General features: G+C 41.4%; 1 protein-coding gene and 2 long non-coding RNA genes across 3 annotated transcripts; 2 read left to right on the forward strand and 1 right to left on the reverse strand.

Moving 5' to 3' along the window:
* The first annotated feature begins 24009 nt into the window (after positions 1 to 24009).
* On the forward strand, positions 24010 to 52880 carry LOC108509095. Its single transcript, XR_001878574.1, has 2 exons — positions 24010 to 24285; positions 52359 to 52880. It is a non-coding gene; the product is annotated as an uncharacterized LOC108509095 (long non-coding RNA).
* A 9785-nt stretch (positions 52881 to 62665) lies between these two features.
* DPT (dermatopontin) lies at positions 62666 to 89048 on the forward strand. The gene is made up of 4 exons (XM_017838355.1): positions 62666 to 62985; positions 73182 to 73307; positions 82868 to 82975; positions 87898 to 89048. Exons 1-4 carry the CDS (start codon positions 62687 to 62689, stop codon positions 87962 to 87964), a joined length of 600 nt encoding a protein of 199 aa, XP_017693844.1. The 5' UTR covers positions 62666 to 62686; the 3' UTR covers positions 87965 to 89048.
* On the reverse strand, positions 69977 to 106656 carry LOC108509096. The gene is made up of 3 exons (XR_001878575.1): positions 106456 to 106656; positions 76564 to 76708; positions 69977 to 70072 (listed from the first exon to the last, which is right to left on the reverse strand). It is a non-coding gene; the product is annotated as an uncharacterized LOC108509096 (long non-coding RNA).
* Positions 106657 to 144179: the final 37523 nt, after the last annotated feature.

A 144179-nucleotide genomic window follows, 5' to 3' on the forward strand; every position in this document is an offset into this window, starting at 1 on the left:
TGCAGGAACGCATCTGGCATGGTTTTATTCTTTGCTATTCAGCTGTATTTCTTATCAGGGGTTTCTGCAGTATTATCTAAAAATTAGGAACACATCAGCATTACCTCTTCAGCACAAATGCAAACAGCCCCTTTCTTTTCACAGATAGAGCTTGTGGCACTAGTAAAAGGGACTTTTTAATTCAAAATTGTCCCTGGCAAAGGATTTTCCTGAAACTGTCCCAGGGTGAATGAACAGCTGTAGTTTTTTTCTCTCTTCCGTGTTTGTAAAGATCTTTACTAGAGAGACAGTATTAATGCTATTATTAATTAAGTATTCCTAGCAATGTGCCAAGCATGTTCAGCATCTTCCAGACAGAAATGCCCACTCAGCAAGGTCCATTCTTACATTTCCAACTGAATCAATGGCAGAGCCATCCCTCCTTGGAGGAGCTCACTGCCAATGAGCAAATAAACCCTCAGGAGAAGTGAGGAGTTGTGATAGGATGGTGAGGCCAATCACCTGGCTGTGGACCTCTTCAACACTAGACAAGAAACACAGGGCTGCAACCCTCCTCTGTAGCTTGAGCTCCAGAAAGCCTTTCAGCACAACTGAATATAATGCAATAATATAATTTGTGTAAGCAAAAATTAGGCCATACGGATGATTATTAGCAAAGCCAACATTTTCCAACACACAGCCACAGGATGTGTGCTCAGTGTCACCAGCTGTCGGGCCCTCTGTGTTTCCTTCCCAATCCAGGTCTTGGCTGCCATTTCTCTTCTATGTGCCCTGAGCCTCCTCTGTATGCAATGGATGGTCACCTGCCTTTGCCTCTCACACGAATGCTTCCAGGCAGGCTGTTGCAAACCTCTAAAACTTCTGTCAACTGCTTTTCTTCAAGTTGGAGTGGGCAATGGAAACAGCCACTTCAATGAGCAGATGTGAAGCACTAATTAAGAGCTGGGATCTAATTCAATGATCTAGGGAGAAATCCAGAGAGAGCAGTGAAAAATCAAAAGTAAGTAGTATGGTAAAAAGCACTTCAGATGGTAAAAATCATTTCAGATTTTCAGATCACCTCTTAGTTCCACAGTTGATATTTAGGAACATCCTTACTCTGAGGAAACTCGTATTTGCTCTGAGCCTTGATGCTGCAAAGCCTCTATGTTCACATGTTATAGTCCCCTATTTGAAAGAAAAATCAGGGAAAAAAAAGCCTGAAAATTATGGCTTCTTCAACATGTTGAACATTCATCATAGCTGAACTGTATGTCTTGACATGTCCTGACCATACACTGCTTTAATCGGGATCCCTAACCATGCAAACCATGACCGGCACAACTATAAGTTAAACTGCTTATAACAGTCTAAGCCTTTAGAGCAGTTTAAGATAACTAAGCCACTTAAAACTCATTAGTACTAAGAGTTAAACAACATCAAAAGGGTATTGGAGATCCTCTATTACAGACACTTTAGCACTGCAACTTTCTCAAACAAAAACATTTCCAGCTTCATGACCGCATTGCAAATTTTTTTAAGTTGAGCGCAAGTAAAGATCTGCACTGTGATTGTTTGTTGACGAACAATCTTAATGTAGTCCAAAACACAAGTAAAATTTTAAGCTGCTGGGGTTATCCATCTTTTAATATTTATCCCAGGAACAAACTTGACCAGAAAATGTGAAATACTATCTTGCTGGTTTTGTTCCTATACTGAAAGAGTTAGATGGATATTATTTCTTGACATCATTTGTCTGCATTTTTCATAATTTTTTACATAAGTGTGTTGGGGAGAGGATTGAAGAACACGTATGACATTTCGAGATGGCTTGAGGTTGATATAACTGCATTACTGATGAGTGGCAAAGCCTCAGAAAGGTATCTAGTTCATTCCTAGAACTCCGTGTTCTGCATTTTAGAGGAAAAACTCTTAAATACTTCTAAATCAGTGAATTTTTTCCAGGAAGCTTATTCTATTATTTCTTCAGCAGTAACCCCATCTTTCCTTACAGAACAAATAATCTGAGCTGCACAGGCAAAGTTACCATTGCTGCTGTGGGAGGAGAGGCAGGTGTCAGGGCAGAAGGAGGAGAGAAAGAAACAGGAGAACAGGGGACAGATCTGCTGAGACTCTGTTCTTATTTACCAGGGCCCACAGCAGCTGCCAGGGAAGGACTCTGACTCCTTCTGCAGCAGCAACCACTCCAACAGTACTCAAAAGTTTTTGTGCTGGCCAAGCAGGCACTGTGGCAATCATCACTTTTCCACCCACAGCAGTTTGCTGCCCCAGGCAGACCTGCTTTCTCTGTGCTTGCAGTAGACCTGCCTCTAGCTTCTCCAGACTTGTGGCAGTATCACAGACCTGCTCCTACAGCTCCTGTCAGAATATGAAAAATGTTACTAAAACACCATACACACATGAAAACCCCCACTTTTGCCTTTTCTTTTTGATACCTCATTATTATGACAAAAGGTCTGATATCTTGCCATAATGCTCTTTATTCACTACGTAGCAATATTTTCATTAACATAAGCCAGAGGGAGAGGGGATGAGAGGAAGAAGCCTGTCATAAAGAAAATGGTAACACTTTGAAGCTTCTTAAGGAAGAGTTAGAAGTCTCAGAGGATACAGTTTAATGAGCAGAGTCCAGAGGTGGATGTAGCTCTCCAGTAGGTCACCTTGACATTATAATTTCTGAACTGTTTCTCTATACTCTCCACACCACTGTCATGCCCTAAAGGGGAGCTGAATACAGTTGCAATGGAAGATGTGGCTTTTGAATGGCTACAGTGTTAATGGTAGTGTGTGAATTACATTCGACAACGCTTCCAAAATATTGAAAGGAAACTAAACAACAGCAACATCAAAATTTCACCTTAGTTCTCACAAGGTTTATCTTATGTAGCTGGAACATCAGCTCCTCATCAGCCTTTCCCCACCTGAGATAACAGAGAAACTACTCACGGTGGAAAACTCATATCTGAAGACTTTCACTAAGAAGAAAATAAAGTAAATCATGTGCTGAACATGAACAACAGGCCAAGACTTTATTTCTGGATCTGGAGAGGAAAATCCTGCCTGTGGCTGACCCTCTTCTCTCTGATGTCTGTGCTCTTTGCCTGAGGCCAGGCAGGTGCTGCCACTGCTGTGACACTACAGGCTATGCTGGTTTCCATGTGAAAGGCTGGCATATTTTTACAGAATTTAATTTCCAAACTCTAGCTCTCTTCTAACCAGGCACAGCCTAGGTGTTTCTGTGCTACTCTTTTCTTCAAATTTCAAGAAATACTACAGCAATGACAAAGGCAGATCTAAAAAGCGGAGCAGCTTTGTATTGACCTCCAAAGAAGGTGAAGGAGTGAACCCACCAGTGCTCTTCAATTTACAGTAAGATTTCTAATGTGGGTAGTGTACACATTTTGCATCATCTTGTTCTCTAAAATGGATGATAATGAATTTATTTTGTTTTAAATTAAGTAAAAGAGGTCAAAGAAGACACCCAGCATGGAAAATTTCAACCTGAATGGTCAAGTTTAGCAGAGTTACCAGCAACTTCAGGGGGAAAAAAAGGGAAAAAAAAGAAAGAAAGAAAGAAAGAAAAGACTCTTGTAATAGAAACGATTGCACAACCCTAACTGTGGGTGAAGGTAGCTATTGCTGCCTAGGATGAGTACATTTGAGAGGCCGCCTTCTCAAACAAAATCTTCAAGCAGTAATGAGGCGTTGTTTGGCATTGTATTCTTGAATAGCTTTAGCAAACACAGAAGACCAAAGACTAGGAGAAACAAGGTGGATAAAAAGCAAAGCAAAACAAAACAAAGGGCTACTGTAAGCTTAGAGTATACTTGTATTTTCCATACAAGCCATATGATAGGACATCATAATTTCTGGAGCAGGTCAGGATTATATTTCTGGTTTTAGCAGAAGGGTTATAAAAATGCAGTGACCGAGTTTCTAGGTTGTAATGCAAGCTGTCATATATTCCTCCTTCTTCCTTTCGAAGTGTGATGACTCCCCAGTTTCACTGAAGTTTTAGTGAACTCCTCTTAACTTTCCAGGACTGTTGTTCATCTGGGTTAAGTAAGTGCAATACCACTCAGGAGAGGTCAGGATCCTGCACTCTTCACTGATAGTTTATAAAATAAAATCTGGAGTTTAGGTCACTTGAAACGACAAGTCTATCACTCTCCTTCCAAGTTACCATAATTGGATAACTAAACAGGACAGGAGATTAAAATGTACTTGAATTAAAAGGTTTGGACTGGATGCTACAGTTTGTCATGAAATGACTCATCTACCATTGATCAAGGCCTGCAATTTATTAAAATACTTTTCCCTAAGACAGAAAAAAGATGGATAATTTGTCATTGCAAACATGAGTGGTGCCTTTAAAATGTTTAAAATTATGTGATTTCTGCTGTGTGTATGCTGTAGGATTTGGATTTTTCTTTTTTTTTTTTCTTTTTCCAGTAGCTATACATATGTGATGGCTTACTGTATTTATTTTTCTGTCTTCCTCTCTCAAAAAAGCCTCTTCAAGCTTCTTATTCTAACAGAAATCTTGACCTGTCACAACGAATTAAGTAACATTGTACCTTCTCACAAAGAATAATAGAATTTATGTGTCTCCTTAGACCACATCCATTTCTGGAAGTTAGATGCTAATAAAGGCTTGAACTTGTTAATCTAACTTCAGTAAAACTTCTATTCAACCTGCCTGGTTGGGTTTACAGCCAAATTGTTTCACAGCAGCTTCAAGTGAAGTGCAGGTCTGTGTCAAGTCAGGAGGCAGAACTGCTGACTTTGTTGTGGACTGTGCTCCTGTTAGCTCTCTAACCAATGAGAGGTGGTTGTTAATCCAACCCTGGAAACTGTGTATCAAAGCAATACAGAGTTCACGTGGATCACGAAAGGTGGGAGTCAGGAAAGAGCATGTCTCAGGTTGCCACCAAGACCAACCTTCTAGATACCAGATGAGGGGTGGAACAAATCCTCTTTGCTCTGTGTCTACCCAGGGAAACATTAATTTCTTGTACAATGTTTTTCTGTACCTGAGTGTTGGTCTGGAAGACCTTCCACACAGAGTAGAGAAGCAACAGCACTGGAAGGAAGGTGCTGTGTGAGGATTTTGCTAGCATGGAATGAGTGTCCCCAGCAATAAGCTGCAGTGACTCTAAGAAGACAGTGATGCCACCTTGAAGAGGCACAGCCTCTGAAGGCCACAGAATTCTTGGGGAAATCTGCGTATGTGGTGGATACTGATGAAAGATTGGCTTGTCAACTCCCAAATCAAAGCAATATATGCTGCAGTTCAGTAGACCACCCATGCTTAGATCTGATGAGTTTCTAGATCTCTGGAAGAGAAAGCTTTTTCAGTCACATTGTATTTTCTTGCTCCAAGGATTGTAAGGTTTAGTGGCCTCTGAGGGCTTCTACAAGGGTGCAAACCGGAGGATACAACTCGCCCTGGTATTTCATTCCTCCCGTGCCACGGTTTTCTTCAGGAAACCTGGGGCAGCTAGGTTGTACAAGACACTCAGAGGCACCAGTGCACCAGCTCCAAATGCCCTGGGATTAATTCCTTGGATGTACCTGTTGCATCACTAGCATCAGCAAGCTGTGAGGTACCACTGCATATGCGCCAGCACTCATTGTCATCATCTGTCCACCCACCCGGCACAGCCAAAGCACTGTGCATTCACCACAGCCCATCTGTATGTCAAGTAATCTTAGTTTGCTCCCGGCTTTCTAACCAGCCTGGCCAGGATTCTCTTTTCTGCACTGCTGCCCAATTTGCCCACAGCTCTTGAAAACAAACCCCTTCTTTATTTTTTTGTGAAAATAAACAAGCTTTTGAACTTTGGTGTGTTAATCCTGAAAGACAAAAGAAGATACAGGACCAGCCACCTGAAGAAATGTAAGCCACAACCTGTCACAGAGATCAGTGAGTGTTTAGGTGCCTGCATTCCTTCTTGGATTTGGCCACTTGCCTGACAGCACTTACCATCAGACTTAGTTTTTCACCAACTGTTTCCTGCAACTCACAGGGAAAGCAAACTCCCACAGACTTCCACAGGGTTCTGCCAGCGTAAGGCCATCTTTTTTCAGAGCAATCCTCCTGTAATGGTGAGAAGAGATTTGGTAGAAAGCCTAGGCTGGGGATTTTCTTCCTTGAATAATTAGATAATTTGCAATAGCATTCTTAGTGGTGTTATTAAAATGCCATGACTCAGATATAGCTGTGAAAATGCTAAGGACCTGATTTATTTTACTGTTAGTAGAGTTGATTCATGTGCTTGGAATTTTCTCTTTGCAGGGTCAGAATAATTCAAAATCTTTATCTTCACCACTGCCTCTAGTCAAGTTCATTTTTTGCTTTCCACAGCAGTGGAAAAGTTTCAAATTAAGACATAATACACTGAAATTGAGAAGGACATCATGCTGGATTTTCTTTCTTTTCAGAATCTTAGCTAAACTACAGTGAAGTTTTGACCTTTTATTTAGGATAGTTCTGTAAACAAATGGGTGGACACATGCACAATCTTAGCAAACAGCTGCTTTAAATATATTATGGGCCTCAATGTGGCATTGTGGGGTGCTGCCTAGCTTGTAAAAAATGGGATTGCCTGAATCAGCACTCATTTGCAAATTCAGAGCCTGAGACTTGACCCTTAAGGGCTCTCTTTCGTTAGTGAGCTTGCAATTTATATTTTTTAACTGACACAAATTTTCCTATATCAAATAATGCATTTTATCTCAGAAGAAGTGTTAGGTCAATGTTTTGGACTGATGAGAGATTAAAATAGTAACATGTTCTAACTCAAATAATATAGACCTGAAAAAGCTTGGTATGGAGGAAAAACAACCAATGAAAACCCAACCACACCTAGGAAAAAAGATATACCCTTGCTCCAACAGCTTAACTCCTTTTTTTCTTTTTCCCACCACAGGAAAAATTGTGATGCTTCTCTGTTCCACTGGCAGAGGAAAAAGGTGATTCTGGCTGATTTGCAGTATTCCAGCCAACCACAGGAGAAAAACATTGAACTCATCACAATTCAAATGTCAGAAAAGCACGGCAATACCACTAAGCCTTATGAATGAGGTCCCAGTGAGATTTCAAGGAGTATGGGATGGGTATTTCCTTTTCTTCCTCTACTAGTTTCATGCCAATTCTCTGTATTCTTAAGATCAAGCTGCCCTGTCCTTTAGTGAGCCTGCTGCCCCTTCTTAGCCTTCCACAATCACCTGCTGTGACAAGCCTGCAGTCACTTGCTGCACTGCCTTGTGTGTTGATATGGTCAACAGTGGTTAAGCCAGCAGTGCCACTTCTGGACCAGCTCCACTTAATACCACCAATACCACTTGCCAGTCTGAACACCAGCTGCCGCTCTGTACACTCCGTGCCAGCCATTTCAGTGTAGTCTCTGCAGCTGACACTCACAGACACCTGATAGAAGTGGTGAAGTCCCCGCTGTTGTCTGCACAGCCACCTGTGCAGCACCAGACAATAGGGGGGAAGTGTTTTTCTTGCAAACACTTGCACTTCTTCACCTCTTTCCCAAACCCACCCAACTACTACTGAAGGTCTGATTCCCGAATTCATCCCCCAGTCACTCTTCATAAGCTCAGTGTACTTTCATCTCTGCTAATGGTCTCCTTGTGCTGGGCCAGTGCTTGTGGACCCACTCCACTCCCTACCCCCTGCCCCATAAGAACCCCCGGGGCAATCTCCACATCCAAGCAGCACTCAAGACCTTGCCCCAACCTTGCATTCAGTCTCTTCTGCTCCTTTGGAAAGACTGAGGTATGTATACATGAAACTATGGCAAGAACTTCAGCTGCAAGACTTTCCCCTGTCATTTCATATATGAATAAAAGCTTCCACTCTCCTTGCCACAAAACTGAAATTAGTTTGGGGCATGCTGTTAGAGAGTAACTATGATTGATTCCTGCAATTGCTCCATATCAGAGGTGGGTAAGTGAATGTTTACCAAATGCTGGTACTTTGGAATTTGCACAATATTATTAGAGAGATTGGCATAATAAAACATTTGGGAATCCTTTGATCTAAAGGCTGCTCATATATTTCAGATCTGAAATATCCATGGTACTAGAATATTTGTTTATGTGTACAGTCCTAGATTACCATGCAAAGCACATGTTGTTCCTGACTTTCCCTTCAGCTCTGCTAAGTCAGGCATTTTACAATTCAGTGTCACCTGGCTTTGCCCTACACATTGCCACAATCTATTAATGAAGAAAAAAGTCTCCTAATTTTTTGCTTAAATAAAAGATTAGGATTTAAGAAAAGCAGTATTGCTAGCAACACCATGTGTGGTACAGATCTTCAAGGATTTTAAAAATACTTGCTTCAAGGTGATCGTAGTTGTTCTCAGAGAGGAACTTCCGTATAGACTACGATATTACACATCACCAGGTGTATTACCTTTGAACCAGGTTGGACCTGCTGTTACTGGAAATAAGTAATTGTACTAACTGGATGGTTAGTTCTCATAATAGTCATTTTATAACTAGGAAGAGTACTTAGACTGTAGCCTTTCAGATCTCTGAATATATTACAACTTAACTACTTGGCAGGATTTGGGGACAAAAAAACCCCTGAGTGACACCTTAATGAGTTCTTACTGGCGATACAAATATTTGGGCTTCTGTACAAAAGACGATTATAGGTTAAATGATATTTGGATAGCATCATGTGGTTGATTAAAAATGGAATAAACTGCTAATACAGTAAAGAATGCATGTGTTTACAGGCCTGAATCCACTTCTGAAACAAGAAGAGAAAAATTTCTGAGAAGTTTTCTCAGTTTATGTACTACTGTGTACAAGTAACACATACGGTTTCTGTTAGGCATTTTTCCAAAGGAAAATGAAAGGAAAAGAGACAAAAAAGGTGAAATAAATCTTACTTTAAACCTAGGGTTTATTATTAAAGGATTTGGAGGGTTTTGGAATTGGAGTTCTAGTCTAATAAAGTGTTATGCAAAATTACTACTTAATCAACAGAACTGCTGCCATGGAAATGGTTCTACAGCAACTCTTCTCACTTCAGTGAAACGCAGTAGGGCTTATTGCTCTGCCATCCCTTCTGCCCTTGCCTGAATTATGCACTGTGAATGCAATATAATGGGCCCATGGTAAAAAGCACTGAGGAGGCAGGATTTGACTTGCAGAGCCTTTAAGAATGTTTATGTGGAAGACTTGATATAGATCAATGAAGGGTTTTAAAGGACTGTAGGACTCTTTTTTTTTAAAGATACTTTTCATTTTATATAAACTTCATCAACAGAGGCCAATATGTCTTTGCTCCCAAAATGATATCCCAGAAATCAATCTGACATGATGTTTCTTTTGGTGCAAGGTGACAAAGGGGGTGCAGTACTGGATAGTACAGGAAAAAGAGAATATGTGGAGCATCTGTGAGTGTTGCTCAGTTTCTGGTCTGCCATTTCTTTCACAATCCAAATCACATCTTCAACCTCAGCCTGCACAGACACAAACAGGCTAGTTCTAGACTGGCCAACAAAGCCACAGAAAAAGGCATAACTACCCAAGAACTTATTGTCAGTGCCAGAGTAAGCACTGGACTGATGGAATTGCACTACCACGTGCCCTGTTGCCTCACCTAAAAGTGGCCTAGGTCCACCTCCATGAGCCAGTGTTTTCTCCTCGGGAACAGCCCCAGCTCTGTGGTTGTGGAGCAAGTGCCCGCTTTATCTCTCTGTCTTTCAGTTTCTTATTCATAAATCAAGTACCTTGTCTGCTGTTACTGCCATGAAGAAAAATGCTTGAAACAAGCAATGTACCTTGGACAGGAGAAAACCTGGCAGGCACCTAACTGACCTGAAATGTGAACCTGGAATTCTGTCCTTTTGTCCTTTACTACCTTTCAAGTGCTCATTTTATGGTATGGTCTCCCACTTTCTCTTTTTTGTTTTCCCCAAAAAAGACAAAGCAGAGTGACATTTCCCACCCTTCCACTCTCCAAGCTGAGAGCAGTTCACCTCTGCAGTGTCTTCTTTTTCCCTTGTAAGTGGACAAATATTTTACACAGACTGTGTGTTCTGGGCAAGTGGTGGGCAAGTGCCGCAGTAGTCAGGGGAAGCATCTGAAACTCTAGATACCATTCTCAGCTTCAGAGAGCACCCATCTCTCCTTGTAACAAAAATAGGCCAGAAATACAGTAAGAATAGACCTCTCTCATGGGGTTTTGGTACATCAACTCCTGTTTGAGGCCAGAGATGTCTGAAAATTTGTAAGAAAAGGTTAAAAGAAATTTTGGTGCTCATAGGAGAAGAGATTAAAAAAGGAGAAGTAGAAAAGTAAAAAAAAAAAAAATGAAGAAAGTAAGAAAGGGAAAGGGAAAGAGAAAGGAGACAAAGGAAAGGACCTCAACATTTCAAAGGAGAATTTGTTGTTTTTTTGGTTAGAGGTTTTTTTTGTTGGTTGGGTTGGGTTTCTTTTATTAATTTGTTCATGCCCAAGAACTAGTAAGCCTAATGATCAGGACAAGCACTTCCCAAGGCCTCCTCCTCACTGCCCTGCATCACATGCAGTCCCCTACAGAAACCAAGAGTACAAAGGTGTTGTGAAAGACTATAGAATCAGAATGGCAGGACTCCTTATGTTCTTTTGCTTCAGCAAAAGGATTACACACAGCACAGGGAAATGAGACATAAATCTCCTCTAGCCTTAACACTGGAGATAGATCCCTGTTGAGGGGTTTGACACTGTCATGGGCAAATAGTGTCAGCACCCAGTGAAACTGGTGGGAGTTTGGGGCATGCAAAATAAAAGAAATGTAGGATGAGCACTGGAACATATTCATGTAGAGCCCTTTGACAACAGTGGGAATCCCTTCCTGGGTTCACCTATTCCGGACCAGACTGGAAATGCCAGCCAGAAAACAAAGCAAAGAGATGATACTATTGCCTTTCATTTATTTAGACTTATCATAATGTAAACAGACATGAAACCTGAGTAAGCAAAAGCTCAGAGCACACCTTATGCTTTGGGGATGTTTACAAATTGCCAGTCCCTTATGAATAGAATAAGCAGGAATTAGAAAAAAAAAAATCCCTTGAAGATATTTCCTGGTTCCTGCTTAAGCATGTGAAAAAAGAAGGAACACTTACTCAGTTTCGACCAGTTACAGATGTACACTGTCACGTCCACATGGGACTTTGCTTTTGGTAATGCTTGTATCCATGTTTGCCATTCAAACTGACAGAGCCATGAACAGCAGAAGCAAGCCAAAAGAAAAGATTGCAGAGGGTGGGAAATCAGGCTTGGCAGCTAGTGGGCTGTGGACAGTCCTAAGCAGTGCATGAGAGGAGCAAAGGGAGAAGGAGGATTCACCAAGATGGTTTGGTGACATGGGCCTTCAACCAGAGCTAATAAAGAGACCTCTGCTTCTCTGCCTTTCATCAGCTTTTTGATGGAAGAACAGCTCTTACCCAAAATCTATTTGGAGCCAGTCTGCAAACTCAACTGCTCTTTAAAAAAAGCTGCCATTCCCTCAACAGCATGATATTTCTGGTTTGATATGATTTCCTCATCCTGGTGGTGCTGTAAATCTGGCTGCACGCGAGGGCAGAAATATCCAAACACGTGGTTGCCAGACTTCTCCCTTCAACATATCACAGGATCTGCAAGGCCAGGTCACACTAGCAACCACCAAGTCTGTATCTTGTCTGAGGCATCAGACAATTCCTGCTTCTTAAGAGGCAAATTCATGGATGATTCAGCACTGTCTGTGAGGGAGGGAAATTTATTTCTCCCTAAATAGATCAACTACACGGCATCCCAGACCTATTGCCATCAAACTCCATTTTCACTTTTGCTTTGAGCTTCACGCACACTTCCCCAGTCACACGATAGCTTTCCTTTCCAAATCTTGGGTGAACTCTGTCTCATGAGAGCCCACACTCTTTCTAAAAGGATTTAGCAAATCCCTTGCCCTTGTCATGCCACACATCACAGGACACAGCCCAAGAGCCCATACCAAACTGCAGCCAGAAGCCAGGCATGTTCAGCTGCCCTGGGGAGAAAGGTGAGTGAATGGATACTCCTAGTGTCTTGCTTACAACTCAAACAGGATTTGAAATGTTGCAGGACCCTCCAAACAAGTGAATGTAGTCCTTTATGAAGCTCATGTGGAGCAGGTCAGTTGGACCTGTGAATTGCACAAAGCTTTGCAGGAGACAGAAATGCTTTGATGACTTCTGCAGTGGTGTAAGGAGCTACGTAAACATATTCTCACTTGATTTTCCAGACAATCCCAACTACTTAAATGTTTATTGTTATCAATGACAATTGGAATCGTGTAATTCAGCAAAGGTTTTCAGCATTTCATTCCCATCTATGTATTTTCCTTTTGGTTTATCCACATTAAAAATTTATCAGGTGGGCCCAGAAAATATACCATATGTGCAAATTTGGGGTTAAGAATAGCCAAGGAAGAGGGATCGACTTGTGTAAATGCCTTATGGAGAGGGATCCAGGAGCCACCTCACTTCAGTTCCTCATTCGTGAAGAGAAATGGCAGTGCCTGTGCTGCTCACTTCTTGCCCTGGCAAAGGGCTAATACTAAGGGGCTAATACAGGTCCTGAGACTTGGTCCACTCTTCCTGGGGCTGGTGTGACATACCTACCAGCTGGTGCAGCTGACTCTGACTGCCCTCTAGTGCAGGGATCACAAGTGTTGAATAATTTAAAAGATGGGGATAGCTACAAATGGAACAGACAACTGGACCTGAACGGTGAGCCAATTTGTGCTCAAGTATCAGAGGCCTATGGCTGGCAAGGAGACTTCCAAGTTGTATTCCAGGCACACTGGCCATGAATGGGAGGCCACCAATCTGCTTTAACAGTGCAGAACAACCAGTTATGTCTTCTGCTGTAGACAGAAATTCTCATGCAAACCACAGGTTAATCAGTAAAATATCACCAAAACAGAAGCATCACATCATAATTTTACATTTCAGAAGTGTCAGAAATGGATTTTGGGTGTAATGTATTTAGGAGAATACTTGGCTAGTTCAGTCTGTCTCACATGTCACTGGTTGACTACTGAACCAATTAATGACCCTTCTCACCTTACAGGAGGTTTTAGAACTTCTTTTCCATAAAAGAAGACAGTATAGTTTTGAACTACACAAATCCATTGAAGCCCAAGAAAAATATCCTTCTGAACAGCATTGGAATCAATAACTCCAGACAATTTTAAATAATCTTGATTTTTCTTATTGCTTCGGGCTTTAGAGACATTGTTAAGACAGAAAACAGAGCAATCTCGTCATTAGATTCAGCAACTACCTGCAATTAGATACAGCAGGATAAAATTACATTACTGGAGAGAAAAGATCTACTTACGGTGGTTCCAAATAGACATCTGAACTATTTATCTTCTTCTGTACACCTGGTCTATTCTGGCTATACTTTTTATAATGAGATAAGTAAATCTGAATGAACTGGGACAGAATGACCACATTCTTGGGATCCACTTGATAGCTTTCTGTTGAAAAGAGGCATTATAATTAATAATGTGAAAGACTCAGAAGAGTGGCAGTGGACTACAGAGCCCTTTATTTTTAAAGTTTTTTTTGTGGCAGATCAGTTCATGCAAGATCATCCAGTCCATGTTATTTTCTCTATGAGAGGCCAATATGTGGGCAAAATATGAGAAATGGTATGAATTTGTCCTGTAATCCATAATGGATAGAACTTATTTCAAAAGCATGGTGCCAATGAAGCCCCATGAGACAGTCAATGGTAGTAATGGCCTTGGCTCTGTGGCTGCATTTAACTCACATGAGATGTATTAATAGTCCCTACCTGCCTCTAGCTCCCCAGTAGTTACTCATACACATTCATGCACAGATTGACCAGCCTGCTGCCCATCCTTATATCTTTGGCTATTTCACCGTGAAGCTTCTCACTCTTTCAAGATTTATCTAACCTAAACAAGCTAATTACCAGCAAACATTACCATCTCATACTCCTCCCTCTTCGCAGCTCTTCTAACATAGAAAAATGGGACCTACTATGCTCTCATCCATCAGCCCAAGGTACTGTGGCCAACATTTACTTTAATTTCAACAATTTAATTAGATGACTGTGCAGAGCAAATGAACATCCTCATCTGGTTCCTGGTGGAGAGTTACCTGTATAAAACCACATTGCTACATCCTGCAGGTATGAATTCAAGGACAAATACCGTGACAGAGTCTAATTATGATCAGAGCTGGAACACATTGGTAGAAATTGTTACCACTGCTGCACCAGTTCTGTGACTACTTAGAAGATTTTACCCTCAAGGGAACTTTCTAACCCACAATAAAAGCACCTGAGCAGCTCCCTCTGGTCACCCAAAAATATACTTCTTTTGAGCATACTATTTGTACCAGGCTTGCTGGGGTACCTTTTGTGAGGTCTCCATTAACTACATTCAACTGATCAGGCTTCAGCAGCAGACTCAGGAAGAGAATCTCAGGTTTAAAAATGTTTCTTTTTTGTGGCACTACACAGCCCTGTTTTCAAGTTAACAGCAGCAACATCTGCACACAGATAGTACAACTTCCCAGTAATAAAGATGTGCTGACTCCTTGGTGTTAGTTCCCACTGGAAGAGCTGGGAACATAAACACTCACAGCATGGGGGTGAATGTTTACCACTGGGGTAGCAAACTGAGACTCTGACTGACAGCACAGAGATAAGAGGAATTCTTTAAGCAGCTGTTTCTCGAAATGAATCTTGTGACAAATTCAGAGGTCTGGTTAAACCTTTGCAGAATCAGACAAAAGGATCATCAAATAACTCTGCAGTTTTCAAGCTTAACTGGCCTATTCCTCAGCTTCCTTGGAAGGAGTGTCCGTGTGCAAAGTGATATGTGCAGGCATACTTGCTCTTCCTCTCTCTTCCAGAGGTATTCTTAGCAAAGGCCTGCTGCCACTGCTCCTGCCATTGAGAAACAAGGCTCATTTCAGACCCATTGGGGTTTTTTGTCCCTACAAATGCAGTCATATAACAACACAACAAATGCAGTTGTGTAACAATTCAGTGTATTTGACAATAGCTGAAGGAGAAAGAGCATCTGAAAGGAAAAATCACCAAACATTCTACCTCCGTTAGGAAAAAAAGAAAGGTCCCACTGTAAACGGAGTTGGAACAGACCAACTTGTTTGCTGAGAGAACAGTCTTAAGTGTAATACTGATCATGGCTGCACAACTTTCTCTTAAGCCCTCCTTCGATGTTGTATTTCAACACTGTCCTACACGGAGACTGTCTAAGAAGTATGCATAAATCTCATGCCAAAATATGTCTCTATCTGCCTTCAAATCAGAGTCATGGGAAAAACCCACACTGGCTTAGCAGAGTTTGCTCAAGCCCTTCATGTATCCTAACCTACTGCTGATAGCTGTACCTGTCCCTAAACGACCCAGATGTACCAGATGATAGCACATGAACAGTGTATCATACCGATCATAGTATGGAGCAATAACTTCAATGTTATTAAATTATTTGTAGCTAAAAACTAGGCATGTAGAGATAAGAACAGCACATGGTACTTTCATAAGAGTGTAAGGGAGCTTCATGGGCTAGTGGATACTGACCCCACTCCTTTATGCCCTGTGGCATAAACTCCAGCCTGTGGATCCCACTCTGATTTCAGGACCTGCTATTGCTCTTCTGAAGTCAGTGCAGGGCTATTATTGTACCAAGTATGGGAATAGGTTAATATTATCTATTTTTTTCACATGTTCTTATGCATCAGTAAATAAAAGCTTGAAGGAGCTTATGCTTAGTGAAAAGGGATCCAGCTGACTGAAACATATTGTAAGGTCAGAGTATGCGCACAGGCTGGTACTCCTGGTAGCAAATGGTAGCTCCTTCTCTAGCTACCCTGCAGTAACAGCTGCACGTGTCTGGATACAAGCAAGGAAACAGTCCACTGTCATTACTGTTTCAGAACAATAAAAATAACAAGACACATCTGCTTTTCAATTATAATTACTGTTCTATAGCATTGTGCAAGATAAAAGTTCCACTCCCAATTCCCACTTCCATAATATAATATTTAAGAATAAGATGGAGATTTAGTGTATCAGATGATCTTAAATTCAGTTTTCAAAGTAATATTAACCTTGCCTAGCAAGGCTAGTCAGATGGCAGAATGTGCCAGACTATAATTCTGGCAAATAGTTTGACACCCTAGTGTTAGTTTGCCTTTTACTTTAGGAATACACACACACTTCTGCTAATGGGAACACAAAAGCAGAATTGAGAGGAGAATTCTCTAATGTAACTGTTTGAAAAACTTGATTTATATCACTGATAAACTGATAAGTATTCTTTACAAGCCCAGTTCCAATACTTTCCATCAAATATTTTGGTACTTAATACATAATTGCTTCCCCATAACAACAGGTTCTAGCAGTTCTTAACTCCCCTGTGTTTTAATCACTTAGGCATCACCAGGATTTTTAATATAGAACATTGTGAATTTAAAGACGTCTCAGTCACACTGTAGTTACAGTGCAAGCATGCTGTGATGTTGAACAGCATAGTCACAAACCTTCCTCACTCCTTTGCTGGGCTGGGAAATATGCTACCCAGATCCGTGCTACTTATTGCCCTGAAACTGTCCTGGAGTTCCACCTCCACCAATATCTTGTAACTAAAAATGGAGCTCTCTCCCTACCCCCAGGAGGTTGCTAATTAAAATAGGTATTTTTAGATGCTAGGTATACTCAGATACACTGCAATTGATACTATAAATATTTTCGGGTTTTATTTTCTTATGCAATTAGTCTCTAGAAAAAGGACAGAAATTTTACCTTCATTGTAATGATAGCCCAACTTATGAAAAGATATACTAGATGTAGAACAGAGGAAAAAATAAATCAGAAGGTATTCAATTACTTCAGTAGTTAGCCTTTCAACTGCATTAGTGGGTGATGGCAGAAAAAACAAAGAACTGCAAAGCAGCAACCGAGTGGCTGAACTTATTGCATCATCAGCTCCCACTACATTTTACAGATAATTTTATTTACCCACTTTTTGCATTCCCTTTTAGTTTTCCCTCCCAGCAAAGAAAGCATTTGTTGCTATATCAGCTCAGGCTAGAGAGAGGCTTCGGGGAAGAGAAAATGAGAGTATCTGCAATTTCATCAAGTCGCTAGAACTCAAGTGAGAAACGTATTTATAATTCCAGTGCTCTGGGTTTCCTACAGCAGACCAGGCGGACAGAGACATCAGGGGAAATTTCTTGACCCCACATGGGTCTGCACAACACTTTCCCACCACCTCTTCACCATGTCCTGGTGTTGTGTGTCCTGTGTGCAAGGTACAGAAGTAATACCTGAGTTATGTTCTGGCTTGGAAAGGAACCTTGGAAAGGACTACAGAAGGCTACAAAAAATGCTAAAATGATGGGAACCAATGGAAGAAGAAGATCCCACTACTCCCCCATTTCTAAGACTCATAGTTTAATAGGGTAAATCAAAAAATGGTTTGTTCAATACACTGTTCAATACATTGCTTGCATTACTGGTTTACACAGCTGTATAGTACCCAGACATTCTCTTGATGCTGATGCATTCATTTTCATAAGAATTCTCAAAGAGAAAGGCTACAGCTGTTAAAAGTTTTTTATAGATTGGGAATGGAGAGGCCGCTAAGAACTGAATGCAGGTCTTTGAATCCTGAACTAATGCTTAAATTTTTTTATCTTCCTTCCTTTTCCATCCATAATTCCATTTGTTAAACATCCACTGTGACATGGAGTAGCCCAAGAAATGCATTAGGACTTTCAACTGTGTACTTCTGCTTGTTTTATTGTCCTAAACTCATCAAACATGAGAATAAACTTGAGTAAAAATGGTCCAATGGACAGACAATTTTAGTGCAAGATCTTTGACGCTGGAACTCATTTTCTGCAATGGGACTTGTTTTCATACACTGCACTCAATGAGGTCTTGTGTGCCCTCCAGGAAGGCTGATCTGGTCTCTAAAAAGAGAAGACGCAGTAAAGAGAACTAAAGAAGAAATTAAGTTGAAATCCACATTAATTGGTTAGAATGCCCTTGATAGCCATTCTAAGCAATAGTAAGTGTATTTTGTGTCACTGCAGTTTTGCAAAGAAGATAGATGCTTTTATAGGGATGAACACATAAATATTTCAGATGATAAGCTGCATACATTGTGGACGTCAGAATTCCTAGAGCAAGCAAGAAAGCTGCTCTTAACCTTTACCATTGGTCTGTCATTCAGAAAGATGTAAGCCCTGGACACAAGAAGGTCTGGTCTCATTACAGGGAAGAAACTGAGGCAGAGACGCTACAGTCAAATACAGCAATTCACTGTGGGAGACTTAAGCTAGATTCATTTTCCTGTATGTAGGTTATTGAGCTACACAGATCATTGTTATTCTACATAAAGCTACAATAATGTGCTTTACACTCAGACTAATACATAACACTGTTTTAAGTTACGCATGCTAGTGGAGAGATTTGGATAAATTCAGAAACATCACTGTAAACTGGTTGAACTTTGCTAAGGTATTAGGTTTAAGGGAGATGAAATTTAGTGACTTTTTAGTAAGTTCACGTAATTGTAGGTTTTATGAAAGGTAAAGAAACACTGTGGAGGAACAATATTGAAACTCTTTGTTCATCTCTTAACCAGACAAGGAAATTGGCAGTTAGGCAGTCAAAGTTTCCCTTTCAGAATACCAGCCACTATGTCAGCTGATTATTATCTATTTGGAGACCTTTACCCCATCTGCTCACCTGATTTTTTCCCCTTCTTCTGCTAGGTCTTTGAGGGAGACTATTTTGGGACATTATTTTTTTCAAGGGCAGCCATCTCTGTGACATCTGTTTGTAGAAATATCCTCCCCTGCACCCACAGATGAGGGTGCAAGGGAGGATATAGGTGCAGGTGCAGATGACTTTCACTGCTGCATAGAAAAATGTTTTCTGAATTATGTTTGGAATGAGGCAAATGAAGTAAATTCAGGCTAAACTAGGAATATGCTGCTACTCCATTATCAACTTATACTCCACTGAAGTGGAGCCCAAATTCAGGTATGTATGCACAGAAAGGTATATACCTCTATATAGTCAACCCATCTATCCTAACAAAAATTGAGAAAATTGAGAAAATCCAGAATGATTCATGTCTGTATGAGAAGCCAGGGAACTTGAGGAAAAATGTTAAGTTTATCTGGTTAACTTTTAACCAGAAATCCACTCTCATGTGAATTACCAAAGCTATTATATATATAGTTGCCAATAAAGAATTCCACAGCCATGTCTGCTGAGGGGATAGCAAAAGTAAAAAATGATCCCTTTTTCAGGCCAGTTTCCTGCAGCCCCTTAGAGCTAGCAGGTGTGGCAGAAGCCAGTAGAAAGGACATGATCAGTTTACTCCAGTCTCAAATATAGCCTTAATCTAAGATATAAACTTCATCTCCCAATGAATATAATGCAGCTTTTTGGAGCTAGTTGGTATGATCAACATATTCTGCTTAAGTAGTTCTAAGCCATTTTTTTTCTTCTACAGGCACAACTATTTCAGTTGGAAGTGTGTTCTGTCTCTTTTTTTTTTCTCCCCCCACATACTGAAATGGTTGTATTGGCATCATACACCTTTATACAAATATAATGTTCATTCACAGTAAAGGAAAGATCACAGAGCTTTAACTCCATCAGGATATTTAAAGCCCCTGCAAATTCTTTGTGTAGACAAACCACATAATTTCCAACACTTGGAGATTCATCTAGCACAGTTCTTGAGATTTGGCTTGTCACAGTATTGGAGAGCTTCCCAAAACTCGCTGTCCTGAAATATTGTCACAATGTGCAGGATTCTTCCCTACAGTACCACTTCATAAAAGCAGGCACAAGTTACACCCAGGAGCCACTGGCTTTCAAAGCCTACAGCCCTTTTGCTTCTCTTTCACAAAGCTGACTTTGAGCTGTACTTGCTGCAGCTATTCTCTCCCTCTGCTCTTGCACTGTAGACTTTGCTCTGCTCTGTCTGACATTTCTGAGTCATTATCTATGTCTTAATATTCATCTCTGAGTGTGTATGTACAAGTGAAATTATGGAATTAAAAAGCTCCACTCTTAATAACACTTCTTAGCAGAAAAGATCTAAAATTGTGTCCTTCCATGATCCTTGAATGGGCTTGTGTTTTCTCTGTCATGAGAAGCTGGAATGCATTGCATCAGGTTTCGAAGACATGACTGTCTGTGGAGGATGCTAAACTTTCCTCTTAGCAGGGAGAGAATTACACTGATTTTCAGTGCTATAAATTATTTTGGAACAGGCAGACAGCAAATCCAGTCCCAATAGCTCAAAACTGCTCCCATGTGCTCTGATCCTTTAACCCTGGCCCTAGAAATGGCACTTCTATTGCCTCCATCTGCTGAGGAGTCCTTTTCACAGCCTCAAGGATGAGCTTGGCTGGGACAAATGCTGAAAGCAGGTGGGCAGTAAATGACTTGGGATGAGCTTGAAGGCATCTGCTCCTGCCAGCTCTTTGTTAGCCCCAGGAGAGATGAGTGAGCCACAGCCACCTTACTCCACAGCAGCCAGAGCAACACTTCCTGCCACATTCCTTTGCTTTTCAGCTGGTACTTACCTTATCAATCTTCCCTACTTTATTGGTGCAAGGTGACAGCTAGGACAACAAGGATAACGTGAAGCTGAGCAATTCCAAAGACAGGAAAACACCTCCATGCATTTCCCCCAGATGATTACAGAAAATATTTAGAAATAAAAAACAATAACTTTTCTTGATTCCTGGTATGAACCTAACATTTCTATTGCCTCTTTTCTTTTTTCTTTTTTTTTTTTTTAAACTAATCACTCCTAACAGTGTATCCTTGAAATGCTCAACTCCTCATGTAGTTTTGTCATACTTGGACCTGAAAAAAAAAAACCAAACCCAGTGTGATGTAGATTGTGTCTTAGAGCTCATCCTATTCAAAAGTTTCTGGCTAATGAAAGAGGAATCCCATAAGAGTAGAAGGTAAAAGGATGATGTGCCCAAAATAGAAGTGTGAGGACAGAGGTGTACCGGGACCTCAAGACCTTCAGGGGCAGAAAACCACAGGTGCTGTTACACCGAAAGAAGGCCTGTGGAAGATAAAGCCAGGAGAATTTGGCACAACAATCCCACTACTGAGTATTGCAACAGCCTCCAGGAATGCTCTGCAAAGATGTCCCACACGGCCTGCATCAGGCCCAAGGACAGCACTGTCTGACCCTCACTGGGCACTTCAGCCAACAAGCCACATTTGGGGAAAGTACCATCTTTGGGGGTATGATAAAAGCACTGCTTCCAAAACAAGAAATCTAGCAGCTGTAGATCTCCTAACTGTAGTCATGGCACAAATTTCTTAGGAGTCCAATCTTGCATGTAGATGGCAATTAGGCTCTTAGATCACTCAGGTTAAAAAATTTCACAGTGGACCATCTGTAATGTGCAGGAGCAGGAGTCCTGGCCAGAGGCCACAGATTCTTTTGTATACCCATAGAAACTCAGCTGTCTGAGAACAGAGTGTCTCTTGCTACTCTATATGGAAAAGCTGCCTGTGACCTCACATTCCTAGTGATGACCTCACGCTGGCTCTATACCAGTGATTTCTATGGGATTATTCCCAGTTTATCACATTGTAGAGAGGACAATCTGGCTCGCTGAGATGAATGTGTGAAAACTGGCAACTCTGAGAAGATGCCACCATGCCCTGCCACCTGCATCTCCTACGCCTGAGAGACAAGCCCTAAAGAGGAATACCTGCCAAAGAGTCTCCACCTCACATTATGCACTATAATAAAAACTCTGATATTTATGCTGCCAAATTAACAGAAATGATCATCACAAAACTATCTTGGCAGTGTCTAATAACAAGCCTTTTAGAGACCTGTATTTTTTCCATAGCTGCAACTCCTCAAAAATGTAATGCTTTGTTTTGACTTGACTAAGGGCTGGGGTGGGTAGGTGGGTGGTCTGAAATCCATATGGGCCGCTTTAATTACCTTAGTCACACCAGAAGCTTCAAATTGCCACAGCATCCTCTCTGTTTTTCCTGTTAGAAGTGAAAGAACCTTAAACTGAAAATAAAAAATTCCAGTTTAATTAGTTACAAACCACTTTTATATTGTGTTTCCCTTTCTAGAGATACTCAGCTTACGAGGTGTTTGCTGCCTGGTAGCTGGTTTCTCTGACTAAGTTTTTAGAAATAAAGAGCTCGGCATGTTTCATTTAGTTATTATCTCACTGACTTGAAATAATACTTACTTATTTATTCCACTTTTCTGTGGTCTTGCTTGTTCATTCTTACTGAGTTTCACTTGTTAGTATTCAGATGGGACACCTTGAAGAAAACCCTGCTCAAAGGTTGATCCAATGTTCTCACAAGGTATCCTGCAGTCTTACACTTCCGAAGATGCTTTCGATGCACCGTAAAAGCAACAACAGACCAACTCTTTAAAGATGCCTTTTCTGGAGTGTCACTACTGGAAATGATGTACCTAAATAAAAATTCCTAGTACTTCCTCCCACCATGAATGTCCTAGCAGCATCTGCTTGACAGTTTTCTTTTTCCTGAAGCAATTTGGTCTGTCATGATGTCATGCAACATCTAAAAGTTGCTGTCAACCAAGAAGCAGCTACAGACCCACAGTGGGTGAAGTTTCTTCAGCCCTGGAATCTCCACATTCTTGCAGTCCTGAAGAGGGTTTCTTGTCTTCCAGCGTGAATCACTTCCTTTTGATTACTGCATCCAAACTTGTGCCAGGCAGGTAGCATTTTGAGACTCCAGAATTGCACAAACACCATTTGGGAATGTTTAAGAACAAAATATAATTTACTTGGGTAGAGTACAGCCACATTATTCATACAAATCCACTGCCAAGAGAGTCTTGTCATAATATACCATGTATTTAGAAACAATTAAATGAGATAAAAAGTCCGTCCTTCTCATAACTGGTGAGACATCATAAATCCTTGGTTCCAAGAGCTTCAGCCCTATACCATAAAACTGCTAATTTCTTTATGCCTTCTCTCTCTTTACTGAGACTTCTGTATTCTCATCGAGTGTTGTTTCTGCGTCCTTCTCTCCAGGCTTGAATAGATGCACTCCTCCCTCTTTTTTCAGGACACTCCTATACTCTCTGTGGTGGCAGCCCTCAAGTACACCAAGGGGAGCCAGAAAATGCCAGAATGGGCCCAGATTAGCACCAGCAGGGAAGCAGTGTATATGGCTGCAGGGCTTGAGTCAAGCACATACCAAAATTATTATTTAGATCTGTCCTCATATTACCTTTAAGCCATAAATCAGCTTTGTCTCAGTGATAGAGCCTCTTTATACCATTTTGTTTTCTGCTGGTGATCCTAAGGCTGCAGAAAACATGAAATGCAAGAGATGTTGTTATTACTGCACTGCAGCCTGTGAGGTGTGGAAAGAAGCCACCAGTGTGACCACATGGTCCTGATTACAGCTTGTGTAGGTGCTGTTGTGATGGAGACTGCACGTGGTTCCAAATAACCTGGGGAATTGTGTCCAATGGGCGTTTAAGATAAATGCTTTTAATTTCAATAATCTTTCATTTCTTCCTTGGTAGTGGGTCTAGTCTTCTAGCTGAGCAACTGCATCTATTTTTGTTGCCCAGTGGGTTTAACTTCTAGTTTTGCAGACTGCACAGGAGCCACAGGCTCTGGGTTCTTGGCAGATGGGGAGTATTTAACATGGTGCCTGACCATCTACAGTGATCTAGGCACAAGCAATGAAACAAGAGAGACCATTGCCTTGACTATATAGTGGAACAGGAGAGGGTCACAGGGAAAGCACACGCAGAGGACGTACTATTTTTGCACTCCTGCTATTCTGGGCAGTCCCTTCTATTGATTATATTACCATACACTTCATGTTGCAAGGAAGGACCAGGTTTCATCAGCCTTGCGTTCAGAGGCTGGTATGTTTCTATCCGGTACCAGATGGAAGCGGAAGAGGAGCCTTTGAGAACCTACACCCAGGAGAAATATTAACACAGCAGTCAACTTGCCCTTGCGTCAAGGGCAGCTAAGACTGTGTTAGCAAAAATAAGAAAGACTCTGCTGGGCCAAGTGCCATGCCCTAGCTCCATGCCTCCACTACCGAGCAACCCCCCGGCCGACAGCACTTCACTCCTGCCCGAGGGCTCATGGCTGAGCACTGTAGCATCGACAGGACAATGGCCCTGGGCTGCTGGCAGGTTGCAGGCAGGTGAGAAGACACTGGCTGGCTGCTCCTGGGGGCTCGGGGGGACTGAGACCATGGAATTTCCTAGATGCTGTCTAGATTTACAGGCTGGATATGTCAGGCATGGTGGATAGAGCCAAGACTCAAGATATGTGCATGGTTATTGTTCTGCAATTGTATTTCTATAATCTGTGGTGTAGCTCGTAACAGCCAGTGGGGTGCTTTCATAGTGAAGGCTCTTATGGGTTATTAATGAATTGTATTGTAGTAAAAGCAACAGTAAATAGAAGTTGCTAATTTAGTCATGAACTATTTTAAGGTCTGATTAGTTTTGCTACAGCAGCCAAAGATTAACTTGGGTTGGACACTGCTGCTTGCCTGGAAGGTCAAGCAAAACACCTGTATGTGTGAAGCAACGTTGCTGCACGTTACCAGGGGCCTCTGCTGGAATCAGAGGCAAAGGTGACTCCTGGGACTGGGCAGCACAATTTCTGACACAGCATACCACCACATTTTAAGGCTTCTTTAAAAGCTGGAGGTGTGCTGATGGAAATACCAGGGCACATGTGCAATCCCATGGTGATCCATTCAGGCAACGGAAGAGTTTTTATCTATGTAGATTGCCTGATGATAAGAAGCCCTCATCTTCACTGTCATTAGTGAGTTACTTTTGTGAAGTTTTTCACTGGTTTTGGCCACTCTGTTTCAAAGTGAAAAGCTTTTGGGAAGAAAATACACCGAAATAAATCAACCTGAGAGTTTGTATTGCACATTTCTTGCCTCGACTATCTTAAAATCCTGCAGAAATTTTATTACACAAATACACTGTATTTGTGTAATCATTTTCCCTTTTCCAAATCTCTGAAAAACAGAATCTTTTTAAAAATCACAAATTAGGCAACTAGTAAGGATAGTATTCATGTAAAACTATTTTTCCAAAAGATAGGATTATTTCAGTTTTACCCCTCTGGCTTTCAAATCTCTAACTTTCACATTTTAATGCTCTTCTCAGAAGCCATCAGGAAAGCATACACTAACTCAATAAAAGGAAAGTCGACCTTTGTTTAAGCCCATAACTCTGACATAGGACCTCTAATTACTGAGAAACTCACATTAAATTAAGGAAAACTGAAGATAATTGCCACAGCTCTTGAGGAATCACACACACACAGAGCATATTCTGAGTTGGAAGAATCAGCAACTGGCTGGCCTAGGAGAAAACTGAAACAAAGATAACGTCATACTAGATCTAAGCCAGCAGTGAGTTTCAAAGTGGCCTATAAAAACAACAGGAAGAGCCTGTAAAGCTGTTCTCTGCAAAGCTGTTTCATTCCCTAAATCTACCTTTGCTGTTAGATATACCTGAAGTCACATAGTTTTGTAGGGATTATTCAAATCAGAGACAGGAGTTTAAGGAATTCAGAGCATTGAAAAAATGTTACTCTTTATAAGCATGTTTGGGAAAAGAGTTTGGTTTTAACTTGCTCTGGTGCTCAGGGATCCTAAAGAAAAAACTGAGCCTTAGTAATATCCTCCTCCCTATCTAGATCAAAAGGTAAGAGGAATATATAAGATATTCCTCTCCAAGGCCTACCAGGTGGGCCACAGATACGTCTTTCAAGGCATGCTCCAAGGTACATCTGGCTCAACAAAAGCATCACCAGAGGCCACTAAAAATCTGTCTTTTCAGCTCCTCTCAGTTTTTTTTATCTTTTCCTTTCCCTAACTAACTCACTAACTTCATTCTTTCATCCCATTGTCTCAAACCTTCTAATCCCTATTCCTTATTTCCATTCATTTTCTTCACTAGATCTTTCTCTATTGTTCTCCCTTTAGTTTTCCCCTCCCAGTTCACCTTATTCCATCCCATAACTCTTGTTCTGTTCAGGATGTAGAAGAGTTGACCCAGCTTTTGATCTTGAAACAAGATCTTACAGAATCACATCCTTAAACTATTTTTTTTTTCTGGTACTCATTTATACAGGGTTTTCCTTCCTGTTGATTTCTGACAACATAAGTCACTCTCAATAGCTGATTTAACTTGGGATAGTACAGCCCCAAAAGAGCCTACCAATAGGTATGTCCTACTGAAGAAATGTCTCTCTTCTGCACAGGCACATATCCTACCTGATTTCTGCATGCTGTCTGTCTTGCAGGAGTGGCTTCCTTTTTTTAGACACCCCCCCATACAATTATAGGAATTTTATATATAATTTCCAAAATAGACATTGCTTTGCTACCATCATCTCCTTTCCAAATACTGTTAGGCATTTGGCACTTCTGTGGCCTTCCAAATGATGGCACATACGTCCTCTGTCATGAGGGTTATGTAGCTTGATTTAGCTTATCTCCTCAGATCTGTGTCAGCAGAACTGAGAGCACATCTTGACATCCTGGATGAGGTACACAAAGTAGGTTAACTATCTGCCTTCACTTACAATGCAGCATCTGACAGTGAATGTTTAGCACCTGGTGTTTATCCATTTGAGGCCGTGGTAGTTATTTGTAGCTCAGACCAAGGGGTTCATGCTCAAGGGACTGTGATAGCCTCTGCTGAGTCAAAATGCACCAATAGAACAGGACCAGCAAGCAGCTGTCAGGATCAGTGCATGGCCCACACATGCCCTAGGCTCCACTCCTGTTCCTGCTTAGGGATATCACAATAGCACCTAAAGGCTCACCCAGAATTAAGGGCTAACTAGCTGTACTAAATGACACACAAAGATACTGTGGAGGGCAGTCTGTGGTATAAAAAGTGAAGCACTGACACAGGGTAGACAAAGGAACAAGAAAGCGTTACCTTCCCCAGATCAAAGACAGGAACTGAGACTAACTGTGACTTGTCAAGGTCACACAAGAATTGAGCAACAGAGATGAGAACAGAAACTTTTATTTTTCCTGAATCACAGCTCAGTGTCTCAGTCACAAGACTATCCTTCATCTCTCACTCTTACGCCAAGGGAAGAACATGTCATTCCTATTTGCTCACTTAGCAGCAGTCCTACCTATAGGTGATAGGGTCCTTCTAAGTGAGCAGGGTACCAGCAAGAGTGAAGTCTGAAGCAATAGGAACACATGAGAGCTTGCCTCCCTGCTGGAGGCACATGACATAGCTGGTGTGCATTACAAAGGCTACCTGATTCCTACAGCACCCTCAGATTTCGTGCCTCATGAAGTTGACGCAGACAAGGAGAACTCACAGCCCGATCCCCATCAGATTAGGTTTCTGAACATTTCCTTTATGGCATGTGGAGAGAATCTGAAGGAGAGCTCAACAGTACAGATATTTTCCTGGCAAGGGGAGAGCTTTGAAACTCTCAAGTGGTCCCAGAATAAACTTCATGACTTGGGAATGAACACTATGTGCTGACAACATCATCAGTTCACAGCTTTAAAGGCAACCTTCAGGGCAGCTTTTCTTGGTGCCCACTGCAGGGCTGTGATCTAGCCAGATTTTCTGGAAAGAAGGCAAAGGGTTGGGTGGGATGACACTGTGGGATGCTTCTGTGGGCATGCATGGTCATTCCCATAGACATCAGCTGGGGCATCAAGGAATAGTGGGGGTACTCCCCCTTGAGAGGCAGATGTGAGTCCGAGCTTTCTGGTAAACCCAATCCTGCTGGTTGGAGTTCCTCTAGATAGGTTCCCCTCAGAAACCTGGAATCTTACTACAGGGGAAATGGAGAGGAAAGAAAATCATTGGGACACAATCTGGGAGAGGAATTGCAATAAACACAGAGACATGGTCTAGGCTGGTATGACATAACCAGACAGGTTACAAAAGGTGTTATGGATACCTAAAATAATCACAGAATGAAAAAGCTGTGGTTAAGTGATTCTTTGCAGAAGACGGACAGCAATTTAAATGGGAGGAAGGAACTGGTCAGACAGATGGTTTGGGATGCACGGTGGCTAAAGAGCAGTGTGGAGGATTAAAAAAGATTATTCTGATGGAAGTTGATGTGGGGGCAAAATTCTGGCTTTATTGGAATCCAAGACAGAGAAAGGCTTCACTGGACTCTGGGTTTCTGGGGAGATATGTTGTGCTTGTAAGCCTGCAGGAACTGTTTTTGCTCATAGTCGCAGTATGGTGCATGTATGGTACTGCTGTGTACTTGTATACCATCTAGACTTGTTCATGAGAAAAACTGCTGGCTAGAAAGCACAAACTTGTACACTCCATCTTCAAACCTTTGAAAACCTGGGGAAGTTCTATCAGAAATAATGTGGCCAGCAGGACTAGAGCAGGAATCATCCCCCTGTCATCAGCACTGGTGAGACTGCACCTCGAATCCTGTGTTCAGTTTTGGGCTCTTCACTTCAAGAAGAACATTAAGGTGCTGGAGGATGTCCAGAGAAGGGCAAAGAAGCTGATAAATGGTCTGGAACACAAGTCCTATGAGGAATGGCTGATGGAGCTGGAGTGGTTTAGCCTGGAGAAAAGGAGACTCAGGGGAGACCATATCACTCTCTAAAACTATCTGAACAGAGGCTGTAGTGAGGTGGGAGTTTGCCTCTTCTCCAAAGTAACAAGCGATAGGACAAGAGGAAATAGCCTCAAGTTGTGCCTGGGGAGTTTTAGATTGGATATTAGCAAAAATCTCTTCAAGAAAAGGGTTGTCAAGTATTGGAACGGGCTTACCAGGGTAGTGTTTGAGTCACCATCCCTGAAGGTGCTTAAAAGACATGTAGATGTAGCGCTTAGGGACATGATTTAGTGTTGAACTTGGCAGTGTTATGTTAATGGTTGGTCTTGATGATCCCAAAAGTCTTTTCCAGCCTAAAGGATATTAAGAGTCTAATTAGTGTCTATCTGCAGAGATATTCCTGGGCTCAGGACATTTTCTAAAAGTGAGAGACCAGAAGTATCCACAGAGCGAGACAGACTTTCTTCAACAGGGAGCCTCACTCTGCTCCTCACCTTGTCCAGTTGGATCCCCACCTCCAAGCTGAGACCATTTTTCCATCTTACAGAGAGAAGAGGAGTAAAGACATTATTATTGTCTTAGTCACATCTGCCCCTAGTTTTAGGAACAGATCAGTTGCAACCAAAGCTACAAGCAAAAAGCTGGTGACAGCTGGGTAGGTTTCAGAATTGAAAGAGAGAAATTCTAGAGTCTCGTCTCTGAGATTGACTTTTACCCTTGCAGATTCTCCCACCTGGTGGAATGCAGTGTAGGAGACCATCACAGAGGAGCCATATAAAATTACAAACACACACAGATGTTGTTGCTGCCTGCCACCATGTCCCTGAGCAGACATAACCTTTGCTGGAGTTTAGTTCACCACTTTTTCCCTTCCTGTTTCTTATGCTGTATCCCCATACTGCAAGGTGGTGCATTGCCACATCACCACATACTTATTAAAGCCTGTGATGACAGTCCCAGAGCCAGTAACTCCCACAGATACTTTAATCATGGGTCAAAGAAGGGGTAGCAGGAAACAAGCAGCTGAAAATCACTGACAGAGAAGGGGATGTGACAGTTAGACAGCCTGAGACAGAGGCCAAGCAGGAATACATGTGCAGGCAAGAGAAGATCACATCACAGGAACATTGGTTTTGACCACTGGACCACAGGGTTATAATCTCATGCTGTTATCACGATGTGATGCCTCAGAGAAAAGGGAACGAACTCACATCAGTCATTCAGCTAATGGGGAAGAGGAATCTCCCTGAACAAGCGAAAAACCATGCATGAAGCTTTGCAAAGGAGCAGCTGATATATGAAGTTGGCTTCCCTTTAATTATCTTGGCAATAACAAAAGTGATAACTCTCCAGGGGGCAAGACTGAAGTGCAGTAGTGGAGATAGCGAGATCTGAGCCCTGAAGTCTTCAGCAGTGTGTAAGCTCCTTAGTTGGAAGAGACGATGGGGGGAAGAGGGGCAGAGTGGGACAGAACTGTGGCCTGAGTCTTGTCAGAGAGTCTGTGGTTCAAAGCAGGCAGAAAGCTGATCAAAAGGATTGTACTGAGGCAGAGTGCAGCAATGTTTCTTAGTCATCCAGTCTCTATTAAAAAAAAAGAAAAGAAAAAGATACAGCTCACTGCTTTTCCTTTACAGTCAACTAAACATTACACAAAAAAATTGCATATACCTTTATTTTTTCCTCCTGTTTATATGAGTTAAATAGCTTTTTTTTCCTCCCTCTCATTTTTGTTGTTGCTTGCAACCAGGAATGTAGGTGTGTATTTTCTTTAGGTGTGTATTTTTACAGTACTTTGTAGAAAACCTTTAATGTCTTACCAAGCACCTGTCGTCCCTGACAGCAAGTTCATAAGCACTGACATGAAAGACCCAGCTTTATGTCTCTTGTTTCTCTTGTTATTTAGAAACAGGTAGGATAGAGCACATCTAAATCTCTGGCCACCATAGCAGTCTCCAAGGGACATATACCAGTGGCCCAGGTAGCACAAACCCTAAACTCGTTTTAATAACATTATCCTTGGATATGTTTTAATCTTTTTGCAGGATAAGAGTTAGCTGGGTAAAATGTTAGCTCATGTCACCTTGCCCTCACACTTTTCTGAGGCAAATATTAACTTGATTCATTTGAAGCTCTGTTTCATTAAGATTAATAATTTCTCAAAATACTTAACAGCACTGAAAAGGTTTATATGTAACTAAATAATTTTAATTGCAAGCAATTGCTGCAATTATACCAAATTATACCAAAAGTTATATCCGTATAAATAAGATTACACTCACCAGCTGTGCCTGGCATGCAAGGGTGGCAAAGGGGAGATAGAGGTTGTAATGCTGCAGAAAAAACACAGAGCAAAAGCCACCTGCTGAAAGGACCACAAGGTGGGAACTAATTGCATGAGTTTTACCACAGATGAACAAGACCTTGCAAGTGTATCATATCAGCTTCTATCCACTGCATAAATCAAAAAAGCCTGCCCAGCACTCTTCCAAAGCCCTCTTCCCATTTTTACATGTATATTGCCTCAGATGGAGTCATAATAACTCATTTCTTCTATGTTCATCCTAGCCACGCCTGTGCTGTTGCTGTGGTGATCTACAACTGTGACAGCTTTGAGAGTGATGGATGGAGCAAATGGAAAATCATGAGAAACCAGAGGGCAGAGGCTGCAGCAGGGCATCTGAGCCATGTTCTTCAGCTGGCAAGAAGAGAGTGAAGAGGACATGCAGGAGCTTGACAGAAGCAGACTAAAATGGAAGGGGAAAATGAAACACAGAAGAAAGCTAGCAGAGACGCTGGTTTTAGGGTTACACAGGGAGTAGGGATTCGGTAGACAATTTGTTCTACTACAGACTTCACAAACAACTTTAGGCAACTCATCACATCAGTTTGAACACCAATTTCTCTTCTGTAAAAAGTTTCTGTGAGACAAAATGTCCTGGGGATTATAAATACGAAATGGCAACCACCTTGTAAGTGAAAAAACCAGTCTGAACAACATCCAGATAAAAAAGAAGGCTTTCAACAGTCTCAGAAAAGTCAGAGTTCATGGAAGAAAGCAAACAGAAAGAGACAGGAAAGGAGTTGAATATGTTTCTGCTTGTCTCATGATGAATCTATACACAATTGCAATTGCTATACTTTTAGGAAGCTCTTTTGGCTCGTCTGTTGGCATCAGCGTTGCAGGGCTGTATTCCCAATTTGCAAATGTGGTGTTATCTCACATCCCTCAGTACCAGGGAAGGATAAGGGCTTTCTGCTGAAATAGTATTTTCATTTCCCTGCTGTCATTCTCTTCCCACTAAGTGTTTTCCAGTGAATCATTGTTTTGAACCTTGAGCTGTACTGGTGTGGCTGAAAGCATAGACTTTAATTTAGATAAAGTGGAGACCTCTTGGATATGGATGCTGTCAAACTGATTTGTGATTAGGCAAATAGAGCCCTGGAAACCTTTCAGTCACTGCATGCTATCACAGGAAGCCACAGAACGAAATGTCTTTCATTTGAGTGAAATCTTTTTAAAGCATCTGGCCTCTTTCCTTGCCTCTCCCATTAGAGACTGTTCCTGAACCTAATTGCTCAGATGGCTAGAAGCTTTCTTTTAATTTCAAGGGTAAATTCCTTTATGGTCATTTTATAGCCAGTTGTCCTTGGGATGTCCTTCAGCTTTAATAACTTCCTCTTCTGATTTTTACACTCAGATACATTTATAGAGAGGAAATCCAGGCTCTCTCATCCTTCATTTTGCTGACTCTAAAAGCCAGTCTCTCTTAGTTTCTCCACATAGGCTTGGAATCTCCCTGGTCCTCCTATCATGTGCTCACTCTTCACCTGTTCCCATTGGATCTCATATTTTTGGGAAGTAGGCAACAAGGATTGCATGCCATTTTTCAGATGAGATTTCTCCTGAGTCCTACGTACTATTATTGACTTTTCCTCCTCTGTCTGGATATGTTGCAGGATACTAATTGTCTTTACAACATGTTGGGGCTCACAGTCACTCTGTGATGACAGTGTAATGTATTAGTAAGTGCAAGCTTTTGTCCTTCTCTGGCACTTCCAGCTCTTGAGCCACAACAGTGTTGCTGTTACAGATTCTGATACATTTCTGCATATTAAAGCTAATGTACTAGGAAAGTTAGCTACTGAATTCCATTCTTCCAAACCAATACTTTCCTTTTCTGTACAACCTGCATTTGTCTCCCCATCAGCCAGCTCTTTACCTACCTTCTAACTTTTCCATAACTTCTATTTTAGCTACTAATTACAAATATGTCACTGTGTCAAGTACTTTATTGTAGTCTGGACAGATAAGATGTCTATCATTTCCCCGATCCAAAATAGTTGTCTTATTAAAGAGAAATATCGAGTTATTCCGGCATGCTCTGCCTTTGACAAACTACTATTACATTGTACATCACTGTTCATTTGCCTATGTGTTTTTTTATTATTCCCTCCTACAGACTGGCTTTAAAGCTGTAGGCACTGTGGTGGTCAGGAGAATGGGTCTGCATTTCCCTAGATTACACCCTTTTCCTTTTCTTAGAGATAACAGAAGTACTGCATCTGTTATTTTGCAGTCAGACAGTGCCACCACCAACTTGACAGATTAATTAAAAATCCGCCCTGTAAGATTTGCCATCTCATACGCCAGCTATCTCAATATTCTGAGATATTCTGGTCCCTGTGACTGGAGCTGATCAAAATGCTTACGCTCCTGTTTCATCCTGCATGCAGTCATTTCCTTTTCTACACACACAGTGCTTGCCCCGTATTCTCCTTTGTCGGAATTACTGAAAATTGGGAGCGTTAACTCATTTAATTCATGTTGTACGTGGGTCACACCTATGATCCCCTTGTTACTTTCCCCAAGCATGAACATGTCCCTTCCACATCATGTCACAAAGGAATCATCTGTTGTTTCTTCTACTTGCCTTTACAAGGTGTATCTCAGGTTGGCCTTTAATCATTCTTAATTAATCTTTACAGCTTTAGCCCTCTTGCTCCCCCACATACAGCAACTGTTGCTTACTTCTTGTGCAACCTGTGCTTTCTAGGCTATAGCACTCTAAAGGACATTGACAAAATCAGATTGGAGCCAATGTAAAAGAGATGTCACAGCGGCTTTCCTAGGTTTAATATTAGCCACATTCTAAACTATTAAAAATGAAACTTGTTAGACAAGTGTGTGAAGATACACCCTAAATCCTTCACTGAGATTTAAATGAAAGCATTTCATGCCCATGACCCAGTTGCTTTGGGTCAGGGAGAAAGAAGCATTTTTCTCTTCTTGCCTGTTCTACATGTTCACTTATTTTCTAGATTGTCTCTTTTGTATTTTTAGAAGTGAATGTTGCTAAGGCAACCAAACTAGCTGAACATTTTGTTTCCCCAAGAACAATACATGTTTAAATATTCAGGCAATTTTCCATTGTTCAGCAGGAATGGTGAGATCAGTCAGATTATTCAGACCAGAGGAGGAAAGTTTAGGTTGGCCTTCCATTATATATAAAAGACTTCAGTGTGCTGACAGCCATTCAACAGTTTGGTTCAAGGAGGAACAATACATGACAGACACATAGACCACCCTCCCTATATACGAGAAATGTTTTGGTTTATTCCCCTCTGTCTCGCCCCCCACAATAAATTAAAGTATGTATTTCCAGGTAGATGAGTTACACTCACCTCTGTGTTGATGCTGACACAGGGCCTGCTCATGCTCTGAAAGCAAAGCATCAGGTGACAATATTGTCATACAAGTCAGAAGGGGCAAAGAACACATCGTTCCACTTTATCACATCCTTCCCTCTTGCCTAATCTGTGGTTTTCAGGCTCATTTCAAACACCTGGAAAAGATTTGGAATATTCCTATGTAGCCAGCTTCTTGTTGTTACCCCCAAAACTGGGCTGGTGATGGAATCTTGTAAATGACTCCACCTACCTCTCCAAAGCTCACCAGCCTGGCTTCCTGACTGACTTTGTTCTGGAGCAGATTACAGAGGGGCTGGCACAGCCCATTCTATTGGCTGATCTGTGATGGCAGGAACTGCCACCCCATAAGTGGCATGGAGCAGAGTGTAGTGTTAATACTCTGCAAGGGAGCCAGAGCCATGCATGAGACTGAGATACCTTGAAGTGTGCTTGCTTCTGATTTTGACATGAATATTTTCTGCATTGATCACCAAGTGTGTTTAGTTTCACTTTTCCCCATTGGCATTGTGAAATGGCTGAAACTATAAAAACCTGAAGAAAACATGATTATGGCTTACAAATGTTTCTCAAAGAAGTGCCAAATACTATTATAATGCTGAAAACAGCAGGAGAGGAAAAGGGCAGGAAAGAAATAAAGGAGATTAAAAGTGTAGAAGTGGTCAGCATGTAAAACTACAAAGGCATAGAGGCACAAAACCCATAGCACAGTCAAGAAAGAGGATGATCCAGAAGCAGGGAGTAGTCTGATACTAGAGGATGGAAGGTGCAGAGGAGAGTCACAGCGGAAGTTAAATGAGGAATACAGGTCTGAAGCTGTCAGTGACAGCAGAGATGCTGTGCAGCAGAGCAGGCACTCCTCCACTGAGTGACACACAGCACACGCCTGACTGACTAGTGTTACTATGAGATGGAGCTACTTATCCTTTCCAATATCTAGCTCCAGAAATGTGCAACTCCCTCTTCCTTCTAAACATCTTTTCAGGAGACGTGAGCAATAGACCAGTAACACTGATTACAAGTCATCTGTCTGAAAAGAGAACTTTAGAAACCTTTTTGTTTTTCATAATTTTGTAGTTTCTGTGTGTATATTTGGGCTCTTCTCTGTCTTCCTCTTTTTAAAAGTGAAGCACATCACCTAGAGCATTCAAATACTTTGGCCTAAAAGCTAATCAGTGCAAAGAGGGTTATGCTGTTCAAAGAAGAATGAGAAAGTCTCCTAGTTTATCTTGGCCGGACCCAAGCATACCAAACAGCAAGTAAGTGTCCTAGGATTGTCAAAGATACTGGGTTGAAATGGCAGTGTTAGCATGGAGCATTAGTTTTCAGGAAACTAGCTGGTTCCTAGGAGGATGGACAGCTAGGCAAAGTCTGAATAACTAGAAAAGGCAATGAGTCATGGGTTAGCCTGACATAGCCATGGGAACCATAAAAGGGGTATATGAGTCACAAAACTCATAGCCCCAACACAAGCTAGTCTGTTTGGCTCTTTTCCACCCCACCATTTTTCCTGAAAGATAAGAAGAACTGGCAGATCAGATGTGGTCCAGGGTGGTTACATATCACATCAAGGGTAACTAAACTGCTGCTAAAAGCATTGTTTGGGATGATTTCCACTGTCTCTCTCAGCCCTCACTCTCTGTGCAGACTGGACTGCCTATCTGACCAGTCTCAAGCTCAGGGCCTGGCCAAGCTAGAGGACTAGGAGGAAGGTCAAAGTCCAAAATGGGGCTCATGGGGAGAAAGCACTTTAGTCAGAGACAAGGGTCTTGCAGATGCTTAGACTGAAACAAATAAAAAGATGAAACCGGGCAGAAAAGAGTTGCTCCGAGGTCTAAGAAGGAGGCAAATTGGTGTACCCCAGTTCACAGTTAGAGAGATTGGTGAGAGTTGTGATCCATCACACTCCAATACATCTGACTGCAAGCAAAGGTCAACTTTTGCCTATGATCTACTGAAACTTTGGTACAACTAGGGCATGGAGCACCCGAGCTTAATGCTCTCCTGAGGAAGCCATTGTAGGGAGCAAAGGATGGGGAGAAAAGAAGTGGAAATTGCAGATTGGAGTGGATTGGGAGGGGATACAAAAGGGACAAGGAGCAGAGGAGAAATACAAGGTGTGCTGGCTCTCAGTGCAGCCTATTTGTGGAGCATCAGCAATCAACAAAGCCTTTATTTCATGCCTACTGACTCTTTACATGACAGTGTCTCTGCTCCTGCCAGGTGTTGCCTATAAATAATTCTGTCACCCAACTACATCATGTGCCCAAAATGGGAAGACTGAGCTGAACAGGACTAAAACCCAGAAAGGATTATTTTAATTTAAGAAACAGTGCCTACTGTGTGAAGAATCAACTACTTGCTGACCACAGACACCCTGAGGAGAAAGACAGGGGAGGGTCCCCCAGCAGTACTGTTGGACCAGAGCCAACACAGTGATGCACTCACAGTGCTAGCTGTGACAGATGTCTGCAGCGAGTCTCCCTGGGGCAAAAGGAGGAAGCCCAGGGATGTTGCTGCCCAGTTTACTGCACATTTCACAGAACCTGGCCTAAGCCAGGATTTAGTTTCAAGACTGGGCATTGCCAGCGATATTACTCATATCACTTTGAGAAAATCACTTGCCCTCCATCTGTCTCAGTTTCTTCTCCTGTGAAACAGAGCCTGACTGTGGCTTTGCAATGCATGACTGCTTTTTTGGCCCTGGTTTCTCTGCCTGCTCTACAGCTGCTGACTGGCAGCCTGCAGGTGGGTCTGCTTTCAAGTCTGTAGCCTTCAGGGAGATAGCTTTTGCTATGGGAGACTACGGCTCTATGAATCTACAAACAGAGCAGTCACTGCTACTGTGATTATTACAGACAGCAGCAGTGGCTGATACAACTTCTCAGAAAAGGTGATTATGGCTCAGAGAAGGCAGATGGTGCAGACATAGAAGACATGCATGCCTACCTCTTTAAAATCTTGTTTGTATTCATAAATGTGAACTCACTGCAAGGTGATTTATCCCTACCTTTCAGTTAGCCAGGAAAAATAGCCTCTCTGATACAGAAATACTTGGATAGTGCTCTTGTGACCATTCCCCAGTGCAGCTGCCTCATGACAAGGCTCTGTGGCCTCTGCACATGGCTGTTAATGCTGCTCTACCTAACCTGAGAGAACCCCCTCTATTATGCACAGCAGAAAGGACACCTTTCATAAAGGAGCAACCAGAAACTGCATTGAGGACAGACAATGTTCTGTACTGAAGAGTGAGCCTCCCAAATGATTTTTATTATCAGTTTTCTGAGGACAGCAGCTTTATCTTTAGGTGATATAAGAAACACAAGCCATGGGCTTAGCGAGTTTTATGGATGAGATTACTTCTTTCTCTTTTTTTGCTCACCCACTCTTCCAACTACTGTTCTTTTTAAGAATTTGGGGAACAGGAGGTAGGGGACCAGGAGAAGAGGAGATGAAACAGACAAGCTGAAGGCAGATGCTCATGTTAGTCTCCTGAAGCAGCTAATCAGATTTTCTTTTTATACAGTGACTTGGATTTTGCAATACAAAAGGAAGAAGTTTAAAATAAAGCTGTGACCTTGTTGTTCCCACCAACAGAGCAAGCTATCTGCAAATCACTTTTTAAAAAATACTGCAAACTCCAACATGAATGAAAAGGTTTTTAAGAGGGAGCAAAAGGGAGGTTTGGATTTTACTCCAAATTTCACTAGTTCCTCACTACAAGGACACTACAGTGATTTTGGTGCCATGAGTAAGAGGTGTTACATAACTATGCAAAATGCCAGAGATGTGGGGGCAAGAATCCTGTCGGGGCTCAGGTATTAGACTGTGACTCTGAAAATATTGCCATCATTTCCATAGCGAATCCACTGAGTCACAGAAATGTTAGGGATTATTCACACTGTGGGAGGAGCCAAGGGAACACAGATTTGGAAGGAGAACTTTTGCATGAGCCAGTGTCTGCTTAAGGCAAGCAAAGAGCACTTTCTGGTCTACCTGCAAATAGCCTATTTCAATCATTGCACAAACAAATGTTTATACACCCTCCCACACTCAGCACATCTTAGGTACCTGTGTACAAGGATTCCTTTGGTATTATCCCATATTCAACCAGCTTGGCTCTCATAGAGCTTTTGTATACTACACAGATGCAAAGAATTGGCAGCATATCTATCCTTACATTGGCCAACCAGACTGGAACTCCTTGACAGCAGGCCCAGAGCTGAGGACACAGAAAGATGAGAGAGGAGGATCTCCATACATGAGGGGATCTCCACACAGGCTTGAACAAGCAGCCTTTTGCTTTGATTTCAGAGTGATAATAATCTTCTCTACCAAATGACAGCTTAGGGCTCAGCTGCTGCGACACTGTTTTTGGAATCAAATTACTAGAAAGGTCAAAATCATTAACATGTGCTTTAGGAAGAGGGAAAATACCAGGCAAAACCTGTAAGCTTCCACAGCTGAAAGATGCCCCCTGGACTAGCAGATGCTATTATTTGCTTCCTTTCACTGTAGGCAGAAAGGTGTCCTCTCACCAAGGGAACAGAGAAGGAGGTCATTCTGCTTGGAGGTCTTTCAAAAATGTGCATAGCAGGAGGAGATTCCTGTGACTTTTTATAATTTAAAAGGCACGAAACAGTGTTAGAGGGAGTGAATGAATAGATTACATTCCTCTTACCTGACATGCCCCTAACCTGTACACTCTCTGTAGGGCCCCCTTGGCACTGTTGAGTACGGCTGTCCCACTGTTAAAAATGTATGAACTTATTCTTGCTCCCACATTCAGTAGGAGAAAATTAATATGGAGTTGGTGCTACACACAAGGGACAAGACCTAAGAAGAGAATTTTGCTAATGCTTCCATTACATGTGTTGGGGCATAAGCATAATAATGATTTAATGATTACATTACAGTTCTCCTTCCACAGGAGAAAAAAAAAAAAGACAAAGGCTTCCACAATGTTTGAGCTACAGCTTTGTCTTTCTTGTTTACCAGACACCTCTGTGAGGCCACCTGAATACACCAACTGTCTCAGCATTTCATTAGTCATCAAGGCAGGTCAGGGCAAGGTTGTTTTCCTTTTGAAAGCATTCAAAGAAAAGTTAAAACCTCTGTCTAGAAATAGTGTAGAGTTGATAAAGGAGCCTTACTTTGGATGCATCATGCATATTTTGCCTCTTTGAGCTGGACCTCACTAAATAAAAGCCAACCTTACGTTCTCCAGTGTATGGCTAAGACAATGTTGAACACAAGACTGAGAGACTGCCCTAAACTTTTAAAGTTCATCAAGACAAACAGTGTACATAAAGGCTTCTCTCCCACTGATGCATTCAAGCATCTCATCCCATGAAAGTAAGATGTCTCTACATTTCATACCTCAGTGGTGCTTTCATATTTTGTCATTTGCACCCCGGATGGATATAGGATTCACCTTGATATGGCAGTGCCAATGTCTCTAAAGTAATCTAGCCCATGAAAAATCATCTTTCTAATCCTTGAGAATGTCATGTGTATTAGCTGCAGCCTTTCTGGTATGAATCCTCTAGAGTGGATTCAATTTCACACAAGTCCTAGCAAGACAGACCATCCTAGGCTAGGAATTCATATCCTTCATAGCCTCTGCTCTTCAGAGAGGCAAGCAACCACTGCTTTTCCCATGGCACCCACCTTTAAACCCATATATAATTTTTGCTTCCTAGAGCAGGGGGGTTTGATCTTGGAATTTGGAGGTCAAGTGCTTCAAACTGTCTTCCCTATATCTCCCTTTCATATTTGTACAGCTTTATGTGAAATGCTGCATGTTCACATTCAGCTGCAGCATTAAGCTAAGCTTTTCCACAGCATTTTTCCTTACCCATTTCCCCTTGACCCACAAAAACCTGTCACCTGAGTTTAATGAGCCATCCAACTTGGCTCAGGTTCAGGTTGTTAGCCACTGTGTTCAAAACTGTTAGTCTTCCAGTGCTTTCCTGCTCCTTCCCTTGGGCTGCGTATTCCTGGTCAGATACCTACTCATGACCTCTGCATCCGAAAGGATCCCTCACTAGGAGAGTATATACCAGATTTGAACCCACCTGCAATGCAGTCTAATGGGCAGGCACTATTTCTAGTGCCTTTTCTCTAGTCTAGAGACAAGCAGACCATCTTCCAGTTCCCCAGGAGAAAATGGATCCCTGGGGCACTGTGGGGCTGAGGACCTGGGACGTGCTTGCAGAAGTCCTACAACCTCACTTGAGTGAGCACACTTTTCAAAGAACATGCTCCAGTACATCTTGGCACACGTATTTGCTTGGCCTACCTTAATCTGACTCAAGGTCATGCAACAGCAAAGATGTCCCTTTCACGGGATGTGCTCTTGTGAGTGTGCACCTTCGCTGTACGCTTTGCATGATCCCTGTTGCAGTTGCCACACTATTATCCTTACATTCATTACAGATCATTGTGGCACAGTCATTTTTCTTTTTTTATTACTGCTTTGCATTGCACTGTGTTGGTTAAAGTGCTGCTACTGCAATCAAGTATTTTGGTTCATAGCAGAATAAATGTTTGAAGAGATGAATATTTACCCTAATTTACACTGTTAACCCCATACACAAAATGTAAAGGCTCTTGCTAGCACCTTCGCTAGAGAAAATGTGTCAGAAACAGAAAAAATTAGGGAAGATGTTGCTCTGTGCTCAGGAAAGGCAATTCAGGAAGATGGTCTGGAGGTCACATTTAGTTTGTCTTCAATAGTTGAGAAGTAGAGAGCCTTTTAAACTTTCAGAAGCCAGTACCTGCCTCAGTACAGTGCCTCCTTGACTCCACTCTCTCCAGCAGAGACCCTTCACTCTTTAGATCTGGACAGTTGCTTGGACCAGAGTGAAATAGCTGCAGTCATGACCTTGCTCTAGCCTTTTCCCATTACCACAAATGTCTTTGACAGTAGTACTTTTGCGGGCGTGAGGCAGTAGGAGGATCATGTCCATCTGGTGATGAAGTCAGGACTTGTCTTTGTGCAGGAATATAATAGATGTAATGAAAACACAAATCCCCTGCTCCTCTTTTCTCTCTTGGGGACTTCGGCATCCAGCATGTCCGTGCAAATTTCCTCAAGGGATGAAAAGGGCTCAAAAATGAAAGAACTGGCTTCAGGCCAGCACTTGGTCCTTTGCTTGTTCAGGCAAACTCCTGAGATGCCCTATATGTGAAATGAATTGCAGACCTCTGCCTCCCAGGGAATTAGAGTTAATAGCTTAATGTTCTCACAGGAAAAAAAAAAAAAAGGCCATGCAGGAATTTTGAGTTGCCTCACTGCTATTTCTTCCTTAATGCAGTTTCAGGATAGATGGTTGTTAGGGAGAGGGAGTAGGATCCCATTTTGTATGCAGATTTCAGTGCTGAATTGAAGGTCTTACAGTCTCATGATGCCAGAGCAAAAGCAGCAGTAACTGGCCATTCATTTTGCAGTGATCATCAGACGACCTTGAGATTTACCCAGCTGGGGCAGTATGGTTTCTATAAATATTACATTTTCCAGGATCGTGTTTTCAGCTGTACCAGAGACAATCCTAGTGAAGAACTAACTCAGCTGGGCATACCCTCCCTTCTTTCTCACCCTTTCCCTCTCCCCCCGCACCAGCCCTCCCTTACTCTGGGTTGTAAAAAAAGCCTCTGAGATTTCTCTTTTAGCACTGACCTTCCGAGCTATCTAATGATGAAGATAGAAAGAGGCTGCAACCAGACAGTGAAAAAAGAAAACCCTTTTGCTAGCAGGGAAATGTGTGAGTAATATACACACTGTTGGACAGTGGCCAAATCACTCTAGTAACGGCTGTTAGTTCCCCTTACCAAGAAAATGATCAAATGAGAAAGAGAAGCTGCAGTCGGGTGTCAGAAATGCTGAGTCGCAACGGGAGAATGCCGCATCCGATGGAAATTTACCCAGGAGCCAGCGACCTTCACACGCTGGGGACGAGGACTGAGGGCTTGCAGGGATATCCTGCCCTCACTCACACGCCGCTGTACTTCCTCCATGTCACCACCCAGCCACAGCATTCCCCGAAAAAGGAGGTCAGGAGATGAGCTTCAAGACAGATTGGGCTGCCAGGACAGGCTCCATGGCATGAAACAAAGCACTGCTTATATAGTGTGCAAGGACGGCTGGCCCCACAGCACTGCCTCATCTATGGGGATTACTTGCCTCAGGTAATTAATTGCTGATCATCTGGCCCTTCCCCTGCTGCTTTGGTCTTGAAATGAGACAGCTGGGTCCAGCTGACCCATACCTGGGGCTACCACACCTCGAGACAGCATGTAGCAAAGGGGACTTCACAGCTCCCTGCTTTTAGGACTGACGGACTGTGCCTTGTGTCAAGGTAGATCTTCTCCAGTAGCTGCTTCAGTGCATGCCCTGTAGTAATTTTCACCTTATTTCAGGCACATACCATAGCAGAATGCAGGAATACTCTGGCTTCACCCTTGTCAGAGGGTCTGAGGTTTGGGATACCACAAGAACATCTCCTCACTCCCAAGTACTGGGACATAGCCAATGGCTTTGCCTGCAAGTTAGCAGCCTCTTCATGAAAGATGACGAGAAATGAGGGAGAGGCAAGTGCAACAAAGCTGAAGGACAAAGGATTCAAGGCAGTAAATAAGAGTTGTAGCTGAAAACAGAGGACAACTACTTGCACAGAGCTCGAAGACGAAAAAAAGTGGAGGAAGAGGTAGCTGGTGCTGCAATGATGGGGATGCTGGCTAGATGGTGCTAGCACATACTCCTGTGCTTTTGTCGTGGACTAATACAACATTATTACTGCTTTTCCTTTAGACAGAGGTTTCGTTTCCATTGCAAGAGCTGGAGAAACTACCATCTGTTAATGGTACTGCTAATAGAGAACAGGGAGTCCCTAGTGAAGTTCTTGCCTTTCAAAGGCAAAGGGCTTCTGGAACACGAGAAAGAACATTCCCTTGCAGTGCAGGGGAATGATAAGCAGCCAACTGTCTCAACCCAGCACCTCTGTGTTGGCTAAACATGACACAAAATACGATATCTGCCTCACGTCATCCTTGAAATCACCCCTTCTTGTGCTGTGCTGCAAGAACTCGTTTTTAATCCTCTGGACTATGCTGAATTAGGCTCTCCTGGTTGTACTAATAGTGCCAGCTCCAGTCACCAAGGCAACAGCAGGCTCCTCAACCCCTGAAAGGAGCATATCCACATGGTGAAGTGAAGATCATGGCTCAAGCACACCCAATCCCATGATCCACATGCTTTCCTGTTGTACATTGCACTTTTTGTTTGGCAGTATCCTGCTTGTGGCTGAGATCCATGTGGCCCTTCAGATGATACAAGTCAGGTATGAGAGATCCTATGACTACTGTGCTGAGAAACCAATGGGTTTCTGGGGCACCTGCTGGTGGATTAGTTCTTGACACACCAGGTCCTGAGAAGTGCAGGCCTGCAGAAGGACTATATCCAAACTCCAGAGCTTGGATTAAATGTCTTCTAGCCCTCCTAGTGAATATCTGTAGTGAACAATGAAGACTGAGGGTAAACTAGATCTTGAAAGAAGGCTCAGACCCAAAACAAACTCCCTATATAGCTATGGCTTACACAGAGCCCAGCTACCACTAGAGGGAACAGAAGGCCACAGTGAATGACAAAATAATAAGACTGCTCTCTAAAATGAATGCGGTCAGTGAGAAAATACTATCAGATATTCTCCATTAAAACTGGAAAATATACCTGAAATAGACATTTCCTAATTTGACAAGAGGAAGAAGTGGAGACTAGAAATGGAGAGCAAGTAGGGATTTTTGTATCTTTGCATGTCCTCCAAGCCCCATCACCACCTCCTCCTGCAGGCAAAGGATTAAAAGCAGACGCCTTACATGCAAGTCTCCTAGCTAATGGGAAATTAGGCAAAGCTGCAGGCTAGGACAGCGTATATTTTGTGGTGGAGAAGATATCACCTTTTTCATAGGTATCAGAAAGATCTTACAAGCATCCCAAACCCTCTCTTTGCAGTAGGCATAATACGTTGCGCATCGAAGCAGAACCAGAGGTGTTTGCTGTCCTGGGCTCGCTCCTGGGTGCTCTCTGAAAACATTGTTCTGCTCTGGGCTGCACTGTCCAGCCAGCCTTGCCATGCACAAGAGTGGGAAAAGAAATAACCAATATGACCAGCTAGAAAGCTCACACAGTGATTCTCTGTAAGTCATATGAAATCTAGTCCAGTCCCTGTGGTGGCACTTTTCAAATCTGAACTTGCCTTTACCCTTTCCTCCCACTCTGAGGACCAGTCCACCTGTAAAGGTTAAGGTCAGCTGAATAGTGCTGTGGGAAGGAATTGAATTCTTACTGCCTCTAGCGTCAGTCATTTTAGCTTATGTTCATCTTCTTTTCCTGGCTGACGGATTTATGTGTTTTCATCCTCTGTTTTACTATGTCAGGAAAACTGCACTGACTTCAACAAACTCGCTTCTGATTCACACTGCTATAATCAAGACAAGAAGCTGGACTCTATGTTGTTGTTCCCAGGAATGAATGGTGAAGGTCTCTTTTGATCTGTGCAACAGCTGCAGGGAAATTTGTAGTAGAAACTGTCCCATTACTGCCCTTTGCCCATACGACTAATCTTGATCCTGTTGTTAACTGCTACTAATGTATTTCCTAAGAAATACACTTTTTTTAGATTCAGGCAGCCAGTTTTGGTTCTCTTTCCTTCTCATGTACAAGTTTTCCTATAATTCCTGTTGGTGCTACCCTGCATGGCCCAGAGTGAACCATTTCCCCTCACACAAGCAAATCCCATGCAGCACTGGACAGTGGGTATCAAGCACCTGCCGGTCATACTTCAGTGAGAAACTTGGTGCAGAGGCCACCAGCTGAACATCAGCCACAGCACAGCTCCAAAGCTAGCTATGGTTCTTTTCCACTCCTCTCCTAGAGGAAGAGGAAAACCTTGGATTAAATATGGCTACAGGCACCACAGCTGCATAGCACAGAAATCAATGGAATCGTATGAAATCTACTCCAGTCCCTGTGATGGCACTTTTCAAGTCTGAACATGCCTTTACCCTTTCCTCTCACTCTGAGGACCAGTCCACCTACTTGCATTGCCTGCCAAGCACAGCAGTACATTTCTCACCCAGCACCAAGAATTTCACCCACAGATTCACTTAGATGTGCACACACACAAGTGTTACTGACACCCGCACTGATGGCCTGCTTTCCTCTCCATCCTCAAATGTCAGTCTCACAGAGGTTCTGAGGCTGACTCACTCAAGATTACATACTTTGGCCTGCCCATGACCTGCACATCTGAGCAATTCTCCTGGGCCAGCTTCATTTCAGAGCTTAGCAGGAATGGTATGTCTGGGAAGAAAGCATAACTCCTTTGTCATTGACAGGGAGGCCTCTGAGTATCCTTTGACCTAACGCTGCTGGTGAGATGGGCTGATGCCACAAAACACAGCACCAGGAACAACTCAGAGGTCAGGGAAATGCCAGCCTGCAATTTCAGATTTTCTATAGGGAAATAAGGATGGTTTGCCTCTATTTGGATGCCAATCCAGACTTTGAACCATGGAAATTTGAACAATGGAAAAACAGTAGAGTAGCTAAATCCCAGATCTGGAAAAACAGCAGGGTAGCTGAATCCCAGATCTGGAATTCATCTTTTCAGATGAATGCTTCAGGATTTTTCTATGAGACCCCATGATGCCCAAAAAGAGCATTATGGTCTCATCCCATAAAGCTGTAGATTCTTTTATCAAATGTGTGGTTATGATTCATTCTTGACCTGCTCACCATGGGAAGACCATTTCTAAAGCAGAAGGTGTTTTCACAGCACACAAGGCTAAGAAAAAGGATTTTTCTGTAGAGAAAACTATTAGCAGTCTAGAAAAACTTGTCCTGTCCAGACTTCAGTCATTTCTAGGAGGTCAAATTTTGTAATACTCTGACACCACAGATGTCACTGGGAACTTTGCTCTTGATATCTGTGGGACCAAGGTTTATTTTAAGGGCATTTCATCTTATCAGAAACCAAAAGCACTTCATACACTCTGTGCACATAGGCATTACCTAGCCATTCAGGGAAATACTATCTCTGTAGAATGACCATGGGCTGACAAGACATCCACATGCATATAAAAATTACCATGTCAAGGCACTAATTTTTCTGAAAATTTTTGCCTCCAAGAGCTATGCAAATCAAGTGGCTCACCTTCCCTTTCTTGTGGTGGAAAATAGGCTGAATCAAGAGAGTACTTACAAACAGGACTTGACAAAGTATGTCATTCTTTAGAGCAATTAGGCCCAGAGCATGGGATAGGAGATGTGCACATCACCACTCTTCCCTGTGTTCATGTCTTAAGATCTGCTTAAGAAGTTTGATGCTGACCTACAAACAAAAAATGGCTGAAGCACTTGAAGTAGGCGAGGGCCAAATAAAAAATGAGCTCTCATGAGCCTGGTCTGTAACTCTTAAGCCAACCTTCTTTTCCTGGAACCAGTCTGATGACAAGATATCGCCATACCTTTGGCAGGAGGTCACATCCAAAGAAAGGAAAAGGAAGCTGTGAAGCCATACATGACCTTAGCACAACCGCTCTTATGCAGGTAATTCTCAGGGATGTGAGAAGCCCATGCCTTGAAAATGGAGAGAAACTTGCCATATGCCTGAGGGCCTCACAACAAAATGGTGCACTTCAATATCTGCACTGCCAGTCTCTAATTTTGAAGGGATATATGAATTCATATCTAAATAGGGAGAGGGATATATGATATTTTACTAAATAAATAACTTTTTTGCACACCTGTTACCTCATCTCTACCAACAAAAAGTTGTGGTGGCTGTCTGTTTGAAAGCTTCTGTTAGACAGCTTTCTTCTCTCCCTGATGTTACAAAAACAAGGCTGCTGTGGGCTGCAGGATGATAGTGGACCTCAACAAGGCACAAGATAGCTCAAGCAGTGCAGATTGGTGATTAAGCATTAACAAACATCAGTACAGCAAAGAGGACATCAGAGAGCAGCAAAACATGATCCTGCTTAAGAGGTCCACTCCAGTGAGATACAGAGTATGTCACATCTTACACAGTAAGCCCTTCTCCCTTCCTACTCTTGGCAAATCCTGTCTCCTCTCCAAAGGACTTCTCTTTGCAAACAAACAACAGGGGTGAGGTTTACACAAGGGGAATTCTTGAGCATGAAATGCAGAATGCGAAAGACAACATCAGCCAGAGGACTCCAGCAATCCATTATCATAAGCTTACATGAGCCACATTTTCCATGTTTCCACGTTTCTAAAACACAACCAAAGTAGCTAACATCTCTTATGTGGCAAGAATCCAGAGAAACAGGCAAGCCAAAGCAAGACTGGGCAGTCCTCCAGCAGAATGGGTTAGCTTCAAGAGCTGAAGTGCACTTAAAACTTTAAGGGGGAACAAGAGGCCAACTTTACATGCTGTTCTCTCAGACATACATGGATTTCCTAGATGATGTGAAGTTCCTCTCTTCAGATTAATACTCCACCATTAGACTATAGTTTCATAGATATGAATTACAAAATTAAGCAACAGGAACAAGTTTCATCATTCCATTACAGCATGGCTGACACCGGCTATTTCCAGTATACTCTGTGCTCCACACACAGGGCAAATGTCCCCCCAACACAGTAACTACTACTTACTTAGCAGTAGTCCAGGGCAGAAAGCAGGAAGGATTGCTTCTGCAAATGAAGAGTGTTTGGGAAATTCTAAGACAGAAGTAACTAGCATCTGGCAAGAAGTGGCACAGACATTGTGACGGTCTCTACTCTTGTGGAAAATAGCATAACAAGGAGATAATTTCTTGTCCCATCTGAAAAGTATCAATTCCACCAGTACTAGACCATCTAACACAAGTCTGCTGATCCACTTGGAATGGACTAAATCCCTTGAGACTCTCTCAATCGTTGTTACTCCAGTCACTGATGCTTTTCTTGGGTAGAGCTAATAGGAACATGCTGCAAAGTCAGATCAGCTAGTAGTCAGCTTATCAGCATGGGGCTACTCTTTCTTATCACTGTTTGGCCATGCCTTATTCATACAGATAACTGGTGGGTGATGAAAAACAAATTAGCAGAAAAATAGGTCTTTAAAATCAAGATTTTTTTCCTCTGAGCACACTCAGACAAAAGGCAGAGTTTCAGAGATCTTGTGGTGCTTTTAGGAGAGAGACAGGAGTTAAAGGCATTTTAAGGGAGCTTTGTACAGGCAAGTAATCTCAGCCTTAGTGATCTGCAGTGTTTATGTTGCATTGACCAGGATAAAGGGGAAAAGGGCTACAAGCCTGCTTATATCAACCCAGTGCAGAGAGAAGAGCTATTCACAACACAAAAACACTGTTGTGACACTTTGTACTGCTGGCAGCCTTATTGAAGGGAGCAAGAATTGATTCAGTTTGGAGACCAAACTCCTACCTCTATCCAGGAGTGAATGTGAGGGAGTAGGAGCACTAGAAAAGAGTAGAGGAGTAGAAAGGGAAAAAAAATGTTCCTCTCTTACTGAAATTGGCAGACAGCTTCCTGGTGTCCTTATATTGGCAAAGAGCCTCCCCTCCTCCTTAGCAGCTGCCCCTTGTTTCAATGTATTAAAAACAAGATAACAAATCTATCCATAAAAGACATTTACACAGTGCCTACAATACGATGAGTGCCCACACCAATAGGAATCGGAATTTTGAATTGGCTACTCTTACCCCACAGAGTACGTTGCCCAGAGGTTTTTCAAATAACCACGTGCAGAAGTTATTTTTTTGAGAAGGATAAAAAGAAAAAGCCAAAAATCCACTCAAACCCTAAACACGACCCTTTATCCAGCTGCAGTGTACACAGATGACTGCGGGGTTTTTTGGAGTGCACTGCAGGCAAACACTGAAGATTTCATTCAGGAAGAATTTGTTGGGTTTTTTTTTTAATTTGGGAATACTGAAAGAAAATTTATATTAGGAATCTTTGTTGAAAAACAAGCTGAGAAAAGATTGGAACTCATCCCCACGTACTACTGCACATAGTGATACAATAGATACTGAATCCATGGAAAGTCTCATGGAAAATTGTTCTTGAAGTCTACACATACTGCAGGCTCCACAACATTTCAGAATGACCTGTTTATAAAGGAAAATACTAACGGCCTGTAACACAAAGCTAAAAGCCAGCACTATAGTGGGCCACAGGAAAAGAAAAAGCAGGAGAGATGAGAATTACTGACAGTGTCCAAGGTCCCTGATATAGCTGGGAGTTTGCTATGGAATTTCCTAGTTGTTAGCAGGACTGGCAGTGTGCGAGTGCTGCACGGCACATGCATACATGAAAGGAATATTTAGGGATCAGATCCAGATTCACAAATATGGCAAATAAACCTCACTTCCAGGGATAAGACCTGCTAAAAGAAAGGATAAGGCATTGGCAAAATGGTAGCACAAAAGGAAGACAGGAGGAAGATTAGACACAAAGAATGGGAATAGGGAAGGAAATGGTGGTAAACTGCTGAGGTTTTGTAAATCCCAGTTTTGTTACAAACTCAGGGCAGGACCTTGATGACAAGTAAGCCTCACCATGCTTTTCCTGAGTTCCCTCTCTCTGTAAAATAGACACAACATTTCTGTACTTCAGGATTCTTAAATGGAAAACACTAGAAAGCTATAAAATATTACAGTGTAAAAAAGTATCACAATGGCATAAAAGAGAAAAGCCAACTCAGAAAATAATCACTGGGATCTGTGGAAAAATGTAATTTTGGGTGCCATAAACAGCTGTGCTATTTATATTCTTAAAATGGGGCATGGCTGAGAAAAGCAGCACTTTCTTCTTACTACCGCTGTGTTTCCCAGCAGACCTTCCTACTGAAAGAACAGACACTGTAAAAAATAAATGCTGATGTGATGGTGATAGTGATTGATGAAGGAAGATCAGGATCCCATTGTGTTCAGCACTGTGAACACCTAATGATCCTTACTCAAGAGTCTCATATTTAGACTGTAAGCTAGAGACAATAACGAATAGAGTAAGCTGGTAAGAGATGTACATAATGCAGCGAAATTGCTTTTTCTAATTGGGTTTCATCTTGATGAAACAATAAGTGATCCCATCATCCAAGCTTCATGTTTATAGGAATCTGGATCTGTCTGTTGTGTATGAAGACAGTCAGCAGTTCTCTGCTGTGGAGGGCAAAGACTGTATTAGGCAATTCGTTGAGCAGTAACTATACGCAAATTATTATCTCTGCAGCAAAGAAGAAATTTTGGCAACATCCTCTCCAGGTTTTTTGCTTTTCCTCAGGGAATCTCTGACTAAGTGAAGGGCACTTACGAGGTACATTATTTCATTATTCCTGCAGCTTGGGCACTATTCTGCCTGCGGTGCTGCAGGGATCTTAGCATGCAGCTTGGGGTTTTGCCAGTCAGCTCACTGGAGTACTGAAGTGAAGCAAGGAAGCCAATGCAGCAAAAATGCTGATTTTACTACAGTCTGGGAGAAGTGCTTTCATATTCAACTCACATCAAAGCCTGTTACAACGTCATAAATCCTCAGTAGCAGCAAGAGAGGGATAAGAGAGAGAAGCCTGCTGTTTCTGCTTTTCTTACACAGCTTATTCTCAGCACTGTGCATCATGTTCTCCTTCATCACTCTCCATCACTTCTGAACAGTGCAGGAAGATTCTGAGATCTGCGTTTGCAGGGTTATGGGTTCGCAAAGACTGTTTCCACCATGATCCAAAGGCCACAAAAGCCAGGGAGTTTCTTGCTGTCGACCCACATGCTTGTAAACTTGAGTAAACTTGACATAATAAATAGGGAGCCTAATAAATAGGGAGCCCCCATAGTGCCAATATTAAAAACAATTTTAAGAGTACAACAACACTTAAAATGGGAGAAAAAGATACAAAGCTTTTGAAAGAAATAAAAGCAGATGTAAATGTTAAATTCTTTTAATGTCAGGAAGTCACGTATCAAGAGAGATATGGGCATAACAGTTATAATTATTGGCTAAGAAACATTTTTGTGTTTTCTGCTGAATATTTGGCAGCTTTTTTCCCCATCTTCTTCCACAGTAGCACAAGACAGATGTTCTTGAGTCTTCCTGTGAAAAGACAGAGAGCAAGAAGCAAGCAACAATAATTAATAGTTGGAGAACACGGGCATTTACTTGGGGTTGCAAGGCATCAATTATCAAATCCATAATGAGACAGTAACTTAACAAGTGAGTTGACAGCATCAGGCCAGAAATACCAAAAATGAGCAGAAGGCCAAACAGGAATATGGACAGTCAACATATCAGTCTAAGGAGACCAAACAGTCAAGTGGCAGAGCCAGGTCGAGCTATAACTAACCTAGTGTGTCAGGATTGATTAACCAGGACTCCCGGATTTCCTGAACCAGCTGAAGTATTGATATCCTGAAGCTTCCAACAAAAATATTGTTGGAAGGAAGATATAAAAAAGGTTTCAAGCAATTAGTACCGTTCTTTTATTGGGAGCAAGGTTCCCAGGGCATCTGGAGAGTTGCAGCACTACTGGGCATGGGATAGTAATAGTTTTTCAGGCAACTGGTCTGATCTGTTGCTAACATAAAGAACACTGATGTACACTTCTTAGCTGCTGGGTTTTGCATCCTTCATAAAAATAACCAGGTGAGAGCTTGCAAATATGCCTAATATAGGCTGAGACACAGTTTGACTTTCACTGCACGTGTAGTATGCATGTGCAACCATGTTGCTAAGTATTCTAAGGTCACAGAGGCAGGACATGCCTCCTAAAGTGAAAAATATACCGTTTTCAATCTCACGCTTTGAAGGATGTAATGATAAAGACAGCAACAGAGTAGAGGAGTGCTCAAGTAGCAGAGTAACAGCAGCTTTGATTCTGTTACCAAGTTCTTCTGGTCACAAAGGTACTACTTTAGGGTTACATAACTTATACTTTCTATTTGCAGGTGGAGAGATGACAGGCTGTACATTCTCTGTCCTCAGAGGTTTTCAAGACTGGATAAAGCTGGAAGCAATTTGGTCAGATTTTCAGCCAACCCTGATTTGAACAAGAGGTTGATCCACAAACCTCCAGAGGTGCCTTCCAACTGGAACTATGCTGTGCCCATGGCAGCATAAGGAAGATGAGGTGTTGTTGCCGATGGATAATAGAACAGCAGCTTCTGGCCTTTATTTCCTTCAGCCGGAGCAAAATGTTTGATGACTACTGAAGACAAACTCTTCCATGCTTCACCAGAAAGAGTCATTGGGTATGGCTACAGAGACAGCTCAACCTCGTAGTGCAAGACTTATCCACACGCATTTCTAGTTAGCTTAAACTATGAGCTCCTGAGCCAATGAGTGCTGACATTTTGAATTGCACTACATGGACATAAAATTTAGCCAGGCATTTAAGTAATGAGCAGAAATTTCTCTTAATCTTGTCATATTCCCTTGAAGGCAGTCACAAAATACAAGTATAAACTATTCCTAGTGCCTGTCATGCCTGCTTTTCTAATGCCTCACCTCATGAACAACCCAAACACATAACTTTGTTTCCAGAGATTTTCTAGAGTTCTGCTGACTGTTTTTCATTCTTTCCGTGTCTATCTTTATATTTACTGGCAACTATTTTCTCTTCATTTATGCATATAAATCATGTAATAACACCAAGGTTATGCACTCTCAAGGCTACTCTTCCACAGACTCAGTGTTTTTTGACAATGAACAATGGCTAAAGCTGAGAAGAGACACAGGGAGCCTGCTGCCCTAATAAAGCTGTCTGACCTCTCAATGCAATAAAATAACCCAGAGTATAACACAAAGAAAAGGAAAGGATGCATTATTCTGTGGATGTAGTTGACAAGCCATCACAATTTGCTGTTATTAGAAAGCTTAAAGCAGTACTGGCTATGTAGGCATTATCCTCCTTGGTAAACACAGTTACTGCTGGTATCTAGTGCCATGTGAGGCACACCAACGAAATACAAGAGTGCTCACATAAATGTGGCCTGCCATGTGGAGGTATAAGGCACGATAAGCTGTGTGGTGCAAAGGCAAATATGCGTGTTTGAAAGCTGAGAGCAGGCTCAGGAACTTACTTCATGGCTTAAGTAAGTAAAGATCAGATACCGAAACCATGTTTCAGGGACTCTCAGCTATGCTTCTTGGGGCAATGAGGAGCTGATGAGGAGATGCTGATCTGTCCCCGACTCATAGACAAGTTAAACTAAGAAATAGGCATTTTGTAACAATTTGTAACTGCTTGCAAGAACAAGGTGGGCGGGGGAGAAGCACATCGTGAATCAGAACTAATTACAGCAGTGTGGATCTACTGCAAAGGAGTATGGCCTTATCCTAAGGGACTAGGGGTACCAATTTTTGTGAAGTTCGGAGTAAAAAAGCTGTATCTTGACAGGATGGTGCAGAATAGGTTAAACAAATACATTTTTGGTTATATGCAAATTTTATCAGAATGGTATCTGAACCAGGGCAGTGTCAAATCTTCCCATCATACTCACTGAAATAGTTCATCGCTCAGTTGAACTGCAGGACTATCAAGACCTTAGTTACTTGACTGTGCTCTATTACTCTGAGCAGATGGAATGACTTTGGAGATTGGGTGCCCGATATTGTTGCACTTTCCATATTCCATTATTTTGTCTGCAACCCGAAGTATTTCCCCGGGGGAAGGAAACCTTTCTTTGAGCTGTCAGTGCGGTCACCTCTGTACAGCAGGGGAGCTGGAGTTGCACCTAATTAGCTAAACAGAGTAACAACACAGATGACCTCCAGCCAGCCCCTGCTTACAAGACAATGAAGCAAAATTTGTAAATACCATGTAAAGAGGGCCCTGACAGCAGCAGTTGCCAGTCACATTTGGAGAAAGTCTATAAGCCCTTTACAAAGGTGAGAAATTTGTAGCGTGAGAGGCAGGTTTGACCTAGCTTTCATCCACCTGGCTGAGGTATCCACAGCAACAAAGACAGGCTCTTATACAGCAGCATGAACCAATGGCCACATAAACAGGCAGGGAGCCCAGTGGTTCTGTAGTCTGCAATGCTGGCACAGGGAGAGGAGAAGTCCAAGGCAGAGGGGAAAAAGAGAAATGTGTACAGAACAGCAGGGTCTTTTCTGAGGCTGAGCAGACAGACCTCAATTGGCACAGGCACAGAAAACCACGTTTATCATCCACCCACAGACCTGGGACTGCCGGCTTGAGCACTCTCATCAGCAGCTTCAGTTCTTATAGGCATCAAAGAGGGGTGGCTTGCAAGGAGGTAGGAGGGTAAAGCAAGCTGGGAACTGGGAGGACACAAGGACAACAAAGCAGAGTGAAACAAGGCAGCTGGTTTACAATAGCAGGAGCATGGATTTGTCTCAGTGCAAATGCCCAGGAGCTACTTCTGGAGCGGGACAATCTGTCCTGTAATGACAGGGTTAATTTTAAATTGGCAGAGAGCTCCTGGGACTTTTTCACTTCCAATGTCAAATCTCTGGGGCTGGCAGTTGCTAATTACAATAATATGAGGTGACAGTCACATGAGGAGTGACGGATGGCTGAGCGGGGCTGAAAATCCAGAAAGTCAGATCACAATGAATTATAGTAGCAGGATGCAGAAACCCCTTTCCCAAATTTTGTCTTCCTCTCTCCCCACTTCTTTCCCAAACCATATGCAGCACCACAAAAGCAAAACAGTACAGAGAAATCATTCTCATGACTAGAATCCAAAATGGATGGAGGGCACCAGGAGCTGGGTTTCAATGTCTACGCTGTCACTCCAGCTATCCAAATTCACAAAGCACATAGCCAAAAGGGACCAAGTAAGCATCTCATTTCAGTTCCCACATAATATTGGCTGCCAGATAGCATCTGTCTTTAGTGACTGTTAAAATAAAATCATTATGAACTCTTAAGAATTTATTTTGACACAAAGAATACTACACAAAGAAAGTACAAAACCATGAGCTATAAGTGTTCCTACTCAGCATTCACTTTGCATGGGCCTGAAAGGTCAAGCAGAGATAGGCTCTTTTGAATGTAAAACTGAGACGCTTCTAAGTCACATTCACAGCCCTTTTTTCCCTTATCTAGCTCATAGAAAACTGGCTTTGGCTCAGCCCATTCCCATGACCAGCAAGTGAATTACAGCTAGTGCTATTCTCACATCAAAGATCAATTCAACCCTGACCTCAGACTTACCCCGTGGGTCTGTGCAGAGTTATAATGAGTGATTAGTTCAGATTTTCCCCTCCAGTATTTCACAGTGATGCTATGAACTGTAGGTCACAGTCTATGCTAGAGAAAGCCATGTGAGAACTTTCTAATGATACCAAAATCCTCTGAAGGAGAAACCTGCTCCCCATCCACAACAGCTGGTTTCCATGGCAAGGACCACAGCTGACTGATCTCTTAGCACTGTTCAATCGGACAACTACAGTCACCCCCATGGAAAAGGGTGGCCCATATTAAGCCCCAGGTCAGTAGTCCATGGATTTTAAAAATGCTACAGCTGTCTGCTGTGGCCGCATCTAAAAGGTTTCCCATGGATTAAACTGAAATAAAAGTTAACTGACCCTTACGTGAAAACAAGCTTTGTGTTAGACTTCGAAAATAAAAAAAAATAGGACTGGTGGCCCTTTTGTATCTCTTTGCAGATGATGGAGAGTATCTTAAGAATACTTTGATTCCGTTTCATAACTTCTGCATTTAAACATAACATTTTTCCTACCTGTTTTATCACAACAAACTTTCTATATGCTTCAAGAACCATATAAAGCTACAAATTTTGAAGTCAAACTTAGAAGATGATGAAAGAGGGAGAAGGTAATTTATCATAGATCTATAAAAGACTCCTTATATATTTAGTGGAAATTTCACTCAAATGTCCAACGAGACCACTGGAGAAGAAGTCTTTTTCTGAAGGACTCATGTAAAGTTTTAGAACATTTCTGTCTCTGCTGATCTGGTGATGACTGCTCTTTCAAGAAAGCTCTCCAGCTGTATCAGATAGGAACCAACAAAAGCGGAGAGATAGCCAAACTTGAATTTAGCTCAAAAACTAAATATAAAGCTATTATGTTAAAAAAAAAAAATTCCTCTCCACACACACACACTAAAAAAAAAAAAAAGAAATCTTCGATGAAAAGGGGGATTCAGTTCCTCAGCTCATGTATAAAAAGGTCCTGGTAAAATGCTGTCTGCTAAATCTGTGACAAGATTCAGCACTGACTCAGCCTGAAGCATCTGCCTCTCTCCTGAATCAATGCCACCTGAATTTCCTGTAGCGTCAAGGCTTTTTTAATTTCTTTTGGCAGCTTCACCTTCAGACACTGCACCCTGCTTGTCTAGACTTAATACAGGACTGTAGCTAGAGATTTGTTATGGATTTCAAGCATATATGCTACAAGAAACACTGATAACAGCTACTGCAATGACAATAGACCTTTTAGTAAAAAGCACTAGGAAAAAACATGTAGCTTTTAGCAGTGACATATGATTGGAAAAAATACCATGCCCTGTCCTGACATTTGAAACTGTAATAGCACACACTCATCAAATTGGCTTTTCCTCGTTGTAATGATCCTGAAAGACTCTGGTAATCATGACAGCTCTGTAATCTGCAACAACTTTGGGGAGTTAATTTATTAGCATAAATGGTAAGAGTTACTGGAACAGCACAAATTTCCAGCCTGAGGAGCAGAGCAGGGAGGAACAGTTCTACCACTGCTGTAACAAAAGCCTGAATTCAATTATGATTAAACCATGCAGGAAGTTCTTCACTTTTAGTGCATCTGCACAACAAAACAAAACAAAAAACCCAAACAGAACACAAACAAACAAACAAACAAACAAACCAAAAAGGTGCATCAATTTCTGTTCATAAACTATGCATGACTTCTTACTATATGTACGTAATAGTCAAGTTACTGAGTATGCCCAGGTTTGAAGAAAGGCTATATCAGAACTGGTTAAATATTCCCTAGTAAATATATTTGACATTACTTCTGGGAAGAGATCTGTGGAAGTCAGTAATGATAGCAATAGGCTCCTTGGAACACTAGGAAATTCTATGTAGCCATTCTAGAATGTCTGCACAAACCCTGAAGTTGATAAGGTTGCCTTCCCTTGCACAATTTAGCTATTTTCCACTCTCCAACTTTTCCCCACTCCAAGCTTTACATGAGCAGGGAAACGTTTCTCACAAAGGTTTAAGACTGTTGCTTGTGAGCAGTCTTTGGGAGTAATCTGATCTAGCAATGATGATCAATGTATGAAACAGTTGTTCACTGATTACTTGGAAACTGAGTTTTCAAAATAACAGATTTTAGAGTTGCAGAAGAAGAACAGTTATCATGGCACCTAGACAGCTTCCCAGATCAGGAAAATTTGTTTCAGTTGTTTCTTTACTAATGTTTAAGTGCAGCTTTCTTACCCCTTCCTCAGAGACTTTACGACTTTAGTTTTGCTTTTCCTGTTTTCTTCTATTACTTAATCCTTAATTTAATACTACACATCCAGGCAGGAAGCTATTACAAAAGTAATTCAAAGGCTTATGTTAACTTGGAAAAATAGCACTGCAGACAGTGCTTTTCTTTCTTCACAGCAATATTCCATGCGGTATCATACCAGAATTTTCTACAGCTACTTCCAAGAAGAAAACAGCTCTGCAATATCCTCCAGTATCACAGGATCTTAAGCAGTAGTTTGCCTTTTGCAAAGAAAGAAGTACACAAAATAGAAGTTGAACCAGCATCTCTGTAGGGAAGTAGCAAGAAAAAGGGGTTGGGAGAGGTAGGCTTTCCCAGGACTGCAGTCTGATTTTAAACTGGTGCCTAGATGCTGGAGTTTAAAGTCTCTTTCTAGCCCTGAGGTACTGGTGGACACTAGGCCTACTGTGGAAACTAATTTTTTTTAACCTTTCCTATTTTTCAACATCAAGTAAATGGGGATAGAAAAAATGAACTCCAGCCTTCACCACATACATTACTCTGAAAGGAGATAATATCTCTGAGCTAAAAATTTGACTAGGATATATCTTTATCCCTTATAAAGCATGGCCTTCTAGCAGCTTCGTCCTCCATAATACCAAGGCTTCTGTAATGTCATTTCAAAAACATAATAAAGGAACCCCAAATCCTCAAACTTTCGTAACTACCGACAGTGCAGGAAGCTTATATATATATATAAAAGTCATGCTGCAAAGATGACAGGGAAAATTAATCAGTAATTGAATTCAATTTACAGCTCCCAGATCATGCAGCCTCCCTGACTCATCCAAGCCACTCTGCTTTATCAGAACTGCCAACATCACACTGAGACAGTATGCAATAAAATATGGAAAATGTGTTCACGGTGTGCAACCTCAATGTAGCTATGAGCTGACATGAAAAACACTTTCTTCTCTCAGTGAAATGCCACGATGTGGCTGCATTAGCTTGGAAGCAGATGTATATTGCTGCTGCTACTGTCACTGCTCCTGTCACACCTATTTTGCATATAGGGGACTTCAGGGCTCAGGATATACACACTAAGCCTCCTTCACCAGCAGAAAATGCAAAGCTTCATTTCTAGCTATAGTCCTGAGTAATATGGGATGAAATCGCTCTTGTGCATCTAAAGGATGAAGTGCTGTGAGGTAACACCTTCATATGCCACTTCTACCCTCATAGTGGGGAAAAAACTGGCTGCCCATGAGTCAGATCTTGCAGACACAGGAACCTGAGTAGCACAGATACTCCAATAAAACCACATGACACTACTTTCATGCAACTCAGTTTTGCAGACACAGATCTAGTTTTACCTGTCACTGACCAAGTCCGAACCCTTGCTTTTCTCATTGCAGCTCTAGTGTCTCAGTGTTTGCCAAATTATAAATAAAGCTTTACTGTTCTTGCTCTTATTTTAGTATAGAGCTTGGGTACTAAAATAAAACCCATTAAGCTGGCTACTGTTACTCATTCAATAAGTACTACTGCATCTATGATTTTAGTTCAAAGCCCTGCAATTTCTCTCCATTTCATAGCTGTAACATGGCATGATAAGAGAATAGTGCAGCATTTCTCCTAATGGCTCCAAAGCAGTAATAACACCTGTAGCACTGAGTAGTGCTACATCTACAGCATCTTCAGCAGGAGAGAAACACAGAATAATTCAGGTTGGAAAGGACATTCCTCTTAAAGCCTCTAGTCCAAACTGTGCTCAAAGTCAAGCTAACTCCAAAGTTAGGCCAGGGAGGAGAGGTACCAAGAATAATCACTTTCTTCTGCCACCACTGGGCAAGACAGAAAATAAATACTTGTTTGTGTGGATTAAATGCAGCATTTCTAAAAACTGGTGGGGAATAAAATTATCAGCCAATATAGATTCCACTTCCGATGAAAGATTGGAATTAGCCCCTCATATTTGCTGCTTCTCTGACACTTTCTGCCTTTCCAAAGGTTAGATGTGCAAGGCATGGATCCGCTGTTTTTAAAGTCAAATTAAAGGGCAAGTAATTTCAGACAGGAACTGATTTTTAAATATCAGTGTTTTCTCATAGTGCAAACTGTAGCTGAAGCCAACCAAAGTCACCAAGCTGCAGACTAGTTTGCAGCTTTTCTAGTCACTGGGTTTTGAACTGTTGTACTTGATTCACTGGCCAGAACAGAATAAGGCACAGTGGTTAACATGCCAGTGAGTCAATGGAAATGTAGATAAAATTGCCACTCTCAGCACTGGCAACATCAGTGGAATTATCTGGGTAGGAGCAATGGTGTGAAATGTTAGGAAAACGTCACTGGTAGTCTTTGCCCCATGACCAAGAAGCTGTGAACAGCAGAGAGGAATGAATTATTACTGAGAAACAAAATTTACATATGCACACTATTCTCTTTTTTTAACCCGTACAGGAATTTTCAAATCACAGTTCCTCCCACTCAGAAATACTACTTATCTTCAAGGTGACTAAAAACCATCATGTCTGTCCTGTAAGAAATTCTGCTCTCTTCTGGTTTTCTTCAATTCAGAGAGAAACATGAAATTTAATATTAAATGTTCCCAGAAAGCACCGGATCCAGAAACGCAGAACTGTAGATTTTCAGTCAGTCCCTGGTCAGGACATGTCTAGACTCTACAAGGAGTTGTTGTTTCACATCTGCTGTGCTCACTACCTTCCCTGCACAGCTTCTTCCCCCAGCCAAACCACTTCTTGATTACAGTGCAGGATGGAAGTGCCACCCTATTCGCTAACCAGGATCAGGCAGAGTAGACTCTATGTAAGAAATGACAACAGACTCCTCAAAGCTTCCCAGGCATGTCACAGGTAGGCAAAATAAAGGTGAGTCTATTCTCCATAGAGCCCTCCTCCCCACTCTTGCCCATAATTTTGTGGGTTATGTAAGAATTTGCTTCCAAGGCATGGTGTTTATAAAGGGTTATGTGAGGTGAGGATCATTTATATATGATAATGTACTTCTTCCTGCTAAAACTTCTTCCAGAATGCCTCTCAGGCATATACAACAGTGTGTAGTGCTCCCAGATGTGACCACATTTCTAAGGAAGTAAGAGGGAAAAAAACACTCTATTGAGTTAGCTGAAAAACTCATGTGAGATTATGCAGCTCATGCACTCTAGTGCCCATCATTTAGCTACAGGGTTTTTAATCTTAAATTTCCACTCTCTTTAGACTTTTACTACCTGTGTCCCCTACTAATACCTAAGATCTAGAGGAAGGCAGCTCCAAGGAAAGGGGTCTTTTCTGTTGTCTCCATAGCCCCCTTTCCCAGGCATCTGGGGCTGCTACAGCTGGAGATGAGGCACTGAGCTATATCAGCAACTCCCACCTGCCAGGTGCATGTGGATCTGCACTGGCTGTGAGCACAGACAACCGAGATATTGCTGCACTGCTTTTCTGGAAAAGAGCCAACCACCACCTACAGTTTTGTCAAACAAGGCTCAGCTACAAGAAAAGCCATTAGCTAAATGCACAAAAGGACCTGGTTGATGAGGCTGAGGCAGCTTTTGAAATCCGAGGTTTATTAGTAAAGGCACCTGCCTCCTGGGATGCTTATGCTTCTGCAAGGCCATGACCAGGCACAATGGGTTTGGAGATGCCTAGAGAAAAGCAAGTCCACTGTCACCCATCACAGGTCTTCGTCAGTACCAGCAACAGAATAAAAGCTCAGATTTTCTTTTTTTGTGCATGAGGCAAATGGGGAAGAGAGGTAGTAAAAAGACTGGAGGAGAAACTTGCAGCAAGAAATAGTCTCTAGATCCTTTGACTTTGGACTGTCTTAGTTATTAAAGCATGCTCAAGTCCCAGAGTTTTCTATGGGTCAAGTACACAGTTAAGTGAAGCACACCATTTCACTCTCCTGAATAGAGTAGGTTCCTGATAAAGAAATAGCCCAAGGATGTTGCGTATATACACTTTCCAAATGGCAAGTCAGATTTTGAATTTGCAACACAGTAGTTCCTCAGTATGTTTCTATCCCATGATAAAATCAAGGTAGCTTAAAGGGTCATGTTCAAGATTTCAGTAGGCTCTGGTCACACATGAAGGTTATCTCATTGTAACTTGCTTATGTGCTTTATTCTCAAATTAAATCATCTGCCAGGTGCACAGTTTCATGGAGCTCACATACAGTTATAGCAAAATCAGTTCTGCATAGAAGGAGCCAATGCCCTACTTCTCAGGGTGGGCTGTTTACATGCCAAGACAGAGTCTCAGTCATTTGGGCTCCACCTTCCTTCCAACCAAATCAAATCAAAATTTCTAAAGGAGTTTTTGCAACAGCAGTGAATTCCCTCACCTTGCCCAATTCCCTTCTTTCTAGGCACTGGCAGAATCATGTCACACACATCTAGGGAAAAGAGGGTGGTCACACACACACACATGATCACATTTTGTCACTTGCTACTAATGATGGAAAACAGCAACTTCAAATAGAGCTTTAATTTCAAATAAAGTAGTTTTCAAACTTAACTGCTGTCTTGAGGATAAAAGTGGGATGCCTGTGACAGTTGTACTATGATGTGTAGCTTGCTCTATACAGTAGCTCTGCAGTAAAGGATCACAGATGGTTTGTGGCAGTGGGAAGACCCTGATCTTAGGCACTGCAGACTCACTGTACTTGCAGAATTCCACCTTAAAAGTAATTGGACGTGGCTGTAACTCAGAGAAGGTTTGCTAAGCAGTGACACATTGCACTTGGATCTGGAAATATAACATCTGGAAGCCAAATGTTAGATTCAATATAAAAGGGCCAGCCCAACAAACCAGCGGGGCATTTCTAAGCCAGGAACATCTTCAGAATGGACCTTGTCCTTCTCTGTGTGTTCCTGCCTCTGGTGACTGTGGCATGGGGCCAGTACAGTGACTATTACTATGGTCCCTATAATTATGGAGATAATGATGAATGGGTCAATGTGTACCGGCAGGGTTTTAACTTCCAGTGCCCACATGGGCAGGTGATCGTGGCCGTCAGAAGTGTTTTCAGCAAGAAGGAAGGCTCTGACAGACTGTGGAACTATGCCTGCATGCCAGCATCCCAGAGCCTCGGTGAGCCGACAGAGTGCTGGTGGGAAGAGATCAACAGGGCGGGAACCGAATGGTAGGATACCCCCAACCATCCCTGGAGGGCACTGCCCTGATAACCCCTGTGGAATGCAGGTTCTAATACGGTGGCCAGAGCAATGTAAATGCATATTAATGCCATGATAACCAGCAGCTTCACTGCCATGAACGACTGCCTCAGACTCATTAATGATGCATGGAAGGTGATCAGCATCACATTTGTCTTCTCTGTAGCGATTTCTTGCTGTTTGCTTTACAAACTCCGTGTCCTTTGGTCACTCAAAACATCAGCTATAAAGTGGGTCAGTCTTGCTATTCTTTCAAAGATAAGGAAAATTAGTTAGGAACCCTCAGTGAGGAGAGGATAAAGTCCCTCTTGAAAAGTCACACTGAATCAGTGATTAAACTGGGGAACAAATTCTAAAACTCCTCATTCCATCGTCATGCTCTTATCACCAGGAAAAATAATCTCTGTATTGCACCGGCTTTTTGCTTCTTGTTTTTATTGCTAAGATTTTTGGTTTAGGCTTAGACAAAGGCTATTTACTAGTTGTGCTGTTGTTACAGGAGCCAAAAATCCACACTAACAAGCGATAATGGTGGCATACATATATGTGCATGATGATAGCAGGAGATCATGTTAGTTCCCTAATACAGTCAGTTTAACTGGTTAATGACATGTTATGTTTTCCATCAATGTTGGAGGCAAACATAACAAAAATTTTTGAAAATATGTATAGTATTTCATGTGCGGACAGCATATACCCAGTATTTAATTATCTCCTGATTATTTTTTCATGAAATGTGAAACAGAGTTTTGGAAAACTCTGAGATTTAAATAGTCTTTGGATAGAATGAAATGCATGCAGGAATATTTTCAAATGCTTGAAATGGTTTTGTTGTAGAAATTGCAACGTGATTTTTTGTAGATTTGGTTATGTAGGAATAGGTCAGCAATGAGATGTGAAGTTTCTGCTTTTTAAATGATTCAAAATTTTGTTCTGAATTATTCATACTCTTTCATTTACCATGTGATACATGCCTATGGCTGATGCAATTGCTAAGGGAAAAAAAAAAGACTGACCCTATACTTAATTTTGGAATATGAACGGAAAAGAAAGGGGGAGGACTGCAAAACAGGGAGAAAGAAGACAGTATGATAATCCTGGATGACACTTCATTTTTTTTACATTGATGCAATTTCTACTTATTTCATAATAATTTTGAATTAGACCTTTGTTTTGTTCAAAAATAAAATTATTACTCTCTTTCTAAAAATCCCTGGCAGCTCAAGTTCACTTCTCTCAAACAGGATATCACATAAGTCTATACAGAGCATTTTCTTCTGCTGTCTAACCATTCCTCGCCATGCTCTGTATGCTTAGCATGACTGCATCCACAGTGTATTATCTGAATCTCATTTCCTTCACCTCTTAAAAAAAAATCCTCCATGCTGTCCTGTTTCTTGCCTACACTTTTTCCTATAACAAACCCTATCTTTTTTTCAAATGTATTTCTTTTCCAACCCCTCTTCAATGTGTTTAACTCTGTTTCTCTCTCTCTTTCCTATCTTTTGGAGTTATTTCAGCACATCTTCCTCAGCTCACCTTCCCAGTCCAACATCCTTACATCTACATGTCTACTCTGCATAGATCTACTTTCTTTCTTCTATTTTGGGGGGAGGGGAGATCACCAAAGTGATTAGGGAACATATACCCCTTTGCAAAGATGGACTTGTGCTCCTAGTCACTTGGGCTATTTCCCTGAATCTTCCATAAAGCTGTGTCTGGTTGGGTTCTCCAGTTTTTAGTTTTCTGCACCCAGGGCTGAGCTAGTTGTATCTACAGTGCTTCATGGAGAGAGGTTTGCTCTAAGCCAGAACATCCTTCATCGTGCCAACACTGCTGCTGCCCAAGAACTCAGCAGTCTCATCCCAGACTGCAGTGACAGTACTGGCCAGCAGGCAGCCAGCCTGGAGTGTCCAAGTCCAAACTCAAACCTCAAATGAATGTGATGGCACAGATGTAGCCTGTGGGACCTTTGAAAATCCTGCTTATTCTCTTGGCATTCTTACTTCTCATAGCTGTTTCTCTTCTCTCTCTCCGTCATGCCCAGCTCAATGCTATTTGGAGCCATCTCCAATTCTAAAGAGATTCATTCACTCAGTAATCAAGTAGGACCACAAATGTGAGTCACCATCTGTACCATTAGTTCCTTTTTGGCCAGCTCTCTTCCCTGTTGAACTCCCAACAAACCAATCTGTTGGTGAGCAATATATCACTCTCATGTCAGCTGACACAGCACTCTGCTGAACTTGATAGTTCATTTCCCATCCTTGTAGGATGGACTGTAATATTCTTTCTTCACACAGTATTTTGTTTCACCTTGCATATCACATCCAGGGAGATTCAATGGCTTGTACCACCAATAACTACAAATATGACAAGTTTTTGCTAAAATTTCAGTGAATCATAGAATCAATTAGGTTGGAAAAAACCTCCACGATCATTGAGTCCAACCGATGACCAAACATCACCATGTCAACTAGACCGTGGCACTAAGTGCCATGTCCAGTCTTTTCTTAAACACCTCCAGGGACAATGACTCCACCATTTCCCTGGGCAGTCCATTCCAATGTCTGACCACCCTTTCTGTGAAGAGTTTCTTCCTAATGTCCAGCCTAAACCTCCCCTGGTGCAACTTAAAACTGTGTCCTCTTGTCCTGTCAATGGTTGCCTGGGAGAAGAGACTGACCCCCACTGGGCTACAACCTCCTTTCAGCTATAACAGTGATAAGGGCTCCCCAAGCCTCCTTTTCTCCAGGCTAAACAAGCCCAGCTCCCTCAGCCACTTCTCATAGGACTTATGCTCCAGTCCCATCACCAGCTTTGTTGCTCTTCTTTGGACACACTCCAGCACCTCAGTCTCTTTCCTGAATTGAGGTGTGGTCTCACCAGTGCAAAGTACAGGGAAAGAATCACTTCCCTGGTCCTGCTGGCCACACTATTTCTGATACAAACCCAGATGCCATTGGCCGCCTTGGCCACCTGGGCACACAGCTGGCTCACATCCAGCTGCTGGCAACTAGGACTCCCGGATCCTTTTCCACTGAGTTGCTTTCCAGCTACTCTGTCCCCAGCCTGTAGCACTGCATGGGGTTGTTGTGGTCAAAATGTAGGACCTGGCACTTGGCCTTGGTCCACTCATGGACTTGGTCTTGGCCCATCAGTCCAGCCTGTCCAGATTCCTCTGCAGAGCCTTCCTCCCCTCCAGCAGATCAACACTCTGACCTAACTTGGTGTCATCTGCAAATTTGCTAATGTAAACTCAATCCCCTCATCCAGATCATCAATACAGATATTAAACAGGACTGGGCCCAACACCGATCCATGAAGGACACCACTAGTGACTGGATGGAGCACCACTCACCACCACTGGCCATCCAGCCAGTTCTTAACCCAGCCAAGAGTGCACCTGTCCAGCTTTTCCAGGAGTATGCCATGGGAGATGGTACCAAAAGCTGCTGCTCTGCTGTAATCAAGGCTTTTTATTCCTTGCTTTACCTTCACTGAGTAATGTGAAAAAGCTCACTGCATCCTTTTGTAAAGTCTCTTTAACTTTATAATAGGTAGCAGGTATGCCTTTCCCTCACCCACACACCTTCTCCCAGGCTTTTGCTTTCAGGCTGAACACATCTCCATTCTTCTAGTTCTCCTCTGGAAATTTTATATTCCAACACTCCTAAGCAAGTACTGATCATGTCTACAGATCTTCTCTGAATTCCCTCCAGTTTCTCAGCCATATCTCAGAAACTCTAGTCTGGCAGAAACATCAAAAAAATTACCTTTGACAAATTCTGTTTATGGCATTTCACAAATCGCCATTCTTGACTATGGTGCAGCTGCACAACAGAGCCAAACCCAAGAGAGGTTTCTTTAGAAAAGACAACAAACCAAGAAAAGCTTAAGAGAGAAAATGAAGTGTTAATATAAAACAGAGAAGAAAGATTATTTTCTTTTTCCTTTAGTCCTTGGGGAGAAATGGCAGAAATGGATATGGGGAGCATAGGGATAGGAGAGTTGGGAGGCAAGAGGGAATCACTGACGGAGCTTCCTGGCAAGTTTGCTTCCCTCACTAACACTAGGTATTATATGAACGTAGAGAATTAAACGGTAAGAATTTGAATATTTCAGATATTAAAAAACCTATTTAACAGAAAGAGGACTATGACATAGATTCGCATTAGGTATCTAATCACAATGCCTAGTTTATGACCTTTGCCTCCTTCCAAGGTCAATGGAGAGAAACAGGTACTCTAAAAACTGCTCTCTGGGACACCCCATCTCTCTCCACAAGCAGACTCATGAAGAACAATCTCCTCTGACAGTTACCTAGAATTACCTAGTGGCATTTCAGAATATATCTATGGTGTTTCACTCAATAAATGCATCCCTGAAGTTAATCATATATGCACATACACTTCTGAAGAGATTACGTGTTTTTGTGTTTTACTGAATGCTCATGAGGAGCTTGTGAACATGTTACAAGATTCATAGGGAAAACTTTGGCAATCAGTTGAATCAGGTGACCAGGGATACATTCTCACCTTCATTGATCAGTGAACACATTTAAAGTTAAGTACATGTACAAAAGCTTTGTTGAATCTGTCCCAACACCTTAGTCCTTCAGAGGCTATCTGCTAACCAAGATGCTATTCAATAGAGAGAGAACAACTGGGAGCAGAACCAGTTCCTGGATAATTTGGTACTCACGTCTGGAGTAGGGAAATGCATGCCCTGATTCTGCAGCAACATTTATATGCTGCAACATCTCAAAGAATCCATCTTTCAGGGAGCACAATGTTTATGTTCTTAGGTCCAGTTGTACTGGAGGAAGCGTGACCTTTTATAAATATTTCACCACCTAAGGTCTGAGTGATTGCAGGTGAAACTGCTCTTCACTGCTTTGCTGAATACTACAGATTTGCCTCTATAGACCAGTCTCTGAACAGGGTACTTAGGGAAAAACTATTTTTCTTGCCTGAAAATTATCAGGCCAAATGACAGGGATCACACAAACAAACAAACAAAAGCTTGTAAATGAAGAAAAACAACTCTTCCTTCCAGGAAAAAATGTTTGTTTTACACCATATAATAGAGATGAAACCATGCCATATCTTCAGTTAGCTGTAAAGCACGGAGCAGAAACTTTTCCAGTCAAGTGCTGTTTAACCCATGTTTATTGCATCTTTTCCTTGTTTAGACTTCTGAGAAAGTGTTTAGATGAGACTTGGAAAAAACAGATATCTAGATTCTCTGTCTCCACTCCCATTCTCACTCCCCTTTGCCCACAAACTAGGTGCAAATACAGACTAATGAACAAAGGAAGTGTCTGTAGGAGCCTCCTGTTCAGGCACTGGCAGCACAACTCGCTATATCTGCGAGGAACTGCTTCTGTTCTCAATCTGACCAATCCCAAGTTTCAAATCTGAGGCTGTATTACCCAAACCCACTAATCCAGCTGCCCTTTCAAAATGCTCCCATTTGTGCTATCTACACAAACAAGTTAATTTTCTTCAGAGCCCTAGGTTTATGTTAAAGGACTAGTGCTACAAGCTTTTAGCACAGCTGCAATGGACTGAGTCCAGTGGGAGCATCTGAGGAGAAGAGGAGTGTTTCTGTAGATAAGGGCGTCTCATCAGTTACAGTCAAAAAGAAATCGTCAGGGTGAACAGGGTCTTGCCTTCCCTTAAGTCAGGGAGAAGAAAATAAATCATGACTGACCCCTAAACGAAAGAAAAAGATTGCTGAAGAGGTTGTCTTTGGAATGTGGAAGTCAAGACATGTCTCACCATCCCACAACAGATAGTGAAGACTCCTTATAGAAGTGGCTAGTGGAGACTGACATGGCCTAATCAAACATGCAAAATTCATAAAAATCATTCCCTCCGTCTGAGTGCCAGAGTTTCAGGTGTCCTAAGACTTCTCTCAGCCTCTTATATAAGTCTCCCATCATGCAATTAACCAAATTATACTTCATAAAAATAACTCAGAGAGAAGTATAGGGCCTCCCCTCCACAGGGGCGTGGAATGACGCTCTCAGGGTGCGTTATTGTAAGGAACAAATTGCCCTCAATGCAGCATGACCCAGTGCCTACTGAGCTGTGTGTCAGGCTCAGAGAGCTTCAGGGAGCTCTATTCCAAGCACTATCATGAGCAGTGCAGCAGGAATTCAGTATAGGCTCTAGCAGCACCACTTACTGCACTTTGACTTGGGCTTGTCTGAGCAGGTTTATAGTGAACAGACTTCCTCTTTGGGTTGTCATCCTCACGATAAATTGCTGCTTATGTTTCAAGGGATAGGGGGCCTTAGAGAGAGGTTTACCACACAGCATCAGCATTGGCAGGCACAGCACTCTGGGCTTTGTCTAGCAGAGAGCAATAATAAGATGTAGGCACATAATTCTGAAGTGTCACCATAACTGGTGCCATTGCTCAAAACAATTATACTATTGCAAGCGATAGTTGTCTTCAGTCTGGCAGGCAACTGTTCAGTCAGTTGGGTACAAACTTGGTGGCTAAGGCTGTATCAATGTTTGCAAATAATGTGGCACAATCTAAGTGCATCTGTAGAGTGAAACAGGTCATGCACGGACCCAAAATCCACATATGCATTTTGAGCAGGTTTATTTCAAACCAGCTCTAATTTGATCTCACAGATAAACACCGGTGAACAACGACAGCAGTCCTGACCTGAATTAAATCGGTAACATGGATGCACGCTTTGGTTGCTTGCTGTGACAGAACTCAGCTGTAAAACACTCATTAACCGGTTCAGAAGAAGATTTGGCAGAGGAGAGGCTTTACACAGCAACTGCAGCAGGCCAGGAAAGTCTCAGATACCATTATCCCTTTACTATACAGAATAAGGCTATATAGTTTACTTACTTTCTATGAAACATTGCAGTCATTTCCAACAGCTGCAGACAAGGGAAGGGCAACTTCCCGTTCAAGAGCACCTGACCCTCGCCACCACAAATTTTCCCACTCCCTCACCAGCTCACCTCCTCTTCTCCCAGTACCAGATCCAAAAGGCAACTCTTAGTGCATTGCAACTTGAGCCAACTAGAAAAAGAAAACAACCAAGTTTAGTCCCACAGAGTCCCAGCTGGTTTCTCATGTTCTTCTGCATTCACCTTCTAAGAGGTTTCTTCCTCTCTTCTTAGCAATATCAGAGATTTCATGAGTGAGGAGAACCCAGTGATATTAACTCTGAATACTGAACTATCCTTTATAACAAAAGTGCTACAGAATGGGTCTAGTGAGAAAGGCTTTTTTTGACTTGGCCATAAATCAAAGTTCCCGAATCACTAGTTTTTATTCACCCTACTCGCTTGCAGGATTTGCTGTGACAAGAGTAGTGAATTCAACAGAGAAGGAAAAAATTCTCACATATTAAGTGTTGTTTTCAGATTGGTGCACAGAGCATCTGACTAAAAAGGTGTGTGGGGAGGGGTTGTTTGTTTCCCCTGAAGAATTACTTAATGCTTGTAGCAAAGAGGCCAACTGGTAAAAGGAAGAGAAGAAAATATTTTATATGAGCTCACAAATAAGCACTTCAGTTTCTGAGACTATCTCTTCATTTTTGAAGAAATATTTGGATTTTACTTGAAAATTAAAAAGATCAAAGAAAAAATTGTTATGTTACCTTAAAGATGAAAAAAAGTACTTCAACATCACTATTATCTTTCTGAACCCAATATTGGGCTTGAATAACAGATTGCACATCTTTGTGGGTGAGACAGAAGCAGAGAGAAGTGGACATGAACTTAAATATGTATTTCAAATTTTATGATTAATTATTTCAAAATAAAATATAATTATATTTTATTTTATATATAATTCTAAGACACTACTTATGTCCAGCTATATCTTCCATCTAAGAAACTAATTTTTAAAGCAACTCCAATTATATTTTTTAAATAAAACTTTTCTTGACAATACAGAATCAGGATCAAAAATAACCAAACCTTCCTAAAGTCTGATGCCCAAATACCTATGTACGAGTGTTATTCTAGCTAGCTTTGTGTTTCAATTCCCTGTAGAGAGAAGGGTCCATCAGTGACATCTCTCTCAAAATTAATCTTTCCATCAAAATTGGACTGTATTAGTAGAGGTGTCAAGAAAATAAAAACTATTGTAGGGCAAAGACAGTGGGAAAGAGGGCAGAACTTCCCAGGCTGAATGTGAGTAGGTAGGAAAAGAAGGAAGAACATTCCATAAAGACAAGTATGAGCAGGAATATCAGGTGCTGATTGGTGGGAATGAGCAAACTGCAGGGCAGTGCTGAGCTTCTGAGAGGAAATGCAAAGGATATGGAGAAACAAAATGCTCTCCTTATTGCACCTACGCGAAAGAGCTAGAAAATCTCCCAGGGGCACAAGGACTTGAGCCATGCAAATGCATGCAACTGGGAAGGGATGGGGAGGCGCAATTTTGGTTCTATTTTACACAGTTTAATGCTCATCTTGCAACAGGTACAACCGATTCCTGTATTTCTGCGTATCAACCATTCTTCCACCAGGATAACACCAATCATCTGCAACTATCCAATATGTTTACACAGAGTCTTAGCCATATGTTCCTATGGCCTATGTGCCAAAAATCAGAGCAAATTCCTATCAAAGGCCTGCTGAAATTCTCTGAGTGAGAGCCAAACTGCCTTACTTGGTATGATACCATAGCAACTCAGAGTCCCCATCACTACTTAACTCTCAAGGTCCTTGAAAAAGTCTCACAAAGCACACCAAGTACATGTGGTCCTAGACACGTGGGAGATGCAGGGATACAAACAAATGTAAATACTCTTGTCTGAACAACAGAACACAGTGGAAGGAATATAGGGAAGAGATCCCTGGGTTCAAAGGTGGAGGCCAAAAGTTAGGCAGAGGAATTCATCCCTGCTCTGGTCAAAATTGATCAGATTTTCAGCTTTTGCATACAAACACTTGAGCCTCATGTTTCTTTGTGGGCACTGACACCTGTATGCACAAGAGAATGACTTTCCAAACACCAAACCCTCCTAGATGATGTGTTTCCTCTTCTGGGAACTTCAGGTCTTTAGAATAAACTACGAGGTCATTGAATGAAACTAGGGGAAACTTTTGGTATTTGTTAATCCTACAGTTATCTCTGAAAGTGTCTTTTGGATATATAATTGTAATCTATTTTATGGTATTGCACAGAAGGTTTGCTGCAGGTGCAGGTCTTTCCTTGATGAAGGGAAAAGAAAGGAAAGGAAATGGAAGGCACTAAATTCCTCTAATTTTCCCAATAGGGAAACAATGAGGCTAGGAAGGTGCTCGAGAGAATGAGCATTCAATAGTTAAATTAATGACCTGTCTATTTTCATGTTCTCCTTGTCTTTAATGTCCAAGAAGCAAACTATTCAAACGGATTATCACTTGAACTACTTTGGGTAACAGTGTGCAGGTGCTTGAAGGGTCTGCAGACAGAAGCTTTGAGATCTATGTCTATTCTACTTGAAGGCAGTCATTCACATGTATGACAGAATTCCCGAGTACATAGAAAGCATGAATCCAGTCATAAAATTTATGTGAGTCTTAGAATTTTGTAAAATCTGAGTTTCAGTTTTCCTTATGTGATTGCTATCAAATCACGATTTCATCACAAGCCTAAACATTTTTATTTAAGAGTCCCTTCTCCTGGAGACAGGTAGTTGTGAAACAAACAAATAAAAAATAAATGAACTTCTCTTATGAAATAGTTTCTAAGAGTCCTTTTTTTTTAATAGATAAGCAGTTGAAGTGATTGTTTAAGTAAAGCCCAATTCCTCAAATACCAACAGTCAAAGACAAAAATATTAATAGACTATTTTGAAGTCAGTCTCATGATTTGTAAACAGTTGAGAATATTAACACTAGAAAAATCTTCTTGCCTGGTTAGCATACTAGAATGATTAAATACTTTAAACCAGTTTAAATAGTTTTAAGTGCAACATAAATGTTTAGATGTTAGTTAACTACTGTTGCTTTCTTAAACAAAATGGTTACTCAAGACACAGCAAGTGCAAATAGTGCTTCTCAGCACAAAGCCAAACCCTTAACTTCCACACTATATCAAATTTTTTAATGCTGTTTTCAGAAATGCTTGAAACTTTCAAGGAATCTAATATGTTTTCCCTATGCGCTCTCTTCTTTCCCCTTGTTATTAGGTATCAAACCTGCTCAAACAATGGGCTGGTGGCTGGTTTCCAGAGCCAGTATTTTCCATCTGTGCTGGACCGGGAATGGCAATTTTACTGCTGCCGCTATAGCCGGAGATGCCCATATTCATGCTGGTGAGTTCAAGCAGAAACCAAACCTGTGAACCTCTTTCCCCCAACAATCCCTAGAAATGTCTCTGGCTTCTTGGCCTGTCAAAAACCTTGTCTGAGAAAAGTAAATGGTGTTTTATGGGGCTAAGCATGGTTTTCCAGTCTGCTACAGGATTGTAAGGATCTATGGCTAAGGGAATAGAAGGAGGGCACAGTTACAATGAACAGCACAACACAGTACCTGGTTATACTGGAAACCATGACAGAAGTCTCCAAAGTCAAATGGCATTTTCCCATTATAAATCCAGCACATTTACAGTAGTAAGAGCATCTCTGCACTATACATTTGTGCCACAATGACTTACAGGAGTGAACTTAGACCTGTTACCCCAGAAAAAATATTTGTAGTGCATACAACTTGCTTCCTCTCTCAAGGCTGTTTGAAGACCAAAGTCAAACTACTGATCATAAACCTTAAAAAAAAAAGTGGTCTCACCTCAACACAATATGACAACTGATGCTGGCAACTTCACAGAGGCTGTGGAAAAAATGAGCTACAAATCCTAATCTTTGGTCTATCTGCAGGTGTGGTTTCTCTAAATTAAGACTGAAGACAGTAGCAGACTGTAGAGAAAGCTCATACTGCTCCTGTCCGTTCTGTCTAACAGAACTCATAATTTCATGCTCCAGGGTTACAGTCAGGTTAAATTCAGCTATTCTTAATGATACAAAGAATAATCTGCCTGCATTTAAGGGGAAAAGAAAACAAAAAAAAAAGGGGGGGGAAATCTGTGCTTGAATCTTGGTTTCCAGACCTCAACTTTGAAGTAAATTCCCATTGAGATCCATACAGACTGTTTAGATGCCCCTTGGTCTTACTTGGCTGGCTGGCTACCGGCCAAACACAACAGCAGTGCCTTGTTTTTCATCCTTTGGTCTACTTGCAGCCAGAAAGAAAAGAAATGTTTTTATTATTATTATTATTTTAAAGACTTCAAATTATAGAAACTCTGTAACAAAGTCTTTGAACATTCTTTTGAACATTCTTCTGTCTTCTTTCCAGCCGACACTGCCTACGAATGTTCTCTACTGGGGGGCTTATTTACATACCTGCCCAGGTTCTTCCCTCTGAGGGAAACTCACTCTGACTTTTAAGCAGTTCTTCCAATTTATCTTATTCCTCTAATATTGCATGTATTTTCAGAGAGACAAGAGAAATCTTCTCTGACTTCTTTTGTTGGCAGTTCTGCTTCCCTTAGACGTTGTCTTGACAACAGGGAACAGCTTTGCCTCTGCCTTGCAAATTGACATTCAGTGTAAGGCAAATCCTAATGTAAATGTTTGGGGTTACTGAAGTCTTTAGTTTCCATCCCAGCTGCACATGAATTCCTATACTGTCCTTTTGTTTCCAACAGTGACAACACTCCATTTTTATGCTTGGAAAAGAACGCCTTATGCAATTCAGCTGCAGTTCCATGCAGAAAAGGCAACATTTCAAAGGCAGGTGGAGTGTTTCTCCCTCTAAGCAGGGTAGAAATCCTGCTCACAATTCTTCTGGAACAGAAGAACTGTAGAACTTCTGGAAAGACCTGTCACCTGGCTTGTGAAAAGCTTCTGGTGCATAGTTTGTGCTTATGGGTTCATTAGAAAACCATCTTGTACCATGTAGTACCAGACTCAGTCACTCACCAGGAGCCCACTTCACTACTGGTCTATCTTGACACTCCTATATCCACCCTTGGCCTGGAGAGTCTCTCATACAGTTTCTCCTACTTGAGAGTCTTGTTTGACCTTACTCTCTTGAAGTGTCTCCTTACAATATATTTCTTACAATTTCTTTCACGCTTTCATTCTGTCTTTAGAGTTAGCAAGGTGAATATAAGCTCTTTTCACATGCATTTATCCAAATTAGGATGTTACAATCTGGATGGACATACAACTAGATGGGTTTAACAGGCTGGGAGGGTAGTGGTTAAAGGGGGATACCCTGCCTGGGTGCCCATTAGGAGCAGAGAACTGTAACTAATGGTCTGCCCTGGGACCTGTCCTGCTTAACATCTCTGTCAATGACCTTGACGAGGAAACAGAGCACATGCTCACCAAGTTTGCATAAGATTCCAAACTGGAGAGAGCAGCTGACACTCTTGAGGACAGGACAGCTGTTCACTGGGATATAAAGGAAATCTTTTCCTCTATGAAGACAGTGAGATAGTAGAGCAGGTTGCTCGCTGAGGCTCCTTGGAATTTTTTAAGACTGAACTGAATAAAGGCCTGAGAAGCCTGGTCTGACCTTGTGGTTGAGCTTGCTTTGAGCAGAGGATTGTAGCAGAGACTTGTTGAGGTCCCTTTCCACCAGAGTTATCCTGGGGTCCCACACAGGAGGATTTTTTTACTTGGAGGATTCACATCATGCAGATAAACTCTACCCTCCAAAACAGTTGTCTCTTTTTTATTGTTTTCTGGGAATTGTTTCTTTCCTGTTTTATTTCCTTCACCGTGCCAAGACAGTGCACTAATACTCTGGGTGAGTACTACTTGTTATGCTTATATATGAGCAACGTGAACTGCAATGGGGTAGTGTGAAACCCCATCCTTTAGGCCCATTTATACTACTACAGATGTGACTTGGCTGAATTGTTAAACTTCAGTGTACAGCAACTAAAATTCCCTTTCCCTGAGCCCAGGAGATCTCACTCACTTCTGTTGGCATTTCCAAGTTATTGTCACAAGATATTGTTCACACTCTACACTTCTGTTTAAGATGCATTTGACACAGAGAATATGTTTTCCAAACAATCTGCAAAACGGTTCTGGGCCATGGGTAAGACCTCAAAATGTATATGCATATAAGACACAACAAAAATGTGTGAGTATATAGTATCATTATTTATTGTAGTTTCTGCCCCAACCTACAATGGCATTTTTTCTGTTCCAGAAACTAGCTGTCAATAAACTAACTGTGGAGGAATGTTTATTAACATGCTACTGACTCCTCTTTCTTGGTTGAAGCAGCTTATTTGCATGCAATCGGTATACAACTATGTGGAAAAGTAGTATCAAGAAAATATGCAAAGATGGTAGAGCCTTGTGGATCACGTATGACACTGGAAAATCCATATTCAAAGACAATCAGAGCTGTAGAATTTCTCAGCAGCCTTAAATTTTAATGTGCAATGAATCCTTAAGTATGAATCCTTAAATATGGGCAGAAAGGCATTTTTAAGAAAACTGACAATACTGAGGTGTAAAAAACTTCTTTTTTTTTCAAATTAGCTCTCACCTTGGGTATTTGATTCCTTCCTCTTCCAGTTTTCTCCACAGAGGGCTCTCTGGCAAATATAAAAGCAGCAGCTGATCCTTATGCGTGGTTTCTCTTGGCTCCTCAATTTCAGGAGTACATTCCTCCCAAAGTGAGTTGGCCTTCCCTACAATGAACAAAGGCAGGTTTTCCTTATGTGTATGAGCTATGCAAATGGTTTGTTAGAATTTGACCTGGTTTTTACAGCTGGAACATTCCTGTGTTTCTTAAGACCTGCTAATGCTTATCGGAATACTAATTTATGACACCAGCATGCTGACTGAAACCCACATTTAAACATTTTGCCTAAGAGCACGGTTAAAGTCAAACACATGCATAAGGATTTTACTTGGTAGAATCTATATCCTTACTCTTAGAACCCAACAGTTTTGTTTCACAGCTCATCTTCTCACAATTAATTTTTCTAGTTTACCTGTACAGTAAGCTTATATAACAAATAAATGTACTAATCTTTTCCAGTCTCATAGTTTTGCACTTGCTTTGTAAAATTTTTTTACAAGTACTTTGTTTCCTTCCTCATCATGCCAAGACTTGGCATGAATTCTGCACATTTTTAACATACTGAAAATAATTAACATTCCTCACAGGACAAAGAAAAGCTCCTATTACTTTACCTGGTTAGGGATTGCTACCACAATAAAATAAACTGTGTCTTGATTTGCACCCTAAAGGAAGCAGATCCATCACAGATGCAGAGACAGTGTCACTAAGTGGTCCCATTAGAGTTCAGACATTTTTCTTTGCCAAGAAATGAAAGCTCGACTCCATACTCTCAAAAGCAAACACATGTCACTGAGCAGCCCCAAGTCTGCACAGACTGTTTATGACTATTTCCCCTCTCCAAACAACCAGCAGTCCAAATGCCAGAAGGTCTGTCTGGAGCTGTGGCTGCTCTCTGTCATGGTGACATTGTCCAGGCAACAATTACATTTTCCAAGAGTCATGAGGTTTAAAAGTACTTATTTGTTCTCTTGACTCGACCTGCCACACAAGACATATTGAAACTGATGTGATCCTATGCAGGTTTCTCAGAGATAACCAATAGCAGAGATGCAAACCAGGAGGTGAACTCAGAATAGATGCAGTGGAAACATGCAGTTCTGGGCAACCCAATTCCCTTCCCCTCTTTTTTTCCCTTTTTTAAGGTATTTAACAGTTTGGGGTTGGGAGTTGGGGTTGGTTGGTTTGTTTGTTTTTTTGTTTCTATAACTCATCAAATACAACCTTATAGTTTGACCTCCAGGGCCATCTTCAACAGACATCTTAGGAGAAACACATTTGGTTAACATTAGAAAGCCAGCTAATGTTATTTCAGGCATGTCTTTCTTGAGGAACAGGCATAGGTTGCCCTGAGCTCTCTGCTGTTGCTTGTATCTGTGTTGCACTAACTCATGTAGGCCTTCAGGAAGAACTGTGGCCTCACTGGGCCGGCCTCACGGCTCCTCAGCCCTGTGAGAATTTGTGATTTTCAGTACAACAAAGTACAAGCAGAAGGGAGCAGTGATGTGTCTAGGTGAATCTATGATCTTAGAGCCCGAAGCCTGAACTCAGTCCTGAAAAACACATCACAATGCCACACAAGAAAACTGGTCATCTCTAGAGGAGCTCCAGGACAACCCTAGTTCCCTGGCATCCCATCAATCTATGCTGGGAGAATTTGCAGGAATGTCTGTAGCCAGCTTACTAAGACCTTCTTTGGCTTTTCAGCATTGTATGCTTTTTTGAAGGCAGATGACTTCTGTCTTCCAGCTGGAGGAAGAATTGAATTGATTAAAGAGGTTTATAATTCCCATGTTCACTGAATGTAACTTGCAGGCTCATGGCTCTTGAAAAAAAAATTCACCTTTAGGAGAGCCACATTCATGAAGCCCTTGTAAATAACATCTGAAACAGTAAGGCCATTCAGGAGACACTCCTTGTCCTCAAAGCTCAGAAAGTTAACGTTAAAGCTCTTTTTCCTCTTGAAATGTGACAGCTGCTTCTTTTGGCTGTGGCATTGTCAGAGGAACAGTTCAACAGCAAAGAGGAAAATAAAGGTTAAAGAGGAGCCATTTATCTTGTTAGCACTGTAGTTGCATAAGAAGTGAAAAGTGTAGGCATTTCAAAAAAATGTACTTACTAGCAGGGAATAAGTATATTCAGCAGCTGGAGAAAGAAACTCTGAGCTCTACCACTGACTCTGATATTTTAAAAGACTCGTTTCTTTTGTCTGCTTGATATCTGAAGGCAAGGCATACCCACAGTTCCCATTTACTTCTTAAATGAGCAGGCTGTACATACTAATAAGGTGACTGCTGTGACTTGATCTTCTTGTTGGCAAAAAATAGAATCATGATAACTATTTCTGAAGTCAATTGTTAATAGAGTGCCATGGATCACTGTAAATTAGCACAAAACATTTTTCTCAGTGCTAAATGAGTATCTCTGTTTTCTATTAATCTCTACCATAGCAATTCTTCACCATGGAAAATAAACAACACGGCGATTTTCAGGCTAGAATAAAAACAACAGTAACCCTGAAGATTTTATGCCTTTTTTTCAATACATTTCCTACCCCGACCAAGATTTATAGGATTAGAATGAAGTACATTAGAAAAACATGGGGATGGGAGGGGTGATGCAACCCACTCAAAAAATAAACCGTTCCATATCAAATCTATACTAACTAAAAAAAAATTATGAAAATACCTTTTTCTGTCAGCAATTCCTGCACTCCCCACACAGGCCAAACTACTTACCTCCCTTTTCACAAGACTTTTTTCCCATGTTTTTAACATAGAATTACCTGCTTTATCCTCTCTGGGCAATGCCACTAAGTGCTTTAAGTCTCGTGTCCAACTGTCAAACACCAAACACCAGATACTATCCTTAAGTGGATTTGAAAAGCAATTTCATGAGCCCTATTTTTTTGCAAATAGATCATACAGACTGAAAAGACTACCACTTGTTAAAGGTCTCACAGTACTTTTTCTCTCCTACCAGTCATTCCCCAGACTTAAAAGCTATGTGCATATCTGGGTTTAACAGACAATTCCACTAAAAGCACCCTGATAGCCCCTACACAGATCTCTACAAACGCCCCTTGGCATATGTTTGGCACCAAATTACTCAGTGCCTAGGTCTAAGATCCGTATAACACACGTTTTCTCACAGCTGCTTTGCAAGTCTCTCTTTAGGACCTTTTGTGATATACCTGCTCAGGCACCACAAGCACCCTAGCTTGGTCTTAGAGAACTTGTATCACCCCAAAGAGCAGCAGTAATTCTGTCTGAACACTTGGCAATTCCTAAGCTTCTCACTGCTCCCCTAGCCAAGTTTTCTTTGCTATGAGTTCAGTGCCATTAAGTGCTTACAGGGCACTGTGCAGGTTACTGTGGATGGCTCTTCCCAAACCAGTCTTGCCCTTGGGCTTGGACTCCTTAGAGATCTAAACCCTCATGAGCAGGCCCTCACTAATCAGAGCAAAAAGTGTCTCTCCCTGGTTTCATGACTCCTCTCAGGTACAAACTATACATTGCCACATCAGGTTTACAAATGCTACCATGTTTGTAACTAAATTACATGTCTGTAAGGCCCTGGCAGGTGCTTCACAAGTTGATATGCATTTTATATGCATTAGTGAGTAAAACACATGTTTTCAGCTGAGCATTCAATAATAATGTTTGCATTAAACACTAGAGCATTTCTCAGTCCACATAATTTGTGTGAATTACCCCCAGGATTCAAAAAATGGAGATAAAGGGCTGGGTCACACCACAGAACCCTGCTACATGGACTATCAACTGCATTTCCTTCTAAAGGCTACAGTGCAAGACAGCTGACCTTGAGATGCATTGGTTTAGGGGAACAGTTTCACAAATGAGTGCAGCAAACATCAAAGAGAACTGAATTAGACCACACAGACTCAAGTGAACTTGAACACTGGTGCCGTAGCGCTATTTATAATTTTTCTCTCCAGAACAAAAGGAGTCAGTAGGCATCCGTCTATGTAACAAGACACACTTCAGAGCAGCTCAAGTCCCCATATAATTTATTTTCAATATTTGCATATATTTGCTTTTTGAATATATCTTAGCGGAGGAGCCTTAAGAGACTCAATGGTAATGTGGAGAAGTTAGTAGAGAGGGAGAGGGAGATGACAGCAGTCAGAAAGAAAAGAGAGGGAAGCTAAATGAACACTCCCATAGCACTTCAGAATAACACTGCATGCTTCTGCCAAAGGTCTGTGAGACCCTTCACAGCAATTCAGAAGCTTGTCATCAGATTCACTGTTCAACTGAGAAACTCATGAAACAAGTTCAAAGAAACGACTCTCAGTTGTTTCTGAGTAGGGCATGAAGCAGCTTTTTAACATTGTGTTGTGCACTGTCTCATCTGCCCAGCACACACTGCTGGTCAAGTTCACAGAACATTTTCCTTGCTGAGTGCCAAACAGATGTTATGAAACACAACTGGTGGAACATGTATAAACACACGTCTTAGTGTTTTCTCATAATAATAGCCAAAAAAAGCCCCAAAATCTGGAGTTGATGGGAGAAGGCAAAATTAAATCATGGTCCATAGCTGGTCTTGATATAACATTTTAAAACCTTCTAGGACCCAGATATTTTTGAAGATGTGCTATCAGGCACCAAATTAGTAAACTAAAAATGGGGACTGTACTCTGGCTGAGGGACCAATGGACATGGTTTCTTCTATTTCTCCTAGTCCAAAGCAGCTGTCTGCATGAACTCTGAAATTCTGCTGATATTTCTTGCCAATGGCACAGCACTGAGAGGGCTCTGCAAATCCATCTGTCCTCAGTCAAAGCTCTGACAACAGATGCTGTGACCAGATCTGATCTTCTGCTTCTGAAACACAGTTTGGGGTGGGTGTCCTTGTATTATAACTCAGAATGTGTTTGACAATTGCCATGGTCAAAGGACAGGGGACACAAGCATGAGATATGCTCAAAGAAGTTGAATGGTGAGACTTAGGGTTCTTATAAGGCCATACTTGAGCTTCACACTTGGGCTTGTTTTTCATTTGTCAAGAAATAATGATTTGTTAGGAATGATGTTCCAACTGAATGATGCTTTTCTTTCATATTCAAAAGCTGAAAATGACCTGGAAAGCAGCTCAGTTTTCAGGTAAACTTTCAGCTTCTGAGTACTCCAACAGTTACTGGTTTGGGCTCCAAATCCCCCAAAGCACCTCCTTATAAAAATTCAAAACCATCCCAATAACCATATTCCTAGTGAGTAAAATATTTAAGCCAGTGTTTAAACTCCATTGATTTAACCAAATGTAAACATGTACATGGGTGCTGGTGGGATGTGCTGGAATCACCTTCAAGCATCATTCAAGTACTGCTGCTGGGCTGGATTCAGTCAGGAAAATGGTTGTCAGAATTTCTGTAAAGGTGCCTTCATCCTGTTACTCTCAATAGAAATTGAGCTGTTTATTTCCATGGGGACAGCATCTTCCTTACAAGGAACCTGATTCTTCCCTTTCCTATTTCAGAGTGAGGCTGACACAACACCACAGGCAACTCCTATGTAAAATGGTGTAATACAAGGAAAGACTGAGTGCCAGGTTTCCACTCCTGACCTGTAACATAATGTGGACAGAAAGTACTGGTTGTGATCCCAGCCTGTTCCTGAATCTGTTCATTATGTGTAAAATGAAGTACAGTATTACTTCCCTATTTCCCAGGAAAGCAGTAATCATAATTTGATTAATAATTGCAGAAGCATGTTGAGGTTCTTAGATGAAATACACTGCACAAATATTGTCCAGGCCCATACTTTTATGCTATAAATTAGGCATAAAATGGAAACAGTAAAAAGGAATGGATTAATTGCCACATTCGTTTAATATAATTCATAAATGGATAAATGCTTGTAGCTGTTTGGCTTGGCAACATTTACTGCACTCTGCAACAACAAACCGAACAGACTCACAAGAGGCTGGAGCAAAACCCTGCAATAAAGATATAAGTAGTAGACAAGCTTTACCTTCTTGTTCAGGCTGCTTTTATCCCAGATCTGCAGATATATACAATGTGCTCTTCACTGTTCTAAAGTTATTGAAATTTATTCAAATAGCTACATGAATTGGTTGTATAGAAAGGCAGTCTCATAGGTGAGACTGCATCTTGTGGTGCTGTTAAGAAACAAGAATTTTTTAAAAAGCAGGAAAAATCTACTAATTGAGTTGTATTCAGTCAACAGGATTCTTCTATAAGATGGTAAATTATATTATCTTCTTTTTCCCTAATATAAAGGTTAACAACAGAATATCCAGGACACTACGGGGAAGATATGGACATGATGATGTACACTTATGACTATTACATCCGTGGGGCAACCACAACTTTCTCTGCTGTGGACAGGTTTGCTTTTCACTTGTTTTATTAGAAATTTTTTTTTAAAAGTCTTTCTTTTCCATTTTCCCCCAACAATGCATGGCTACACATCATCTGCTGTGGTACTCAGCATCAGGCTAGTTATTTCTGAGGACCAAAGTTCACAGTCATAAGATTCATTGTCCAGGGTGGTGTATTGGGAACAAGGCATCTTCATGCTCAAGGGGATCATTTGTCATGTCCATCTGAGTAGTGAAAAATATAGCAATGGGAGGTTTGGGTGAATCTAAGCTCCACAAAGTGTAACAGACCTTCAGTATTGTTTCTCACCTACCTCTATTTGGAGTAGATTTCATTGAGGTCGGTAAAAACACAGCCCGAACACCCTGTCCCTTCAGAGGACAAGGGACTTCTTTTGGTCCACTTTTCTTTGAAAAGAAGCAGGGAATCTGTCAGCAAAGATAAGACCACACAAACTGCAATGTGAATGCTGTAAACTGCCCAATCCATTTGAACACAGTTCTAACAGATTTGAGGCCACACCAGGAATTAAGGTAATGCAGCGCACATTGATCCCTCTCCAGAAAGTGAGTTAGCTACTTTTTTCTGATCAGTCCTGGTCAATTCTTGACATTTACTAATGCTCTTGGGAGAGGCCCTATGGCTACTGAAGTTGCAGTCAGGCAGATAAACGCATAATTTTTCTGCTCAGTTAAATACAAGTGTCTGTCTCTCTTTACTGTGCCGAAATGCAAAGCTTTAGAATTTGGACAGTGCCATCTGCCCTGGACTACAGAGCAGGCTTATGGACAGTGTAAGCAGTCACTGAACCTGACTGTGGGAGAGGCATCTTGATTCTTTTGAACTAACCTCTAATACATCAATTGTGAGCTATTTCTTTGCTGGTGTCATTTATCAGACACCTCAGTCCAGTACATTACAGCATTTGTTATCAAACATGGCACAGACAGCAAGACAAGGTGTGCTGCACTGGTCTGCCAAGACTGGCTACACGCAGTATTAGCAGGTGAAAACTACAGAGAAAATGTTTTATCTCACACTAGAAAACTTTTCTGTGCCGGTGAATTCTCTGGTCCTCAGCTTCCAGAATGACTAAAGCCAACTTGTGTTGCCGAGCGTATGATGTGAAAAAAAACTCCTGCTACCCCAGTTCAGAATTCAAATTCATACTGTAACACTCTTCCTGAGTGGCATGCTCACAAGAGTCAGCAAAGTTTGTCATCCTAAATGGTTCTTTGCAGCTGGTTGAGGCAGAACAGAAGAAAAAGCTATTTCAAGCCAGGAGCATGCAGATGTGCAGCATGTCTGTGTAAACATTTTGTTATTGCTTTTCATTTTCAAGCATATTAAACTTGTGTCCATACTATTTAGTCCATGATGGGTGATGTTCTTGAGCACAAAAAAAAGCCTCTGAAGGTGTTGCAGTTTAAGCTTTCCCAATCACTTCAAACAGCCAGGTATTTTTAGACTTTTTGAATAAACTTGCAGAAATCACATCCTCCCTTCCTGCTCCCTAAGACACTGCATCACTGAGGTCATTGTTGATACACAGACATTTGAGACAGCATGTGATGTTTGTGGCAAAGGATGCAGAAAGTTTAGAATGGTGGTATTCCCACCTCCTTTTCTGTAATTGTTCTCAGTGAGTTTCCATGCCTGTGTATCAGGAATGAATGAACAAGTTGTTGTTGATCATCAGGGGTTTTACCTGCTCGTGTGTGGAGAACAGACTTCAGAAGTGGTTAATGTTTACATTTTCCAGTCTCATTTTAAATGGGTCAAAAGGAAAAAACAACTGCCTATAAAGCAAGACAGAAACAGCTGGAAAAAATTAGCAGAGACCTGAAGTATTCCTGGGAGCCCACTGGGGAGTGTGGTGATAACACTGATGCAGACAGGATGACCTAAGGACATAAGTAAGGGAACATTTGCAGGAAAAGAGAGTATCTTTTGTTCGACAGACTGATACAGCCAAGTTTCAGAAAAGGACATGGGGCATGTGAGGCAGGCTGTAAACAACTGAAACTGCCCACATAGTAAACCCTTGGCAAAATACCTTCCAAAATTAAACCCAAAGAAACAAACAACAAAATAGCTTCAGCCTGAACCCTGAAATGTGCTAACTGATGATGGCATGGCTTCCTCGTGGAACGTTGTTGTGTCGTTGTGGCAAGTTTGGATCAGCCTCTCAAGCCCAGAGAGCACCACTGGAACATTCACTGTTCACTGCAGCCCAACCTGCAAGCGAGTAGCTTGGACAGGGAGGTGGGGATTACCAGGCGTGCTTGGTAGGTGCCACAGCTTGTCCTCTGCTACGTAGTATAAAAATAGCACATGCAGACTGTCATAAGCTCATTTCTTTTGCAAAACTGCTCTCTGCTCCATTTATTTGGGTGATCTGAATAGCCAGTTTCTTCTCAACTGCTCAGGCATCATCACTGAAAGATAAATCAAGACACAGATACTCCAGCAGTAAGTGCATCTGAAATGCCTGGACAAGCTGGACATCTACCAAGCTCAGCTGAGCTAAATTATAGGGTATATAAGGTCCCTAATAAGTTTCATATGAATAAAGAGGTCTTTGTGAAACTCAATATGAATAGGAATTCACAGAATTTTTTAACTGGATTGGAAACAGATTATTCAACAATATTTGGAGATAAAAGATATTTTCCCTATACATCAAAAATTTAAATCTGACAGCACATGAGATCTGGAATGCAAAAGTGACAGTTCAATATTGATTCCTCAAGCCAAGGAAAATGCATGGAATTAGCATCTGAGGGGGATGACACCTACAAAGTGATATTAAGGATCTGCAAAGGCAAGTTCAGATATATTCTAGAGTATGCCATATTGGGAAATTCCTGACGGGATCTATACCCCCACTGGTAAATTTGTAAGGGATCTACATACTGAAACAGGATGATAACTATTGAATTAAGAACACAGCAGCAATAGTACAAAGTAATTATCTGCATCCTGAAAAGCTGGACATGTATATGCTTAACTTTAAACACAATTAATGAGGAAAAAAAAGGTAACGAGCCATTAAATGTATCAACCATGTGCATATATGCTAAAGTGTCTGCAAGTACAAGCTTAAATGAAAACTTCAGAAATAATTCTGTTCCAATATTTTAAAGCATGTTATTAACTCAGGTGACTAAAATACATTTATTTTAAAGAACTTGACTTTTAATTTTACAATATTCTAATTTAGAAAAATTACTTGACCTAAGATTTTAAAACTAAAGTCTCTCTGACAACGGGTACTAGTTTAGCAGACCTTAATTTTAACCAGTATAATCCTGTTAATCCACATATGAGTCCTCTTTATTTTTTTATCTCTCTTGGCAGCTTAGTGACCAAAAGAGTAATAACCGTCTTTGAAGAGCATGCGCATAGTCTAAATGAGGAATTAAAATAAACCTAAAAATGAATCTTGCATTTCATTAACCTTTGGTAACAGTTTTATGAGGAAATTACCATTACAAAACATGTGGGAAAGAGCTAAAGAAAACCAAACTCAAACATTATATAAAATCAGACTTGCTGAGAAGCATGAGACAGACCCAGTTCCAAATGACATTCAGCATAAACTGGTGAAGTAGCATAGTATATTTCCAATTAAAAAATCTCAGTTAACGAAAGCTGAAATGGGACAATTTATACCTACAAAGAGCTTAAGAGTCGAGTTAATCTCATTCCAGGATAGAGTCGGCCAGTCAATGAAACCACATAAGCACAGTTAATACCAAAATCTGGGCTCAGGTGTCTCAGCACATTTCTGAGAGGCAGCAGATTTGGCACCAGTTCCCTCTCTCAAAAACCAGTACTGTGCAGGTGTCTCAAAAAGCAGGCTCCTACTGAATCACGCCAGCAGCATCACCTGTCCCATGCCTTGGGTTTAGGAGATCACTATTAGCAGAATCCAAACTTCCAGAAACCTCTTGGAGTACTACCCATTACCAATTTGAATGGCGGCTGCCATCTGCAAGGACTGAACTTTTTATCTAAATTCATGTTAGCCAGTAACAAGCAGCCTAAATTCAACATTCCCTCCACAGCAGGGAGGGAACTGTTCCTCCCTGAACTCATGCCTTTTTGTCAAAGGAAAATTCAATGCACAATGAACTAAGGTGGAAATTTGCAGCTTATTGTTTAAGGTGGAAATAGCCAATGTTGCAGCTATTGGACACTAAATCACAGGTCTCCACTGTTGAATCCTGTTGCTTCAGTAAGATTTCCTACTAAAAATTGTTGGTATGTTTCATATCATTCTCCTGAGAGAGAATACAGGCATCCACCACTCACAAACTGAGAAGACCATGAACTCTCCTTACACTTATAAAGCTTACTCTTCCTCACATGTGACTTGTGGAGATCAAGGATGAGAAATGAATTTAATTTCTCTCACTATTGATTCCTTCAAATCTGTAATACAGGACACTAGCTAGAAGACCTAGAAGTGAAAGATATAAAAAAGAAGTTCAATTTGCTGGATGAATAACTCCTCACTTAGAAATGGCTTGAAAATCATGCAAGTATTTTAGTTTTTACACATTCCTAAGCAATATATCACATGACAACAACTTTTGACAGAACCATCCTTTTCCTCTTGGTCTCTAATTTAGAGTCAATTTAGGACTGATCACCATCAAGAATCATTGTTTTCTGAGGGATACTTGGAGGCGTAATTATTCAGAGAACCCATTTTCTTGCCCTGTAAGGGAGCATGAAAGAATATCAGACATATTTAATGTACTACCAACCCATGAAAACACAAAGCACTCAGACAAAAGTCAGCTAATGGCAGACAGATGTTTTTGTTGCCACAATACCTGGTGTAAAGTTATTCTTACTTGTATAGCATCCTCTGCAGTTCTGACTCACTAATACTGGTCTCTTTTCTCTCTTTCATGCAGGGATCGTCAGTGGAAATTTATTGTCTGCAGGATGACAGACTATGATTGCCCATTTCAAAACGTTTAAAAAGAAGGAATGTACCCCACTTGAAAAGCTTGAGGACGGACAGGGTGGGATGAGAGTTAGTCATTACAGAAGAAGGGCAATTAGGCTACCAAAAAAGTACCAAGACTCCTCAGCTGTCTGCTGAAGATATAATTCTTTCCCTCTGGAGATAATAAATAAATTGCCAGCCCATGTGCTTGCAACAGCAAGTTCGGAGGATGTTTTCAAGCTGCACTGACAGTTGTATATCCCAATTAAAATTGCTTAAGACATACATGTTAATGATACACAATTCTATGGCATATGCGGTTACCTTTCTTATATATACATATAGCCATTCTGAACACATACAACTTTCTTTCACATAGCAACTCCATATAAATTGCTTCCCAGCACAGTGACTCTGAATGAGTTGGAAACATAATATAAGCTTCCCAACATACACTAGACTTTCCTGTTTCCTGCTTTGTACTTGGAATCAACCCAGTCATCCCTACCAGCTTCCCAGCATCTAATAGCTGGAAGTGTGCTGAAACGGCACCAGGAGGTCTCATGTAACTGCATCTGGTGTTACCTGTTACAGACCTCAGTGTAACTCCATTGCAACAAAGGTCTGCCTACATAGGGAAATTCCAGGTATTCACAACACTGGAAGACATCAATATCTGATAAAAATGAGAGTAGATCCATCAATAAAAAGAGAAGCCTAACCCAGCTGTACTGAGAGTCTCTTTTATATCATCTTAAAAACCTCTAATAACATAAACAGCTAGGAGCTCTACTCTGGGCAAACCCAGGAGTAGGTCAGACCACTCACACCCTCAGTAAATATGGATATCACGCTCGTCAGGAGTCTGCTTTTCAGGTGGACTGGGTTTCCACTATGGGTGTCTGTACAACATCCATCCACCCTTGGTAATACATTCTTGGTTTAGAATAGACAAATAAAGCTAATGACTTAGATGACCTCAGTTCCTTCAACTTGCAGATCCTATTCCCTGTAAAGTATAAGATGACCATGCTTCAAGACCGCACTGCACTTGTGCAGCTGTAATCCAACAAGACTATCGATCTCTTTCAGGAACATCTGAGGCAGGCTTTTTGCTCCTGAACAATCCAGAATTTAGGACTCAGTTTCTTAGCTGATGAAGCCAATGGTAAACTTAGCAGTGGCTTTGATTGTGCTGGCTCAAGGGCCGTGATGACCACATGTACCAGTTTAAGGTTGCAAAGCTTCATGGGAAGCAGTGGTGTCAGCCAGTTAGTTTCTGTGTTCTGAGCATTTTTAACATAGTTACCACCATACCCTCAAGCGTGAGCACTAAAACTTGTCCAATAAATGAATAATAGTTTTTGCATTGCTGTAGCCTTGCTCTTCATTGATTTTACTTACACCAGCTTATTAATTTGCACACAAAGAAACCCTCTCTCATTCTCAGAGACCATAAAGGTGATGAGGGAATTTCTGTGAGAGCAAGTTGCTGAGACATGTAAGTAACAGTGAGAAAAGAGAATTCAAGAGGCTTAGGGAAGCTGGAGAAGTTTGTTAGCTAACACTGGTAGACAGGCAAAAGAAGCCAAAGGAGCTACAGAAGAGAACACCAGAAGAGAAGGCACACAGGCCAAGAAGCTGATGGAAAAGGCTGGACACTAAAATTATGCATAGAAGGATCATCTCTGAGAACACCTGCTGTATCTTGATGACTTAGGCTGCTCTCCATCCTCTGTGCACACCACAGGCTCATGAAGGCCTTTGAGGGGACAGTGCAACATCATCTTAAGCTGATTTAGACCCTCAGTGCCACAGAAAGGAGTAATTCTGGTCTCTTATCCTGGAGCTGCAATGTCATGTTGTCCCATATCATAGAATCATATAATCATTATGTTGGAAAAGACCTCCAAGATCTGAGTCCAGCCTTTGACCGAGCACCATCATGGCATCTAAACCATAGCACTAAGTGCCATGTCCAATCACTTCTTGAACACCCCCAGGGACGATGACACCACCACTTCTCTGAGCAGCCCATTCCAATGCTTAACCACCCTTCCAGTGAAAAAATTCTTCCTGATGTCCAGCCTGAACCTCCCTGGTGCAGCTTGAGGCTATTGCCTTTTGTCCTATCATCGGTTGCCTGGAAAAAGAGGCCAATTCCCATCTGGCTACAACTTCCTTTCAGGTAGTTGTAGAGTGATGAGGTCTCCCCCCAACACTGAGCCTCCTCTTTCTTCTCCAGGCTAAACAACCCCTGCTCCTCTAGCTGCTCCTAATAAGACTTGTGCTCCAGACCCTTCACCAGCTCTGTTGCCCTTCTCTGAACTTGTTCCAGCACCTCAACATCTTTCTTCTTCTGAGGGGCCCAAAACTACACACAGGACTCGAGGTGCAGCTTTCCCAGTGTTGAGTACAGAAGGAAAATCACTTCACTAGTACTGCTGGCCACACTACTTCTGATACAGACCAGGATGTCATTTGCCTTCTTGGCTACCTGGGCACACTGCTGGCTAATGCCACCTTTCTCTCTCATCCCTGTCCCAAACCCTTGTTTCTGCCCATGCTCTATTCCCAGCTCCACCCTACCAGTGCATCTGTGTAGGATACACTTCACAGAACTCCTCTTCAGAAAGTTAAGCAATTCTCAGATGAGGAAAGGCATGGGTGGGAAACAGAATGTATCTTGGGGGAGGGCAGAAATGGGATGTGCAAAAAACCCCAAAAAGCAGAACCAAGGAAGTGAAAGAGTGGTTCCTGTGAAGTCCTAGGACAATTAGTTAGCAAAACTAGGAACTGAACTTAGTTTTTATCTAAGATTTAATCTAAGTTGCAGCATCCACTTTTAATGTTCAGGTAACCTTTGTGTGTGGGAAGACATTGCTCCAAAGTCGATAGGGTTCCAGCCCAAATTCCTCAAGACAGAGTAAGGTGATGATGAGCCTGCCTTGCAAAAGTTTGCCAGCTTCAAAACCTGATCAAGATAGCTTTAACTTTCCTAATAGCCATTTTGGATAAGAAAGCCTTTCAACCTGCTCAGGACACCCTACTGAACATGAACCACCTCATGCAAACACAAACCAGATGGCAGTGCAGGGAAATGAACAAAGTTGTGTCCAGTTAGACCAAGTGCAACTGAGCACAGATGCCCCGTACAGGGAGCTCACAGCAGTTCTTTATTCTCATGTGTTCTGTGACACAGAAGCACCCCACCTACACTTACACTATACTGAGTAAAAGTCATCCCTGATCTGTGAGCCAACACAAAGCCTAACATTTTAAATAAGCCCTTATTTTTTAAAAAATAAGATATCAGGAAATAAAGTCCTATTTATTTAACAAATAACAACAGTATGGATTGAATTCAAACATCTGAGAGAAAAACATTCCTTCATTAATGCTGAGCATTGCCCCAGCCATGCTACAAGGACTGCTGATGGCATGCTGTCGGCAATTTTTTAGATAAACTAGGGCAGGGTAATCTTCACATTAACAAAGGGAAATTCAAAAAACAAGGAGAACATTTTGAGGTTTTTCTAAATCTAATTAAAACATGTGAAGTGGGGTAGCCTGGCAGAAGAGGAGAAATACCAACAGCAACTCCCTTTGTGGGTCTCCTTTAACTTGAAACTCGGCAAAGGTAGGTGCTAAGCCAAACCCAAATCCTCCATCCGATCTACTTGACTTGAAGAGTGGTTTGAATAACAGAACAGTGTAAGTAATTGGGGAAAACAGTCATAGAGGAGGACTCGACTGTTCTTCCTCCTAAATCTCAAGACTAACTTAAAACCCATGGGACTTCTGTTAATTAAAAAAAAAAAAAAAAGTGAACTCTATTTTTTAATATATTCTGGTTTCCTGGTTTGCAGAATATATAAGCACTTCCAACATTTTTCACTTTCAGTAATTTTCAAGTGCTTCGAACAGTATTTTCCAACTACTTCTCAACAATGCTGAGCCTAGAAATGTGGGGTTTATGTGAAGGCTGAGATTCTTGTTTAATCACTTGACAACGAGGGCTGGGACATCAGAACTTTTTTTTATGTTTTATATCAAATACTATGAGGCTCATGATAAATATGACTTCGGAACACAGCACTGACGAAAAGAAGACATAGCAAACCCATAGCCATGTTGAAATAAGGCTTTTTTCCTGTAAGATCAAGAGAGACCTTTCAACCTCTTCCAGTTTAGTGTTAAGGATTTTGTAATATGAGATAAACCTGACAGACAGTCATGGCATTATCCAAGCAGAGTGATGCCAACACAGCTGAAGAGAAACTGGTCTGCATGAGAACCAGGAGATCTGGCAGAAGACCAGTTGGCCCTTAGGAAAACTTACTTAGACTTGACCCTTGACTCACAGCCATCAAATCTTTTTCTGTTTTTAGATTTTATTTCAAGTCCATGTTTATCTCATCAGCAACATGTTACTGTACTGACCTGCATCTTTAAGGCTACTGTACCATTTGCAATCAGAGAGTTATGAACATCACTGGTAGTGGCACTTTGTGCCAGAGCTGTTGGCGTGAACCGTGGGCAGGAGGAGTTCTGCTAATAACATGTTATCAAATATAAAACATTGCTTGTGCTTAGATTTACTTTTAAAGACAGAGTACTTACACAGAGAACTGCTACTTTATTCCTCACTATTTCAAGGTACTGGCATGTGTGAAGTTGATGCCTGGAATAGTAATTGGGACCTATGCATTGAGAAGTTTAGAAAAGGCACAGGGCTGCCCACATATTGAAAATGAAAAACTTACACGAGTTCCTCTGGGTCAGAGCCAACAGGCTTGTCTTTGTCTTTCTGACCTCCATACCTGAACAGCATTGATTTCATTCTTATCCAGCTTGTGAACTTTGGGCAAAGTCAATGCAGTTCAGCCTTAAGCAAGAGTCACACATCTAAATACTTTTCAGGATCTCAGCTGACACATCTCTACAAATAATACCGGAAAAACTGTACCTTGAGTTACAGGGAATAAATCAAAGAGTGTGCCAATATACACACAGATGGCCAAGGCAGCACATATTCTGTTCATACTTTCTTGAGACATAAAAGCTCTGAATTGGTCAGGCTGTTGTACTGGATGGTCACTGCAGGTCACTTCTGATTGAAATAGTCTATTCTATTCTATCCTACTTGAAAAATCTAACTGACTCAACCTCATGAAGATCAGGACTCCCTTTGCCTTAGGTTATCTTTAAATCATTCAAGAAGAATAAAGAGAAGTTTTGCTAAGCTTAGCACTAAAGCCTCATCAACAGGATAAATCTCAGAATAAAAAAAGTCACAGCTATATTTTTGTAGAATGTGAGTTTTAGCTTACATGCTGGATCAAATTCTCCAGGCCTTGCCTGAACCAGACAAATCACCACAGTGCAGAACCTGACCCCAAAGAGATCATCCCAAATTATGGAGAACACAAAAGACACAGGTGCAGAAGAGATGGTTCTATCTAAGAGAAAATTGAGGGGAAGGACAAGAACCAAAGTAAAAACAGTGAAAGAGAGATATGAAGCCACCTGAAGAATATGCCATTATGTAATTTCTTAAAATAAATGCATGCTCCTCTATCTTAGGAGATGAGATGACTAGGATAATTTAATACCAGCAAAGAATTTGGAGAAAGCTCCCCAAATAACTTTGCAAAGAAAAAAGCCAGCACAGTTACCATCCTCAAAAAGCAGAGGTGTTGCCAAGTGAAGCAGAACCGACTGATAATGTTGATATAATTCTTTTAATCTGTGTTTGGAACTCTTAACCCTTGACCAAAGAAAACAGAGAGATGAGAACTGATGGAATAAGCCAGTGAAGTGTAAGTAGAAGGAGGAGGTGTGATCACAGATTAAGAAAGAGGCAAGGAAAGAACAAAAGCAAATAAATTCTCAATAAACTAAAGAAAATGGGTCTTTGGTTACAACATGTGGCCTCTGAACTGAAATTCTAGTTTTTCATGGTTGTGTGAGGCTGCATAGAACTTTTTGCTTCAGCTAACATAAACACATTACTCAAGCTACTTTAAAATTTGAAGTTACTCAGGATTCTGGCTTGGTTTCAGTCCCATGCTAAAGTGAACAGTCTTTGACTTGGATATATTTATTAGCAAAAATACTGACATAATTATACTAGTTATCCAAGATTAAGTGCTTTTGTTTTCCTCTGAAAACTAACAGATGCCATGGCTACGACCAGAGGTGAATGTGATTCCCATCCACTTCTTTCCACCCAGGCAAGCTCACAGGTTTTTAATCTCCTCAACCCTTATTTCTATTTTCTCAGGGAGGCAGGGAACATGACCTCGTAAGGCATCTAAGATGACCTTTTGTGAGCCTCACCTTGGTAGCCCCAAGTGAGGATACTATAACCTGGGAGGCCGGTAAGCAGGTAGCTTCTCCTCTGTTATTCTCTTGGTCCAGCTTCTCTTCCTCTAATTTCATGTGACTATGCACTGAAGCTGTCTGTTTGCATGCTTTCAGTCTCTCTCTGTCCTGTGTTCATGTTATTCTCACAGCTACTTGTATTGGGTCTGGCTGAGCTGGAGTTCATTTCCCCACAGTAGCCCTCATAGCGCTGTGCTTTGCACTGGCAGCTAGAAGGGTATTGATAACACACTGGTGTTTTGGCTACTGCTGAGCACAGCATCAGCACTGTAACATTCCTTCCTTAGCTGAGGGCAAGATCCTGGGAGGGGACCCAAGTAGGCCAGCTGACCCAAACTGACCAAAGGGATATTCCAAACCATATGACATCAGCTCAGATATAAAAGCTAAGGCACAGAGCAGGAGGGGGGCATTCATTGTCTAATGGTTGCCTGCTGAGAAACGTCATGCGTGCTGAAGCCCTGCTTCCCAGGAGTGGCCGACCACCGCTGCTCCTGGGAAGTAGAGAATAAACCCTGCTATCTTTCGCTTCTGCACACACAAGCTTCACTTTACATTTTGCTTTAAATAAACTGTCTTATCTCAACCCACGAGTTGTTTTCTTTTTTTTCCCAACTTACTCTCTCCCCTGTTCCTTTGGGAAGGGAAGTGATAAAGCAGCTGGGTGGGCAGCTGGCGTCCTGCCAAGGTCAACCCACCACACTACTGAAACACCTTCTCTGCCTGCCTGGCCTGTCAAGTCACATACAAACTAACTATATGTAGCACCATAAATATAATGAAAGACAACAGCTTGAAACAGCATAGCATGCTGTAATTTTAGATACATATCCCCACTGCCCAAACACTTTGTCCAAAGCCCACTGACAATGGTAGAAGCAACTATACCAATTTTATATAGGATTTACATTACTACTTATGTGAGGAAACAGAGCCATCTCACATGCAGAAACCTCACATATCTTTCTCAGTCCTAAGTTAGCAGCAGGCAGGGGATCCTGCTATAACAAATAAGTAAACTCTGACTATGATCTCACATAGAAAGTTCCCTTCTTCCTTTATTTATCTTTATTTTATGTGTTCAGAGTGAATCTGTCACTCTGAAATTTTGATGGAAAATTTGAGGTGGCCTTGAAGAAACTTACCCATATAACAGAGCACTTTTCTGTCACATATTTCTGACTTCTCTGGGATGGACCTCCTTGGGGTCTAGGAACATTGCTAAGTGTCTGTGGCTTATTCAACAACATCTGTACTGCTGAGGCAAGCAACAATGGGCATAAATAACTCTCACTGCCACCACTACTCTTCGAGAAACTGACTTGTGACTATAAAAGTAATTCAAGATCAGCAGTGAAATAGTTATTAAATTGTAACAGGCTTGCACTTGTTACAGCTGGCACACTAAACTGTAGCACCAAGAACAGATTTTTCCCCAAGGATTTCAGTTGCTAAATGTGCTGCACTGGATTGGAAAAAGTCACCTGCTCCAACTTATTTAACTACAGTTCAGAGAGGGACCTAGATGAGACAAGATTGATACAAACATCCTTCTCTACCACCTAGAAATGCTAAATCTGAACCTTTTCAGCATAAAAACCTGCAGTTTGCTCTTTTGCTGGTTCAACACTACCTGCTTTCCAGATGCCTCTGACATCTGTCTTAGCTGCAGATGGGAACTACAGCATACACATCACAGACTTTGCACTTAACATTGCAGCACAGCAAACATTGGCCAAAAACCTGAGCTACCATTTGCAGTTACTCTCTGTGTTATTTTTCAAAGTAGACAAGAGGAAAAAGTCTTTGAGTAATAAAGTGCTGTTTGACAGGTACACTAAATACATAGATCACCATGGCATTAATCTGAAATGGTGACTGAGAGACCTTTGGTGCTCTCCACCCACATCATACACATATAGCACAGTCACAGGACTACTAGCAAGAAACGTATGCCATCACTTCAGATCATTACTTTCCTCTGTTAAACTGAACCAGTCTCCTGGTCCTCTGGCTAGTACAAAGGGACTAGATTCCTCAGCAATAGTGTTACATCTCCAGCTTGGTGTGAACTGAGCACATGGCCGCAGTGCTTGCCCGGGGCCTGGATATCTCACTGCCAGCATCTCCATCCAGCTTCTGTGCTCTGCCCAAACACAGTGGAACTAGTTTGACCAGGCTCCTGTCAAGCCCCCTGAGATGTCCATTTTGGCCTCTTTCCCCTCACACTATAGTAACACTTGTAAAGACTAAACATTATTAACAAAAAATCAGTAACATCAACAGTGAAATCACTGACACCATATGGACTTTCAGACATTTAAACACAATCCACGTGTCTTTAAAAACAAAATAACCTTAACATGTTAGGAAACACTATTCTAGTGCCTTTGAAGAAAGCCTATCTCTGATACCAAGAATTCCTCTCTAATTTGATATTTGGGTTGACTCTACTTCTATCATATCTTCCTTATGCTAGCAGCCATCTGCACCCAGTGGTCAGCTTAATAGGTTAGTTGAGATTTCTCAGACTTAGCTGGGTCTATTCAGGGATGGAGCATGATAGGATAGGATAAGATAGGATAGGGCAGGATATTTTCAGCTGAAAGAGAGCTACAATAATTATCTAATCCAACTTCCTGACCACTTCTGGGCTGACCAAAACTTAAAGCATATTAGTAAGGGCATTGTTCAAATGTCTCTTAAACACTAGCAGGCTTGGGGCATCAACCACCTCTCTAGGAAGCCTTTTCCAGTGCTTGACCCCACCTTCTCAGTAAAAAAAAGGCTTTCTAATGTCCAGTCTGAACCTCCCCTGGTGTAGTTTTGAACCTTTCCCATCCATCCTATCACTGGATCCCAGGAAGAAGGGATGAGCACCTCCCTCTCTCCATTTACCCTCCTCAGGAAGCTGTAGAGAATGGTGAGGTTACTCCTCAACCTCATTTTCTCCAAACTAGACAAGTTTGAAGTCCATAACCGCTCCCCACAGGACATGACTTCCAGCCCTTTCACCAGCTTTGCTGGCCTCCTCTGGATGCATTCAAGGACCTTCACATCCTTCTTAAATTTTGGGGCCCAGAACTGCACACAATACTTAGGGTGAGGCTGCTTCAACACTGAGTACATCAGATTAATCACCTCCTTTGACCACTGGACTTTAATGTACCCCAGGATGAAGTTTTCCCTCTGTGCTGCCAGGGCACACCACTGACTCATACTGAGCCTGTTGCCAAACAGCACTCCTGGATCCCCTCCTGCAGGGCTGCTCTCCAGCCACTCCTCTCCTAATTTATACGTGTTCCTGGTGTTACTCTGTCCCAGGTGCAGAATTCAGCACTACAGCTTCTCAAATTTCATCCCATTAATCAAAGCCCAATGCCCCCATTTATCTAGATCCCTCTGCAAGGTCCCTTGTCCCTCAAGGGAGTCAACAGTACCTCCCAGTTTGGTACTTTCAGTGAACTTGCTGACTGTACGTCCAACTCCAGTATCCAGATCATTGATAAATATATTGAACAGAGCTAACCCTAGGATTGAACCCTGGGAAACTGAGGAATACCGCTAGTGACTGTTCACCAGACAGACGTAGCTCCATTCTCTACAGAACACTTTGAGCTCGGCCCTTCAGCCAGTTTGTCACCCAGCACACTGTTAACCCATTCATCCCACAGCTGGACAACACACCCAAAAGGATGTTATGAAGAGCAGTATCAAAAGCCTTATTAAAGTCCATAAAATCTACACCTACCACCTCTTCACCCGCTGTGTGGGTGACCTTTTCATAGAATGATATCAAATTACTTAAACAGTATATGCGTGCACTTGTTCTCCATTTGTTGTACCTGTTGATCTCATTATGTGGGTTACATTTAAACACTTCTGGTTCTGCAGAGTCTGATACATTCACCTGTATCATAACACTTGAATTTTATATACATATTCAATAAAGTTAATAACATATTTCCATAGTGTGTTGTATGAGTACCTGAGAAGATAATGAGCTGTTGTTACACTTTTGTGAGTTGAAAGTTTACAGCATGAATACATTAATAAATTTACTGTTTTGATCAAGCAAAAGAAAGAAAGAGAAAGTGACTGATACGTATTATTCTCTTGCCTGCTCGATTAAAAAATTCACTCAGCCTTCAATCTGTTGCTCAGAGGACCGTACTAAATAAACAAAGAGGGTGACGATGCAGTGTGGGATGAGCACAACTAAAGAAAATCAAGATATAAGTGTTTTCACAAAGCCAAACACCCTGGGTGAAAAGATGAGCCGTGGAAGACATGCCTAAATTCCCATGTTAGTTCTGAATTTTCCTTTGTCTCCCTTTGTCACCAAGGATCTTAGCCATAACAGAGAGCAGACTGCAGCGCAGTGCTGACACACTGGAGAATCTTGAAATGAACTTGTTAGACCAATTTAATTCCAGTTGGCCAGAGCACAGTAGTAAAAACTTCATCATGCTTCTCCTGTTGAGAGTATAAAAAATGGCTAGTGCTTCAGAGATAGCTGTCATCAGAAAACAGACTATTTTCTACTATAGGGTCTTCCTATCTGCTGAGACCTAGATCTTCCTGATTACAAAGCCTAATGCTGTTTGACAGTCTTCTAAAGCAAAAAGGTAAATTAGCCCCTTCTGTTATGATTAGATACATCAAGAAGTGTTTGGGCAATACTCTCAGGCACATGGTGTGAGTCCTGGGAATGGTCCTGCGCAGGGCTAAGAGCTGGACTCAAGGATCCTTGTGGGTCCCTTCCAACTCAGCATATTCCGTGATTCTGTGATTTCTGTATCCCAGATAGTTTGGTTAGCATTTCCTTCAGTGTTGATAGATGTTGCTAGATGGTGCTCTGTGCAGCGTACAATGCACAAAACCCCAGTGTTCTTCGATCTTCACCTGTAAAGAGATACTGTAGTTTCCTGATTTCTGCATGAGCAATGAAAAAACTGCTAGAAATTGAGATTGATAAGGGATGGGAAAGGATAAGGAGCTGACATCTGCCTCATTATAAGCATCAGCTTGGTACAATGGACATGGTCCTCCATTCAGCCATATGTTAGAATGCCAGAGCCAGGCACATGTCTAAAGTAACATAAGCCCTCACAGGCAGAAGAACAGATGAAATATGTACCCTAAACCCATGTGCAGTCAACCTCACAGTAGGAAGAGAGCTGATGTTTTCTTTAAATGTTACACTGATGATGTATGAACACTCCAATTAAAAACAAATTAAGAGGGAATATTCATCATGGGGCTTTGCTAGTGAAGCAGTTAATTGTCTGAAATCTTAAAAACTGAAGGGTGCTTGTATGGTCACAAGATAACAAACCAGAAGATAATTCCAACAAAAACAATTACAACCATCTGTTTCTTAGGGAGCTTTCAGGTTGAAAGTACAGTGGAGAAACACCTTTGTAGTCTACCAGGCTTCACAGATTCCTGCTAACTCCTTCAATTCAGGGAACAAATCCATTATTCTGTTCAGAGCATCATGCTCCAATGAGCTGTTCAAGCTGCAATTTGCATCTTGGATGCTGTGCAAGGCAAAAAAATGTCTGAGTCATGCCAAGGACTGTTTCACAGCAAAAAGAAGGAGGGGAAAGAATGAGTGTAAGAAAGAAACCTTTAGAAAATAAGGGAATCCAGGGGAACAAGCATCCACAGCAGGACTGGGATGTGATTAGTCCCAAGAAAAACCCTCTTATAAGTCATCGTGAACAGTCCCACTGTGAATAGTCTCTATGGAAAGAATGTCCAGTGGTTAAAGTGCTAGCCAGGAACTTGAGAGGCTCCTGCTTGGCCATCCATTCTCCATGTGAACAAAGTAGGGTCACTTGGGTTATGCTCCCAGGCCACATTGCAGGACAAGGCTAAAGATCACTCTGTAAGCTTTAAGTGGGATGATATTCCTAAAAGCCACACATAGAGATGCTAGCACACATGTTCAAAGCAATAATTTCATTGTGCCCAGGCTGCTAATTAATCCAAGCACATACTTCAGCTAACGTAGCTTGCCTGATTCTGAAATAGCTCAGTTAACACTAAGATTGTGCTTTGCTTCATGCGTAGCTTGGATGTATGAAACATACCCTGTGTCCCTCTGCATCTCGTTTCTCTTTCCATAAATCAGGGATAGTAATCATCACTGGCACCATGCACAAATAAATGCAATGACAAGAGTGAGGCTTTAAGATATTATGGTGAGGACAAGGTTGGGAGATAATTCTACATATGACAGATCAGATGAATTGCAGTGTGATAATGCTGGCTCCACACTAACATTTTGTGCTTGCCTGGAGTACTAATGCCAAGGGCATCCTGCCCAGTTCCTCAGAGCTCTGCTGCCCCACAGGCCCCTCCAGAGCTAACCCAGTAGCATGGCAGCTTCCCGGTCAGCACAATCATCACAATGACTGCACTAAGTTCCCTGTTCAGGAGATCATTTCTAGCCTATCAAAGATGAATATGTCTTCTGAGAGTGGCAGCATGTAACAACTCATGTGGCCAGAAACCAACATGTCACCTACCTTGACTCTTGCTGCTAGGTCAGATACCACATGCAGATGGTGTCAATGAACCAGTTGTGAAAAGGACTCAGCTGTCTATACCCTTCTGGAAACTCTTGCTGAATAGATGAGGTGCACCAGCAGTCTAGGCCAGTGCCATTTTATCCAGTCAATCCAGTTACCTATTTTCTAGAAAGGCTAGGGTCTTCCAGGACAGAGCTGTGGAGATACTCTGCTGCCCCTAAGTTACTAAGGCCGCACTTCTCATCCATGGAATACCGACAATAAAAGTGCTGCATGCAACATACGTGGTACAAAGGATGCCTCCACAGCAGCAAGGAGGGAAAGTGTTCTTAAAGGATCAAAATGAGATTGGGATTAGACACTGATCTAGGGAGCTGCTAGACATATCACACCTGAACAATTTTAGCAGTTTTATGTTAGAAAATGAGACATACACTTTTTGTTCAGGAAGAATACAAGCTGTAATTCAGCTGAATTGCTGTGTTATTATTAAACCAAGAGATTTCATGTACTCTTCACAGGGTGTAAGAATAGATTTTTCTAACTCAAACCCACCATAATAAATCACTGTTATTTTCCTTTACTCTTCTGTTCTGTCTTACATCACACCTCTCATTGTAGGGAGTAAGAGCAGTTGAACATGGCATATGCAGGACCTAAACAGGCAAAGACTGGTTTTACTCAAAAGAGAAAAACCAAGTCACTCCATCAGGGAAAGATGCCATGGTATGCAGTTGCTCAATTATTGTTTCTTACAAGTGCTGATGCGGTAGATGAAAAACTGTTTCTTACACGCTCTCACACAGTCACTCAAACTATGTTGCTCTTCCTATAAAAAAGGAAAGGTCTCCCAGGTGGTGAAGGCTCTCAGGAATCAGTAGTGAACCTCATGTTCATGTGTGTGTACATGGGTTTGCCCTGCTCAACACAGGGGGACTTCCATGGCTATGATATTGGGAGAGGCTAATCACCTTCTCCAAGACCTAGGTCTGTTTTGCCTATTGGCTATACTTATCTCAGAAGAAAGTAACTTCTTGGGCAAACCCACAACAGCACTGAGATCCCAAAGACAGAGTAGCTTGATAATTCACATTTTCAGCAGTAAAAAGCAATGTGCTTTAACAAATATTAAGTTTTTCATGCAGAGGGGAGGGGCTTCAGCAAAACAAGCAATGCAGTCCAGAAGCCAAGGAGACCTAATGGTTTCCAGCAAGTGGAAAATCAGAAGGCAAATTCTTACTCTAAATCAGGCAGTGGAGGGATCTTAAGATGGTTCTTAATCTTAATCCCTGCTGTTTTGTGCACAATCTGAACAAGATCACTAGCCCTAGGAATGCCTATAACATTGGGTCCTGCAAGTGAAAGATGCTTGAGAACCTTGTTGGGTTTTAAGGCTGGAGTCAACAGCAACAGAAGAGCTGAGTTCTTGTCCAGCAGCATAAATTATTCCTTTCATGGAAGGTTCATACACATACAGAAATCAAGCGTGTCTGACTGACACAGCTGCTGGATAGGGTTTGAAGGGACGTGTTACAGCACCTTAGTGGGCACTTAGGCTTCTTTATGGAACTGGTTCTTTTAACACACAGTGCAATTTTATGTCCATCTCCTGTCATAGCCCAGGAGTCTCTACAAAAGAGGCCAGTTTGGGTTCCAAGCTCTTGACACTGCTCATTTAAAGAATATCAGTCTGGAAAGTCCCAAGTCAGACACTGAAGGTCAAGGCTAGATGTAACTTGAAGATGTTGACATAAAGCTGCTTGATGCAGTAGCCAAGAAAATGTGAACCCTTTTTAGCTCAGTGTTCTCAAAACTTGCCTCCATAGATAGGTAGTGACATGGGCATAGTCACTGTTCTAGTTAGCACAGCTTTTCACAGAACTTAAAGAAACTTCAGAATGTGGAGTACTGTGACCTAAGACCCACCTGCTGCAACTGGCATTGGCTAGTGGATTAGGGTAAATTCTCACAAATGAAGTCAAAATGCTCCACAGCTAATGACTCGGCATTAAATCATATTCTTCTATGGAGGAGGCTGCTATGCTTTTGTGAGGAAGGCTTTTCCAGTGAGTGATTTAAAAGGGGTAACTTGATAATGACAATAATAAAGGCATGAGAACATGGTAAAGGCTGTGCTTTTTTATAAGCCAAACTATAAAGATATTTATAAGAGTCAATACCCTTACAATCTCCAAAACACACCCACAAACAACAATGAAATGAATATGCTTAGACGCCTGCTGGACTTAATCCAGTGCAAGCTGAAATCAATGGAGGGACATCAGGGACACTGGACTGTGTCCAGAACTGAGCGAATGAAAAGCACAGCACAGAGCGATGATTCAGGCAGTCTTCTTACAGTAGGCTAAGCACATCGGACACTGGCAGACCTGGCATAGGAATTCTCAATGGAAAATCCTCAGTAAGGCAGAAATTGTCTCATTTTTGAGTTATTCTGGGCATATTTTTCAACACCAAAGCTAAGGTCTCAAAGCCATAACTAAGGCTTTCCACAGGGCTTAGTGGATTTACTGTGAGTCAGGTTTAGTATAGCATCATTCCCCTTCATTGTGAATTCTGGTATTTCCACTCTCTCACCACTGTGTTTCCAGTAAATATGTGTTAGGCAAAGACTAAAGGAAGAAAAAAAATAAAGTCTCAGTTGCTTAGAAATAAAACATATGGACAGTTTCTGCAAACAGCTTCGATGTTTGAGTGCTGAAGATCTGTACTTGGAGTGTTTCAAACGGGACTCAACAAGAGAAAACTCACAATTCTTTGTTTGCCACTGATTCTCAGTGGAGTATGCCTCCATCTGAGATTTTGGTACTTCCATGGACATTTTTAGTAGGTGTTGCATAAAGAAGACCCACCTTTGGATCTCCTAAGGATGTCCAAAAGACTTTTGTCTCTCTCCCTCTGCCTGGGACCTTGTGTGGCCTCCAGAAGTATTGCCTGCTTGTGACTAGCTGGGAAAAACTCCTTCTGCACATCTACTTGCTTCTAACCCTCTCCTTCTCCTGATCGTCTCCTGGATAATAAAGAACATCCCAGCTTGATACACCAACTCCCCAGGTTTAAATCCATGTTTGCACAGACACAGAATATGAAGTTGATAATTTAAGGGAGTTGCTATGATTCTGATGTATGATGCATGGAGCATGAGATGAGTTCTTGCTTTACTGGGAAGGATGCACTCACAGACACACACACAGCAAAATCTCCTGCTGTGACTCAGGATCAGAGCAGTGCTGCTTCTTTTCTCCTTTGTCTTCCTCTAATATAAAAGTAACACTCAGATAGACAAGGCATGAGATACTCATTCCACAGGGAGAACCCAAGAAACACGAAGATCTGTTAAAGGATGCTGATTTAATGGATACAATAATGATAAATATTATATGCACAGATGGAAATAGTCCAGAAGAGTGGTGAAATGCTGTGCAGATATGAGACAACTTGGTCACCAACTAGGAAATATGGCAAATATATTAGCTCTACAAATTATATGCCTTCTGACATCAGCTTAACGTAAGCTATTAATTTTCAGTTCTTTCCCTCTGACCTGAATAATAATGCTAATAAAATATTTACTATATAGCATAAAATATGCACAACACTGCCTTTAACTGTGTGCTTGCCAGAGAAAGTACACAGAAAAAAAAGAAACAGCTTATGAAACTTGGCTAAAACATATTCATCTAGCCTCAAGAAATGCCTCCCCTTATACAGAGCATTTCCCCTCAAGAAACTGCAGCTACTTATTCAATAATTTTATTGATGATAACTATAGTAGAGCCCCAGTAAACCTGGAAAAATGTCTTTCTTTTTTAAAGATCACATTGGGCTTATAAAATAAACAGTATGCTGCACTTAAATGGAGAGAAACCTGCAAAAGATGTACAACACCTGCCAGAATCTATGGTGTGCACTAGCCGAGTAAATTGTTAGTCTTGTATTAAGAGGTGCCCATTATAAATGTTCTTTTTTTGATGATGGGAAGCAGATGCACGAGCTCTTCTTTTACACAGATTCACTGAGGTAGAAAAGCTGTTGATTGTCAACTGATGTGCACACTCATTAGGGACTAAGTGCAGTCAGGGGCACATTTCTTCTGTCTGCAGTCAGTGCTTAACTGGCTCTCAGGTAAGGAGAAGTCTATAGTAGAGACAAGGAAGGTAGCCAGCTATTCCTTCAGGAAGCACCAAAGGAACATAGCCTCTTCTACAATACATCGCTTACAGTGCTCACAGACAAGAAACTAAGACTTCGTAACTTTAACAGGAACCAAATAAGGATTGGCACACAGATCAAAGCTGGCACCATGCCACAAGATGTGGAGTCAACCACCCTCTCTCCTCGGATCACAAGTTCTTCAGCACCCAGCCAAGGTGGTGCAGAAGTGAACTAACAAATGAGACAGAGGAGGCAGGGGAAATATTTTAGTCACCACCTGAAACACGCTGGAAAGTGACCTCACTGAAACACTTCCTCTTGAAGCTCCAAGTAGGCTCCAAGCCTTGATTCCCTGGCTTGGGCTTTGCATGTTTTCTTCATTAGAATCAGTCAGACAATGCAGGGGAAAATGGCAAAGAGATTTGTTTACACTGTACATGAACTCCCTGCTCACCTGTTACACGATTAGACGGTTACATAAACGGCCCAAGATGTCACATTCCTCACCCGGGCACTGACCCTTGAAATAATCCAGGCAACGTGACTCTGAGTAGCTGGAGGGTCTATTTGTGAGAGGATTTGCTGAGCAGGGGTGCAGCATAGAGTGTTCTTTCCATTTTATGACTGCGTTCATCAGCAGATCATCGTTTGCAGACAGAGAAATTCAGACAGCAATGATGCAGAGAGTTTCCATGTTCCATTCCAAAACTAGATCCACATCAATGGGATTCGAATAAAGTTTCCCTCACCTTCCTTTTTTCTGAGTAAACATATAAAGGGCAGTCAAGCACAAATGCACCAGCTTGGTTCCTTGATAAAAAACAAGTAGACGATGACCTTGCGTAAGATTTTCTCTCCCACTCCTCCCTCCACAGTGGTTATCTGATTTAGAGCCCACAGAAATCTGTGAAAACTTTTAACACAGATTTCAAAGAGCTTTGTAATCAGCTCTTTTCATCTATCCCATTCAAACTTGCCCAGCATTTTATACAGCACTTTGTATTATAAATCTGATGCCATACGCCTACAGACCTCAAAGCATTTTGCAGTCACTAACAGCTCACGACAACAGAAGCAAATACTATTCAATGGCTCCTGAAAAGGAATATAAGTGAGGGGAAAGGATTTATCCAGGATCATACTGAGTTAGTGCCATGACTGCAACAGGAATCCTGCTCTCTCTACCCTAAGGAATGTTTCCTCTATTTGCACGCTGGACTTGTTTCGAAAAGACTGTGAAGACAGCAGGAAGTGAACACCACCCCTACTTCTCACAGCACCTTCCTGAGAATGATTCTCACGTTCTTCTTGCTCATACATTATCAGAACATAATGTCCAATTTTCAGAAAAGGCAAAGCATCTGAATAAGGCTGACAGTAAAGCCAGCAGGGCATTCATTGATCCCCCCAGGGATACTTACCTCCCAGCTATAGGTCTTTCAAGCATAATTGTCCATTAATTCACATGACGGCACTGGTGCTGTATTCAAACATTCAGGAACAGCACAAATAGAGACCAAAATGAAAGCTAATGTTCCTTGTTATAAATCTTTATTGAGATAAGAAAAAAATATTTCAAAAAACCTCTGATATCTCCCAATCAATTATAAAGCTCTGGCCTGCAATTACAAATTTATTCCTTGTCTTCACTGAAGGCGAGTTTATACAAAATGAAATCTCATCAATTTGTAATGTGCTCCATTTTCTCATGAGATATTGGATCTAACTGATCTAGTATATTATTTCCCAGAAAAGGAGAGGCAGAAAGGGGAGGGCAGGTATTGGATTGTCTGGGGGGGGATCTCTAAGAGAAGCTGTGGGACATGATATCTTGCAGCTGTTTCAATGGATGGTCTCTCTTGCACTTTTCAAAGACAGATGATACACCAGTCAAACGGCTGCTCACTCCAAACTAGTTTACAGGAAGTCTGGGATTTAGGGAAAGGCAGCACACGGGTGATTTGAAAGCTTGCTGCAACTTCAGAGCATAAGATATAAGCCCATCTAGCAACAAATGTCAAGCTGTGGGAGAGAACAGCTCTCATTCCAAAGAACTTAACAAACCTATATGTTTGTACAAGAGTCTCTACCTTTCTGCATTTGTTCATATGCAAATGCTACAAGCTCTCCAACACAGGAACTACCTTTTCAACATCCTTGTCTTTCATTTATTTACCTGTGCCTAGTCCAACCCATGATCAATTCCTCTTGGGGCTCCAAAAGGTGACCACAATGCATTTAGAAACAACCAGCATACAGTTTAGTTTATCACATTTGGTGGCATCATATTCAATTGCAAGGATTATTTATCTCCCAAATGTAACGTTTAACATTGATATTGTTTCTTGAAAGTTTGCAAGAATAGCACTTATAAGTGTGTAGGAAATAATATGCAAACTCAATGTAAACTCCTATAAACTTATCTGCTTCACTTTATCACACATTCCCAGTCCATGAGGTTTTTGGAAGGAATAAATCAGTTCACCGTAATTTTCACAGGCCTGAATAAAATAAAAAAGCAAGATGACATTAATTTAAAAGAAATCCACCATACAGGTGAAAACCATAAACATTTTCCCTGGTTTTATTAGCACTGAAAGACAAAATCTTGCACACAACAGAACCTGACCTCAGAGATCACCAGACAGGTTGACAATGACATTACAGCTATCTGGTTTAGTTATCAACTGCCAGAGCAGATCACAAAGCTTGCAACAGGAAGAATCATTTTCTTCTTATCATGTATCCCTTTCTTAATCTAATCACTTACAGAATAGTTTACCTACTTATTTCAAATCAAAGTAGCTTTATTAAACAAAGCTGACACCTTACAAGGTAAAAGTTTCTGATAACTCTTATTGAAGCTATAACCATAATGGATTAACTGCAGATTCAGGTTTTAAAGACAGGGGACCATTACCATGGGCCAGTATCAAGGCAGTCTTTTAAAGAATACGTGTCAGAATGTAAACACACACAATCCACATGCTGTCACCAAAAACATTTTCCTTCAAAATAAAAAGAGAACAGTAAACACAAGGTTCTTAGAATACAGAAATGATGAGCTACTTTGGATTTGTTGCCTTCTTTTCTGAACCTTGCATTTTTACTTCAATTGCAAAAGTAGCCCACAGAGAGGGCATTTGTACAGATTTATCATCAGTAGGGATCTCCTAGACAGTACTAGGTAACTCACCTGGCAGTATCACTAAGATCCTGTCTTCTTCTATCTTAGCTACAGGTGTGGATAATGAAGATAGAGAATGTGTAACTTTCTGTTATTTTCTTATTTTTGCATGTTGAACTCCTGTATTCTGAAACTACCACATTTTGTGAGCAAACCCAGCAACCTAGTGTGTGAAAACACCTTCCTATAAAGCTTCAGCCTAATCACTGTCTGGAAAAGTTGTACCTCAGTCACATGGCCTCTCAAAATCATATGGATTTTCAAAATACCTTGTTGTCCTAGTTAGGACAGCTGAGACCAGTTCATCACTGGATGGGTGTAACCCAAAACTGTGTATTCTATAGCCTTCCATGCCATTTCCCAGAAACTGTTATCAATGAACCATTTACACTATCTGCACACAGAGCCTGACTCCTCAGGCTATAAACTAGGTGCTAAGAGGCCTGCGACATAGGGGTTGCTCTTGTCCTCATACCCATTAAGGACCACCCCCCCCACCCTGAGGGAGGTACTGAGCATTCCCGCCTGAACTAGAGGATATATAATCTTGGAGTCTTGGGACCTTTTTAACCACTCGTGGGATCCAGAGGAAGACTGCAGACCACTGCTCTCAACCAGACTGCAGACCACCACTCTCGACTGGACTGCAACCACCACTTTTCAACCAGACTGCAATCACCACCCTCAACCGGACTGCAACAGCACTCTCACCAACAGGTTTTCCCCTCTCCTTTTCCTTTGGACTCGGGGGGCCCAAAGAACACCACTCTGTTCATGCCCCAGGGTGCTGGGTTATATATTTGGGTTTTGTGGGTTAAAACCAATTGTTTGTCTGTATAATTGTACTTATTGTATTATTTTATTAAATTGTTATTCTGATTTATAATCTCTCTTTTGAGTTGAGTTCATTTCCCCTGCTGGTTTACCTCTAAACCAGCACACTTGTTCTACGAGGTCTTGTCAGGGGAAGCAGTCCCTAGCCTTCTGCTGTTGGGAAAAGCAATTATTCCTACCTCAGGCACCGTTACAGGCCAAGCAGGTCATTAAAAATGGCTAATGGCTTAGTCAGCCACTAAACTTTGTCACGTGCCCATGCATCCTACTACATTTTCTCATCACATTGGAATTAAACGTAAATAGCTTATGACAATCAGTCACATCTTTTCATCAAGGAAGAAAATTAGGGGAGTAATTGGGTAAAAGATGATTTATATGGCCCTTTCTGACACAGGAGCAAAGAGTTATTTTTACATCATAACAACATTAAATCCTTTCAACATAAACTAATCTAAATTTCTGCCAAGCCATAATTCTCACTTGGACTTTTCTCACATTATTATAGGTTAAAAAAGGAAATAGAAATAAATTATAGAAATATGTAGGTGTGTGGATACACAAGGGAATAGTCACTCAGTTTGTTCCCTACTCATAATAAATCTTTGTATAAAATGATAGGTCAGAATGATTTTCCATTAAAATTGATCTCATGAAACTGGAAACTGCTGTTAGCAAAATTACCCTTGGACTATAATTTTGATGGTACCTGTGCGCTCATTTTTTTCCCTTTGTCTATTTTACTGTAAAAATGTCAACCTGCTTGATCATTTTATTATGACAAAAAGGCAGCTATAGTAGGGATGAAGAAACGAAACAAAGATTATATTAAAAATAAATTACACAAAAATTAGTAACAGCTACTATTATATACAAACTAAAATTAAACTGAGGGAGAATGCTTGATGAGGAGAGAACAGGGAGTTAATCTAACTGTGGCAATGAGTGATTCACCATAGTTTTAATATGATTGATAACACTTCAGGTCCACATAAGCAATCTAAATCTGGTTCAGCTTCACAGACTGGTACAATCTAATGTGATGCTTGGTGGCTGTAGAAATCAGCTGATTATTTAAATCTAATTCCTCTCAGAGGGCAGAATTCAGTATTGTAAGGGTGCTGCTCAGGAAGCTCAGAAGACCAAGGGTTACTTGCCCAAGAAAAACCTTTCCAGATTATTTGTGCTCATCATCTAGCTTAAGGGGAAGCCTAACTGAATTATTGAACACTGCACAGCCACATCTGCCTATTATTTATATATTGAAACTGTAGTAACACCCCTCTACCAGTTAGGCAATAACAATATAAATGATGAGAATAAACAAACAACATTTCTAATCAATTCAGAAACCATTATTTCTGTCCCTGAGAAGAAATTCAGTAAATATGGTACTTTCTCATTCAACATTTATTGCCTTTCATTAACTCCAGATGAAACACAAAGTCTCTAAAAACAAAATTATATTCCCTCCATTTCCCAAATGCTGGCTCTGCAAACTCAAGCACACATTTAGCAGAAAATTAAGCCTTTCTACCAGCACCGCTCAGTGCAGTCTGCAGTTCTGTGTTATGTGACACACAGAGTTCCCTCTGTTTTTAGACGAGGGTCATGTCATGGCTGTCCATAAACCTCTGAATCTGACTAACTATCACCACAGGGTTAAAACCCAGTTCGTATCCTGCTGATTGCATGAGAAGCATATATATTCAGTTCTCTCTCTCATGAAGAAGTCTATTTGGAGAGTTAGAAGGAAGGTCAATCTGTAAATATTTATACTGTTTGTCACAACTACAATGCACACAGGACTCAGAATGCATCCTACAAACTAGTCTGCACACCACAGTAGCACTATGTTCACTTGCCATAGAAGAATGGCTCCTTCACACCCCTTTGCCACTCAGCCAAAACCTGCTGAAGAAGTCAGTCAGAAAATTAGCTTACTACCTAGCAAATGTAGGTAAGTAAAGGTTGTGTTAGGCCTGGGAAGGGAAGACATTCATATCTGGGACCTTTTAACAATGGCCGGATTTATCCTATCATGGGTAATAAACAAAGAGTAGGCAGGCAGTTCAGTTTCATAATTGCACCTCCCTGCATAATGACACCAAAATGAAAAGCAACCATGTCTCTCACTTCATACTTTGGTACCCATTCTGCCTCAAATAAAAGAGTGCCAATGGAAAAAAAGAAGCAAAATATATACTTTGCGTACAACACTCAATCAGCTATGAAAGCCTCAGCCATGGAAAGCTAGAAGTGTGGCAAAAAAGTCTTCTGTAGTTATCAATTTGGGAAAATTATATATTGAAATTTTAGAGGGGATTGTACAAAAAACCAGCTGTTAACAAGGTACTGACGGAGTGCTGTAAGGTGGAAGTCAACTACTATGGACTGCTATTTCTAGGATATTCCTCTTGCAGTACTGTGAGGCTACACAAACAGCAGTCAGGAAAAGCATAAAAGCATATGCACTACAGCATAAAAGACCTCTTCAAGTGGAAATTTGCAGCAAGAGTGGAAGAAAGCTCCAAATGTTTTTACAGCCTGCTGACTTATCACTATCATCTGACTTCAAGATTGATTTTCTACTGAGAAACTAATGTTAAAACTTGCTGCTGTAAATGATTTGCATCAGAAATGTGGAGTAAAACAATGAAGTCTTGCAGCACTTAATGAAAGTAACTCCACTCTATGTCATTTTGCACCTTCTTTACTTCTCAGACCTTTCATACCCCTCCTTATGATCCATTTTAAATGATTCTCAACAAAATATAAATTCAGGAAGTTTTTATGGAATAAGCACAGGAGCACTGTTTGTGTGCCATAGGCTTCCAAGCTTCTCAGCAAGCTCATGTTCCCAGGTTAGCTGTTGCCCCCATCTATTCGTAGGTGGCTTCCTCTAGAAAAACAGTAGGCTGTGCCAGCTCTGTTCTCCACCAGAGCAGAAGCTGGGCAGAGCAGCGAGGACCATCCCTGTGGCACAAAGGGGAAGCCTGCAGCCTTTACACAGAGAGCTCACCACCTGCTGCCTACCATTCTCTGCCTTCACTCAGATTTCTGTGTGTGTCCCCCAGCTTCTCCATGATTCTTCTCTGAAAGCTGAAGGAGCAGTAACACATGCAGGTACTGCTGTGCCCTATCTGGAATGAAGCTGGCTTAACCGGCATCTTTCTGCCAGTTAGACAGGGAGCATTTGCATTTGCAAGCCATCACCCACAGTGACTTCACATAAAGAATGAGTATTATCCAGCACTATTCAGTAGCATTAATCATAATACAAATCCTGTTCTCAGCCTCATTTGCCTCATCCCAGGCTTGTACTGGTGCCTGACTCACACTTAACCACATATTCCCACTCTTCTTCACTACTGAATGGTAATTTGATGGACGCTGGGGATACCACCAGCAGGACAGCCTTTCAAGCCTGTTGGCTTGTCAAGAGCTATTGATTTTATTAGTGCTTCTAGCAACTTAGAAAGGACAGTTTCCAGGGTTTTGTAGCAGGAATGCACTCCCAGAGTGGTTGCTAACTTGACTGCCTTGTAGTGCTTTTGGAACCAGTTCTGTGGCTGAAGCATGGCAAAATGACACCAGGCACAGCTCCAGTACAAGAAGGGCTGCAGAGGTTTGTCTCCCCACTGCAGGCAGGCTGATGAATCAGTTAGCTGCAGAACCTACTGCCCTGTGTCCTGCAAGGAAACTGAATTGCCTGCTTGCTTTCCTGGAAAATCTCCATTGTTTCTCTTTTAAATTATTAAGTCTGAACACTGTTTTTAAGATCAGATGAAGAGCTAATTCTATAGGGTAATACATAGTTCAAAGTAACATCCAAACATATCCAATAAGAAAAACAAAATTCTACGTGTAAGCTTGGAATTTTCTTGTGGCAGCAGCTTGTTTGCTGCTTTTTGAGTTACAGCTGTGCACAGCTGTCAGTGATCAAGTGCTGCAGACCACCACAACTTTTCACATCCCTATTCTGTGTTTTTCATTTATATCATTCCCTTTAGACTCTTATGGCCTAGCTGTTACTATAATATGAGTAATCCACTCTGGATGGAGACTTGGTGGATGTTGTATAGGTCAATATGAGATGGCTTTGCATCTAAACCTAACCTGAAAATTTAAGGGACATCTTCACAATTGTATTCCTTCTAGTAAATAGGATTTATAGTTTTGCATTCATAATTAAACACCTCACAATTGCCAGAGAGGGACAGCAATAAGCATTTCAACTCAACCTTACACTGGAACTAGAACTCAAATATACGTGTCTCAGTATAAATCAGGTTGGCAATATAGGAAACCTTGGCTGGAGGCAGGAAAATGAAAAACCCTCAGATCATCAGCTCAGAACAAAACATGTGGAATTCAAGAACAGCCTTTAAACAAGTGTGGCAATACCATATTTTGTTTTAAATTATGCTGAAAAAATGGGACCACAGCTATAAAACTCAGACAGATTTTCTTCTCTTTGTTAGTCAAACCAAACTAGCCTGCAGATTAACAACTAAAAAGAGTATATTTTCAGTACCCTAAGGAATTTATTTTCCCCTTGATTAAATGCCCACTAATATGTACAATTTTTACACCAATGCTAGTTCTTACTTCTTTGATCCTCTACTATAGATTGTCAGCAGAGATTTTTACCAGATTTCTTCTTTGCTTTCAGTAACAGAATGCATTTCATACTATGCTTACATAGAAGACATCCTGAAATTCCAATGGTTGCCTACAAAAAGCAATGGTTCTTCCTCCAGTGTCAATGCAAGTCATATTCTTTCCAAATCCTTTCACTAAATTGCATATCTAATGGGAGGTTAAAACCTACCACTGACCTAGCAAAAGATTTAAGTTTTGTGTTTAAACTCTCCACTGAATTGGGGTCTAAAAATGTAGTTCTCCACCTGTGATCAAGCAGGCCTACAGAAAGGAAAAGAAAGCAGGGAGGAAGAAGGCAAAGAGAAGGAAGAGGAAATATAGAGGAGGAGAAGGAAGAAGAGAAAAAAAACCCTAAATAAGTAACAAGAAGAAAAGAAAACCAACTGTTTGGTTAACAATTTTGTTATATATATGTATTTCAATCTGAGCATTCTGCAACATGTACTTGGTTTGTCTGGTTGGTCACCTCTGTTAAAGCTGAGACTTCATTTCTGTGCTTTGTCTAACCTAACTCTTACAGTAACAAGCATGATTAAGCAATCACTGAGAAATCAAATTTCTCTGGAACAGAAGGATAATTCTTTAGAAAGGAAATCATAGTAAGCCCCATGAGGTAAGTCATTCCAGATTCAGACTGATTAACGCTTTGCAGATCGCTATTACAATACCTATTAAAATTACACTATTACAAAAAATTACTTATGCCTTTTATGTGAGAAGTGGAAAGTAGGGAGAAAATAATCTTTATAAATTCCTTAAAAAAATATATAGTCAATTTCAAAATAATCCTGAGACATGCACGCGATGGGTCCCAATATGGTGAAAACGTTTTGTAATAATTGTGACCACAGGTACAAATTAGTTAGGAAATCAGCATAAATTGTGACATATCTTACCTCTCAGCATTAGCTTTTTTAAAAAAAATTAATCCACAATGCAAATAAGGAAATGAAAAGTATTTCACTTATTGACCTTAAGTAGGATATGTGGACTCTTTTGCAAATAACATGAGGTGTCTCCATGCATCCTAAAGGATCTAATTGTGTTTAGAAAAATGACATCCTTCACTTAAAAGAGGCAGGTTCTGTAATTAGGCTGCTGAGAAGGTGAAGTTACTAGTGTATCAGTCTGTACACAGCCATGTCATGACCTGACAAGCACATAAAATACCGTTTCCCACTCATTATCCCCTACATTTTACCACTCTTCAGCCCTACAAACTCTCAGTTTCTTAACTGGAATAGCCTTCAATTTCAGATGCTAACACCAGTTTTAAGGTGGAAAAAGGAGCCCCAGACACAGTCCAGTAGCATTCTACACTTTTAGACATTTTATCTCAGAACATAACCTCTTAAGATCATGGATAAAACCTTCCCCTGGGTGCATGCTGAGGTACATATTTGCCTTTCTCATCATCACATACAGTTTTGCCTGCATTTATATTGAATATCCGAAATGCATCTATTTTGATATATCTCTGCATTTTCCTACTAATCACTTAGGAACTCATCATGTGAGATGAAAAATAAAGTATTTTTCTTTAAGAGGAACAGCAATGTCATAGATACTGCAGCCCTCTCTTTTTCCACACCCCAAATATGCTTCCATCTCACCACAATGAGCTTTTACCCTAGCTCTGCACTCAGGGAACAGCTTTGTGTCCCCTCTGCCCTGATACTTCCCTTGTTATGATAATGAAAAAAAACCCAGAGCATCATCTATGCAGAAACTCTTCACCAGGAATCCAATTGAAGCCATCCTAATGCCCAGCACAAAGGACATTAGAAAGCTATTAGAAGTAGGAACCTTGGGAATAAAATGGATAAATATCATTAGGAAACAGGTGAGAAGTGTCCCACATTACATATTCCTGAGCCAGCTTTCCCCCAGTCATCTCCACTCTCAGCATTTAAGCGAGCAGAACAGCATTCTGGCACTACTGCAACTTCTATCAGTGTTTGCTGTAAGCATGAGCTGAAATTTCATACTAGAAACAGTTATTAAAGCCTCTTATGAATGTAAATCATATGCAAAATAGCCTGAGCCATTTCAGCACAGTGTTTATGTGCATTTGAACAGCTGTTCCAAAGTAACAGCTCTTTCATCCACACAGTTATTTCATGTGTCTTGAAGCTGTGATGAAGATTTGGGAACAAAATATTTTTGCATGGAAGAACACCACTACTTGGTAATTAAGCACATCATAATTCATGGCACCAGAGGAATGCCAGCAAGGCAGGATGGTCCTCTGATTAGGATAACAAAAAAGGATTCAGAAAACAAACCGGATTTTGCTATGGTTTTCTTGGGACATTCTTCAAGGCCCTATTCTGCCTACAAAACAGGAAGAACAGTGCTCCCATGTGAGACAGAGAAATTGATCTCATTTGTGGTGTCCAGACTCTGCTGTATACGTTATTAAACATTATTACATTCTACTTATAAAGTTAAGTTTATTGTGGTGACAGATGCAATCAACGAACAGTGTCATGACACTCCCAAGAACACCGTGGAAAAATAAGAAAAGGCAAAACCTGTAACAGACTGGAGATCTGTGCTGGGTTTGGCTGGGATAGAGTTAATTTTCCTCACAGCAGCTAGTATGAGGATGGGGTTTGGATTTGTGCTGGAAATGTTGATATCACAGGGATGTTTTGAGCAGCGCTTACACAAAACCAAGGCCTTTTCTGCCCCTCATGTTGCCCCACTGGCAAGTGGGTTGGGGGTGCACAAGAAATTGGGAGGGGACACAGTCAGGACAGCCAACCCCAACTGATCCAAGGGATATTCCAGACCATATGGCATCATGCTCAGGAGATAAAGCTGGGGAAAGAAGAAGCAAGGGGACACACGTTACACATTACACTCTTGCTTTCCTGGGGGTGAATGAACGCATGTCTGCCCATGGGAATTGGTGAATGAAAGAACAAATGAATTCCACCTTTTGATTTCCTTGCACACGTTGCTTTTACTTTACCTATTAAACTGTTTTTATCTCAACCCGCGAATTTTCTCACTTTTGGTCTTCAGATTCTCTCCCTCATCTCACTGGGGGGGAGGGAGGGAGTGAGTGAGTGGTTCTGTGGTGCTTAGTTGCTTAGTTGCCACCTGTGGTTAAACCACAAAAAGTTCTCTGAGGAAAACATGCTGTGCACAAATGTTTGAATAGTCCTGGACCATTTGTGATAAATGGGCTGTAGATTCTGGAAAAAGTAGCTGGGTAAAAGTAACTGGCCAAATAGGGGAAGGAGCATCCTTTCAAATAGCACAACAGAAGGTGTCACAGCAAATGTTTTGCTCATACACAGAACTAACCTTTCTCTCCTATGTCAAGTCTAGACCCCAAAAGAAACAAAAGTAAAATGTTATATAAAAATTGTTCCCTGTAGCTCTACAAAGATGGAAGAAGAAAACTGGTGAAACAATTACTCTAAAGAGTAGTATTTGAAACATATTATGAAAACAAGCTAAGAAAAAAATGCCTGTAGCCAGACCTCCCCTGTAAAGTGCTGAAAACTTTGAAGGGTCATTTCAGTGACCCAGAAAAGCCTGCAAGAAGCAGCCAAAAGACTTAAACTGAAGCACCTTAAACAATTTTGGGGATTAGGCATTGGTTTATGTTTTTTCTGGAGTTCATAACCTCATCTGCAGGGAGGAATAACTGAAAAGTTATTCTAGTAGTTATGAGCTGCTGAGGTGTGAAATGCAGCAAGTGCAGCTGCCGACTCAGCTCCAGCTTTCACTGATGCACAATACCACCTAGGTATCCACTGCCTTCAGTTGTGCTCCTAGTGTACTATACAATCTTTTTTTCTAAAAGAACTAAAATGCTGTTGACCTAACACTGTGGTTGGAAAAGTCCTCAGTTGTCTTGTTGTATTATGTTTCTCTTCAGATACACAAACATGTAGATATGGAACTTTGGGTCTTTTTCAACCTAAATCATTCTATGATTCTATGAAATTACACAAACACTTCTGCAAAATAATGTAGCAGAATTTTCAGGGAAGAATAAATGAAAACATTTAGAATGAGACCCTGACTCTTTAGATGATGGAAACTTGGGAAATGACAGCTTAAACAACTTTGCTTCTCTGAGTAGACCATGTTGCTCTCGCCTGATCAGAAGTGGTTAAAACTGTACCATCAACAGAATCTCTAGCTCACTGTGTGGAGTGTGCAGAGTTAATAGATGTTTGAAATATGGCTGGCATTTGAATAGGACTAAGGAACAGCAAAGATGTCTAAGCCATCTTACAAATTCACATGGCCAGATGCCAAATACAGGGTGGTCCTGGACAGGAGTAGGATTTGTAGTTGAATTGTAGTGAATTGCCATTTACTTAACTTAGCACTATGTCTCATGGCCCAAGGTCTTTATTGCTCTGATTTCCCCTGAAAATAACCCTGCCTGACATCTTCAAAGGCTGGACTAAGTTCAGGAACTGCACAGCAGTATTGTAGGCAACCACTCTGGACAACCCAGAAGCAAAGCCTTATCAAAGCAAAGGTTTGAGTGTGGGGCCTCCAATCACACCACGATAAGTTTTGTCTTCCCTGTTTGAAATTTGGTCCTCAGGAAAGAGCAGTCCCAAACCGTAGTCATGCACTGTCTGTGTTTACAAAACAAAACAGAGGGGAAGTTGACCTTGCCTTGAGAGAGGACCAAAGGTCAGACTCCTGAAGTCCCCTGGCATACTTAAAAACAGCATGCCTGTTGTTTACAGCTTTCTTTTCAAATTTAGAAACAGAGCCTTTTTTCATCTCACTTGTTCCTGGCTGCAGAAAGGTCTCCAGCTATTTATATATGTTGCAGAGGTGCCAAAAGACACACAACACGGCTGGCAGCTTCCAGGGGCCTTGGCTCCACTAAGACTGCAACTACCCAGAGTTTTTTGGAAGCTAGTTTATTCCAGCAAATCTTTTGTTCTGGGGTGACTTTGATCTGAGAAATTCTATGTATATGCACTTCCTAGACTGATACTCTTTTAGACTTCATAATTAGACAAAGGGGAGAGAGCAGCTTCACGTCCTTGAAAGCCTCTTGCAGCTCATCTATTTATTATCCATGCGTGACCTGGTTCAGATGAAATACAAGGTTTTTAACCTAGCACACAAAATGTGAGATGCACTACAGTTTGGCAAATGGTATAGTTACTAAGTTTTCTTTACATATACTGCATCTTTAAATCTACTGAAGCAAAGACATATCCAGAGAGCATGACCCAATTGTCCATTCTGTCAAGTACAGAGTAGTTTGTAATTTCAATTTTTGGTTAGGTTTTCTTCTCCAACAAACACAAAAACTTTGGCTTTCTTAAAAAATTAGTATTGTGAAGAAAATTTGTAGTAAGATTAAAAGTTTAACTTACTTTTGTTTAGGGTTCTTAATTAAGAGCCCCAAATAAATTATTTTTAATTTCTCTCTCTCCTTTCTCCCTTTTTCTTTTCAAGTTGGGAAAAGAAATCAGAGAAAACATATGATGGAACTAAATCGTAACTTGCGTCCAAAATCCCTTTCTATTTTTCTGTTACTTAAAAAGCCTACAAGTAAAGAGAAACTAAAAAGACTGAGGACAACATAATTTGGCTTTCCATTCTTCGCCATGATACTTTTTGTTTTTTCTACAAACTCTCCCATAGTTGGAAATCAGTCATGGTCAAACACTTTTGTCCCTTACTGTTTCTAGGTAACCTTAATTAAAAGCCATGCAGAGCGACAACAAAACATTGCCAACACATCAGTCAGACATTCTATGATAAAAATAAATTCTTTTTTTGTGTGTTTATCTTTTGGTGCTTTTGAATGTCAGAGTATTACTCAGTTCAAAGGAGCTGGGAAGGGTTACTTCAATTACTTTTTTGCTTGCCTTCAATGCTGTCCTCTTCTCCAGTTTCCCCAGCATATTTCACCTCTCATATGCCCTTCTCATTCAGATCTCCTTCTAATATCCCCACTGGCTTACACATCAAACCAAATTTTTCCTGCAGCTTCTCACAAACCATCTCAAGGTTGTCTCTCATCATCCCCTTTTGGAGCAGACTTCCCTCACGTGTGGACAACCTCCTAGCTCACCCTTGATCCCCAGGATCCCATGTGTGTTGCTTCTAGACACTGTAGTCTGATGTGAAGGTGAACCTCAAAGAAGAAGAGATGGCAAGTAATGCTTGGGCCTGGCAGCTGCTTCAGCCAGTCACCATGGATGATATGCAAACATCAACTTGGGACTGATGGGTATTTTAAGAACCACAGATGCACAGTTGGAAAGTAGCCCATTTAACCCATGGTTAAGATCATGGAGCAGATGCTCCCAGAAACTATGCTAAGGTACATGGAAAATACAGAGGTGATTGTGACAGCCAACATAGTTTCGCTGAGGGGAAATAGTGCCAGACAAATTTGGTGGCCTTCTACAGCAGGGTTACAGCAGTGGTGGATGAAGGAAGAGAACTATGTCATCTACCTGGACTTGTACAAAGCACAGGACGCTGTCCAACACAACATCCTTGTCTCTAAACTGGAGAGGCACAGACTACGTGGTGGATCAGGATTTGGCTGGATGGTCACACTCAAACAGCTGTGGTCAATGGCTCCACATCCACGTGGAGAGCAGTAATGAGTGGTGTTCCTCCAAGGGTTGATATTGGGATTGGTGCTGTTCAACATCTTTGTTGGCGACATGGACAGAGGGACTGAGTGCACCCACAGCAAGTTTACCAACAACACCAACCTGTGTGGTGTGTTCAACATGCTGGAGGGAAGGGATGCCATCCAGAGGGACCTTGACAGGCTTGAGAGCTGGGCCTGTACAAACCTCATGAAGTTCAACAAGGCCAAGTGCAAGGTCCCACACCTGGTTCAGGGCAATCCCAAACACAAATACAGGCTGGTTGGAGAACGAATCTATAGCAGCCCTGAGGAGAAAGACCTGGGGGTTTTGGCAGATGAGAAGCTCAACATGACCCATCAATGTGAACTCACAGTCCAGAAAGCCAAAAGTATCCTTGGATGCATCAAAAGCAGCGTGGCCAGCAGGTCAAGGGGGGTAATTCTGTCCCTCTGCTCTGGTGAGACCCCACATGGAGTACTGTGTCCAGCTCTGGGTCCCCTAACATAAAAAGGATGAGAACCTGCTGGAGCAGGTCCAGAGGAGGACCAGGAAGATCATCAGAATCACTTCTCCTATGAAAACAGGCTGGGAGACTTGAGGCTGTTCAGCCTGGCCTTTCTGTACCTGAAGCAAGAGAGCTAGAAAGGGACGTATTACAAGAGCATATAGATTAGACATAAGGAAGAAATTCTTCACTGTGAAAGTAGTGAGACACTGGAACAAGTTGCCCAGAGAAGTTGTGGATGCCCATCCCTGGCAGTATTCAAGGCCAGGTTGGATGGGGCTTTGAGCAACCTGGTCTACTGCAAGGTGTCCTTGCCCATGGAAGAGGTGTTAAAACAACATAATCTTTAAAGGTCCCTTTCAACCCAAACCATTCTACGATTCTATCCTGATACCAGCTGCAAGAGATGACATACATCAACACATACAGGTAAGCAACTGAGCATTTAAAAGAATGTGGTATTTCTTAGCATAACCTAAAGAACACTGACGCAGGCTTTCCAAGGCATGACAAAGCAGCATCTCACACAGACACTAAATACTAGTGGGCTCTCTCCAAGCAGCTAAAGCACACAGGATGCTACAGGAAAATGCTAGCACATATGGACCAGACAGATGCCGTCTGGAACTGGAAAGCTCAGAGGTAGGTCATGGGGGGAGGAAAAAGCTACTGGCAAGGGAGGAAACAATGAAATAGAGAAAAAAACCACGGGGGCTAGAAATCATAGTGAGGAAAACCCATATGCAAACTCTGTGCTGAGCTTCTGGGGATGAAAGATTGGGCAGAGCCTTGAGAAACCCTCAGCATGCTGACTGCTCTGACTGAAAATATGAATCATCAGCCCCCAGGATGACTCACGGCTGCTCTCCTCCACCCTGAGTGGCAAATGAAAATACAGATGAAGAGGAAGGTCGGGCTGAGGACAGTACTACAAGCCAGGGAATTTCTCAGCCTCTCACTATGTCAACACTCGTGTCATGAATCTCTTCACATTCAGCAGTTGGTGGCTGAGAAGGAGACAGCAGTGACCATCTGGGGAAGGAGAGAGGGGTGCCATCCTCCCTCATGTTGCCTGCCAGGGAGGGCAATGTTTTGGCAACAGAAATAAGTACCTGAGAGACAGAAAAAGGGCAACTGGTACTCTGTAGCTAGTTAGCAGGTGAACTAGTAACATGAAGGGGGAAATCACAAAGGGTTTTGCATATCTTGGCTAATCTTGACTGTGAGGAGAGCATTGCTGAATAGCTTGCCAGGCTGAAATCCTGGCCTCATTAGTCTCACTGGGAATTTGGCAACAGACCTGTGCAAATCTGGTTTTCACCACAGCTTTAGTGTCATGTGATTCAGAGAAACAACAAAGGCTTGAGGTTCAGGCAAAGGCTGAGCTGCATTACTGTCTAGGTGGGTGCAGCCCAGCCAGATCTCCCTGGGCACCTCTGCTCAAAGGTGCCCCAGTGCTGGGCAGAGGGGCTCCACACCAGGCTGTGCCTGGGCCCTGCTGCTGAGGCAAGTCAATGCACTGACAGGGCTACACAGGCTCTGGGAGCTGACCTTTTAGACATCACCTTAGCAACTGCCACACAGCCAGGCCATAGGAAGCTACCTGCAGTCACTCTGCTGATAGAAATTAAGTGAAATACAGCTGCTTCAGTAGCAGAGAATCTATCATCTTTCTTTAAGTGCAGAGTGATTGTGAGGAGGGGGTAAAGTCGCTTGTGAGCCACTAATGCTTCCTGGAGCAGCATGTGTTCCCACATCAGACCATGTTGCTATCACTTCTTACCTCCCTTTTAGTTCAACACCACATCCTCCCTTGTTTCTCTGTTACATCTGTTCAGACTACAAGTAACTGGAACTGTGACTCCATCTCTTGGGCACTGTTTGCCCAACAAGGTCTCCATTTTCTTTGGCTCTTGGATCTACCAGTGAGATGATAATAAATCATTCACACACTGTCTAACCACATAGCACAGAGTTGGCTTTCTTTATACTAAGTTTTTTCCTCAAGTCTTCTGGAAGCTGCTTGGGTCATATTCTGTTCCCACAAGAAAGTGAGTTGGGTCATTTAGTAGCATGTAAGAAAATTAATAACACAAATCTGAGCAGCAACATTTCAGTTTTTCCCCAGACCAGTAAAATTCAGCATTAACTCGATGTCCAGTGAAGCATTCACTTCACTTAAGTACTTCATCTTCTTTAATTACCTTCAGCATGGAATCCCCCTCCCTTTCCATTCCTTTCTAGCAGCTTTTGGCCTCCAGCTAAAATAATGCCCTTTCACTGCTCTTTTTTGTCAAAGCATTGCCCTGAACATAGAGCCAAAGAATGTCAAGAGAGATACACTTTTTCAGATACACTTAATGCTTGTGTAAATTAATGACTACTCAGGAGAGTAACAGACAAGTTAAATCAGAACTTGGGAGGCATGGGATTATCTTTGCCTGTCATTCGTGGTTGCAGTGTGTGGCAAACACTACTGGCCCCAGGACAGTTCAGATTTTGTGATTCCATGGTCAGCAATGGTTACTGACTGACTGACTGTTCTCAGCCACGAGCTCTGCTTTGCTACATGGACTGAGCACTGCATGGACTCAGCCTTGCTCTTCAGAGAGGCTTCCCTCTCCTCATTCTATACAGATTCAGTTTTCACTGCCTGCCAGCTCCATGCTGCTGGTGCCCAGCTGAAAGGAGTGGTCAAAAGCATCAATGGCAACTCATTACATGCATGGAAATCCAGCCAGGAGACAGAGACAAAAGGAACAGAAGTCTCACTGCAGTCTAGGATAATGTCACAAGGCTAAAAACATTTTCTCTTTTCCAAGAACCAGCCCATATGGGAGAAGCAGCTAACATGTGAAAGCTGTCCTGAATGTTTTTAATATGCTTTTGAATCTCACAGAAAATTTAGGGAAATCTTGATGCTTTGTTTTCGGTCTTTTCTGTGAGGTCATGTTCCTTGGCTTATACCAGTATGATTTTCTCTACACCAAGTTATTCTGCATTAAAAAATTAGAAATCAAAGTGTTAGAAAAGGCAAATGGCCTATCTAGACCAGTACCTGCCAATTTGCATCATAAAGTGGGTGTCTCAGTGCAATATTCTGTCTCAGAAAACTACTCTTTCGCCACACTTCATAATAAGACATAATGGCAAATTTTTCTATCTCACAGTAACCCCACTTGAGCAATGTTCTCTAACAGACAAAGGGGTAAAAGAAGGGGAAAAAAAAGTACTTATGGCTTGTGGCAACTGTCCCAAAGTTTGATAGCCTATTTTAGAATGTGCAATTTGAAGAGCTCTGCTTGTTTAGCCCAGCCAGGCAAAGGCTGGCACAAAATATGATTATCCCAGGCATATTTATAGAGGAGATACATTGGGGAGGAAGAAGAGCTAATGAAGAGAAAATGACACAAGAACAAATGGGAATAAGTGAGCCACAATAAAATTAGGCTGGAAATTAGAGAACAGTTCTACCTGTGCTGCTCTGGAAGAACCTCCCAGGAAGAGTACAGCAGGGGAAAAAAACATGGCTATTTTTAAGAAATAACAAGATCAGCTGAAAAAAGATTTATCATTGCATGGCTTGATGGCTATGAAAGCAGGGGATCATTTCAGGAATCTTCTAGTCCTATATACTTCTCTTTCTAGAGTGTTTACATGATCCTCCTAAGGGTTTTAAGATATGCTGATGGAAGCTCATCTCTGTTAACACACCAGTCTTTTAGATCAGATCTTAATCCAGTCTTTTTTAAGGTGCAGACTCTGCAGACCTGAATGCAAAAACCAAATCAATCTGATGTTCGACCAAAATATGCTTTCTGACTCACATAGGAATTAAATTGCATGGCTGGCAGTATCCAAGAGGCAGTCTGAAGTGATCATTGAATACCCATTTATGTTAACTCTGTTAACCTCCACCGGTAGGACAAAAAGGGCTCAGTGCCAGAATATCCTACAGTTTTAATTAGTTTTCTTTTAGACGTGGTAAGCCCCATCCTGCGAGCCCTCTAGCGGTGCCCGCCGTGCCTGGGGGCCCGAGGGCCAGAGCAGAGCCGGGCAGAGCACACACGGCCATCGGGGTGGGCGCCGCCGCAGCCAACTCAATCATCTACCTGGTCGGGGTCACGAGTAAAAGCCACGCGACATTTCCGCCCCCACTGCATATCTGTGGCCTACATCACCTGCTTTAATGCAAGACCCGAAGGAGAGTGCCCTCAAATTTCCTGTTTCCCTCCCAGACATATCACCTGGCTTAACAAACGGTGTTATATTGCCTTACACATGATGCCAAGCGGATCCTAGGCAAGCTTTGGGTACGTGAGATTCGGGCCCTTTAGGTACATACAAGCACATTTCTGCATATATCATATGTAAGCAGACACCCAAGCGTAGGGCAGAGGAGTAAAATGCAGCCTGAATCACCCCTGCAGTGCTCCTGGCACCTGCAGATGCTGCATCAGCCTGCCAGAGCCACCACTGCTGTCTGCACGGCGCTGCCAGGGCTGGGCGAGCTGCTAGCAGCCTCCTCCGTCACAAAGCCAGCAGCTATCCTCTGTGCCCTCCCAGCGGCACTGCAGCTCTTTGTCTGCTCACGTTTGGGAATCCCATGGTAACTGCCGGGATGTATATTCTTTTTAAAAGCCCGTCCTTGCACAGAGTCCTCCATTGTCATTGCTGCCTGGCCAGAGGGGGGAAACCCAAAGAGGCACTTTGCTGTGTTTCTATTTCTGTCTCCTGGACTGCAGAACACCTCATAGTTTAGCCAGTTCCTTGCTGAAGTCTGACTTTCGCAGCACTAAATATAGGAACTGTGCACTCTGCAGAGGCTAAATTTAGCTTTGCTGCGTTACAAGGGGAGGTACCTTATTACTGGAGGCAGGAAAGCCAAACCACTGCAGGCGTGGAAACTTGGGTGATCCAGTAACAGCCAGTGATCTGTTGTGCCAGTGCAGAAAGGAATTGAATTAGAAAGTCCAGTTCTGGGTTCTATTTCCCCTTTTTAAACAAATCTGTTCAATGCCTCAGTGAGATTTTACAGTAGTTTACTTCCTCCAGAAGAAGTTACATATCTCCATGTTATTACTGTAGAAACACTTAGGAATATTCCTTATTTAAATCAAGGAGAGATTTTAAAATAATATAAATTAATTTTTAAGATTGGAGGCATCTGAGCTTACTACAGCTGGCATGTAAATCCTTAACATAAAGACGCTCACAGGCAGTAAATCATGACTACCTGCCATAAGCCTGGGTAGGCTTTTCAGGAATGTTAATCGCTGCTAAACAAGGAGGGCCGGCAGTCTCACAGATGCAGCCTTTCACCTTTAAGCCATCTATTCTAGCATACTTGGCAGGGGGGCACACGACCTGGACTCTGTTCCCAAGCTGTGCTATTCACTGCGGATTAGACACCACGTCTCTGTTTCCCTGTCTATCAGCTGCGAGTAGCAGAATTTCGACTGAATGCAGAGCATTTTCAGAGACGAGGGACGAGCTAAAGCCATTACCTTGAGCTGGCTAACTTGTCTTTAGAAATCACAAAGGGTTGCAAATATTGGAAAGACAAGACTTTGGCCAAAACGCTATGCAGCAAAATGTCTGACTGCTTGAAAAGAGGTTTCCCAGCGGGTATCATCACCCATGAATCAGCAGGATTCATGCTGCCATGAGGCAGCAGAGCAAGGCTGCGGATGCATCCTGGGAGATGTAGTTCGAGGAGGTGGCCCCACACTGACCAGGGTGGAGGCGGCTAATATAAATTTCAGTTTTCCTCTTTTCAGGAATTAGGATGGCACTTCAGAAGTATAAGGATAAGTTCTTTTCAGAATTTTACAGTCACATTTTTTCACTACTATTCTCATTTACCTGCAGCGTTCACCAGTATGAGAGGAGGTAATGAGCCACATCAGCTTCCAGGCAAAAATTATGTAATAGAAAAACAGATCAAAACACCACTAACTTAGTTATTTCATATTCATACAGATGATGATGATACATAAACTACACAAACTAGTGGAGAAGATGGTCTGTTCTAAAAAGAAATACTGTTGTGATCCACCAAATTTTCTTGTCAGAATCAAATATAGTGACCAAAAATACCCTTTTCCAAGTCCACATCAGATTCATCCCTGGTAATCCATGGCAAGCAGCAGTTGCACAACTGTTTTACTGTGGACTGCTGACAAAAGTACATTATTCACTGCATACCTAATGTCTATACTGGGAGGGTAAATGCTCCCTCACCACTTACTCTTTAATATAGACTGGCCCTTTTTCACATACTTTTGTACTCAAACCCCCTTACAGCCCTAAACATTTTGGTCCTTGTTAACTTTCAAGCTGTGCCTGTGAATTGTCAGGAAGTGTGTTATTTGGCGGGGGCCAAAACAGATCAGCGACATTAGCTGAGCATTTGTGGGAAGATGACTAGGGGCAAAAAGATAACTACAGAGAAATTACAGTGGAAAACACAGTTGCTACTCCCTGGATAGAATGCAGGCAGCATACCCAACCTCCCACATACAATACAATCCAAGGGGGACTAAACAGGGTGGAGCTCAGTGGAGACAGCACAACCAGGCTCTGTCAAAACCCTTGCAGAGGACAGAACTTGGTGGTACTTTCTAGCTGATAAGCCACACGGCACCTGAAAACCAGGGGAGATATAGGAAGATGTCTCACTGTTGAATCAGCAACCGTGGTGAAATCACTCTCCTTGGACAGATGCATGTCTCCATCCCAAGGTTTTCTCAGGTGCTGTACTGAGATATCTGCCCCCAAGGTATGACTACCCCTCACTGAGTAAGATGCATGACTGAAGTCACTCAAACTCCAGCCAAACATAAAGAAATAGTATAAAAGTGAGTTAAGAATGGGGAGAAGTTGTAGAAGACAGTGTGACTTCTGGGATCAGTCGACTGGCTGAATCTGTCTTCTCCCCAGTAGAGACGCCTACTGTCTATCCTGCATGTGTGCTGAACAATTACCTTGAACTAATTTTTGTTAGGGATTAGAGCTTGTTAGTATGTTGCTTTGAATTATATTGCTTTGAACATGTTTTTGCAGTAAGATACTACCACTAGCAATCCTGAAACTTGACCTGTCATAATTATATTAATAAAGAGTGTTATTCTGTCACCTCTTAATGTGAGTCCTTCAAGGGCCCTGGCAGTTGCTGGTAGTCGGTACAGGTGTGGAGACCCAGGAGGGGATTTCTCTCTTTGATCCTTTCTCTGTGACCATGAACAAGTCATTCAAACTGCCCTTCCATGTAGCAAACTGCTCGGTGAAGAGTCCCCACAACGGGACACTGATAGACTTGATCAGGTACAAGGGTCTTTCCTGGGGCGCTGACAGACTAATCAAACACCAAGAGCTTGACTAAATCTCACCTTTTCACGTGACAGCATTATAAACAAAATCATACTCAGCATATGGGAACAACCTCTGGGACTGTTTATTAGCATAGGTATAGTCACTGAGTTTAAAATAAGGAAATCAAAACTGTCTGTCTTTTCCCTCAATGCATCCAGTAAATAATGTTAAATTAAATGCTGCTTGGTCTGACTCACAGGCTACACACATCTACCAGTCCTCTTGCCAGCAATTAACTCATACACCATCACTTCAAATTTTGGTGCTAGGAGCCAACAATGGTGTCACTGACACACTGAGGTGTTGGAGTAGATGAGTCTTTTCAAAAAGGCAACAAGGTTTTAAAATTTGGGATATTTATCCTGTTCCTCAGTTTACACTGTCTTTTGCTTCTTTGTGTGAAAACCATTCTCCCTTGGACTCATGCACAGCCAGCCTTGGACCTTCAGAAGGCCTTACAAAAATGCCTTATGACTGCACATTCACTAAGTAGTTATTAACAGATAGAAAAGGAGAAACCATTTCCAAATATAAACTCATTGAAACAAAATTAGGAGGTATGTGGAAAGGAAGGGACTCCATACAGGACCATCTATAACTTGAAAATTTTTATGGATTCCATTTCTGTCCCTGAGAGACTGAAAGTAGGTTAACTCCACTTCTACTTCAGTTAAGCCTCTCATGCCTTTGATATTCTTTCCATATTCTGAATATCTCAACTGGTCTAACAGCAGATATTACCACTTCCTTCAAAACCTCTCCCTGCTCAGATACCAAGGTGTCGTGAGCACAAACCTGATGACTAAGACATCAGAGATGATATCCCACTTGCACACCTGCTTCTTGAGATTCTTTTCCACGCTTCTCACATGTGCCAGTGGTGATTCAGATACTAATTATTCACAGCTGTATAACGTGGCCAGTGACAGCACAGCTGGAAATTAGCCTAATGAAATATGCAATATAGACCCATTATACCATGAAGTAACATTAACAAAACAAAACAAACAAGCCAAACAAACAAAGCACATGAGTAGAGAGAGAGGAAAAAAAAGAGATAAAATTAATTAAATTGAGCTAGGTCCCCTGGAGTTCCCTTGCTGAAAGACTCCTATCAAGTTTTTTTAGTCTCATGTAACAATTCCAGACACTTCTATGCTGCGGGCCATAACTGTCAGTCCTCTGTACCTTCGAAAGGCAAGGGATATTTTATCCTGTACTGCCTTGGGCTGTTGATTTTCTGTGTAATAGCTTGCATGGTGCTATGTTTGGGATTTGTGACCAAACCAGCATTGATAACACAGGGATATTTTTGTTATAGCTGAGCAGTACTTACAGCTTGTCAGAGCCTTTTCTGTTTCTCAACGTGCCCCACCAGCAAGCTGAAGGGGCACAAGAAGCTGGGAGGGGACACAGAGGGAGAGCTGGCTCCAACTGACCACAGGGATATTCCACACTATATGACATCCTACTTAGCAATAAACCTGAGGGGAGGAGGGGGGAATGTTCAGAGTTATAGCATTTGTCCTCCCAAGGAAACATTACACATGGTAAAGACCTGCTTTCCCAAAGATGGAAAGCAATGGACTCCTGTCTGCCAATGGGAAGCAGTAAACAAATTCCTTATTTTGCTTTGCTTGCAGATGGAGCTTTTATGTTACCTATTATACTGTATTTATGCAACCCACAAGTTTACTCAATTTTGCCCTTCCAATTCTCTCTGCTACCCCACTGGGATGGTAGTGATCAGCTGAGTGGGGCTGAGCTGACAGTTGGAGCTAACCCACAACACATTTCCGGCCCTGCCAGATATTCCTTAGGTGGCTTTTCTGTGGGTCATATCTGTTGGTATTGCAGCTGTAAAAAAGTAGTAACATTTCCCTAGCACAACATACTATTATGCATTTTTTAGGCATTTGATTATTAAAGTTACTGTTGGTATTTATTCTAAATTATTAAGAATTAAATCAAAGACGATGATAAGCTCGCTTCCCCTTTTTAGCTTACCACTTGCCATCCCTATCAAACTAGTATATACTCTCTTTTAGCTGTCATGTAGATGAATGTACTAATTTAATCTTTAAATCAATGTCAGTTGGGAGAGAAGTTTTATGAATGTAACTAAAGAAAAACCCAGTTCCTTTGTTGTGAAAAGCAGATTGTTTAGCTAAGCTTTGCCTTCTCCAAGAAGAATGTCTTTGAATTCTTTTCAACTTCAATTCAGTATTAATAGATCTAGAGATACTTTCCTATTTCCCTATTCCCTTTTCTGTATGTAAGAGCAGTAAAGGCATACAGAAGGAAACATAGGGGAAGTCAATGAACTCTTTCTCAGGTCAGCATTGATCACTGAAGCTTCTGTAATAGAAATACCCTGAAAGGAAAATATTTCCGCACCTGCATATGTATCTGACAGGCAGAGTGAAGGAGAAATGGGCTAGGAGCCCTTCCAGCCTACAAACAACCGAGTTGGTGCTATTACAGTGTGCTATTAATATTGTATATCTAAACAGAAATAGAGGACTTATTATCCTTATCTAAAAATCTGATATGAAACATATATAATGTCTGCAACATATACAAATAGATATTTACGTAGTTAGGTAGACCTATAGCGTATCCTGAAATCATTTGCCACAATTTGACAGCTTTATTGTCGTACTGAGGGATCCTCCTTCAAACATGGTTTTGGGTGTCTGTTTGGTGTAGACTTTTCAGCTTACTTAGGTTGTAGGCTTGTCCTTCACAGAGTGCTTTTCTGTTACATAATTGTTTATTATCTGACACAGTGGTTCTTGGTACAAGAGTTCTGGATCTTACTTTGATGACAAAGAAAATTCTTCCTTAGACCAAAAATATCCTTCCTAAAGCTTTCAACTGAAGTGATGGCTACACTTATATGAAGCCAATAGCTTTGAATAATTGATGAAACCACAGATAGATATAAGATGTGCAATTCTATTAAAGGATCACCTATGATGCAAGCTGTAAATAAGAAAAGATGCAATCCATCTTCAAGCTTACACAGCCAAGCTTATACATTTCCTTTGGAATCAGGACTGATCAGCTGACTCTACCTTTAATAACAGCCAAAAAATGTTTGATTTGAAGAACTAACAAAAATGCCCTGTAGCTTGCCCATGAGCTGATTAATTGCCAGACAAAAAAGTGTAAACAATATTCAGATACAAATTCCTGACAACACTAGGAACAAGATGGAAAAAAAGAAATATAACATATGACCTAGCTTTAATATTTCTGCTAGTATTTCATCTTTTACCTTAAAGGTAGTTTATTAATCTGACAGGACCCTGACACGATGATCTTGCTGAGCCCAAGACAAAATAGAGTTCATATAGCACACATCAATGACCACAGTATGTTATGCAATGATAATTCTATTAAAATGGGAGTTCATAATTAGAATAATAAAGACAAAAGATGTGCAAGCAAATACTCCACACATATATTTCCTTTTTATCTTATAGAACCTTTCTGTAGTTTTGTCCAGTTTGTCATATGACTCCACCCTTAACAAGGGTAGAAGAGTAAAGATTGATACTTTGGACAAGGAAAAAAGAAAGTAAAGAAAGCACAAATGCTATCATCTTGTCACAAACCACAAAGATGGACAGACATGTTTGGATCATACCACTGTCAGAGATGTTAGATGCACATTATTTTGCTAGCAAGGGATAAAATGAAGGCAACTGGCAAAACAGCAGAGCCTGATTCAGGATCAATTACTGAAGCTAAAGCAGTAAAATTGATCCATTAGTGAATCTGTTTGCTTACTTTCTGTGCTTCAGTCAGTCTGAAATGGGCTCAGTTAATGTGTTTATTTCCTGTGATATCTTCTATTTATCTCCTGTCTTCTCACAATACAACTTCGCATTTCCACTTAGACTGTATTATTAAGAGTATGCAAAGAAGGTCTAGTTTAATTTCTGTTAAATGTACATGAAATAGCCTTTTAAACCACCCATTTTTAATTACATCATTTTACAAATTTACCTTGCAGAATTCTTTTGGATGAACTAAACCCTCTAATTCTCTAGTTTGGATTCTTCACTGAAGAGGTACATGTTACCACACTGAGAGGGGCTGACTTTGTCTAAACAAGAGGGAGTTGGGCTCTACGCTTATGAAATTGGTTGATTTAGAGTTACAGTTTCTCAAAGCTAAAGAAGAAAGGTTTCAAAGCTTTCTCTGATCAAAGTTGCAAGGAGTGACATTAGAAACAGCAAGGGAAAGAGTAAAATGAAACAACAAAGCAATATCTCAGGACTTCTGCCTGCTAATTCAACCTCCCAGTGCCAAAAATGGGGCAAAATATAAAGTAAGTTATCAAATACTTTAAAAAAAAATTAGAATTATGAGTTATTGTTCTCTAGTTTATAAGATGTTTACTGACTTGACATTCAGGAAGCATAACTTTGAACCTCACAGGACTACTGCTTGCAAGGAAGTAAGCAGAGGTGGATTTGCCACCAGGAACGTGTATCCTGTTGGTACTGTCCCATGCTGCAAATACGCTCGAGGCCACACGAGGGGGGAAAGAACCTACTGCCATGTGAAGTCCTTATCCAGAACAGGCATTCTTCCAGCACCAGTTAAACACCTATCTCCTGTAAACAATTTAAACACATTCTAGTAATTAAAGTACAGGCAAGCAAGAAATAAACCTCTTAAATTAGTTTCAACATGAGGAAAAACTAGATTTCTATTGCTATTAGAAACCTGAGCTCTTACTCCAAATCACCCACAGCAATTTACTGTAACCACTGCTGACTACTTATTATTCTCTTCCATTTCAGCAGTCGTCATATTTAATAAGGTAATTTTATCTTCTTTAAAACTTCAATTTGTTAAAAGCAACAAGGTGGAGAAAAATCACTTATTCAGAGTATTAGAATAGAGGTCTTCATTTAAGTCAGGTTTTTCTCTGGTTATACTGTTATACTTTGAAAAATGAACCTATTTTGTATTTCAAATGAACTTGAAATTACAAATGTTAATAATTAATTATACTACTACAAATTAAGCAATTAAAAACTGTTATTTATTGAATCAGTGAGCTTTTGTAAGTTAAATAAGTTAATTTTCTTATGGAAAGAATGGGGTGAAATACCTTTAACTAAATTGCCATATCCTGCATTATTTAGAAAGTACAACAAACCATTTCCTGAATTAAGAAATTTTCTATTCATCTAAGTGTCAGCACCTACAGCTTTTCTATATTGTCATATTCACTGTTGTTATCCAGAATTCTGTAAAGTGCAACTTTACTGAAAATTTCAAAACTTGGGCAGTGTGGAAAATCTATTAAGTCATACTAGAAATTATTTAGAATATTGCTTTTCAGTGCATGAATGAATCTGTGTTCCAGTCTCCTTCCAAGATTAACTTGATATAAAGGGTAAATGGAAAGTTAATTATGCCAGAAATAGGAAGGAATTCATCCCCCTTTTCCTAAATCAACTACAATGGGAATGTTAGAATTCAAAGAAATATTTTTATATAATTGCTGAAGTATACGTATGTATAAAATATCCTTATTAGCCAACAAAGCCACACTAACCATACTGTGTAAATATTTTCATTTGATGACAGCAATCAAATTGAAATATTTTATAGTTAATGCCACAATTCTTAATTTGGGAAAATATAAGTACCAAAAAATGTATTCAAAGTCACTGAATTAGAGGACAATTTTAAACTTATTGATTTAACATTGAAATGACTCAGCCCTTAGTAGATCCTGTGGAGTATTAGAGTGACTGCTAGAAAATTATTTAATCTGAAAAAATTTCCTTCGTTCCAATTTGAGAACCAAATATGAAAAAGCTTCTGAATTGATTTATTTTATTAAGTATAATTATTATAATTAATATTATTATCAATAACTACAGGTCAGCAATGCCTTATTGATAGATAATTTTCTCTCTGAGAACCCAAAATTGAAATTTTAAGGTGAATTTTCTCAGCTTCAACTGTATAGATAATGCAAGTCATACTGCAGTCTTCCATTCTGACACCAGATAAGCACAATTCTTAGGTTTAGTTTTTGAGCAGAAATGCTTGTGTGTGTAAATTTTTTTCCAGTTGTATTCTCTACCTATTAACCACCTTTGCTTTGATACCACTTATACAGACCTCTGACAAAAATCCACACAGGAGATCTAAGAAGACAGCAGAAACAGCATTGTAGGAACTTGAGTCCTTTTCTTTCAGAATACATTGGGACAAATGCCTTAAAGCCAAATTGAAAAATTAAAGTGCAAGTCCCTTCTGACCATTAGAACATACTGAATTCAGAGGCAGCTGCCTAGCTCCAGTATTGGAGCAATATTAGGACACGATTAGTACAGAAATATTGGTTCTTCCAGAGTAAAGTGCAGGATGAAGCAGCATACAGTGTCCTGTCGCTAATCACCCCACAAGGAAGGTCCTTTTAAGTAGATGAAGCAATGAAAGAAACTCATTTTTCAATTAAAACTGTCCTGCAGAGCTCTGAAATATACAGGAGAGTAAATGTAAACTATGTAGACTATGTGCTATCACCATACACAAAAGCTGTTATCTGTATTTCTGTGCTTTACAGTTACACTACAGAACCATTTGGTTTCTCCACGGAGATAATAATAAAGCAATAAAGACAGAAACTTCCATCACTGTACATGATCAATTTCTTCAACTCTGTGGCACATGAGAGAGATGAAAACTTTTAGAGCACAGGTCCTACTAGTTCACACTAGTACAAAACCGCTCCTGACTGGAGTTGTTATAAAGGTGCTCCCTTGTGCACCCAAGGCCCTGATGGTGTGTTGCCATGGGGTCTCCTGCTTCACGGGCTGGAAGCACTACTGCCCCCAAGCTCCCCACCCCTGCCCATGTCCCCAAAACACCCAACATCCCATATTGGCAGTGCAGCTGGCCCCCAGACCACATTCATCCAATCAAGTCTGCAACCATAGAGGCCATGCTGGCACAATACTAGGTCCATCAATAACTTGCACTGAGACAATTACTATACACATTTATTGATAGAGTAGACCTCTAAATATCTAGGAGAAAGGCCAAATACCATAAAATAGCCTTATTCTCTCATTCCACAAGGCAACACCTAGCAGTCAGTGGTCAGTAAAAGATATTCATAGAATCCTAGAATGGTTTGAGTTGGAAGGGACCTTCAAGGTCATCTAGTTCCACTCCCTGTGCCATGGGCAGGGACACCTTCCACTAGACCGCGTTGCTCAGAGCTCCATCCAGCCTGGCCTTGAACACTGCCATGGATGGAGTATCAATAACTTCCCTGGGCAACCCATTCCAGTGTCTCACCACCCTCACAGAAAAGAACTTTCTCTTAAATATCTAATCTAAACCTACTCTCCTTCAGTTTGAAGCCATTTTGCCTTGTCCTGTCACTGTGTGACCTTGTAAAAAGTCCCTGTCTTTCTTGTAGGCTCCCTTCAGGTACTGAAAGGCCACAATTAGGTCATCCCAAAGCCTTCTCTTCCAGGCTGAACAATCCCAATTCTCTCAACCTTTCCTCATATGAGAGGTGCTCCATTCCTCTAATCATCTTGGTGGCCACCCTTCTCCAGACTCACTCCAACAAGTCTGACCTCATGTTAATGAGGTGCTGTTTCCTGCTCATAGAGCAGCTGAGTGAGAGGCCAGAGACATTCCCACTTCTATAATAACAGAGCTACAGCACTGCAGCACAGGCAATAGGGTCTACAATCAAGCATTACCAATGTGCTCGGTAGCTTAGGTATTAAGTTTATTAAAGAATAAAAAAGGCATGGAAAGAACATGTAGACAAAATGTAACAGATAGCCACAGGTGGGAGGAAAAATCAGTTTTGAATTCTCCCTAGAATAATTCCTTGCATAAGACTTTATATAAGCTGACAGCCTTTCACATTCTCAGAATAGGATCCCAAAATTCACTAGCAAGGTCTGCACCCTCCGGTAAAAACGGCCCCAAAACTGCACTAACCAGCTACCACACTGTTTATTGTAAGAGAAAACAGGAAGAGCCAGTTTCAGGTGAGGTTGGAGAACAGTTTTTATGGCATTTGGGACTTTGACATCACTCACTGGGTCAGCTTACAACCTGGCAGGCCTGGAGAGGCATGTCAGTCCATGCCTGCAACTGTGAGAAAAAGAGCTGTGCAGGAAGCAAAGTTGACCTTGATCAAAGCCTCTCTGGAGTACAGGCTTAAAAAAAAAAAGAAAAAACCAGAAAAAACACTGCAAGTCCCCAGTGCCTCCTGGAATTGCTACTTTACGACAGAGTAAGTGCAGGCAAAGACAGCCAGCACCAAGGCACTCTGCTGTGCTACTGGTGTGTACAAGCACACACTCACTTGCCAACACCCTCAGAGAGGCTTGAGCTCAAAGAGAATACCCCAAGATAAAAGAAAAGAAACATGAAGCCTGGTCGAGCTTTTGCCATGTGAGGCACTTTTGCTCTGGGGTGCCTTTATATGTTTCAAGCCACTCAGCTGTTTTTATGAACGAGACCTATGCTCAGCATATCATTTCAAAGTGAGTCAGAGGCACAAGCAGCAAAAGAAGGTAAAGGTTTTGTTTCACATGTTGGGCTAACCCTCATCTCATTTGTTTCATTATGTGGAGCCATATGTCCAACTGAAGAAACAGGGAAACAATAAAATCAGCATTATTTTAGAGCAGCGCCCAAGAGACTTGTCACCTGACATTCAGCGTTGCCAGAATTCCTGGTACGATGAGGACAGTCACATTCCCTAACTTTGCTTCCCTACTCAGGAGGTGGCGCACATACTTCATGGAAGGTAAAAATGGGTTTTGATTTATATTTGATCTTCTAGGGGAAATGATGCTTTCCCCCAAAATCTTGAAGAAAATATTGTCAATATTACATGACTGTATCCCTAAATACTCCAAATTCTCAACTCAAAAAAGAAAATTCCTCCTTTGGTAAAAAAGTGCCACTTTTTTTAAACTAACCTCTTGTTTTGGAGGTCTTCAGCTTCTGGGAATTCCAGATTGGAAAAGCTGGTTATTATATATACATGAATCTCTTAAAAGCATACATATTAAATAAAGAGGAAGAAAGCAACAATATGCTCACTGGGCAGACATAGTAATATTTTGCATGTAAGCCACATGCAAAAGGTTACAAGTGGAAGTAAGTAACACACAACATAAATCTAGATTTTTAGAGTACTTTTATAGAGCCTTCTGAAAAAGTGAGACTCTTTCTTTGGAATAAAAAACAACTATGATGACTTGGCATGGAATCTCTTCATTGAAGCTACCAACAGCACAGAAAAACAAAACCTGCCCTGGAAGGAACCTGCTACGCAACCCCATTTAGAAGGGCAGAGAGGTGCTATATCACACACAAGCTGAATCCCCAAGTATGAAATAGAGGGAACAAAGACAGATGACCTTTAGAAATGTCCCAAGTGGTCCTCACAAAGTCAGGTGGTTTCATATTTCTGGTAGGGAATATTATTTACTCCTTCATAACAGAGAGTATAGCAGACTTCTGGAAAGCTCCCTCAGCTTAATCCAAATCAGGTTCTAGATATGCTTAAACACTTTCATAAGCCAATATTTCTTATTTCTGAACCTACAAAGATTACCAGCCGAGAAGTCCTCATGACCCTCATCAGGATTTTGAAGTGCCAAAATGTATGAGAATGGATAACTTTGGATAGACAGGTTGTTGCTAGTTTGAACCCAATTTTTTAACCCAGATGATGTGGGGAAGGGTCACTGCTTAACAGCGACACCAAGAGGGTGGAAAATAAGGATAATTACATTTTTCTGCCCTGCTCTGTTTCAGCTGAGTGTTTTGTTCTTTTTTTCTTTCCAAATCCTTTATTGGTTAGGTAAGATCAAGGCAATACCACACATCACATAGAAGGTATGACAAAACACATGCAACTGTTTGTGCACTTTGTGTAAGTGCTATTCATGTGGTCACTTGTTCACACTGCACCAAGCAGGCTTGATATTTTATAGTCATACTGAGGGGAATAAGAGAAAATTGTTCTGGAGCAGGTCAAGTCTATGGTGAAAGGGGCTTTAGAAGTTTCTAGAAAGACAATATAGGTAATCCAGTTAATTCAGAGTTAAGATCATGATGTAGCTGATTAAGGAAAATACTGTATGTTTTTTATTATTCTCCCCAAGTCAAATTACTTGCCCATGTTCTGGCCTGGAAATTAGTGTCAGTAAAGTGCAGTGATTTGTTTGTAAAGAGACTTAACACACAGCCTAGAAAATAAAGCTTAAAGTAGATGCTCCTCAACAGTCAGTTCCTAAAAGGAGGGAGTTATATCTCTCCCTTTCTGAGCACAGCATGTTAACTCTGGCTAGTACACCCTGTTGATTGTTAACCACATCTGTTCTGCCTCACCAGGTTCCTGCCTTGCTGGGCTCCAGCTATAGCTACCCACACAGAGCAAGCAGAGTGCAGGGAGCCTCCCAGGCACAACAGCCATCATGACCACAAAGGCACTAAACCTGAATCTCCCCTGTTGGAACTCGATCCTCTTTTTCCTTGCTGTGAAGATGCCTAAATAAGGTCATGCCCAAAGTCATCTGAAAATGAATTGCTGCAAGGCAAGCTCTACTGACTGGAAACGGCTTGCAGCAGCTTTTCAGGCCAGAGAGGGCCAGCAGACCACCTAGCCTGACCTTCATAACAAAGGCTGCTGCAGAGAAGAGCTGCTGGGAAAAGGCACCTGCTTCTAACCTGGCAGTGAGGCCAGGGCAACTCTAAGATCAATCTCCTCAGTCCCTGACTGAGAAGAATGAAGAGTATTCACAATCTGGCAAATAACGTTCAGTTTCTTTCCTCACCATAAAATAAGCCAGCTCAGGTTTCCCTTGAAATCCATTTTATTAGGCTGCATCTCCCCAAGACTACCAAGCCTCTAAATCCTTGAAATTCCCTCCTCTCCTCCCTCCAACACTTCTGCCCGGGGAGAAGATGCTTAACACTTGCCTGCCAGTTTCTTCTCAAGCTCTCTTTTCCCCTGGCCACTCAAGCTAGAGGCTAAGCTCTCCCAGGTTTAAGGCCCTGGGTTCATGGCACACCTTTCAAACTTTTTTCTCCTAAGGTAAAACTTAAATCACAAAACAGATATTAGGCAATAAGGAAGTAGATGAGCTATCAAAGGCTATGACTTACAGGGACTAGACTGCAGCTACCTCCATCCACTTCACCTTATAATGTTCTCTGGAAGCTCTAACATTCCCTCTCTACAAGGTGGTAAGTCCTTGTTAAAGGACTTGTAGTAGGCCTTGTAGCTCTGTGACATTGTTCATTACTCTCTGCACAAACTACCTGCATTACAAGCCAAGGTCGGAAGGAAGGAGGAGCATCCTCCATAACCCACCTGTCTCACCCCAGTCAGAGGAGAACCAAATGGACACACAAGAACCTAGCACAGGAATGAGATATATTTAGTCACAGGACATCATAGAAAGAAGACAATGGGTAAGAGCATATGAGTGCTTCAAGGGTGAAGAACACATCACAGTTTTGAGGCTCAGCCAAGTCTCTGATGGAACGATTGAGGCACAAATTTGGAGACAGAACTGAAAAGTTTCCAAACTCCCCAGTTCCTGTCCTCCAGTTCCAGGGGGAACTCCTGCAGTTCTGCGAGGAGCACCAGATCTGCACACCTCCCGTGGACTTCACTGCCCAACAAAACAACACACGTACCAATTTTACCTAAACACTAATAACTGAAAAATGCTACTACTCAAAGCAAGAGTCCAGTTCCTACTTATTTCACAGGAGATATTTCCTAATGCCTTTGAGACCCAGGCCATATTCCTTCTTTTATATCTAGTTGAACAACAGAGCTCTATCCACCAACAGAGCCCAGGAATGCAGCAAAGACAAGTGGTCTTTGCCACAGACAATTTGAAGAACAGTGCACTGCTACAGCACTACTTCCCTCTTTTGCCAGACATGTTTTCTCTTTTGTGATAGAAGAGCTAATTATACTCTCCAATACTCTTACAACCTCTTGAAAATCTTAGGAGAGAAGCACTGTGTAAAAGCAGTGTTTTTACTTACATGAATCTGCTGGTTGCACATGGTGAGAGAAAGCAAAAGAGCTCAGAGGTGGACTTACTGAGAGAAGAGCTGAAGCAAGCTAAGGACTGGGATAAATAGGGCAGTTCCTGAATTTTTTTAACTAGCGACAATCAGGTGACTCTGATCCCAATTAATTTGGGATTGCATCAATACCTGCTTAGCTCTGAAGTACAGACTACTCCATCAAGCAGAGATTAGGTCACCTGTTCCCATGTCTTTGATGGTATGATAATGATAGCCTTCTTTTCATTCTGTGTAGAAAATGGGGAAAATAATTATTTATCTCAAAGAAGGTAATGTAGGGGATGGAAGAAAATCAGTGTCCTATGTCAGTAAATAAGCCAGTGCACAGACAGCAAACTGATGATCTGACACTTGACCTGGGACAAGCAGGTAGCTTTACTGGCCACTGGGACATGTGGCTAATTTGGGCTGAGTTTGTGTAGGAGAGGAGAGGGAGGGCATTCACCACACCTGATACGTTTTGCTAGACTGGGTGGAGAGCTGCATGTGGGACTGTCCTGAAACATGGGTGAGAAATATAGTGTCTCATGACCCCACTAAAAGCAGCTGAATTAAGTGCAAGAAATATGATAACCATGGGAGGGAGCTCTTAATTTATTACTATCTTAGACATGGTGGGGGTTTCTGCAGCCCTTGGAGAGAGATAATAGTAGGTTGCAAAGAAAAAGTGAAACAGCATTTAACAGTCACAGTCAGATCTCTGAAATTGCAAAGAAAAAAATCAATGCTAACTTGAGGGAGGAGGGTGCAAATTTTCCCATCCCCTCTTGCCTCCCACATTGCATCACTCACTGCAGTGAACTCAGGGGAATAGTACAGACTGATGCATTTGTCTAACACATGGTTTCATACTCATTGTCATTATAAGGGGGGAAAAATCCCACAGAACAAATAAACCCCGAGGACTCTCTTTTATCAAGTTCAGAGTGGAAAATTTTCAAGAGTGGATATTTGCTGCAACACCCTGTAAGCTCTTTTTTTCCTTACTCCTCTCATTTAAGCCTTCATTCAGGGGGTGACTCTACTGCTGTTATGGGCTGACTGAGCGAATGGCTAAGGAAGTATAAAAACGAATGTAAAGAAAAATACTTCTTCTCACTCTGTATCTATTTAAGGGTAGACCTGCATGAACATCAAGTTCCCTTTCATTGAACAGGTGAGGATCAAGTTCTGTGATCAGTTTTAAGAATTTCTAAAACACTTTGTGGAACAGGATGTGGCCCAAAATTTTCAGATTATAGTAACCAGTGTGAAGCAAGATAATGTATCTCACCAGTGGTGTGATTAGAAAGTGTGACAGTTCTTCCTTTGAGAGATGAAGAAGAAAAGTACCTATTCCAGAGGCTATTGTAACTCTCTTTGAAGGAAGAAAAAAATATCCTCATTTGAAAAAAAAAAAAAAAAATCCATGGATTTCTCTTGCAAAGATTCCTGAATGATCTCTTCCTATCTTCTCTGGTTTTTTGGTTTTTGATTTGTTTTGTTCTCCCAGGAGCCATAGGGTTTAACATCATAACTACAAATTAAAATTTGTCATATTTGTTAAACTCAGTGGTAAGACCTCATGAAGGTTTGGTTATTAAAAATGCTTACAAGGATAATTTTTGTTTTAAACAAATGCATTTATTAGAAATCAGCTATTTAGGGGGGAAAAAGTCAGAAGAAATAAATCCCAAGATTCCCTTTCAGAAAGTTCAAGAAGGCGATATTTTTAAAAAAGGAATTTTGCATTATTTCTCTCTCCCTTAATTTTTATTTTTTTTTAAATCACTGGCCAATTTTAACAGATGCTAAACAAAAGCAAAAATCCCTATGGATTTTCCAAAACTTAGTGTATCAACAGAAGAAAGAGTCAAGATGGTGTCTCCATTGTGGGGAAAATCCAGCAGAATAGGAGTATTCGATACAGCACTTCTGTCAGCATGTGTGAACTCAACAGCCACAAGTATGTGAGAGGCATGTGTGCTTTTCTTTGGCATATGAAAACACACGCTGAAGAGTTAGAACAATTATTGGGTGGAGGCAAGAGAAGATAGCAGATAAAGGACTGAATGTTGAATCTATGCTTACTGGTTTTGCTTATTGCTCTGCTTTCTGGAATCTGGTGCTTTATTTGTGAGTCTCTTTTACACAGCCTGCCCTTCAAACATTTCGTTAAAACAGATATAAAACAGATATTACAACAGTGTTTAGTTAACTTCCCAGTATGCAGCTCTAAAAGAACCAAAACTCACAAAAACAAGATTATAAAGATGAGGATCAGAGTATTCCTCTTGTAAATCCTGACTGAATGTGTAACTCATTGAAATAAACCAAAACAAGACAACACTGAATGAAAGAAAGAGTAAAGACCTCTACTATACAGAAAATGCCACATTTCTGTTGAGTCAGCTTAAAACATCAGCAAAACAGGTGCATGTCTGCATAGAGATGACCGTAAAGTTGTCTATGTTGTGTAAAGGGACCTTTACATGTTTGTTTCAAGCTCCCTTTCAAACCAAATCATTCTCAGTCTAATTTTACTTCAAGCTGGATGACTGAACAAAGATTTTGATACAACTAACTTATTTAAGAGCACATAATACATCAAGGGAAGATGGCAGGACCAGGGAAAAGCTGGCAGGAAAAAGCTGGCAGTGAAGTAGTGGAAACAGATGGTCTACAAGGAAAAGCTCTATTATGATTAAGAGAAAGTATTATTAATAGGGTTACATTTCTAAAGGAGTTCTGCCCAAACGAGCAAAAACAGAGTAGTTATTAAAAATGTGATTTAAGCCATCAATATAGATTAAAAGTCATTGTCTCTCAGCTAAGGTGTGAGCACTGAGCATGTGTTTGTTTCTATTCCATTACAATATAAATTAAAATACTGGACATAAACTGCTATTTCAGATACCTATGAAATCAGCATGAAATCTACAGAGCAAAATATTGAAAAGCAAAGGAAGAAGAGGAGGGAGGAAAGTCATGGAGATATCACACCTGGATGTCACGAGCTGGTAATTCTTAAGCCAGTACTTGAACTGTTAAGAAACAATGTGAAACCAAAATATGTTGGGGTCAGATAGATCCCACGTAACTTCACTTACTTACTTACTGTGTCCAGCATAAGACACGTGCACAGATTGCTTCTATAGATAATAGAGACAGATATTTATCTCTGGGGGGGGGGGGAAGGGGAAGAGATAGGGCACAACTTCCACCCTAACACCAGTTATTTATGATACAGATGTGTGTAAGCCGAGGCTCTTAAATCCCCTCTTAAAGTCTCTGAATGCCCTGATTTAGTCTTCAAAAGTGATTAAGTGACCTGATGGCACATCTTCAAGTTCAAGGGGGTGCTGAACATTCACTAAAGACATTAATTTCTAGGACTACATAAGAATTTAGTTATTTGGGGAGATATTCGCCTCTCTTCTTTGAAAGCTGCCTACAGTATGAGAAAATCCAGTACTTCAAACTCTTTACCCTGATAAGTAAATGCTTGATACTAGGCCCAACACCCTGCTCATTGAACATTTCTGTTCCTTCAGCAGGGTTGCTGTCATGAAACAGGGTATATGCAAAAATTATTTCAGTAAAAATTTCTTGACACTGTTAAAAATTAAGAAAACGACTGCAATCAGCAGTTGGAGCTGTCTAGAGCAGGCCATGGCTTTGCCTCCTGCTGTGCATGAGCAGTCTCATGTGTCCCTTCAGCTCTCTGTGACCCAGTTGCTGTGTTGGTAAAATGGAGTTAGGCTGCTCTGTGTGAACAGGGAATGAAGGGCTCAGGAGAGCCCTTGAACACCTCTAGCAGGAGCTTGCTCTCCCTATCCCCTCCCAAGACTGTAA

Source organism: Lepidothrix coronata, unplaced genomic scaffold, assembly GCF_001604755.1.
Source record: "Lepidothrix coronata isolate B3197 unplaced genomic scaffold, Lepidothrix_coronata-1.0 Scaffold333, whole genome shotgun sequence".
Taxonomy (NCBI): Eukaryota; Metazoa; Chordata; class Aves; order Passeriformes; family Pipridae; genus Lepidothrix; species Lepidothrix coronata.

Bases quoted from the DNA above. Each gene is read 5' to 3' on its own strand.
- DPT (XM_017838355.1), top strand. From the start codon at position 62,687: ATGGACCTTGTCCTTCTCTGTGTGTTCCTGCCTCTGGTGACTGTGGCA. The intron at 73,308-82,867 runs GTGAGTTCAAGC...CCTAATATAAAG, and splicing joins AGATGCCCATATTCATGCTG to GTTAACAACAGAATATCCAG. The intron at 82,976-87,897 runs GTTTGCTTTTCA...TCTTTCATGCAG, and splicing joins ACTTTCTCTGCTGTGGACAG to GGATCGTCAGTGGAAATTTA.